Source organism: Sorex araneus, chromosome 5, assembly GCF_027595985.1.
Source record: "Sorex araneus isolate mSorAra2 chromosome 5, mSorAra2.pri, whole genome shotgun sequence".
Taxonomy (NCBI): domain Eukaryota; kingdom Metazoa; phylum Chordata; class Mammalia; order Eulipotyphla; family Soricidae; genus Sorex; species Sorex araneus.
Window position 1 is genome coordinate 26,751,723 of NC_073306.1, and position 144,179 is coordinate 26,895,901.

At 41.6% G+C, this 144,179-nt stretch overlaps 3 protein-coding genes and 1 pseudogene across 3 annotated transcripts in view; 2 read left to right on the forward strand and 2 right to left on the reverse strand.

The window, feature by feature from the left end:
• Positions 1–20,900: 20,900 nt before the first annotated feature.
• LOC101539678 (sodium/glucose cotransporter 4-like) lies at positions 20,901–41,690 on the reverse strand. Its single transcript, XM_055139665.1, has 14 exons — positions 41,529–41,690; positions 40,108–40,179; positions 38,822–38,926; positions 38,396–38,560; positions 37,240–37,345; positions 36,486–36,566; positions 35,653–35,858; positions 35,387–35,522; positions 34,695–34,802; positions 33,390–33,540; positions 31,247–31,415; positions 26,685–26,900; positions 24,645–24,804; positions 20,901–21,106 (listed from the first exon to the last, which is right to left on the reverse strand). Exons 1-14 carry the CDS (start codon positions 41,688–41,690, stop codon positions 20,901–20,903), a joined length of 2,043 nt encoding a protein of 680 aa, XP_054995640.1.
• Positions 41,691–46,290: 4,600 nt separating this feature from the next.
• On the forward strand, positions 46,291–111,204 carry LOC101539945 (putative selection and upkeep of intraepithelial T-cells protein 1 homolog). The gene is made up of 6 exons (XM_055138393.1): positions 46,291–46,369; positions 91,421–91,768; positions 95,547–95,822; positions 98,860–98,970; positions 107,963–108,085; positions 111,128–111,204. Exons 1-6 carry the CDS (start codon positions 46,291–46,293, stop codon positions 111,202–111,204), a joined length of 1,014 nt encoding a protein of 337 aa, XP_054994368.1.
• Positions 111,205–132,723: 21,519 nt separating this feature from the next.
• LOC101540473 (putative selection and upkeep of intraepithelial T-cells protein 1 homolog) overlaps positions 132,724–144,179 on the forward strand; it is an 11,728-nt gene continuing 272 nt past the window's right edge. Inside the window, exons 1-4 of the mRNA XM_055138396.1 lie at positions 132,724–132,757; positions 136,317–136,664; positions 138,949–139,224; positions 143,311–143,418. Of these exons, the coding sequence (XP_054994371.1) occupies positions 132,724–132,757; positions 136,317–136,664; positions 138,949–139,224; positions 143,311–143,418 (766 nt within the window). The remainder of the gene's footprint in view (positions 132,758–136,316; positions 136,665–138,948; positions 139,225–143,310; positions 143,419–144,179) is intronic.
• On the reverse strand, positions 140,449–140,546 carry LOC129405444 (U6atac minor spliceosomal RNA; annotated as a pseudogene).

Genomic DNA, 144,179 nt, shown 5'->3' on the forward strand with positions numbered 1-144,179 from the left:
GCAGTGAACTTTCTGGCACCCACCCACTTGTTCTCTGCTCTCACGGTTTCATGCTTTTTTCATGAGCTCCACAGAGTAGGGATCAGCTTGATCTTGCACATTAAATTACCACCAGAATAATAACTACTTAATGACTTAAAAATCAACTCAATTTTCTTAAGTGTAAAAGCATTATGCAAGATTTTGTTCCTAGGAAAGTATGCAATGTTGTCCTTCCATGAATTTCCTTTGATTTTTTTTTCAATAGGACAGATGTAAATCATGACTGAGAAAGTTTTTTATTTTTTTTTTTTAAAGGGAGGGTCACACCCAGTGATCTATAGGGGTTACTCCTGGCTCATGCTCTCAGGAATTACTCCTGGTGTTGCTCCGGGGGACCATATGGGATGTTAGAAGTCGAACCCAGGTCGGCCACGTGCAAGGCAAACACACTACCTGCTGTGCTATTGCTCCAGCCACTGAAAAAGTTTTTTCACTGGCAAATAGCCAATGTGTGGGTGGGAGAGTTGGGCATGTTATTGTACTGTCATGAAACTGAAGGAGAAAGAAGTTTTAATAGGCTATTTTGAACATAGCAAATGAACTATTTTCTTCCATGTCAGTCTTCCCTGGTTCCAGTAATTTAACTGTAATGAATTAATTGCTTTTGCTTAGGTCTTCAATAATAATATCACTGAACACTCTCTACCTCCTTAATAGTCCTCACCATGCTTCATGGTATATAAAGATCATAAATGGAGTATGTTTATTCCTAAAACTTTTATGCATCTATCTAGGGAATGGATAACTCATAGAGAAAATGTGTTCCCAACAGCATTCAGTCATGGAGTAAGTTTTGTAATTGAGTGTTTCTATGGGGGCAGGCCATTACTACTTATATCTGTGCAGATAAATCAACCCAGCACTGGAATTCATGATTGGATTATCATTTTACTCAAATACTTAATATAAATTTATCTTATAACAATTGTTTATAAAGATTCCATTTGACTCTATTCATCCTTAAAAAATTTGCATTATTTCTCAGTCTAGAATTTGGGCAATACAATTATGTTATTATGTGGCTGTAGGTTTAAGAAGCATTCTTTGGGAGCAAAATGTGCTAGGGCTATATTAGACAGTCAAAGGACGAGTTATGAACTTTGGTTCTCTGGAATAGTCTGATGAATGTGGGAATAGAATATCCAGTAATCTGTTTTTTTTTCTACCTCTGATGAAGAAAGCCATATATTTCTCTCATGGAAAAAACTCATGTAACAAAGAATATGGGTCTCATTTGGTTTGGGTCACATCTCATGAAGGACATCTGTGGTGTTATGTAGTATATGTTTCTAGTGACTAGATGGATACTTCAGCATAATTCTTAGCGTTAGTACTGGTAGCTCACTTGGTCTTAGATATTAGGTATATTCTCTAATCTAATGATTGTTTACAATAAAGGCAATTTCTTTATAAAAGTCTTTCATCTCTTCTTAAGTTGATTCTCAGGTATTTGATTTTTTGAAGTGCAATTGCTTGTGAATAGGAGATATACTTGCATATGTAAACATAAACATATATGTGTATTTTAAAATTTCTCTCTCTTCCATTCTTTTTGTTTCCATAAAGAAATGCCGTGGATTTCTGTGTGTTCATTTTGTACCCAGATTGTACAAGTTTATATTTTTTCTGGTAATTATTTGTAGATTCTTTAGAATCTTCCAAGTATAATATCATGGCATCTTCAAATAATGATAATTTTGCTTCTTTTTTTTATATGGATGCCCTTGATATCTCTTTCTTGCCTAATTATTATTGAATTCTTATTCCCATTCTAGTGAGTCATTGATTTTTGCTTTTTTTTTTCTGTTCCATGTAGATTTTGGATCTTGTCAAATGTTTTCTCTTCATCTATGTATATGGTCATATAATTTTTATTTTTAGTTTTTATTTTTTCTTGTATAGATATGGTGTACCAGGTGGATTGACTGCATATATTAAACTGTCCTTGCATCTGTGGAATCAATCCTATTTGGTCATGATGTATGATGACCATTACCATACCATTGTTAGATTTTGTTGCTAGTATTTTGTTAAGAATCTTTGCATCTATATTCATCTGATATATAGGTATATAATTTTCTTTTTTAGTGGTGTTTCTGTCTGCTTTTGGTATCAGGATAATGTCTGCCTCATTGAAACTGTTTGGTAGGATTCCTCTTCTTTGACATTCTGTTAGAGCCTGGAAAGGATTGGAAGTTGGTCTTAGTTAAGTATTTAGAAGAACTTGCTAATGAACCCATAGGACTTTTGTCTTTAGGAGACTTGATGAGGTTTCAATTTCCTCAATAGTAATTGGTCTATTCAGATGCTATGTTTTATCTTGTTTCAGAAAACAAAAGGCTATAGAAGCCCAAAATTTATCCATTTTAGGCTGGAGGAATAGTAAAGCATTGTAAAATTATAAATCACAGTTCCTAATATTAAAAATAAGTAAAATAAAGGTAATATTTATATTTCCTGTTTCTTTCTATGTAGTTTTACTTTCCCAGGTAATTTAGACCTTAAGCAAAAAAAAGATAAGATACTTTTATATCTACTTTGATATCCTTTGAACCCCAACAAAGTACACTTAAAAATAAATTATGAGACATAAAAGTGCCAGAAATCTATAAATCAACTAAAGTTATGTTTATGAAGTATAATAAAAATTCTCACAGTGTATTATGGAGTGTCAAAAGGTGCATACAACTGGGATATGGCTCAGTAGCAAAGCATTTGCTTCCCATATGTGTGAGGCCCTGAATTCCATTCCTGGAACTACAGTGAAATAAAATAAGTCAGTGAATAAACAAAGTTTTCAAAAGTTGGGAGCCACACCCAGCAGTATTCAGGGGTTACTCCTGACTCTGACCTCAGGGATCTCTCTTAGTTGATCTTTGGGAATAGCTGTCTTTCCATCTCTACTTTTAATCTTTTTTGAGTCAACTTCTGTACCTATTATGAGAGAGCAGTTCAGTGTTATTCCTTTGCTTGATATTGTCCAGCTTTCTTAACCAATAGATCAATACTATATCCTCCATTTTTATGCTTTGAGATTTTTATCATAAATTAACTGTTGATATAGTTGAAGCTTTATTTGGGGGCTCATATTGTATTTACACTTAAAAAATTTTAATTTCATTATTTTTTTTAGCTTGGGGGGAAGTCACTCCTGTCTGTCCTCAGAGATCATGCCTGACTATGCCCAGGAACCATATGTGATGCTGAGGATTAAACCCAGATTGACCCTGTGCAAGGAAAAGGGCCTTATTCTAAGTGGTGCCTCTTCAGCCCTGTGACGCTGTTTTAATTACTATGGCTTTAAAGTACAGTTGAAAGTTAGGGAACAAGATACCTTATATCTTCTTTTCTTTCAGCATTACTTTGGCTACTCAGGGGTATTTATGATTCCATTACAAATTTTTATAATTTGTCCTATGTCCTTGAAGATTGCCATTGAAATTTTTATATGGACTTTTTTATGTTAAATTTGTATAATACTTTGGGTATAGTGGTTATTTTTAACAATGGTGATTCCTCCAATCAATAAAATAGAATATTTCCTTGTGACTTTTTATTTGTTGAGGTATTGATCTCTAAGTCTATTAACTAAGAATTTGTTTTTTTGTGTGTGTGGATACAAGCAAATTTAAAATATGAGAAGCAGACCACATATTTTATTCAGCAGACTGGAGATTCAGGTAAGATTTAATGTTGCAAGCTATTCTCTAAATTCTCTTACCATTTTTTTAAATTAGTGAATCACTGTGAGGTACAGTTACAGACTTACAAACTTCCATGCTTACATTTCAGTCATACAAAGGTCAAGTGTCCATCCCTCCACCAGTGCCCATTTTCCACCACCAATGGTCCCAGCATCCCTCCCACCATCCCCACCCTGTTTCTCCTTCCCCCACCTGCCTCTATGGCAGGGCATTCCCTTTTGCTCTCTCTTTCCTTTTGGGTGTGTGGTTTGCATTACAGGTATTAATGTTCGGTCTATAGTCTGCTTTCAGTGTGCATCTCCCATCCCAAGTGTTTCCTCCTAGCACCATTTACTTGGTTATCCCTTCTCTACAGATCTTACTTATTGCTCTGCTCTCAGAGATCACTCCTGGTGCGGCTCAGGGGACCATATTTAGACAAATCAGTAAACTAAAATCACAGGCAAGAAGCACAGGCAGGGTTTCTATGTTATAGTCTTGATGCAGAAACACTCTCAGTTTTTGCCTTCAACTGATTGTGTAGTATTCATTCATATAGTGAAGGTATATTATGCTTTATTAAAAGACTACAGATAAGTATTTATCACATTAAAAATGTTTTTACAGCTATATCTAAATTGATGTTTGATCAAACAACTCGGTGTATTGCCTAACTGACTTTGCTTATATTAAGAACCATCTCAAGTACAGAAATGCTGCTAATCCATGATTCATTCTATTCATAAATAATATTAATTAATGCAAGATAAATTTCTATTCCAAAAGTCTGAGTATAGTATTAAGATGTTTTTCTCTAATTAAATATTGCTCTGTATGTTTGATGTTACTTATCAAAATAGATGCTATATACAAAACTTTATCAACTATATTCTGATAACATAATGGTAAATCAATAAAGGGGAATATTTAATCTTGCATAGACAAATATAAAGCTAATTTATAATTTTATTGCAGAAAACGACAATAGCATTATCAACAAAACATTCTCAAGCTTATTAGCACAGCGGATAGGGCATTTGCCTTTACGTGGTTGACACGGGTTCGATTCCCAGCATCCCATATGGCCCCCTGAGTACCACCAGAGTGTAACCCAAAATGTGAAAAAAAAATCTTATTACAGACATATTAATATAACAACTTCTAGAAAGCTTTATTTTAATGTAACAATATTTTATTTATTTTAATTTTTTAATTTTAAATTTATTTATTTTTAACTAGTGAATCACCGTGAGGGTACAGTTACAGATTTATACATTTTTGTGCTCATGTTTCCCTCATACAAAGTTCGAGAACCCATCCCTTCACCAGTGCCCATTCTCCACCACCAGTAAACCCAGCATCCCTCCTCCCCTCCCCAATCCCATCTCCCCCCATCCCACCCCGCCACTGTGGCAGGGTATTCCCTTTTGTTCTCTCTCTCTGATTAGGTGTTGTGGTTTGCAATAAAGGTGTTGAGTGGCCGATGTGTTCAGTCTCTAGTCTACCTTCAGCCTGCATCACACTTCCCCTGCATGGCCTCCGACCGCATTATACTTGGTGATCCCTTCTCTGAGTTGCCCTCTCCCCAGAATGTGAGGCCAGCCTCCAAGCCATGGAGTCAACCTCCTGGTACTTATTTCTACTATTCTTGGGTGTTACTCTCCTACTCTGTTATTCTATATTCCACAGATGAGTGCAATATTTCTATGTCTGTCTCTCTCTTTCTGACTCATTTCACTTAGCATGATACTTTTCATGCCGATCCACTTATATGCAAAATTCATGACCTCCTTTTTTCTAACAGCTGCATAGTATTCCATTGTATAGATGTACCAAAGTTTCTTCAACCTGTCATCTGTTCTAGGGCACTCGGGTTTTTTTCCAGATTCTGGCTATTGTAAACAGTGCTGCAATGAACGTATAAGTGCAGATGTTATTTCGACTATACTTTTTAGCTTCTCTGGGATATATTCCCAGCAGTGGTATTGCTGGGTCAAATGGGAGCTCAATTTCTAATTTTTTGAGAATCGTCCATATTGTTTACCAAAAGGTCTTAACCAGTCAGCATTCCCACCAGCAGTGTAGAAGGGTCCCTTTCTCCCCACATCCTCTCCAACAGTGGTTGCTTTTATTCTTTTGGATGTGTGCTAGACTCTGTGGTGTGAGGTGGTATCTCATGGTTGTTTTGATCTGCATCTCTCTGATGATTAGTTATGTAGAGCACTTTTTCATGTGCCTTTTGGTCATTCGTATTTCTTCCTTGGGAAAGTTTCTGTTCATTTGTTCGTCCCATTTTCTGATGGGGTTGAATGTTTTCTTCTTGTAGAGTTCAACCAGTACTTTATATATCATTGATATCAACCCCTTATCTGATGGGTATTGTGTAAATATCCTTTCCCATTCTGTAGATAGTCTTTGTATTCTGGTCACTGTATCTTTTGCAGTGCAGAAGCTTTTTAGTTTAATGTAGTTCCATTTGTTGATCTCTGTTTCCACTTTGTTGGCCAGTTGCATGTCATCTCTTTGAAGATATCTTTATCTTCAATATTGTGGAGGGTTTTGCCGACCTTGTCTTCAATGTACCTTATGGTTTGTGGTCTGATGTTGAGGTCTTTAATCCATTTTGATCAGACTTTTGTGCATGGTGTCAGGTCGAGGTCTAAGCCCATTCTTTTGCATGTGGTTGTCCAGTTGTCCCAGCACCATTTATTAAAGAGGCTTTCCTTGCTCCACTTCACATTTCTTGCTCCCTTATCAAAGATTAGATGATCATACATTTGGGGTTGTGTGTAGGGATATTCCACCCTGTCCCATTGGTCTGCGGCTCTGCCTTTGTTCCAGTACCATGCTGTTTTAATTGTTACTGCTTTGTAATAAAGTTTGAGGTTGGGGAGGGTGATGCCTCCCATCATCTTTTCCCCAAGAATTGTTTTAGCTATCCGTGGGCGTTTGTTGTTCCATATGAATTTCAGGATTGCTTGATCCATTTCTTTGAAGAATGTCATGGGTATCCTTATAGGGATCACGTTGAATCTGTATAATGCTTTGGGGAGTATTGCCATTTTGACAATATTGATTCTCCCTATCCATGAGCAGGGTATATGTTTCCATTTCCTCATGTCCTCTTTTATTTCATGGAGTAGCGTTTTATAGTTTTCTTTGTAGAGGTCTTTTACTTCCTTAGTTAAGCTGATTTTGAGGTACTTGATTTTCTGGGTCACGATTGTGAATGAGATTGCTTTTTTCATGTCCCTTTCCTCTGCCTCATTGTTTGTGTATAGGAAGGCCATGGATTTTTGGGTATTGATTTTGTAGCCTGCAACGTTACTGTGTAAGTCTATTGTTTCTAAGAGTTTCTTAGTAGAGGCTTCAGGCTTCTCTAGATGTAGTATCATATCGTCTGCAAATAGTGAGAATTTGATTTCTTCCTTTCCTATCTGGGTGCCCTTTAATGTAACAATATTTTAAAATGATGTCTGTTATATCTTTTGGAACTGTCTTAATGTGTACAAAAATTTCAATATCCATATAATTTCCAATATCCATATAATTGTGTATGAAAATTTCAATAATCACTCTATCCTACCTTACATAGGTCAGATAGAATAGAGTTTCTCAAATATTTTTTGAGGATACATAAGAAAAATATAGATGAGCACAAGGATTCAATAATACTCACTAAAGATAGGCAAGGCAGAACTTTATTCAGGAGGATTGGGATAAGAAGAGGACCACTGGGGCTGTAGTGATAGCACAGCGGGTAGGGCATTGCCTTGCACGCGGCTGACCTGGGTTTGATACCCAGCATCCCATATGGTCCCCAGAGCACAGCCAGGACAGCACAGCACAGCACAGTAATTCCTGAGTACAGAGCCAGAGCCAGGAATAACCCCTGTGAATCGCCAGGTGTTACAAAAAAACAAAATAAAAAATAATAGTGGGGTTTTTACTGTTGGAAAGAGAGAGTGAGGGAGATTAAGCTCAAATACAAATACAAATATATCATAGATCAGCTGAACTTGTAACTACTAAAGGACTAAATTGCTGTCTTGCCTGAATCTTAGAACTATCAGGAAAAGACTTCAATATGGGAATTTATAAGAACAAAGGCACTGTTAGGAGTATACACTTGCTGTCAGAGTCCTGACCCAACCTCAGTATAATACCAACAAGAAAATTCACGGTCCCTTCTCACATATTGAAGGAAGAAGATTGAAAACACACATCTACTATTTAGACTTTTATGAAGAGTGTGAAGACAGAAAAACAGAAATTTCTGTTTCTCCTGTTCTGAGCCACTGGTAAGGCTTATTCTAGAAACCTAGGAACCTTAAGAACAGTGATAACATAAGACGTCAGGAGGTGTGTTGTTCCAGAAAAGCTACCATATAACAGACAAACACTGAGACTGAGGTTTCAGAGATCATGAGCTTCCTGACACTAGAAGCCAGAATATGCCTTTAATTATAAAGGAAATTTATATATACCAGTTCATAGAAGACACATTCATTGGAAAGTTGTAAAAGGTCTCCATAGTCTCAATCCAGGCTGATCTACCAATGTCTTTCCCTGTACAAAGATAATCCATAATGACCAGGAAAACACATTCTTCCCAAACACACACAGAACTATCTCCAAGATAGATTGTAATTAGATTTTAAAAAAGCATTTATTTTTACTTATTTTAATCAATTAATTTATATATTGAGATGACATGATTTACAATATTGTTATATTTAACATTTAAAATGTAAGCACTGTGTTTTATAATATTATCAATAATTGAGTTTCAGGCATAAATGCTTTAACACCACATCCCCCATCACAATGCCAGTGTTCTCCACCAATATCTCAAGGTCATATGGCATGAGTATGGATGGCTCTGTTCTGGTCATGCTGCACCCTCGAATCTTGGAGCATTCCTTGCCCAAGGAATCATCTTCTGGGGGGGGCGAGGTTGGAGTGATAGCACAGCAGGTAGGGTTATTGTCTTGCACGTAGCCAACCCGGGTTCAATTCCCAGCATCCCATATGGTCCCCTGAGCACCACCAGGAGCAATTCCTGAGTGCATGGGCCAGGAGTAACCCCGGTCCTTTTCTCTGATTGACTTCATTCAGCATGATACCCTCAGAAGCCTAGAGGCATTTTCAGTGACTGCACTCATTTGTGGAATATAAAGTAACATACCATAATGGGAGACTAACACCCAAGGATAGTAGAGATCAGGGCAGGGAGGATCTGTACATGGCTTGGAAGCTAGCCTCACATGCTAGGGAAAAAGGCTAGGGTTAGAGAAGTAAATGATGCTTTTTACACCAAGTGAACCCTAGCTCAATTATTGATAATATGGCTTCTGATGAAGGGGGACACATCTCTGTTGCCTGAGCTTCTTCATGATCGGAGTTTTCCAAGAGATTTCCAATGGACCATACCTCCACAGCAGATTTTACACAGATTACCTCCTTCCTTGTGGATTTCGTCACTGCATCGTCCCTTCATGGTCGCCATCTGATGTCGGTGGGCCCCATGGGTGACATATGTGAAGCGAGGAGGAGAAAGACGGTCACTTTCTCCTCATCTGCCTCTGCCATCCAGGACCTAGGGTTACTGGGTTCTTGTATCGCCTCGCAGAAGGAATTTCAGGAGTAGACAAATCTCTGATAGATTATTATCAAACACATTTCAAGATTACATTGGGTTAACTCTTTGTATTGTATAGTTCTTTGTTTTGAACAAATGTTATGTAAGTAAACCCAATGGCTTTCTTTAAAGCAATCTAAGCAGAATATCCTGACCCCAAGAGAGCCTGTCTTCACTGGGGCACCTCAAAGGGGGACGGGTTTAGTTTTCCTCCCTGCCCCAAGCAGAACCCCAGCAGCTGAAAGCCTCCAAAACCCAACAACTGCCATGCCCAAGGCCACTCTCCACATGCTTGGATGAGCCTCATAAAAGATGGGATGAATCTCACTCAAGAGCAGACTGGCAGAAAAACCCAGGCATGCGGGTACCCATGACTGAGATGGGGACTTGGCCTCCTCCTCCCAGTTCCCCAGTTTTTCAGTAGCTTGGTAGTCACACCCACAAATCCCACAAACTGACCACGGTGCCCTGTCTTATCAGCAGACAAGACCCAGAGACTATAAACTAAAGCTCCTGGAAGAGGAAAATTCAGCTGCAGAATTTCCTGAAGTGTGCGGCTGTATTTGCAGCTGCGCAACTTCTTATACTCTATCTCACTCATCAAAAGTAGCACACATTTGTTTGGTTTTAACATACTTGCTTGTATTCTCTTATAATCCGAGTAAACGGCTCCAGAATGAAATAGAACAACTTTCACACTTTCACACTCTTCCCTCTTATTGTGATGGGAAGGTGCTTGGTGGTATGATTGATGTTTGAGTATTATCTATAATGAACTATTGTGAAAACCTTTTATGAAAACAAAATTTAAAAAATAAATTAAGCAATCTAAGACTCATCAATCAAAAGCATGCTATTATCAAAATTGTTATTACACATCCAATTGTTTAAAAAGTGTTCCAAATAAGTACTTTTCAGCTCTCGAATATGAATCTGCTTGTTATCATATGGAATGGTACCCAACATCTGCTGGTCAAAAATTTATAATGTAGTTACTAAGACCCTTGAACCATTGCTACCCTCTAGAACCCTCAACAACCCGTGCTATGCAATGATGTTACTTAGAATTACAAGCTTTCTCTGTAACACTTCTCTTTTGTAAGGTTTCCTTGATCACTTCACTTCTAGATGGTGATTTTCTATGCTTTTAGAGTATCTTATGAGGTGACTTATGTCTACAAAATATTCTTAGAGAATGTTTAGCAAATAACAGTGGCGTACTACTGACATGTCTAGGCTTACCTTTTCCTTGATAAGCCCTGAAATTCTCAAATTTGTTACATAAATGTTCGATGTCATGCACCCTGAGTCCTCTTTTTCCTACATTCACATAAATACTGGTGGCTTTATGAAAACATTAGTTTAAAAGATATAAGTACTCCTGTTTTCATCATGAAGCTTAGTACAACAGCCAGGAAATGGGAACAATGTCTGCAGAATATAGAGATAAAAAGGGGAAAGACAATATTGAACAGCAAACCCTTCCTTGGATTATAATACTGATTATCAAACCCCAGGGAAAGTAACTGGGACACATGATGACTGAGGTGACATAGGGATGATGACAGAGGGTCCTAGTCATTTTGGTGGTGGTGAAGTGCAGTGGCTTTGTACATAAAACACATATATTTTGACTCTAATTAATACTATTAGCAAAAATTTAATATTTTTTAAAAAATATCTTACTGTATGCTGTTTTCCTCACTGAATATTACATTCTAGAAAAAATGTTGATGTTCCAATAGCTTGTCCTTCTTCTAGGTCCCCATCTCTGTGTGAGTGAGACAGACTTTGATACCTGCACCATTTTGGAGTCTCCACCCTTCCTGAACACTCCAAAATTCATGGCAGCCATTCCACCTATACTCAGAACTCTGATGCAAATCCATAGGGTCTCAGTCAGCCTATTCCTATCATGGCCCTGCCACAGCTTGCCCTGGGTCCATCCAGTCCCCTGTTGAGACCTTGCTTTTGGGGTGCTAGGAACTAACAGCAACTGAAGCTTAAGTTGAGAAAGCAGATGCCTACGAGTGAATATTACTTAGAGTCAATTAACTCCCACCTTATAAAAGCATAATATTAATTGTCTTCCTGTATCTATACAAAAAGGACATTGCTTTAAAGTAAGCTATGCAAAAGGACACAAGAGAAGGAGAAAAGCAATATTTCTTATGAATACAAGTGTACTTATGAATACAAGTCCAGTGTCCTTATAAGGATCTGACCTTCAAGTTAACAGAATCTGATTAGGGGGAAAAGGTGATAGACCAGTTGGTGAAGCAGAGCAAAAAGAAAGAGGTTAGATTAGCAAAGGAATGGGAGTGACTTGGAGCACTGCGATGGGTGTTCCTGTGGCAAGGGAGAAAAGACAAACCAATGTTGTCCTACAAATATAGTTAATACAGTTAACATTTACTGTCTTTATGCAGTTACTGGATCTCATCACCACTAAGGGCCTCCACCCTCCACCAATGTCCTTTTGTTGTTTCTAGTCCACCTTATCCTCTTTGCTTTTCTAATTTTTTCACTCTGCCTACTCCAAATAAGAGTTTCTTGAGTTTTTTCTCTCTTGAAATTAATTCTGTTTCATTATTGTTAACATGAGAATGGATTATTAATGTGCAAATGTCTTTTCCAATCCTAGTAGCACTGTTGTCCTGTTGTTCATCAATTTGCTCGAGCAGGCACCAGTAACTTTTCCATTGAGAGACTTGTTGTTACTGATTTTGGCATATCAAATATGCCACAGGTACGGTGCCAGACTCTGCTGTGCTGGAGGGAAACTCTCAGTAGCTTGCCGGGCTCTCCGAGAGGGATGGAGGAATAGAACTCGGGTTGGCCACATGCAAGACAAACGCCCTACCCGCTATGCTATCGCTCCAGCCCTATATCATCTCTAAATTCAAAATTCCAATGTTGAATTCTAAGAATACAAATGAAATATATCAAAAAGTAAACTACTAATCACCTCCTGACTTGTTTAATTCACTGCCATAATGATTACACTTTATATTTTCAGGAAAAAAATCCTTGAAATCTCTGACTTCCACCTTTCTCTCATATTATATCATATCTATTGAGATAATGTTAGTCCACCCTTTAAAATATATCTGGTATCTAATAATTTCTCAACATCTTATTGCTTCCATCCAAATACAAGACACCACCACCCACAGTCTGAATATTGGCAAAGCATAACATCTAAAAAACCTGTTTTTCTTCCTGTTCACTGTAATTTTCTCCAAATACCCATATTACATACAATATCACCCTTTGCTCAAATCCCAAAAATGGTTGCTTATTTTTTGAGTAAAATACCCTACTATGTCTCCCCTATCCCTGCCACCAAATTTCCTCTATAGCAGACACTTTCTCTTTCTCTCCCTGTCTCTGTCTCTCTGTCTCTCTGTCTCTCTCTGTGTCTCTGTTTCTCTCTCCCTCCACTCCACCCCCATTTTAGGCCTTGTGGTTTTTCTACAGTGTTACTTAAAGGTTATCATATATATCACTTGACCTCCTTTCAGCACTCTGTTCTTATTCAGAGTGATCATTTACAATGACCATTGTCATAGTGGTCCCTTCTCTATCCTAACTGCACACCTCCACAACTTATGGCAAACTTCTTACCATGGATAGGTCCTTCTGGATCTCATTTCTATTGTCTTGGGTATTATTCTCAAACTTTTAAAAAATATATCCCACAAATGGCATGGGATATGGGGGTTGATGGGAGGGAACTGGGGACACTGATGGTGGGAAATGTACACTGTTGGAGGGATGGGTGTTAGTACACTATATGCCTGAAATCCAATTATGAACAGCTTTGTAATGGTGTATTTCACAGTGATTCAATAATAAAGTTAAAAATAAAAAATAAATATCTAAAACTCTAAATATCTAAAACTAAATATGGAAAAGGTATTTTTCCATACCTCTTGGAGAGCCTGGCAAGCTACCGAGGATATCCTGCCCGCACAGCAGAGCCTGGCAAGCTACCGGTGATGTATTTTATATGCCAAAAACAGTAACAATAACATGCTGTTCATGTTCCTGGAGCGAGCAGATGCCATTGGGCTACACTAGCATGTGACAGGGACATATGGAGACATTACTGGTGCCCGCCTGAGCAATCAATGAGCATCAGGATGACATTGATACAGAAAAACATCAAATTCCCAAATAAAATGACAATTTTCATACAAATCAGAAAGCTAATGCTTGTTCACATGAATAGGAAAGGAAGGTTATGAGCACTGTGTGTTTCTAAGAGTAGTTAATAATGTGCTAAACCCAGTGAATCTGTTGCAGAATCCAGAACTACTCTTATGCTAAATGCAAAATCAAAAGGTATGAGTTAGGAATGACCTTAGCTCCTGGATATGACTGAGATTTTAAGGGGAGAATCAAGATTGTCCTGGAGAACATAAGGGGGGAAATATATGAAAATAAAAGGAGAACCTATCTTCATTCATAATTTTTGCTCCCCTCTTAAGTTGACATCTGTATTAGCTCAATCCAATTAAACTGCCTCATTGATCTGTCTTCTACCACCTAAGCTCTCTGATACAGGATAATAGGGGCTTTAAGTGGAAACATATTTTTGATAAATCACTTCTGGTTCTGTAATTCAGCTGCACTGTTTTCATGGTCTGATATTTGGATATTCATGCTGGGGTTAATTGTGACTCTTCTACTGGTCCTCACAAAGGCATGTCGTATGGAAGGAGATTACAGATGGAAAGTTATGTTTAATGGTTAGATATGAGAATTGTGGTGGATTTGCTAAAGCTACATGACTGTTATTCCTAAACCCATCCTAAACCCATCCTCCTAAGGAAGAATTAATCTCATGGGCTATATGTAAGACATATGTCCTTTATCTCTTGGGTTCTGGGAGACACTGTGTTTAAACTGTTATTAGTAGGGTTTCATACACAAACTATTCTACACCACGCCCTCCACAGAGGTGTCTACTTCTTCCACCATTGTCCCACCCTTTCCTCTCTTGGTAAGTTTCTTACTGAAGACCTGGACTTCTTCTACCTTAATAAAATTAAAGTTCTTTTTGTATGTTTGCTTTTACAACAAACAAGGGATTTCTATATTTAACGTATAACAACTGATACAGTTTGCACATATTTGCAATTACTTTCTTAAGAGTTCGTCAGAAATAGGAGTTAAAGCTCTGACAGCACAGGGAATAAATGGTTGAGAAGAGGTTGCATAATAGTTTACCACGTAAAAGTGATATTTGAAGGAAGATTTGTAACACCAGGTAGCTTAAGTTTCCTAGAAGAAAGTATTTTCATTTATCTTCAGCTATGTGTATTAAGAAAAATGTAAATGGTGATTAGTTAGAATAGACACAAAAATATCTGTGTATTTGGGGGAGTGCTCAGTTAAAGAACATCAAATCAATCATGCGACAATTGGAATGGGAAGGAATGGGAGTGAAGATAGACAGTCAGCAACTACACCACTTCTGCTTCACTGATGACATCGTTCTCATAACACCAAACATTAGCCAAGCGGCACAAACGCTGGTAGACTTTGACTGCAAGTGTGGGAAGGCCAGACTGCAGCTGAATCTTATCAAGACAATGTTCATGAAAAATGAACTAGTCCCTGACATTCCATTTGCTCTCAACGGAATGAACATCTCCGAATGCAGCAGCTATGTGTACCTGGGTCGAGAACTCAACATGAGGAACGACTTGGCACCAGAACTGCACAGGAGGAAAAGAGCAGCATGGAATGCCTTCAAGAACGCGCAAGTTGTTAAAAGGACAAAGAACCTCTGGCCCCGGGCACATCTTTTCGACTCCATCTTTCTTCCTGTAGTAACATACACCTCAGAAATCTGGGCCCTATGCAACCAGGATGAGAACGCTACTCAGGTATCCCAAAGAGGAATCAAAAGAGCTATGCTTGAAATATCACATTTCACTCAAGTGAGAGAAGGAATCCGGAGTTCCGACCTCTGTCGAGGGTCAAGAATCAGGGACGCTGTCTTGTTTGCCAAGGCATCAAAAATCAGATGGGCTGGACACGTAATGTAATTTAGAGATGACCTCTGGACTAGAGCAGTTACCGACTAGATTCCACGGGACATCAAAAGACCAAGTGGCTGTAACCCACTACGAGATGATGAGATTTCTCCATCAAAACCCTGAATGAACAGTTTGAGGCTCTTCGTGTTCCTGGAGCAAGCAGATACCATTGGGCTATGCTAGCACACAACAGGAATGAATGAAAGCATTACTGGCACCCACTCGAGCAAATCGAAGATCAACGGGATGACAAGTGACAAGTGACAAACATAATATCATCCAATTGCTTCATTAAAGCTCTTAATGCACTTTCTTTATTAGCTGCAGACCTGTTTTTGTGCATCTTGTAAATTATTGAAAGTTCCAAGGCCAGGTATAACAATTGACTTTTCCCAGACAGCTCTTCAGAGCTTTTTGTAAAGATCGTTCTAGGTAAATAACCATCACTGAGATAGTTTTCCTCAGTTTCAAAGGACATCACTGGATTTTCTAATATTCTGTTCATCTTCACCTAAGCAGTGTTTGACTAATTGAGAATGTATATTTTTCAAGGAGGAAGAATTGATTGTATAATAAGAACTATTAGGTCATCATAAGACACTAGCATTTATTGAGTTTATGTTATATGACAGATTCTATACTAAGTTCTTTACAACGTTTAATGTAGTTAACTACATAATAAAGTTTTAGATAAATAGTAATACTGTCCCATTTTCATATGTTAAAATTATATGAAGTTAAGTATTCCATCAAAGTTCACACCACTGATAAGAGGATAAGTTAATATAGACACACAGAAATCTTGGACCCGAGCAACTTGCGGCAGAGATGGCCGGGGACTTCTCAATAGGCCTTCTCCGCTGGGCCACTCCAGATGGGGGCAGGCGCTGTCCCACTGCCTGCCCTCTAAGAGCTCCAGCGTTTGCCATTTTATAGAAGCCAGCAAGAAGCACCAGCTCCCATGTGGTCATGATCCAGAGACGCACACAAGAATCTTGGACACGAGCAACCTGCTGCAGCAATTTCTTCAGACCCTAATTATTAAAATCTTAGAATTCCAAAAGCACGTGACCACGACATTATATTATATTCATAACAAGCAATACATAACACATTGTCTAGCATTTGTATTTTCAGCAGATATAAGGGGAGGTAGGACTGGTCTTGAAATATCAAAGGCAACTAAAGTAGAAGAAGAATACCTTGCAAATTGTCTGCCACACAAACGGGGGAGGTATGGAAAGTGGGGGGGGGCAGGAATACTGGGGGTTTTGGTTGTGGAAAATGTGCACTGGTGAAAGGATGGGTGTTGGATGACTGTATGATTGAAATTTAAACATGAAATTTTTGTTACTGTATCTCATGGTGAATTAATAAAAAAATAAAAATTTTAAAAAAGAGGATAAGTTAATATAAGCCACATGAAGTCTTGTATTTTTTCTTTGAGCTATCTTTATGTTTTTGAACATTCAAACATAATTGTATTTATTATTTATTATCCAGTTGATAGCCTTTCTCCAGTTTTATTAGGATATTATTGACAAATGTCATCATATAAGGTTTGGGTATAAAATATGGTTGATTTGATACTTAGATATTGCAATATAATGACTACACCAGAGTTAGGTAACAACTTCAACATAATAAATAATAGGCATTTAATTTCTGATGAGAACATTTTTAGATCAATTCTCTTAGCAAATTTTAAGTATGTAATGCAATTTTATTATCTTTATCATAGTGATGTTTTAGTGCTTTAGTTTTCCAGATTGTTATTCATCTTTTAACTGGATATTTGTACCCTTTGATAACACCTCCCCATGCAGTGTGGGTTTCAAAATTGGGTCCTTGTGAATACAACACATGCATTCCTAACCACTCAGCTATCATTCCTTGCTATCAACTTCAATTTTGGGAGAAAGAGTTTTAAAAAGATTACGGTTAATTCCATAAGTATTTGGTAGAACTCATAATAAAACCAACTGGTCCTGGCCTTTCCTTTGTTGGGAGATTTTTGATAATTGGGCCAACCTTTTTGGCTATCAATGATTTATTAATATTTTCTATTTTTTCTGATTTAGTTTTTAAGTAGCATATTTCCAGCAATAAATATCTACTTTTACATATTGTCCAAATTCTTGGCATATTCTTGCAGTATTTGTGTTATTAAAATAGTAGTCTCGATATTAGGTTTACAGTGATTTTTATGTAAGACCACAGACAAACTAAAATTAGGTTTTGCTCTTTGGTCAATATTAAACATGTGTGTGCTATTAAATTGTCAAATATCAAACTAAATTTATCAAGAAATAAGCACATTGATACTTAATTATAGTCAGTTAAAGTTTTAATTTAGTTTATCCTAAATTATTTTACTTATTAACACAAATATTATTTACTAATTAGCATAGATGAGTCATATTAATTAAATGTTAAAAGTTAAAATGTTTCATTCCCATTTTAAACTAACATTTTAATAAAATATTACTAGTATATTGACTGTAATACTTCAAATTGCATTGTGCTGACATAAACATGCTTTTTTTCTCTTTTGAAACAAAACATATGGTATCTTTGTAAGGAAACTTCTAAAAATACTCATGTGTAAATTACTGTTCTATTAAAACAATAATTCAATTTGGTTTGCGTATGATCTGTAACCCATGAAGGTAGAAGGTATCAGACATGGATTAAATTTGGTGGGGGGAGGCTGTCACACCTGGCAATGATCAGGGTTTACTCCTGTCTTTGCACTCAGACACCACTCCTGGTGGGCTCTGGGGACCATAGGGAATGCCAAGTTTGAACACTGTCGGCCTTGTACAAGGCAAATGCCCTAACAACTGTGCTATTGCTCAAGCCCCTTAAAATTTTTAAATAGTTATTGCACTTGCACTATTGTTAACTTCTTGTCACACAATTCAGAGACCATTTAAGTTAATTTGCATGCACGACACATACTTGTAGCATCATGTGTAAGCAAGTCATTACATGAGCATCTTCCTGCTGATGCACAGCAGATTCTACTTCCAACTCTTGCCAGCTAAATCCCACCCACAACCATGACTCTTCATTGGTTATAAATTAAATTTCATGCATTTATTTGAAAAATAAATTAACCAGTATAATTGCAATTATGTTTTAAAAAGATCAAATATATATGAATGAGTTCTCAAAAATTTCTTCTTTTCTTTATTTATGCTTTCACCACTCTCCTATTTTTGTTCAATGTATCCCAGTTGTACCCGGGGTTTTCCTTTCCCCACTCATCCAGCACCTCCTGAAGTAGGTGTAGTCTACTTTGAGAAGCCCTAATCAATCTGTTGCTGAAAGAGGGATAATGATGTCCCTTACTACTATATGGCTGTACAATTTTTTCTTTTAAATCTGTTAGTTCTTGATTACTATATTACATGCTCATAGGTTCAGTATTAGTGTCTACTTTTTTTATATCTTTATTGGAGTTAAGCCCTTTATCTGTGAATAATAATAATTTTATTTTTCTTTTCTTACCATTTTTTCTTAAGGTATGTTTTGTCTGGTAAAACTATCTTTCTTTTGATTTTTACATACATTGATTTTACATACATACATTTGAGGACTGGGGAGACTCCAGAGAGAGTAGTTTTTAGGGGACCCTGGGGCCACTTCCAGTGATAATCAGGCAGGATGGTTCAGTGTGAGGCCCTGGACATGCAGTCCTGCTATGGCCCAGTGGTGTGTGGGCCACTAGGACCACAGCTGGAGGCACTAGAGGATCGAGCCAGGGCCCCACACATGCAAAGCATATGCCTCTGATTCCTGTGCGGTCACGCTGGCCCTAACATTAATTTTAAATTGTGCTTCTGTGGTTTAAAGTTCTTGCCCTTGCCAAACTTTCTATAATCAGTTGCACAAAAATAACTTATGTGAATAGTTCTGGGAATAAAATGGGAAAATAGCTGAGTTCTCAGTAAGGGTCAGTGGGGAACAATGAGGAGCGCAATGCCTTGTGAGGGGGCAGAGCATGAGGTCAGAGACCAGCGGACAGTCACGGAAAGAGATAATTCATAGAATCAGCTATTCAATGCCCCGAGGACTCAAAATTTACTTGAAGTCAATTGTGATTTGTTGTTGGGTGAAAAACGATTAGAAAGGCAACACTGAAGAGAATCCCAGTTAGATGGACAAAGCAACTTTTTCACATGTGTCTCAGGCAGTGGGAAGGGCTGTGTTTATTTGGTGTGGGGGAGGCTGGGATTGGGGGTAGGGCTTGGGTTGGGCCACATATGGCTCTGCTCAACGATCACTCCTGGCAGAGTTAGGGGACCATGTGTGGAGACAGAGATGGACTCAGAGTTGGTCTGACAAAGTAAGCTTGTTGTGCAAGACAAGCAGCTTAACTCCTGAACTATCTTTCTTGCCCTTCAGACTCCATGTTTAGGGGGCCGCTTCCCACCAGTTGGCCTCCTATCCCTTAACTACCAAGCCAACCACAATACAAAGCCCTTGAGACACAGTTCATGAACACCTGCTCTTTCTGGTGCTGATTTCCCAAGGGATAATCCTCAGTCTTGTCCCTTGGGAAATTCACATCTTTGGGGAGAAAAAGCACAGAATAAAGTGGCTGGTGCTGTCACAGAAGCATCTCCAGAGAGTGGGAGCTGGGAGCAGACCTCGACCACGAGGAGCACCTTGTGAAGCTCCCTAGAAGAGGACTCCCCTAAGCCAGTTCTCTGTGCTTTCCAGGCCAGGTCGGTGCCTTGTAAGCCAAGCAAGAGGGAGACGGGGCCGGCTGCTGTGGCTCTGGGGCTGTCTGTGCGGCGGCTCTGCCTGTTAGCCCCAGCTCAGGCAACCTCACTCTGGCTTTCATGTCTCTCCTTCTTGTCCCTGAGTTTCTGGAGACTGGAGAGACTTCACACATGTTTACACAAGCAAGGAAGAAGAGGCAGGATTTGAGTAGCACCAAGGACATTCTCTCACCCAGAGTCCCTATCTGCCAAATGAAAGTCACTAGGGTTACATTCTACGTACTCTCATGGGCACTCCTGTGGGAATAGAAGAACCTCCTGGTGCGTCCCTGCTGAACAGGACTGGGACTTGGAGACAGAGCAGAAGGGAAGAGGGGTAGCAGGCTAAGAGCAAAGACACACTTTCACTTTTAATTTGCATTTTTGTGCTCCTTCTTGCAACCACAGCTAATATTTTCTGACCTCAACACACACACAAAGTCCCTGGACAGAGCCACAAGGGACAGAGCTCAGAGACTGTAGGTCAGGGAACAGACCGAATCAGAGGCACTAACATGAGTTCTGCTGCATAGAGCAGCCATTGTCCTCTCTCTCTTCCATGGCGTTCCTGTTTGCCCAGTGTGGGGACTTTCTGGGGGGGCTCCCACAGTCTCACCACTGTGGGTTGGGAGACCCAGCAAGGAGGAAGCACGTCTCTGTGGCCCTGAAGGCCAGAGCTGTCCTGAACCTGTGGGCAGGCTCCCAGGTTGGGGTGTCATGCGAAGTAGCCCCAGAGGAAGATGTTGATGGCCAGGAGGAGGACAGCTTGCAGGTTGCAGACTCTTCTCCAGAGCGGCTGCTCCTCAATGCTTGTCAGCTTCTGCTGTAGCGCTGCCTTCGCTGCTGGGCTCAGCGCCTGCTCAGTACTTGAGAATCCACAGAGCCAGCCCCAGAGCCGCTGGGTCCAGGACCTGTGCGGGGCTGGAGACAGATGGGCAGAAAGAAGAACCCAGGTTGAGTGGAGAAAGAGCAGTGAGAAGAGAGCAGCGGGGTGGGGCATAAGGGGCCCAGAAAGGAACGAGGTGCTTAGAAAGGGGAATAGGAGGGGATGCAGGGCTCAGGACCCTTGTGCTGAGCGGAGACAGTCTTTATGAGCCCTCACCCTGGATCCCGCCTGAATCTGTCCTCTAGAGGTGTATCTCTGCGGAGCTGAGGAACACAATGCTGCTCATCTCAATTCTGAACACATGCCCAGCTCACATCATGGGAAGGGGGGTACAGTTGGGCCAGGGTACCCTACAGAGAAGATCCAAGCTGGTGGCATGCACCCCATTCTTAGGCCTTCCTCCTTCACCTGACCAAGGCCATGTGCCAATCTCTCACTCTGCCTAGATCATGCCTGCCTAGATCAATGTCATGTAGCTATTCTCCAGAGAATACAGATTTGACAGTGCATTGAAGTGTTGGTGGTGGGCTAGAAAAGAGTGGGTAGGGTCCTTGCCTTGCATGCTGCTGGCCATGCTTTGATCCCTGATATTTCATATGGTTTCTTGAATGTGGTCAGGCATGATCCCTAAGCAGAGAGCTAGAGGTCAGCCCTGAGCATTGCCCCTGACCCCCCTGTCCCAGGTTGTGTTGAGCACAAGCTTGTGAGTGGGCTAAGGTAGCTATTCTGGGGTTCTATAGTGGATAGCATGACCAAGTAATATGAAATTTAAACAAAAGTTGATGTTTGACTCTCCCACCCCTTAGACAGAGAGCAGAGTAAAATAAAATGAGTATTAAAAAATCCCTCTAACTGGAAGTGGAACTGTTTGCTGTTTTAATGATTGGTAAGTTCCATGTCACTATGGAGTGTCAAATATGGAGGTGAGATGTGAGGCTCTTGGTCACAGCCCCCAGAGCTGCACCACAAACAACACTGCTGAGTCAGCTTTTTAAGGGTTGAACTAGCTTGGATAATTCAAGAAGCCAGTGGGCAGTTTTGGGGCAGGGTGTCTGGAGCCAAGCAGGCAGTGCTCAGGGGCTACTCCCAGATTTTGGAGGTCACTCCCAGCGGTGCTTGGGGGAAGCATGTGGTTTCACAGATAGAACCTGGATCTTCTGAGAGCAAAGCATGGGATTTGCCCAAGCTGGAGAAGACACATGGACTGACAAGTCAGTGGTACTATGATTAATGACTGAATATAAATCCACCCATGTTTTGAGTAATAGAATATGGCCATATACACTTTGGGGGGTATCTATTTTACTACATTAAAATTTATTCAACTTTCTATGTTGAGAGCTTCAAATTGTGTGTCCACTTTGCGTTTTAACCTGGAATCAACAGAGATTATCTTTGAGGGAGGGGCTTCTTCCACAGACCCTACTCCCTTGGCGGAAAGAGTTTGGGCCTCTCCCTGCCTCTCCCCACCTGTTCTCCTGTGGTTGAGGCAGGATTTCACTCACAGAAATCTTTCTGGTCCCAGTTGACCCATTGAACTAGACTTCTAGCAGCAGAAGTCCTGTAGGGAGCAGACTTTATTCTGCTTATAGAGGGACAAGCTCTGTTCCCAGCATATACAGTAAACCAGGGAGGGTTGCATGGTAGCTACCTTGTCACTGGGCTTTATCTTGGGCCCCACCCTGACTTGGGACAAACTGGGCCCTCCCTCTTCCCCTTTGGGGTCTCCTGCCCAGTTCTATCCTTGCTGTTTCCTCTTGCAGTAGCTGCGTTGTCTATAGAAAGCTTGTGATTTTTAGATTGCTGTTTCTGTATCCAGAAGTGTTTAGATCTGGTCCTTGATACAGTGAAGAGAGAAGCAATTATGATACCCCCAACATCCGGTGAATGGAGTACAACATTTGAAGCAGAGACAGGACTTACTACGACACAATGCGATGAATTGAGACCACAGATAAGGCTATAGAAGGAAACTGGTGCTTTGGTGGTGCTTTCTGAAGTGGCCCATGTAGCTTTTGACCTTGGAAATTTGTGATGTTGCAAACCCCATCATGGATGGTGTCTTATAATCAAGCATTGTTTTTTAATTGCTGCCAGTGGAGCAAGAAACACTATGTTTGGGACCCTTGGGTCTGGGAGCATATGATGTTAATCTGAGGAATGTCTCTCTCTCTCTCTCTCTCTCTCTCTCTCTCTCTCTCTCTCTCACTATCTCCCAGAACTCAAGGCCTCAAAAGGAGGGTTTCTCAGGCTCCAAGGAGGGCTCCTGGCACTTGTCAAAAGCAGTAAGCACGTGAGGTCCTGTTGCCAGCCAGGCTGGCCGAGCAGACATGCTTTCACAGTCTTGACTGGGTTCTTGTGGGAATTCCAAGCAGTTGTGCACCACCAGAGACAGAGGTTGAAGGGAAGATGCAGGAGGCCCTGCATCCAGTTCTGGGATACAGTCCAGTGTCAGGGAGCAGCTGCCAGTAGGTGGGTCCTTCTATTGCCAACTCTACTCCTTCCCAACTCCACCCAGTGCTAACTCTCCCTCTCACTAGGGCAGAACAGCAAATGTAGGACTTAAATGTCACTTATTTTCTACTCATAAGTGTGAGTCAAATTGAATTTGGGTTTGTGCTTTCAAACTTCTTTTAACTGTTTCATTTATGTTTTGGGGTAACACTTGGTGGTGCTCGGGCCGTACTTCTGGCTCTGTGCTCAGTGATCCCTTCTGGTGATCCTCAGAGATTATACATGGTGCTAGGGCTGACCCCATGAAACCCAAATGCCTTAAGCTGGACTATCTCAAAAATCCCAGATTTTAATTGCTTGACTTTTTGTTAAAATTTTCCATGAGAAATTTGTAGTTTGGGAAATTTTTATGTCTTTATGTGAATCTCAACATTATTTGATGTATTTAGTCACACTAGAGGAAGGTTAAAGCTGCAGTTTGTCTATAATTGAATTTTCAACTTTAGGCACAGTGTGGTCTTGGGGTGACTGAATGTGTCTATAATATTTCCAGCCAGCACTGGAGCCCAGGGCAGTGCTGGGAGGATGCCTGGAGGAGTAGTGGGCACTGCCAGTCCTGGCTGCTTGCACCGAGGATGGCTAAGTTCCTGTGTGGCTGGAACACCCTTTGATTTTCTGCCCAGATCTAGTCAACGAGACCACAGTGTGTGTGTGTGTGTGTGTGTGTGTGTGTACATGTGTATGGTGAAGAGGCTTCATGCTAGTGAATCTAGGAAGACCAAGGGGTCAGCCTTGGCTCAGGACCCTGCCCCCAATGCAGGTGGCAGCAGGGAAGTCTCTGCCTCATCCAAGTCCTGGGGTTCAGGATGAATGCACTTACCTCCTCATGGAGGTGCCTGTCCTTCCACCCACACTCCACCACGCTAATATCTTGGCTTCCGGATCTTACCTGTTTGTCTTCCTTCTCTATAGGTTAATTGGCTTGTGGGAAGGGAGGAAGGGAGATATCTGGGTGATGTGTCCCTCAGAGACTGTACTCCAGTAACCTCATGGGACTTTGAGGGACCCCACGGCAGGCAGTCTGCTGCTCCCACAGCTCTCTGATACCCCCCAGCCTACCTTGGGGCTGCTCAGGGTCCTGATTGGAGCTCTTGGCTGTTCTGCCCGGTGCAGGGAGCTCCCCAGGCGGCAGCTCTGAGGCCCCTGGGCTCTGCTCTGGAGTCTCCATTTCTCTCTCAGAGCAGGGGCAATTCCAGGTCCACCATGTTAAGCGAGCGAGCTGGAGGGAAAGAAAATCAAGTCCTGTCCTGTCTACTCATTGCCTTTGCCAACAAATGCTGCTCTGGGTCCCTGCATGCCCAGGGCACACACCAAATGGAAGGGGGCCAGGGGTGGAGGCCCAGCGCCCCTAGGCTCTGGGCCCTGCTCCATACCAGGCCTATGCTGGGCACACAGAGGCGCCATATTCCATGGATTCACTGCTAGGCTCATGCCTCAAACCTTACAGGCCCTGTAGGTAGGCTGCAAACTTCAAACCTGGGAAGAGGCTGTCAGTTCTGGGAGTGAGAGATTTCCCAGAAGGCTTCTGCCTGGGCCTGCGGCAGGAAGTCCCTGAGGAAATGGGGAAACGGGTGAGGAAGGGAGCAGGGAGCTACAGGGAGTAGGTTAGGCTGATGCAGGAAAGCAGTTCTTGGGGCCTTCAGGAGCTTGCCTTGGACCAAGAGGTGGTAATGAGCAGAGAGAGAGTAGGAGGAGCCATGGGTTTGGGAAAAGGCAGAGTGAGGAGTGTAAGGGGATGTCATCCACCATTATGTTGGGGAGCTTGAAACGTCGTAGAGTTATGAGTGGAGATTTACAGGTGACGAGAGCGAGTAGGTGTCCTATGATAGCCCCATGACTACCTCTTGCCTCTCCTTAAGTGGTTTGACAGAGAACAACATGGCAAATTCTTGGTTCCTACATATGGAGGGACTGTGATGCCTGAGCTCTGACCCTCTTCCCCTTCCCCTCCCCCTCTTTCCCTTCCAGCGAATTCCTTTTGTTAGGGGTCAAACCAGGTCCCCTGCCCTGCCTCCCCACTTGCTACAGACAACGTAGGGCCCTCTCCTGAAATAACCCCCACCATGCAATCTACTCTCTGGGGGCTCTGGGGAGACCATGCTGCTTTTTCACTCTGCAAACTCTGTTTCACCCACAGCCTGTGGACTGGTCTGGGAAACCAGGATCTGGGGGGCTTGAGGGTTAATACTTTGGGAGAGAGGCTTTACCTGGAGTAGAGAATTGAAGGGTCACCTATACGCAAGTGCTGGAGAGTTCACTCTAAGAGCTGAAGCACAGTCTTTGCATATACAAGGCCCCGAGTTTGATCTCTGGCACCACCTGGTCTCTGAACTCTGCTGGGTCAGACCACTGACCCTCAGACCTGCACAGCTGAGTCATCGTCCCTGGTCCCCTTATCACTGGTTGGGAGTGACCCCATTTTTCAACAGTTGGGCTAGTAGGAAACAGAGTGCATGGATTGAGGCGAGGTGTAAACGGAGCATAGGGCCCACAAGCCCAGAAGAGAGGCCTCAAGAACCAAGCCCACTGGTGCTTAGCCCTCAGCTTCTGGCCCGTGAGCACATTTCTATAGTTCAGCCCTCCTTCCCCGCCCACCCCCCCCCCCCAGTCTGTGGGTCTTTATCATGGAGCCCCCTTGCCATTTCTCTGGTCAGGCCTTGGCAACTGAAACCAAGGAACCCAGACTCTAAAGGAAGGGCCTGGGTCTGGGTCTGCAGCTGGATCCATGCATCTGGACAACTGTTATTCTCCCAGGTTGGGCCCAGAGGGACCCTGTCAGTGGCACTGCCTGGCTTCCAGGAGAGACCGTCTCCTCTGGGTTTGGCCCCCTCTTCACTCTCTTTGCTTTCTCTGGGTGCAGGCACCATGTGCTGGGATGTGCCTCAGCTCCAGGGGCCTGAGTGTCCCTACAGTCTGGCTCACAGAGTCCTTTGTAGAATCCTTTTCCAGCCAAATGACTCACTGCAGACTACGGGATTTGTACCAAGTTGGATGGAGCCCCTTGCTCACAGGGAGCTCTCAGAGGTCTCTCTCTCTCTGGAAGCCCACAGAGGCAGGAGACCCTTGGTAGGGTGGGCTAAGTCCCCACGTGTCACTTGCCTTTTCCTCGGGGATGGGGGGCGTGCAGAGGCTGACGGCCATGATGACGGCAGCAGTGAGCCCGCAGAGGAGCAGCGCGAAGTAGAGGTAGTGGACGTCCCTGAGCAGCGCCGGCCGCCCGTCGGCCTCCCCGCAGGCGGGGGCCTGGTACGCGAACTCCAGGATCAGGCGCACCAGCCCCACGGCCAGACCGAACAGGAGGCCCCAGAAGGCACCCTGTGGACAGAGGGGGACACACGCAGGACTGAGCACCAGGTGGGACCCCCTCCCTCCCCAGAAGCGGCTGCTCCGTCAGGGCCAGCGTCTGAGGCTGCGCCCTCTGCAGTTGCAGTGCAGGATGCGGAGTGAGGCTCACTGCAAGGCAGCGCGCACTAGGCTGGGATCTGGGCCCCATTCCAGAAAGAAGGAGCGAAGACGCAGCTTGTGGACTTGGGGTTTCCTCCCGGGCAACAGAGAAATGTAGAGGCCCCGAGCATGGCCCGTGGCTCTTCAGTTAGAACAGAAGGATTCTATCAATTATGGCCAAAGGAAAAGGCATGGAATGGTAAAGAAAAATAACTGCGGCCGCTCCGGAAAGAAGCCACGCCCACTTTAAGGCCACGCCCCCTAAGATGAGGACACGCCCCTAAGCAGCAGAGTGGGGATTGGTCAGGCTCCGATGGCGGCGGCCGAAAGGTGCCAGGCAGGGGCTTCAGGAGAAGCCCAGAGCCAAGGCGGGCAGGGGGCGGGGAGGGGGCTTCTCCGCGCTGAGGCAGGCTCTCCAAGGGATTGCCTGTTTACCTGCAGGATGGAGATTGGTCAGGATCCGACGGCGGCGTCGGGGACAAGACAAGGATGCCCACTCTCACCACTTCTCTTTAATATAGTATTGGAAGTATTAGCAATGGCCATCAGGCAAGAAAAAGATATTAAGGGGATTCAGATCGGAAAGGAAGAAATCAAGCTCTCACTATTCGCAGACGATATGATGCTATACCTAGAGAAACCTAAAAGCTCTAGTAAGAAACTCTTAGAAACAATTGACCTATACAGTAAAGTCGCAGGCTATAAAATCAATACCCAAAAGTCCATGGCCTTCCTATATGCAAACAATGAGACAGAGGAAAGGGACATGAAAAAAGCAATCCCATTCAAAATTGTGCCCCAGAAAATCAAATATCTTGGAATCAGCTTAACTAAAGAAGTAAAGGACCTCTACAAAGAAAACTATATAACTCTACTCCATGAAATAAAAGAGGACATGAGGAAATGGAAACATATCCCCTGCTCATGGATAGGGAGAATAAACATTGTCAAAATGGCAATACTCCCAAAAGCATTATACAGATTTAACGCGATCCCTATAGGGATACCCATGGCATTCTTCAAAGAAGCGGAGCAAGCAATCCTGAAATTTATATGGAACAATAAATGCCCACAGATAGCTAAAACAATTCTTGGGGAAAAGATGATGGGAGGCATCACCCTCCCCAACCTTAAACTCTACTACAAAGCGGTAACAATTAAAACAGCATGGTACTGGAACAAAGGCAGAGCTGCAGACCAATGGAACAGGGTGGAATATCCCCACACACAACCTCAAATGTATGATCATCTAATCTTTGATAAAGGAGCAAGAGATGTGAAGTGGAGCAAGGAAAGTCTCTTTAACAAATGGTGCTGGCACAACTGGACAATCACATGCAAAAAAATGGGCTTAGAACTCGACCTGACACCATGCACAAAAGTCAGATCAAAATGGATTAAAGACCTCAACATCAGACCACAAACCATAAGGTACATTGAAGACAAGGTCGGCAAAACTCTCCAGGATATTGAAGATAAAGGTATCTTCAAAGATGACACGGAACTAAGCAATCTAGTAAAAACAGAGATCAACAAATGGGACTACATTAAACTAAAAAGCTTCTGCACCGCAAAAGATACAGTGACCAGAATACAAAGACTATCTACAGAATGGGAAAGGATATTTACACAATACCCATCAGATAAGGGGTTGATATCAAGGGTATATAAAGCACTGGTTGAACTCTACAAGAAGAAAACATCCAACCCCATCAAAAAATGGGGCGAAGAAATGAACAGAAACTTTACCAAGGAAGAGATACGAATGGCCAAAAGGCACATGAAAAAGTGTTCTACATCACTAGTCTTCAGAGAGATGCAGATCAAAACAACCATGAGATACCACCTCACACCACAGAGACTAGCACACATCCAAAAGAACAAAAGCAACCGCTGTTGGAGAGGATGTGGGGAGAAAGGGACCCTTCTACACTGCTGGTGGGAATGCCGGCTAGTTCAGCCCTTTTGGAAAACAGTATGGACGATTCTCAAAAAACTAGAGGTTGAGCTCCCATTTGACCCAGCAATACCACTGCTGGGAATATATCCCAGAAAAGCCAAAAAGTATAGTCGAAGTGACATATGCACGTATATGTTCACCGCAGCACTGTTCACAATAGCCAGAATCTGGAAAAAACCCAAGTGCCCTAGAACAGATGACTGGTTGAAGAAACTCTGGTACATCTATACAATGGAATACTATGCAGCTGTTAGAAAAAATGAGGTCATGACGTTTGCATATAAGTGGATCAACATGGAAAGTATCATGCTAAGTGAAATGAGTCAGAAAGAGAGAGACAGACATAGAAAGATTGCACTCATCTGTGGAATATAGAATAATAGACTATAAGACTAACGCCCAAGAATAGAAGAAATAAGTACCAGGAGAATGTTTCCATGGCTTGGAGGCTGGTCTCTCATTCTGGGTAACTCAGGGAAGGGACCACCAAGTAAAATGTGGTTGGAGGTCATGTGGGGGAAGGGTGAGGCGGGTGGAATACAGACTAGAGACTGAACACAATGGCCACTCAACACCTCTATTGCAAACCACAACACCTAATCAGAGAGAGAAAACAAAAGGGAATTCCCTGCCATAGTGGCAGGGTGGGGTGGGGGGAGACGGGTCTGCGGAGGGGGGGAGGGATGTTGGGTTTACGGGTGGTGGAGAATGGGCACTGGTGAAGGGATGGGTTATTGAACTTTGTATGGGGGAAGCATGAGCACAAAAATGTATGGATCTGTAACTGTACCCTCACGATGACTCTCTAATTAAAAATAAACTAATAAAAAAAAAAAAGAACAGAAGGAGCTTGTGTAGGAAGCAGTGGGCTCTAGGACGCCCTCGGTGTTCAGTGAAGTCAGAAATCACAGCATTCCATTATTGCCTGTTGCTTCTCTTTTGCTTCTCCTCCCCCATCCCTAACCTTCCACTACCTTTCTTTTTCTTGGAACAAAAGAATAGCTCTTCCTCCCTAGAGCTTCTTCAGAGCATCATTTGACTCTAGTCTCTTGCTTCCAGTCTATAAGGGTTAGATGACTCGCATTTTTGAAAATGAGCTGCCGGTGCATGGTGTGTGTGTGTGTGGGGGGGGACGTGATTGTGGGGGGGGGGAATAGAAGCTAAAACAAAAGCTAGAGCTCAGGCTTTACAGCTGGAGCCCAGTTATGATTGCCAGGACTGCATGGTCCTCAAAGCACTAAGCCAGGAGAAACCCCCAAGCAACTACTGGGTGGGTACAAAAGCCAAATTTTCTTTTAAAACATGAGGGGAGATTGGATGCTCTTGATATCAAAGATTTCTGAAATAAGCAGGAATATCTGGCAGTTAGCTCTGCTGAGCATCCTGTTCTGGGTGGGGAGCTGACACCCCAGCCCCCGCCTGGTTTAGCTTCCCCAGGATTGGCGGTAGTGATTTTTCTGCTGTGCCCATGACATTTGCATGGCTCCTGTGGAGCCTGCACTAAGGTGTTTGTCCCTTAACTCCCCAATCCAGAGCCAGCACTGCGGTTGTCTTTTCTTGGTTCTCTGGGGAGTATTGGGTTGCTAGTCCTGGCCCCTGGGTCCTCTCAGGCTGGTGTCAGATTTCAGTTCTGTGCCTGGTAGCCCATAATGGTCCACTGAGCACTGCCAGGAGAGATTCTTGAGTGCAGAGCTAGGAGTAAGCCTTGAGCAGGTAACCTCAATATTCACTCTTGGTTTCACTCTCATCACTGCTGCCCACTTAGAGTGTGAGAAATGGATAGACCCCAGAAAACTCTCATTTCCATCTATGATTTCACACCCTGTTATTCCTGCTAAGAAAGCTCGTCCCATCATCACTGGTGCTTTGGGCTCAGCTCAAATTTTTGTCCTTGAAGGCTTCCCTGATTTTTTCTAGCTGCCTCAGGGAAAAGTGCTCCTAGCCCTTACTCAGAGCAGCTATTAGAAGTTACTCTAATTGCTATTGATTCACCTCTCCCCCCACACCCCGATAGCTTATGGATGGCTACTTAAGGTGAAGCTTGTAAACCCTGGCATGCAAACCACGGCATTCAAACAGCATGCTCACAGCCACTCTGGTGGGAATCAACCACGAAGGCTGAAGAAAATTAGGAATCTAATCCAGGTGCTATAGATGGGGACCTGAGTTGGTGGCAGATTTTCCCCAGGTCACAAAAAGCAGGTCATGGACTTGCCCCTCTGGTGTGTGTAGGAGGCAGGGGTGAGGCTTTACTCACAGGCTCTGTGACTCTTTTGCAGAATATGGCCAGCAGGAAGAGGGCAGTAATGGGTGGGGCCAAGTAGCTGGTGACTGACTGGATGTAGTCGAAGAGCTGGCCGCTGTTGGAGCTCTGGATGATGGGGATCCAAAGGATGCTGATGATCACCAGGAAGACCACAAATACTCTGCCGGGAGAACACAGGGCACTGTGAGGGGTCTGGGGAAGGGAACCGGGGAGAGACGAGAGGTGGGATCCATGGTTGCTGAGTCTAAGAAAGTTAGACAGTAGGATCTCAAAGAAATTCAGACTCATAAAGTCTCAGATAGTAGAACTACTAGATCCTAAATAGATACTAGAATATAATTAAATATTAGAATTCCAGAAATTTGGCTTTTGGCTTTTTGACTTTCAGGGCATGTAGCCTGAGTGGCTGTCAGGAAGAATCTGTCCTCTTCTCTCACCAACTTCCCCAGGAAACGGCCTCTGGCCTGAGTTTGGCCTGTGCAGGGAAGCCCTTACCCAGGACAGCTCCAACCTCCAGACTCTTCTCCCTTCTATGTTGTTCCAGCTTTAACCCTCTCTCCTTTATCCTGAATTTTCACAGAGCAAGGTAAACTTTCTGACAGTCCTTAACTGATCCTGGCTCAGGGACAAGTACTCAGATCCCTGGGCCCACACGCACTCAATCTCTTTTTCTCTGTCTCCACTCTCTCTCTCTTTATCTCTCTGTGTCTCTCTCTCCTTTTATTCATTGTCAGTTGTCATGCACAGTTGAAAAAAAAATTTTCCTGGATGTGTTATGTTCAATAATACTGATGACCAGGTGATAGCATCCAAACACCACTAATTGATGAAAACAGTTAAGTGTCTAAACAGTTAAAAGGAACTTTCTATTAATTATCTCTGCACAACCCTTTCTCCTTGTGCTCTGTCCTATTTTATCTTCAGTCCCCACTAGAGCAGCAGTTACCCATGGATCCCCTCTGCCACTTATCTCTCCCCTCTAGTCAGTCTCTCCCGTAAGTCTGGCACAGATGAGCAGGCAGCAGGAATTCAGTCAGCAGCCCCAGGCAGAATGCACTCACATTGATGGAAGGCACAGTGAGTGCAGGGGCAGAGGAAAGGAGGTTAAACATGCTAGTCCAGAAGCCTGAAAAATAGAGTTGGAATTATGAAGCAAAGATTCCAGAAAGGGACCTTAACCTACACTCCAAAATGCACAGCCTCTGTAGAAAAAGCCAAATCACTGGCCGAGGGCTGGAGAGATACTACAGTGGGTAGGGTGCTTGCCTGGCATGCGGCCGACCTGGGTTTGATGCCTGGTAGCCCAGATGGTCCCCTGAGCACTGCCAGAAGTGATTCTTGAGTGCAGAGCTAGGAGCAAGCCCTGACCACAGCCAGATGTGGCTCCCCGAAAATAAAATAAAAATTATAGGCCAAGCTATAACTTAAAAAAAAATGAAAGAGGTGTTTTTTTCTGGAGATGCTGGAATTGGGGGTGGGTATGTGGTGCTGGAGATCAAATTCACAACCTGTACACGCTAGACGGGTGTTCTGTCACACCTGATATCTCCCAGCATCAACAAGTTACACTTTGAAAAGCATAAAACAAGCCCAGGATATAAAGTTTAAATCCTTTAACTCCGTGTTCAAGGCTCTGCGTCTTTTGTAGTCTTTTTCTTCCTAGGAAGGGCTTCAGTAAGGCAGATCTCACCAAAAAATGATCCACATTTCTCTGCCTATCCCAAATTATGTGCATCCTCTGCAAGAGCCATGATAGGCGTCCGTGGGTCCTGATGCCAAGGTCACATGCATGATGGGTGTTCAGGGTAGGCTGGAGGAAATAAGGAGCCTTCCAGCTCTCCTGGTCTGTGGGCTCCTAGAGGGGCGTGGCCAAGAGTTTCCAAAGGGCGTGGCTTTTCCTGGCGTGGTCATGCCCACTTGGACTTCCCACCTTCCTTTCATTACAGCCTTTGTCAGCTCCTAGTTCCTCTGAAGGTTCACCTGGCCACTTCCCACCCGGGGGAGCAGTGGGACTCAGAGAAGGGACCTAGCTGTGGACTGTTGACCTTGGGCCCCCGGGGCTCTGCTGGCCTGCAGGGTCCCAGGGCAGGGGCCACTATCTTCAAAGAGGGTGGAGGAAGGATGGGCCGCGCACCTGCCCACCACCATGAGCTCCCGCTCTGTCGCCTTCCTGCGGAAGCGCTGCCACACGTCGATGATGAACAAGGTGCTGCTGCTGTTGAAGATGGAAGTGAGCGAGCTCATGAGGGCAGCCATGATGACGGCGATCATCAGGCCCCGCAGACCTGGGGAGACAGGAGGTGCTGCGGGGGCCGCTCCCAGGGGCACGGGAGGGTGTGGCATGGAGAGAGAATCCCACCGGGCAGGGCCTGGAGACAAGGCGGTCTGTCAGGTACTCTGCAGCCTTGACATCTCGGTCTGGGTGTCAAAGCTTGGATTTCCCCGGTCCATGGGACCGGGGGCAGTGGAGGGTGGGGGAGTGGTTTTAAGAATGGAATATCTCCCCACCTTGAGGATACCTACACCCCAGCATTCAGGACAACTTGATTCACAATAGCCCAGATCAGAAAGAAATATCAGTGCTCAGCTGTGAGTGGACAAAGGAAATAAGATGATATAGAGACTATGGAAAGTGAATTTGCCACTAAAATAAACCTGAGTTGCCATATGCAACATACATGGACCTCCAGGGCATTGTGTTATAGGACATAAAGCAGAAAAAGAAAATTATATATGTGTGCATACCTTTTAGCACATTTAATGTGAAATATAAACCAAAAGCACAGGAACTAAGTTCATAGTTAGAGAGTCAAGAGGGTAGAATTGTGGTCACTTGCTTTGGGGGTGCAGCAGTGGGTTGGGGGAACAGGTGATGAGGGTTAATTACCACAAATCTCCAGTTGAAAAAATAAAGAAACCCTGCATGTATGATGTATAGCCCAGGCCTTTGTACATGGAGCGCCCCCAGACCCTCCTCTTATAATCCCAGGGTGCCTCCTTTCCTCTGGAGAAGTCCTGACCCTCCCCTGTCCTGGCTGGATCAAGAACCTCTGAGGGCTTCCTCAGCCATTCATCCCATGCTCCATCACTGAGCCCCCAGTTGGGATGCCCTGGGCTGTGTAGAGCTGAGTGTAAGGGTCCGGGTGGGAGCTCCTGTGGTTCCCTGAATCTCCAGGACAGAGCAGGGCACAGAGTGGCTCTAGCAGACACTTGTACTGAGTGCGTGTGTGTGTGTGTGTGTGTGTGTATGTGTGTGTGTACATCCATGTTTAGGTGTATATGTGCGTCCATGCTTAGAGGGTATGTGTGTGTGTGTGTGTGTGTATTGGGAAGCTGAAGGTTTCTAGTCCCCCTGTGAATCTGTGTTCAAACTCTGCAGACAGTGAGGATGTGGAGGTAGGTAGGCATGAAGGTCAACCCACAGGTAAGGAGGACTCACCCACGGGCATGAGCGCCATGACCAGCTTGGGATAGGCGATGTTGGAGCACCCCACACGGGCCCCACAGATTCTCTGGCAGATGTCCGGGTCCACACAGCCCACCTCATCTGCAGGAAGAGCAATAGCAGGAGAGGGTAAGTGGGTGCTCAGCCCTGTTTCCCTAGGACCCACAGAGACAGCTCACTGTCCCTCTGTCAGAGGTAACACCCAAAGATTGGTGAGTCCCCGTACAAAAGTTTGCTTCTGAGATATTTCTGGTCTCTATGAGCTTCGAAGCCTGCTAGGAAGCTTTGATCAAAGGCAACTACCGGGAAGCCCTGAGAGGTTAGAACTATACTTCTCACCTTTTTCCTTCCTTCCTTCCTTCCTTCCTTCCTTCCTTCCTTCCTTCCTTCCTTCCTTCCTTCCTTCCTTCCTTCCTTCCTTCCTTCCTTCCTTCCTTCCTTCCTTCCTTCCTTCCTTCCTTCCTTCCTTCCTTCCTTCCTTCCTTCCTTCCTTCCTTCTTCCTGTGTCCCCCTTCCCGTGGGCTGCCTCCTACCCTGTGCAATCACCCCCATGGATGAGGTTTCCACCTGTGTTCCCCTTGGAAATCTTGGGGGCCTCAATTGTACTTAAATCACTTCACACAATATTTTTAAGGGAAATTGTGCTATCCTGAGTGACACATCATGAGAATGAGCAAAGATCTTACCAGGGTACAGGGCACGGCTGATCATACCAGGCATGACAATGAAGAACATGGGCAGCATCTTTAGGTAGCCTGCCAGCACAGAGCCTCCCTTGGCGTGGGACAGATTCTTGGCTGAGAGAGACCTCTGAACAATGACCTGCAAAGGTGGCACAGAGGAGTGGGTGCTTGGGCAGTCCCGACCATCCCACTGTTGCACCTCCAGAAGCCCATTTCCCATGGGCATCCCCCATTCCTGATGGGCCCAGCCAGTCCCATAAGGGCATCACCTGGTCTGTGCACCAGTACCAGGTGGCCAGCACTGAGAGCCCAAAAATGAGGCCTGGCCAAGGGATGTCCCCGGTCACAGGGTCCCGGAATATGTGGAAGGCGTCGGGCCGGGGGAGGTGACAGGTAGTGTTGGGGACGGTGACGTTGGGGATGGCTTGACTGTACCGTTGCTCTAGGCCTGGGTACCAGCCCACCTCCTGGAAGCCTGCGGGTGAGAGAGCACAGAGAGTGTGGGTATCGAAGACCCCAGACCCCAGGGGCCTGTCATATGCACCCCAACACATGCACATTCACAACATTCACATACAGAGAAAGAGAGGAGAGAGAGAGAGAGAGAGAGAGAGAGAGAGAGAGAGAGAGAGAGAGAGAGAGAGAGAGGAGAGAGAGGGAGAGAGAGAGAGAGAGAGAGAGAGAGAGAGAGAGAGAGAGAGAGAGTAGAGAGTCTCAGGTCCCAGACCTGGGAAATATTATGTGATTGAGAGAATATAGCTTCAGCTATGGGACCCTTAAGATGGAGGAGACAGACTACTGCTTCTTGGAGGCTGAGGAAATATGTGTGTGTGTGTGTCTTTGTGTGTGTGTGTGTGTGTGTGTGTGTGTAAAACCTGGAGGGGTGTGCGCATGTGGAGGGGGCATGCAGAGGAGAGCTTGGAAAGAGTGTGAGCATTTCCCAGAAGGGGTGTATGCATATATGTGTGTATGTGGGAGAGGGGTGGGGATCAGGCACATGGCTCCATATTCTGGAAAGTTCTATCAAACCATGGTTGTGACAACCAAAGACAGACTGGAGAGGAACATAGGGGTGTGGGCAGGTGTCCCCAGGCCTCCTTACCCAGAAACATGAGCACCAGGGCTCCCCCCACCATGATCACCGTCTGCAGAGTGTCTGTGTAGATCACAGCCGTGAGGCCCCCTGGGACAGAGAAGAGGGCTTGTCAGCCCATAACATGGGACTGTCTCTGGCGTGGGAGCTGCCCTGACCACACGGATACACCAGACCAGACCCAGGGCCTCTTAGTCCCTGAGCTCCAGCCACTGCCTGTCCCCTGTGCCAACTTTTTGCCATGTCGTAGACACATGTGGGGAATGAGAGTGGGCAGAGTGAAATTTTTTCCGTCTCTGTGGCCTTCGGTACCACCTCTGGGCACCCTACATTGTGGCTTCCTGGCTGGCAATGTCTCATTTGTGAGCCTGGCTGGGATTTAGCTGCACCAGGTCACTCCCCCTCCCTTCCTGTCCCTCTATGTGGGCACAAGCCCTGGCTACTCCCTCAGGGACCCAGATACTAAAGGGTCCTATGAGAGCAGATGCAGTGACCACAGTTCAGGACACGGTCCAGTGACCCTCTGTGCACATCTCACGCCTCTCTTCCCTCTCACTAATTCCAACACTTTCCCCCTGTTCTCTTGACCTCCTTCATTCTTGCCTCCTGGTTTCTTCTGCCTCAGGCTCTCAGGCAATGTTTTTCCTGCTCTCTTTCACCCCTCGGTCAGCTTTGTTTATGGACATCTGTCTTCCCCAGCCCCTCCTCTGGTCCCCCATGGTGCCTGCCCCAACTCTGCTCCTCATGTGGCCTGTTCCCTTACCTGCGATGGTATAAACGGCTGTCACCACCAGTAGGACCACGGTGGACAGGTAGAGGTTCCAGCCCAAGGCCATCTGGATGAAGACGGCTCCCGAGAAGATATCAGTCTGCAGAGAGCCAGGCCAGGAGTCCCAGTGACCCGAAGGCCTCAGGATGGCCACTGAGCCAGCGGGGCCACATACTGTCAGCCCTCATTCTGCATGGAGAGACCTGAGCCCCTGCTGAGTAGTGTGGGTTCACTTGTTAGGACCCCAGAGCCATTCACCTCTGCAGATCCCAGTAGTCGCCTATCCCTATAGATCTCCTGAGTCACTCTTTAAACCCCCAAAGCCAACCACCCCCCACCCTTAAAGGTCTCTGGAGTTCTGCATGGATTTGTGGGCTGAGACTCTTGCCTGGTAGCACTGAGCCATGGCCTCGAAGGCAATGGGGAGATAGCAAAGTGGCAGGCAGAGGAAGCTGGGCTAGAGGAGAGGCATCTGGGAGAGGAGTAGTGCCCCAGACCGTCCCCCACAGCACCACTCCTCAGCCTCTGCAGTGTCCTGCAGCAGAGTTGGTGGGGCTGAAGCTCCAGGGCAGAAGCCCAGTTTTGAGAGAATCTTAAGTCTCAGTCTCTGAGAATAGGAGAACACAGCCCTCACCCAACTCCTGGCACTGTTTCTGGTCACTGGTGGGATAGGAGGCTGCAGACTCACCATTTTTGTTTCTCTAGGATACACTTGTGACACCCTCTGCCACTTGTCAGAAGACCTTTTATGGGGAACCCTGTGACCAACAGGAGGCCTGACTGTAGGAGACCCAAACCTCCCTGTCACAAGGAGCTGAGACGCAGATCCTTGGTCCAGTCAGCATTTAGAACGATGGAGAAAAAAAGGGACTTTGGAATGGTGATATTCTAGGTCACTCATGCATGGGGCAGATGGAAAAGCAAATGAATGAATAAATGAATGAATGAATGAATGAACTCTAGGCTATGGGTTCTTTGAGTGGAGAGACTGTCATTCACCCCACCAACACTTATCATTCTGTTCTGACCACCCCACTGTGGAGGGGCAGCAGGCATCAAAGGTGAGAATGTGGGTTCATCCTCCTTTTCTCCTTTGTCCTTCCCTCCTGCCTCCCTTCCGAGAGACAGCCATGGCGGCCCGGGCACTCACTGAGATCTTGGTGAAGATGTAGAGGATGAGAGACAGGACAGACATGTACACCTGGATCCTTTGGCCCCCAAACCTCTTCTTTAGGTACTGCGGCATCGTGACCACTCCCGCTGCAATGTACACGGGGACGAAGACCCAGCCAAGGGCCAGAAGCATCCAGGTTGCCTGGAGAGTGGGGAGAAGGAAGATGAGCCCCCGGAGGCACTGCTCTGTGCTGAGGGAGAGCCTGAGGAGGGAGCGGCACGCCCTGAACTCCTCCTAGGACCGGCTGAGTCCCTCTGCTCCGGGGCCTTGGTGTTCCCATCTGTGAAGTGGCTCCTCCAAACACCTTGCAGCCTCCCCAGTACACTGACCCTCCAGTGCTGAGACCATGAAGGGGTGTGGTGGGGAGGGTCTGAGCCCCACCCCTCTCCTGAGAGTCCTTACGTTCCACTCGAAGCCTCCCACAGCAAGACCTCCGGCAGCGCCGGTCCCAGCCAGGCCCATGAACAAGCCGCTGCCCACATCACTGGACATCAGAGATGCTCCGATCTGCAAATCACAGTGGGGTCAAAGGTCAGGTTCACTTTGATCTTTATCCATCAGGAATCATGACCATGAACTTCAGATTCCCGGAAGGAGGCAGAGAGAGCAGAAAGTAGATTCTGGAAACGTGCCATCAGAGGCAGTTGAGGGACAACGAGGAAAGGACAAGCCTGACACTGGCTGTATGAAGGGCACTGTTAGAGACATTTCACATGCTCTCCACATGCCCACGGGCGAAGGAGGGGTGATCTTGGAGATAGACCAGGAAGGAATCAGCAAAGCAAAGTCTCTGGTGATGTGAGTGAAGGCAAAGTGGAGGTGCAGAAGCAGCTCATGCCTGCAGGAGGAAGCTCTGCAGACACCGTCTACCCAAGGGCCTCCAAAGAGAAGGGAGTTGGGGGTCAGCAGAGGCCCTCAAAGAGGGTGTGGGGGGAGGCCCTGGACCCTCTGATTCCCAAAGGTCCAGTTCAAGGGCAGCAGAGAGAGGACTGAAGAACTGAGAAATTCCCAGCATAGTTAATTTTTCTTTGAATTAAACCCGGGTCGGCTGCATGCGAGGCAAATGCCCTAACCGCTGTACTATATCTCCAGTCCCTAAGTTAATTTTTCTTCAGGAGCTCAGTCCACTCCTGCCAGGTATACATGCAATTAGCTGGGCCATCTTTAGCTGACTCCTCACCAGGCCCCTAGGCAGGGATCGACCGGCTCCCTCCCTCCATCCCAGTTCAGGAGGAGGGAGTTTGGAGATCCAAGTGGGGGAGAGATGGGAGAGAGTGGGGGTGACATAGGTCTCAGGATGGGCTTCTTGAGGTTATTGGGGGTTTTGCGTGGATGATTTCACTCCTTCTGTTGCTCTTCAGAGCTGAGTCTGGGCCACCTCCTGAGAAACCATAACGCTCCCTTTTCCCTCAGTGCTCCAGAACCTTGGCTCCCTTCCCCCTTGACATGTATGCTCAGCTCAAGTCTGGGCTGCTCTAGAGGGGCATCTCGACTTCCACAAGTCCATGTCTCCCAGTGCCTGCATATGGACATGCCCAGTGGACACTTGGCCGAAGTGTGCATGAAGAGGAGCTCTCAGGAGATGGCCTTTGGGGTGTATCCAGAGCCAGGAAACCCACATAGGAGCTTGTCCCTGCAAGAGGAGACTAGACAGACAGTCAGAGGAGAGAGGGGGAAGGTGGACTCACCGGCCACCAGCTCATGGACCTTCCTGCAAGGAAGTAGCCATCGATGGTCCCTTGGCTTGCACGAAAGGAAGACTGGAAAGGAAATAACAAGGGATGTGGGTTTCCAGACTCTTCCAGCCTCTGGCCCCCACAAAGAGCCCCAGTTCTTGGACACAGCACAGGTTGTAGCCAAGCTACTAATTCCGGGGTCGTGGGTATGTCTGGCTAACAAGCCCACCTCCCCGGCCCCAGCCTCCCGGAAAGGACTGTGACTGTGGGGAACAGCTATCATCACATGCTCAGTCCCCTCACCTTTCTGGCCTTTCAACTCTCCCGAGAGCGAGAGTATACCACACAACCTTTCTCTAGGGGAAGAGAGAGGGGCAGGGCAGTGTGTGAGGAAACAGGAGCTATGGGCCCTGGTTAAAGAAAGAGGCCTCTGGTGGGCTCTGCACACAGAGGTGCCCACAGGAGAGACGGGCCAGGCAGGTGGACGCTTTGGGCCCCAAGGGGTGCAGCTGGCAGGGAGCGGCAGTGAGAGCTGGAGTCGGTGCCTGTGAACTGCTCCTCATCATGTCCTAGGGGAGGCCTGCTGAGCAGCGGATATCAGGTTGCAGGTGAGGGACCTGGACGAAGAAGCAGCTTGTCCAGTCTCCAGGGAGCTGAGTCCTGAGTGCTCGGCACCCACATCCTCCTCAGATCAGCAATGGAAGGCAGGGCTCTTCACCCCACTTTACAGATGAGGAAACTGAGGCCAAGATGTTTTCCAGGTATGCGCCAGCTTAGTAAGCTCCTGGTGGGCCTGGAACCAGCAGCTGGCCCAGCCCACAGCAGAGTCTAAAGTGCTGGTGGGCAGTGGAACGTGGCTGTGATAAGAGCTGGCGCCACACCAGCTGGTGCCTGGGTGAGTCATATTGTGGCTTTATCAGGACTACTGTGGTGCTGTCCCTGGCTGTTCAGGCTGGCTAAGACACGGGGTGCATAGAGAGGCTATGCAGCTCTATCCCTGGGGTTGGGGTCTGAGCTCAGGCTTCCTTGAACTCACCATGTAGCCCCGTTTCATGGTTCATGCCACCAGCTCCCAGAACAGAGAAGGCAGAACTTTGGGTCCACCTGGCTCCTCCCTGTCAGCCCGGAGCCCTGGCAACTGTGGGAAGCTCTGCCCTTCGGCTGGGAGTCTAGTGTGAGAAGGGCTAGCTGGGCACCATTGTCTTGGGTATCTCAGCTGGAGGAGAGGCAGAAATGAAGCATCAGGCACCCCTGCCTATGCCTGCCTCGCTGTGTGACCTCGGGGGAGCCACAGTCCTCTCTGGGCCTCAATGTGAAAGGAGGGCTAGAGGGGAGCGTGCCCGAAGCTGCTATCACCTCTGCCTGGGCCCTGATATGCTATCCCCACTTCACAACCTGCCTCCCGTGTCAGCCTCAACCATGGTCAGACTCACCCAGATCCCCACGATGATGACAAAGACAAAGTAGACGACCAGAACCACGAAGTCATAGGTGTGCAGGCTGACTCCAGAGGCCAGCGCTGATTGTGGCGGCTCCACGTTCCCCATGCCATCTCCTGAAGTGCCCGGTTCCATTACTGACAGCTCTGCTCTCATCTACCAGAGCCGGTCAAGTCGGCTGAACTTTGAGGGACGCTGGCTCTGTGCTTCTTCTTTAATGATTAAACAGCCCAAGTGCCAGGAGCTCCTGAGGAGACTTAAGCCTCGTAGCATGGAGATTCAGGCTCCATTCTCCACAGACACTCCCTGTCACACTGCAAGCACACACACTACACTGTGTGCACACATTCACACACATACATGGTCATACACAGTGCGCACAGATATATCCACACACATGTATACCCATACATGGGCAAATATAGTATACACAGACACATGCAGATATGTACACACACTGCACACATTTGGGCATACACAGTACACACAAAGATAGACTTACACATGTGTATATTCAAACTCTCATAGCTATGGGAAACAGTATACACAGAGATACCCACACAAGCATGAACGCACATATGGGCATATACAGCACATATACAGACACACCAACATGTGCATATGCATACATATGGGCATATATAGTGCACACACAGACACACCCACACTTGTGTACACACTTGTGTACATTCTCACATATTAATATACACAGTGCACTTGCAGATCCACCCACACATGTGTACACAGACATACACATATGGGCATACACAGTGCATATACAGACATATCCACATGTGTGTCCACTAACAACTCACACCTAAGCAAACAGTGCACATGTAGCTATGACATGATCATGCCTACATGCCCCATGTTATGTATCCAGTACTTGTGTAGTATGTGTGCTTGTTCACATAAATGTATTCATGCTTGGATAAATAAGCACACAAATACACATGCGTTCACATACACATGCATACACATGCACATATGTCCACTCCCAAACACTCCAACCATTAGAGGAGCAGGGGAGAAGGAAGAAAGGGAGGAGGAGGGGTGAGGAAAAGGAGAGGGGAGGAGGAGGAAGAAGTGGAGGAGGAAATCCCGAATCTCACATCATCATTGTGGTGCTCAAGCATCTGCTTGTTGGAGTGAAACAGGCCTGGGCAGAAATGGTCACTGAGGGAGTAAAGGAGCAGCGTGGCCTAGAGTCCTAGGTTCTTAATGGCCAGTGTCAGCACAGTGGAGGGAGGCGGGGAAGAGTGGGAAGGGGCAGCTGGCTGGTCCCCTGGCAGAGCACCGTGTTCTGCTGCAGCCTGCCTGGGGCCGGCGCTCCTGCACAGTGCGGATAGGCCTAGGAAGACACGAGGGATCCCAGCTGCTCGGTGACATTCCTCTGTCCCCAGAATTCTGTCTTCCTTCCTGGTTGCAGGGGTATGTGGTCCTGGCAGGACACAGGCTGGGTGTGCAGAGAGGACATGTGTCTGGACTCTGACAGCCTCCTCTGGTTCAGGCTCCCTAAATCAGTCTCTGTGCAGGTTGTCACCTCACCTCCCATGTGGCCTTGTCCCAGTGCCTGGTGCACTTACTCCTAGGCTCCCTGAAAGGGCCCTTCTTGGCCCTCAGGTTCTGGTCACATGCCCTGGCCCCTGTGTGTACCTCATAGCTGTGTCCCTCCCTGAACCCCAGTCCTGTGCTAACCCCAGCTAACCCTACTGCACCAGAGTTGGGCTCACAGCAGCCCTCTCCCCACTCAGAGGCAACTGGGGCAACTCAGGCAACCAAGCAGAAAACTGTGGGCAGAGCCTCCCAGGTCAATACTGTGAGGCCCCACTTAAGGCCTCAGACATTGCTGACATTCCCCGGATTCCCACACAGGGCCTGACTGCATCATCTAGTACTACAACTTTTCGATTCATACTCCAGCTCACAGTGAATTAGAAACTACACCTGATGTGGAGGAGAGGCTGTGAGGGGGTGTGTCTGTGTAGCGCCAGCCCAGAAAATGGACGAGAATTTGGTGCCCAGGGTGTCATTAAAACTGGTGAAGAGCACATGCTGTTGGCCTGTCCACAGTCCACAAAGGCCACTGGAGAGGTGGTTGGATATACAGGGAAGGGGCACGTCTGAGTTTGATCTTAAAGCCACCTTAGAGGGGTGAGGGGCAGGGAGACTGCATAGCCACAGTGGCATGTGGCTGGCATGCACCCACACCCCAAATGTCACCACGCATGGCTGTGAGGGCCCCGAAGCATTGCCAGCCATGACCCCGGAGACCTTCAGCACCACAAGGGGAGACCTGGATACTCCCTGCACTGCAGAGCCTAAGCAACACCACATGTGGCAGTGGTTGCTTTGAACAACTGGCCCTAGAATCACTGGCGGGGGCCCCAGATAAACTGAACACTGCTTGGGACTCCCCCTACACCTGAATCCCACCCCACTTCCTGCAGACAGGGAAGATGTCAGAAAAAAGCAGAGATATAACAGCCTTGTGACTTGCTCATAATATGAAAGTTTCTACCAGGGCTTGATGATACAAGCCCACTTACATGTGGAATGAGGGTCAGATCTGACAGGGAATAATGAGAGTTCCAGGGGAATCTCTGAAGGTATCATGAAGGGGGTCCAAAGGATTTGTGGGACCATCTCTCTGGGTAAGTCCTGTTGCTTTTCACAACAAAGAAGGTGAAGGGGCTGGGGCCTGCTTCTCTTTGGTGTCAGGAGAATTGGTGTTTTCTATCAGAGGAATTTGGGTTCATGAGGACAGACTTTGTCTCACGTGTGACTTGTGGAGGTGGGAGACTATGAGGGCATGAGTGAGTGTTGGGACACAGTGGTAGAGAGACCAGCTTTTATGGGGTTGACTGTGTGCAGGGGTTGGAGAAAGAAAGTGTGTGCATGAACGTGTGAATGAGTATGAGAGTGAGTGTGTGAATCTGTGAGCATGTGTGTGAGAGTGTGAGTATGTAAGTGAGAGTGCATGTTTGTGAGTGTAAGTGTGTAAGTCTCTGTGTGAGAATGTGTGTGCGTGTGAACCTGTGAGCATGTGTGAGAGTGTGAATATGTGAGTGAGAGTGTGAGTCTGTGAGCATGTATGTTACTGTGTGTGAGTGTGTAAGTTTCTGTGTGAGAATGTGTGTGTGTGAGTCTGTGAGCAGGTCTGTGGGTGTGTGAGAGTCTTTGTGAGAGTGTAAAAGTATGTGAGTCTGTGATTATGTGTATAACAATGTGTGTGAGTGTGAGTCTGTGAGCATGTGAGAGTTTGAGAATGTGTGAGTGTGTGAGAATGTGTGAGTGTGTAAATCTGTGAGCCTATGTATGAGTGTGTGTTAGACATGCCTGAATTAGAGGATATGGGTATCTTTGATCCTGTGTAAGTTACTACCTAACTAGTGGGTCATGGGACCTTGGCTGACAGATCCTAGAGGGGAACCACCAGCTCAGAGGCTATAGAAGAAGGACCAGGGATGTTGCTCTCCAGCTGAGAGGATCCTGAGTGTCCCCTCAGAAGACCCTAGAATCCTCTCTGGCCCGTGGGGTCACTCAGCAGCAGCTTCATTTTTTGGGAACTTTCCCGCCTATGTTTTGTCCCACATCCAGGCCCAGGGATCAAGCAGAGGAGAGGGAAATAAGATGGGAGCGCCTGTATTCCTGAGGCAGCCGTGTCTCCCCTGCACCCTCGATGTAGATAGAAGGTTCTGGCTCTGGCAGCAGTGTCGCTGAGAGACATATGGTCTGAGACTGTTGGCAGAGTCAGAAGGACCAGGGAATGTTCTGGGCTTAGCAGTGCCCAGAAAGTCCATGGACTTGCCCCACATAAGCCAGGTTACAGGAAAAGGTACACCAATGGAGCACGTGAGCAAATGTGACTCCAGCCAGTCACTGAGAAACTGACTATTAGGAGGATCCTACACCCACTTTTGCCTTCCATGCACCTCACAACAAAGGAAGACCGAGCTTCTCCCTCTGGACACTGGAAGGCTGTGGTCTCCCTTAGGCTTTAGGCTGTATCCTCATGGAAGATTCTGGAAGCTAGAGATATGCTCAGAATCCCGAGCTAATATCCCAGCCTACTGGACTTGTCTTCTGACCACCCCAAATATCAGTCCCTTCAGAGGCTCCTTCGTTGTACTTTCTATTCCAGATGCTGTTGTTTTCAGCCTGCTACTCCTGAACCCCCATCCACATGATGTGAATGACTGACTGTCCAGTATCCAGTGACCTGCTTGTCCCTGGCCACCTTCTGTCCTGGCTGTGGAGGTCCTTGTGCTTCTGTGGCCCTGAATTGGGTCAAAATATTTCTGCACGCATCTTTGCTGCTTTCCAGGGAGTGAGCTGTTCCCAGAAGGATAAGCTCTCCCCCCTCATTCCCAGGTCTCTGTCTTGTGCCCCACAGCCATCCTGAGAAACCTTCTTGTCCCTTGATCCCAAGACATGTCTACATGCCCAGCGTGCCCCACATTCACCTCCCTGAGTGTGCCTGTTAACTTGGGGGATGCCTCTCTTTCATATTGGAACCCTCGGGGTGAGAACCTGGGGGGAACTTTCACTGCAGGGCCTCTCCAATCACTCCGTTAAAGTGGGTGCTACCCAAGAGATGCTGTGTTGGGCAGAGGGGTGAGAGGGCTGAGACACATGGGTTCCCCAGGCACAGTGACAAAGGATGTGCTGCTGACTGTGGTCAGGACAGCAAGCAGGGTCCTGGAACAGCTGGGGTAGGTTGGGCTGGGGTCAGGGTCTCCAGACTGAATGGGCAATGGGGTATGAAAAGCAGCAGCAAGACAGGCCTGAAAAATGGGGATTTGGTGAGAATGAGGAAGCTGGCACTGTTGTAGGTAACAGAGTGTAGGTGACACAGTTATCTGGCAACTTAAAAAACAGCCATGCAAAACAGCTGTGGTTGAAGTGGATGCTTTGAAGGCTACTGCCTGGAGCTTCCTCTCCCCTTGGGTCTCTGCCTTGCTCCCCACTGGGGCATGTTGGGGGTCAACACTTTGGTGGTCTGTCTACTCAGGAAGGGGCTGTTATGTAGGAGGTTAAGGTAGAGAGAATTGAGCACAGAGACCCAGATATGGGGGGGGGGGGACAGAAGCAGAAGTGAGAGACTGAATTACAGAAGACACTGCAGTCAGCCCCCCAACCCCCTCCTACCTGGGCCCCTCCTCTGGCTGTGACTCCTGAGTGATCTGGGCCTCCACCAGCTCTTCCTGGTCCTTCCCAGGGCGGTGGGGCTGGGGAGGGCCTGAAACTGCAACCTAACTCCAGTCCCCTGGGCTGGGCTGTGAGGACCTAGCTTTGCTGAGAATGTGGTCCTGGGGAGGGAGGACCCCTCTAGCCTCAGGGTTCTCCAGGACCCCCTGCCTCAGATGCGGAAGACCATTGCTCAGACTCCCACAGCTGTAGCAGCCCTTGGCCTCCCAGGACAGGGCAAACAGGGGCGGGATTGGCATGTGAGAAGGAGCACTGTTTGGAGCTCAGAAAGGATTTGGTGCTGGGCCGGGCTCAGAGCTGCTGGGAAATGCTCTGTAGGGTGGATAAACACATGACCTCTTGCTGCATATGCTCTGATTCCTTTAGGGGTCTCCACTCATCATAGGGCCCGTGTAGCAAGGCCATTCCCATTGCTCCATCTCCTCTTTCCTCTTCTACATGTTGGAGAGAAGTGTCTTTCAGGTGTTGGGGGGGAGGGGGATGAGATCAGAACATGACCACAGGCATGTTCTATCAGGAGGTGAAACATTCTCCAGAGGTCCTGGTAGGATCCCAGGATGGACGGAATCACCCTGGACATGGAGTGGTAACACAAGACTGGACTCCTGCTCAGTCGTCCCATGCTGGGATAGTTCAGTGGGACAATTTAAGATTAAGTGTGGCTGTAATGGGCTATCGTGTTTAAAGTCGTTTAAGCAGGAGAAAAAGAATTCTCTGTTAAAGTCCAGAGCTGGAAAGAACAGAACGGCTGTGGTGCTTCACAACGGTTTGAGACCTCAAGTCCTTTTACCTTGCTGCGTTTGTGTCATCTGCCTCACTGCTGAAAACTACTACTCTGCCCATCACTTCTATTTCCTGTTGCTCAGAATTTAGTTTTGTACAAGACTAAATCTAGCTACAAGAAGGAAAAGAGAAACTTTGTTATTATTTCGGCTAGTATGTCTTCATGAAAAGAATCTGTTTGTTTTTTGCCCATTAACAGAAAAGCAAATGGGTTTTTAAAGCAAGTGGGTTGATTAGTATAACCTTTAGGCTTGAGGTACACGCTGTTCAGTTCAGGTTGCAAAACACCCTTTTTAAAAAGGTGAACCCGGAAAATCACTCAGGGGCACTTGCCTGAGCCTCCAGTTAAGGATGTTCCCAAGGAGATGCAGGTCGTTGCTTTTGCTGGAGTGTGGTCTGCACTTTTGATTATTCTGCTCTCTGTATGCATAGTAGAGGTCTGCTATAACAGGGCTTGATATAAAACTATGTACTGTGGGCAGGAGTAGGACGCGGGGAGGGCACCTACCTCGCATGCAGCCGACCTGGGTTCCATCCCTGGCATTCCATAGGGTCCTCCAAGCCTGCCAGGAGTGATCCCTGACTGCAGAGCCAGGATTCAGCCCTGAGCACCGTGGGCATGGCCCCCAGGCCCCAACCCTGTCCAATATCCTGTTCATAGATTACCTTTTTGGTAGGAGTGATGCGTGTCTCGCGTGCCCCCGTGATCTGGTCAGCAGCTTGTCTGCAGTCTGGCAGGCATCTGTGGTTGAGTTCCGGGTCGGGGGAACCTGTATAGCCAGCCCGAGGGACGTGCTGGCCACTGGGTTTGGGGCCTCTGAGAAGCCTCAAGTCAGGTGACGCGGCGTCTGCACTTCCCACGCTGTCACTGGGCTCCCAGATTTCTTGCTGATTGCTACTGCCAGGAAGGTGGGTCATTAAATTAGCTTCTTGGTACAAAGTTTTGCCTATTTGGGCCACATTTGGCAGTGCTCAGGGGCTCCTCCTGGCCGGTGCTTGGGGATCGGTCCCGGCAGTGCTCTGGAGCCCTGAGATTCTGGGGATCGGACCCGGGCCTCTGCGTGCGGAGCCTGTCCTCCGCCCCTGGGCATCTCACACTGTGCTTGCGGGGCGGCCCTGGAATGGCAGCGGGCGGCGGTAAGGCACTGGCTTTCGCGTGTGGCCGTGGCTGTCCCAAACCACAGAAGCCCCTTTCGTGAGCACTGCGGTGCTTGCTCTCGAGCACAGAGCAGGGTTCACCCCTGAGCACTGAGGGTGGGTCTCCCCGAGGGACAGAGCTCGGTCTCGGAGGTGATGCTGCTCACCGTGCTGCCCTGGGTTTGGTTCCTGTCGCTTCGCCAAAGAAACAGAGAGCAGAGCCGGTTAGGGGGAGCGTGTCTCTGAGAGGGGCCAGCTCCAGCAGCGCTGCTGGACTGTGCGGGCCCAGGGTCTTACTGGGGAATGCAGGGCTGGTGCTGCAGTGCCTGGACTCATCCTTCAGCCCCAAACAGGGTTTTAACTATTGTTATTGTTATTATTGATGATAATCATAGAGGGAAATAAATATGCATGCCTCTTGGAGAGACTGGCAAGCTACCGAGAGTATCCTGCTCACATGGCAGAGCCTGGCAAACTACCCCTGGTGTATTCAATATGCCCAAAACAGCAACAATGACGGGTCTCATTCCCCGACCCTGAAGGAAGCCTCCAATCACTGGGAAAGACAGGTAAGGAGAGGCTGCTAAAATCTCAGGGCTGGGACGAATGGAGACATTACTGGCACCCACTTGAGTAAATTGATGAACAACGGGATGACAGTAATACAGGGAACAGAAAAGAATATTAGTAACCCTCTCTTCCTTCCTCCACTTTAGTTTTCAGATTGTGCAGTTTAAGATACGGCCACAAGGGAGAAGAATAAGACAACTTCTAGCACCTCCATTCTACAGTCCGTCTGGGCGAGAAAAGCCTAGACACTCACCCCATAGCACATATTTGCAAATATGTTCCCATCCATGAGACTGCACATATTATTGTTATTTCACTTGATATACAGAAATTTTGTTTTATGCAGTGTAGATTGCTAATTTTTTGTGGGTTTTAAATTTTTTTTTCATATCAAATTCAAGAAAGTACTAAGAAAACATCTTACATTAAGACAGATAAAGATTTCCTCCTATGTTTTCTTCCAAAAATACATGGCTTCAGATACTCTTTTAAATATTCAATTTGGGGGGTTGATTTATGTGCCTGGTGTAAGATAAGTTTCCAGTTTTACTCTTTTGCATGTAGATATCCATTTTCTCCACACTGTTGAAGATACAATCTTTCCCTCTTATAGATTCTTGATGACTTTTGCAAAAATTTAATTTGAGTAAACATATACAGATTTATTTACAATCTCTCTAATCTTTCCTAATGGCTTATGTGCCTGCTTTTCTATTTTTTAAATGCCAATAACATATTGTTGTGATTGCTTTGTGCTATAGTTTAAAATCAAGGCACATAATGTCTTTAGCTTTGTTATTTCTCAAAATTCCTTCAATCTTTGAATTTTTTTGTAACCCATATATTTGTGATTTAAGATTGCTCTTTCTTTGTTTGAAATGTGCCATTGGAACTTTTGATGTAATTACATAAAATCTAAAACGTAGGCATTTTCAGTATTAATTCCTACTCATGACCATAAGATACTTTTCACTTACTTAAATCCACTTCAATTTGCTTCACCAATGTTTTGTTTGCTTATTTGAGAACAATTGTTTTGTTATATTTTTTCTCAGAGTTTTTCCATTTATCTATCTTTCTTCTTCCTTCCTTCCTTCCTTCCTTCCTTCCTTCCTTCCTTCCTTCCTTCCTTCCTTCCTCCTTCCTTCCTCCTCCCTCCCTCCCTCCCTCCCTCCCTCCCTCTCTTCTTTCCTTCCTTCCTTCCTTCCTTCCTTCCTTCCTTCCTTCCTTCCTTCCTTCCTTCCTTCCTTCCTTCCTCCCTCTCTATCTCTCTTTCTCTCTTTTTCCTTCCATTTTTCCTCCCTCCCTTCCTTCCTTCCTTCCTTCCTTCCTTCCTTCCTTCCTTCCTTCCTTCCTTCCTTCCTTCCTTCCTTCCTTCCTTCCTTCCTTCCTTCCTTCCTCCCTCCCTCCCTCCCTCCCTCTTTCTTTCTTTCTTTCTTTCTTTCTTTCTTTCTTTCTTTCTTTCTTTCTTTCTTTCTTTCTTTCTTTCTTTCTTTCTTTCTTTCTTTCTTTCTTTCTTTCTTTCTTTCTTTCTTTCTTTCTTTCTTTTCATCCAGCGATGCATGGAGGTTTCTCCTGGCTTTGCACTCAGGAATCACTTTATATGGATGATGGGAATGGAATCTGGGTTGGGTGCATGCAAGGCAAATGCCTTACCCGCTATGCTATTGCTCCAGCCCCTCCATTTCTTGTAGATGACCCAAGTTATTGGTATAATAATTATTTATAGTAATCTCTTCTGATTGCTGGTGTTTATGAGCATCAACTATGATGCTACATCTTGGAATTTTGAATCAGAATGTTCTTTCTTTTTGTCAATTTGCCTAGCTAAAGGTTTGTCAAATCTTTTATATTAAAAAGAGGAACTCTGTAGCTAGAGAGATAGTTCAACAGTCTGAATACATACTCTTCATGGGGCAGGGCAGAGTTTTGAGTTCTGTCTGTACATGATTTACCCAAGCACTTCCTAGAGTAACCCTTGAGCACAGGGCTGATAATACCCCTGAGAGTCACTAGGTATGGCCCCAAAACCAAAAGCTGCATCAAAAAAATTATGACTCATTGACCTTTTATGTTCTTTTTATTCTGTTTCACTTACCTTTGCATGTTTTTGCTCTGTTATTGTTAATTATTTCCTTTGCCTCACACTGGGACTATTTTTTTTCTATTTCCTTGAACAGAAAAGGTAGGTTTATTTGACATCTTAATTTTTTTCCTTAATTTAAGTTTATCTCTATGAATTGATTACTCTGTGCAAGATTGAGAAGTGACCACAAGGTGGGGCAACAGAGTACATTTGAGCATTTCCCAACACAGTTCACTTTTAGAGAATATTCAGCACTGTCACATTGGAAACTAATATTTGGGTAACAAAACTGCTCTGGTTTCAAATAGATTTGTTTGCGACCCAGAAGAGGGATATGTCTTTAACTAAAGGAATTTGGGCTTGGTGGAAAATGTAGAGGTTTGCTCCTTAGAACCCCACCCAAAATCACTGGGAGAAGGACGAAAGGGCTCCCATATGCAAAGGAAGGCTTTGGGGTCCAGGAGAATAGGTATGAGGAATATCTCTTCCTCCAAAGGCAGATAAATAAATGAAGTGCAAATATAAAAAATCAAATATCAAAAAATCTTTTTTTAAACCAGAACATAATAGGTAAATATATGTTAGTGATTTCTAATGGCTTATGCTATGATGTCATAACAAATGAAGACATTATTATAGATTTAACCATTTATTTCTATTTTTAGGCCACGTTCAACAAGTGCATTTCATGAAATAAAGACTTTGTCTAAAGTATTATTTGTTTAGTTAAGAGAACTAATTGTTATTCTGAGACTCAGAAACTAAGAGCTGCTGTAATTGAATTGATCCTTTCAAGATTATATTTAATTATGAAAGTATAAAGATTAGCACTTAGCCTTAGGAAAAGCAAATTGAAAAGGGATGTATGTCTGATGCTATAATGCCAAGCTCATAGTTTTGTTGTGGAGTTCCTTGGTAAATGAACCACTTTTTTTTATGGTATTACATTCTTCATGTCAGAATAACTTTAGAACCAGATAGAATAACTTTCAAACTTGCTCTTTAGTAGGATCTAGGAAGATTACTTATATAGTGTTAAGAGTAGATGTGAATAAATCCAGTGATAGCCTGGCTCGGTAATGGAAAACATTTCTTTAAAAGATAAAGTCACTTTGGCAGGTAGGAGAAGATCTGGGGAAGGGAGTGTTACCATGTGTAAATTTTTCCCTCTATGCACATATAGAGCCCAGTTGAGGGAATAAAGCAAGGCTTACAGAAAAACAGGGTTTAGTGATCATGTTTTATCCTCTGGGATTTCAAGCAAGGAGAGAAGGATATCTCTGCAAAGCAGCAGGTGGGTGAGGAAGAGAGTGATCTGCTGACAGTGGGGATCAAGTGTTTACTTGGGATCTGTCCTGACTTAGTATGAAGCAGGACAAAGGCATCCTTTAGTAACTGGTTTCCTTGCTTGCTGGTTTACTGATAGGTCACCCCTGGAATTTCTTCTCCACTCTTGAACCAGAGAGAACTTTCTAAATGGAAATCTGGGTCATGTTACTCTCAAATTCCACACTCTACTTAAAACTTTCCCCCGGTTTCTCCATGATATTAAAGCGAATCTACTACTCCTTAATGCAGTGTGCTAGTCCCTACTCCCCTGCAGGGTCTGCCCTTGTGTTTTATTTTACCTCAAAGTTCCTTTCTGCTGCTTGTTACACTTCACTCATTGGGTCTTGAATTTCCTGGCAATGCCTGTACTGCCCGGCTGCAGGGCCTTTGCAGGTGCTGCCTTTGGCAGTGAACTTTCTGGCACCCACCCACTTGTTCTCTGCTCTCATAGTTTCATGCTTTTCTCATGAGCTCCACAGAGCAGGGATCAGTTTGATTTTGCACATTGAATTACTACCAGCATAATGACTACTTAATGACTGAAAGATGAACTCAATTTTCTTAAGTGTAAGAGCATCATGCCAGATTTTGCTCCTAGGAAAGTATGCAATGTTGTCCTTCCATGAATTTTCTTTGATTTTTTTAATAGGATGGATATGAATCATGACTGAGAAGGTTTTTCACTGGCAAATAGCCAATGCGTAGGTGGGAGAGTTGGGAATGTTATTGTACTGTGATGAAACTGAAAGAGAGAGAAGTTTTAATAGTCTATCTTGGACATTACAAGTGAACTATTTTCTTCCATGTCAGTCTTCCCTGGTTCCAGTAATTTAACTGTAATGAATGAGTGACTAATAGATAAACATATCCAATTCCAGTGCACTTAGGAGCTGGGACTATTCCCCAATAGAATTCTCCTCTCACGCCTCTTATATCTCATGTAACTTTAAGCCTCATGTAATCTCTGTAAATCTTTTTCAAAACCAATTGTGATCCAAAGCTGATAACCTAGGAGTCAGAAAAATCTACTCACCAGCCCCATAACTTCAAGCCAGTATCCTAAACTCTTTAAGTTTGTTTATAAAATGGTGCTAATAATAGTTTCTAGCTCATTGGATTGCAGTAAGTTTATAAAGAAATAATATTTCTTTAATGCTGAATGCCACTCTTGTTTTACTGCTTTAACATAGTAGAGACTTATTTCTTACTCCTGCTACAGCACAAATGTGGTGATTAATGATGGTGAGGGGGCATGTAAACCTCTGTATTTATTTGGAAGGCAATTGAACAAATTTATGAAAAAGCCTTAAGTTTCTAGTACAGCAACTTGATATTGCTAGGAATTATTCCTAGAGAAATAAGCAGATGTAAGACTTGATATACATGAAAATCCCATTGCTTATAGAGTTTAACAATATTGGTGGGGAGGGCAAAGAGGACAGTATTGATAGTAAAGGATGTATTTACAACTGATGACTTTTACCCCTGCATGAAATGATCATACTGTTTTTTTTAAAGCCACCTTATTTTTACTGTTTTATAGTATGAATACTATAATATGTTTTATAGTATGAATACAATAATACTCAGAAACCATATTAAACATCATCAGAAAACAAAAAGAGCATGCAAACAGCAAACTATAGAATCCAACAGCCCATTATCTCTGATGGGAAGCCAAGTTGCTTCCCCTCAGATGAAGGAAGAAGGTCTTTCAAAGTTACAGTTGCGGTGTTTGATTTGAAGAAGCACAAATGAGACACTTGAGTCTTGCCAAGAGTAATGCACTTTTATTAGCACCACACTCTAATCAATTGAGCTAACAGGCCAGTTAAGGAGTGCACGTTTAAAGATTCCTTTTTTCTATCATTTGTTTCAAACAAACCCTTTTTGTTATTAGAATAATTAATTGCTTTTTCTTATGGTCTTCAATAATAATATCACTGAACACTCTCTACTTCCTTAATAGTTCTCACATGCTTCATGGCATATAAAGATCATAAATGGAGCCTGTTTATTCCTAAGACTTTTACCCATCTATCTAGGAAACAGACAACTCATAGAGAAAATGTGTTCCCAACAGCATTCAGTCATGGAGTAAGTTTTGTAGTTGAGTGTTTCTATGGGGGCAGGCAATTTCTACTTATATTTGGGCAGATAAATCAACCCAGAACTGAAATTCATGATTAGATTGCCAATTTACTCAAATGCTTAATATAACTTTATCTTATGACAATTGTTTATAAAGATTTCATTTAACTCTATACATCTATAAAAATTTTGTATGATTTCTCAGCTTGTTTAGAATTTGGGCAATAAAATTATTTTATTATTTGGCTGCGTGTTTAAGAAGCATTCTTTGGGAGCAAAGATGTATTAGAGCTCTGTTAGATGGATAGTCAGAGGAGTTATGAAGTTTGGTTCTCTGGAATAGTCTGATGAATGTGGAAGTAGAATATTCAGTAATCTGGTTTTCTTTTTTAACAATGAAGAGAGCCATATATTTCTCTCATGGGAATCACTCAGGTCACAAAGAATATGGCTCTCATTTGGTTTGGGCACATATCATGGAGAACATCTGTGGTGTTATGTAGTATATGTTTTCTAGTGATTATGGATACTTCAGCACAATTCTTAGAGTTAGTACTGGTAGCTCACTTGGCCTTAGATATTAGGTATATTCTCTAAAGTAACGATTATTTAAAATAAGTGTAATTTCTTTATAAAAGTCTTTCTTCTCTTGTTATGTTGCATCTCAGGTATTTGATTTTTTGAAGTGCAATTGTGAATGGGAGATATACATACATATGTAGATATATACATACATATATGTGTTTTTAAATTTCTCTTTCTTCCATTCTTTTTATTTCCATATAGAAATGGTGGATTTATGTGTGTTCATTTTGTACCTTGTTTATTTTATTGTACAAGTTTATCCTTTTTTCTATGTTTGTTTTTGGTCGAGTCTTTAGAATCTTCCAAGTATAATATCATGTCATCTTCAAATAATGATAATTTTGCTTCTTTTTTTCATATGAATGTCCTTAACATCTCTTTCTTTTAATTATTTTGGAATTCTTATTCTCAATGTAGTGAGGTTTTTTTTCTGTCATGCATAGATTTTGGATGCCGCTCTGTCTAACGTTCATCGAATTAAAGAAGGCCTTCGATTCTGTTGAGACTGAGGCAGTCATTGAAGCCCTGGCCAAACAGGGCGTTCAAACTCAGTATATTAAAATCCTACGCAAGCTGTATTGTGAATTCACCACCAGGATCTCGCCATTCTACAAGGAAGTGATCATTGATGTAAAGAGAGGGGTGCGGCCGGGTGATACCATATCACCGAAACTCTTCAGTGCCACCCTCGAGAACATCATGCAACGACTGGAATGGGAAGGAATGGGAGTGAAGATAGATGGTTGTCAATTACACGACCTCCGCTTCGCTGATGACATCGTTCTCATAACACCAAACATTAGCCAAGTGGCACAAATGCTGGCCGACTTCGACCAGGAGCGTGGAAAGGTTGGATTGCAACTGAATCTCAACAAGACAATGTTCATGAAAAACGAACTGGTCCCTGAAGCTCCATTTGCTCTCAATGGAAGGAACATCTCCGAACGCAGCAGCTATGTGTACCTGGGTCGAGAACTCAACATGAGGAACAACTTGGTGCCAGAACTGCACAGGAGGAAGGGAGCAGCGTGGAACGCCTTCAAGAGTGTCGAAGAAGTGGTTAAGAGAACGAAGAACCTCTGACTCCAGGCACATCTTTTCAATTCCACTGTTCCTCCTGCACTAACATTAAAGGTGGGCGATGCAGTCTTTATTCAGGAGGATTGGATAAGATAGGACTATTGCAGTGGAGTTTTACAGTGGTAGAGAGGGAGAGAGGGAGATTAAGCTCAAATACAAACACAAGTACATCATAGTTAAGCAGAACTTGTAACTACTAAAGGACTATTTGCTGTCTTGCTAAGTAGTATATATATAGGACAGTATGTATATATATATATATATATATATATATATATGCACACAAGGATCAACCTTTAACAACATGTTAGTGATCTCATATAGAAGGACTTAATGGCCCCTGGGTGAAATACAACAATATTTACACTCTTTCCTCTAAGGAAACTTTTTTTGTAGCATTTTAAGCATTTTTCATGACAAACAATACAAAATATATTATTTTGGTTTTGCTTTGGGGCAGGGGTTGAGGTTCGGGATGGAAACATCTGAAATATGGTGGTGGGAAGGTGTAATGGTGGTGGGATTGGTATTTGAATATTAAGTATAATCAAATACTGTGAACTATTTTATAAAATAAAAAAATTTAAAAAGAAAACATACAAAACAAGTGGAATTACAACAGAACAAGTTTAACAATTTTCGTTGATACAGTGGTAAATTACATGTTTCATCTTTTGTGTCACTGTGTCTTGTAACCTTCTTCAGTCTGAAGTCTATGTGGTCTGATATTCTTGATTTTTTTTGAGGAAGCTGTTTGCTTGGATTGTTTTCCATCCTTTCACTTTGAGTCTGTGTTTGCTCTGCCTGTTCAGTGTGTTTCTTGCAGGCAGCAGAATGTTGGGTTAATTTTTCAAATCAATTCATCCACTCTGTTTTTTTTTTTTTTTTGCGGTTTGGGTCACACGTGGCAATGCACAGGGGTTACTCCTGAATCATGCACTCAGGAATTACACCTAGTGGTGCTCGGGGGACCATATGGGATGCTAGGAATCGAACCCGGGTCAGCCACGTGCAAGGCAAATGCCCTACCCACTGTGCTATTATTCCAGTCTCCACTCTCTGTCTTTTAATTGGTGCATTTAGCTCATTGACATTGAGAGAAAATATTGTTATGGAATTTTGTCCCATCTTTCTGCCAAAACTTGGTGTATTTGGGGGGCTTGTCTTATTCTAAAGTAGTCCATTTAGTTGCTCTTGTAGCCATGGATTTGAGGCTATGAAGTTCCTGAGTTGTTGTTTGTCTGTGAAGCTGTGCGTTGTTCCTTCTGATATGAATGAAAGTCTAGCTGGGTAAAGTATTCTAGGTGAGGAGTTTATTTCATTGTTTGTTCACTATATTCCACCACTGTCTTTGGGCCCTTAGGGTTTTATCGGATAGGTCTGCTGTGAATCTTAAGGATGTTCCTTTATAAGAAATTTCTTTGATCTGTTGTTTTCAGAATTTTGTCTCTGACTATGGTTTTTGTCATTCTGATCAGAATGTGTCTTGAAGTATTTTTATTTGGATTTCTTTTAGCTGGAACCCTTCTGCCTCCTGGATCTGATAACAAGAGGCCTTCAGCTCAGGGAATGGCTTAGCAATGATGTCTTTGACAGTTTCTTTTTCCTCAGGGTTTTCTTCCTGTGCCTCTGAGACTCCAATGATTCTTATGTTATTCCTCTTGGCTTCATCCTCATCTTCTCTTGACATCTGTTGGTTTATTTTGAAGTTCCTTTCCATTTTCTGCTGTTGTCTGTAGAGTTTCTGCACCTCATCCGGGTGCTCACTGGATTGTACCCTCAGCAGCTCTTACTCTGTTGCTGAGGGCTTCCACTGAGTTTTTCATTTCACCTACCAAGTTTTTTAGGTCTGTCATTTCTGCTTGCATTTTTGTTTGCAATTTCCTCATCTCTGCTTTCATATCCTCTTGTATTTTATCAGCAATTCATTCCATTGCTTCTTTGAGCTCCTTATACATTCTTAAAAGTTCTATTTTAAATTCTGTATCTGATAGGTTATAGAGTTCATTGTTACTGTTTAATTCATTTGGGCTAACAGCTTCAATCATTATGCTTGGTGAGTTTGTGTTGTTTTACCATAGTGTTTTGGAGTTTTATCTCCTGTTGTTGTATGTTATGTTCCCTGCAATTGGGCTATCTTTGTGAGTTGTCATGGCTGATTGATAGATATGTGTGAGACCTGGAATAACTAGTGCCTCAAATATGGGGTGCACAGAAAATAAGTGCATTAGTGTCCACACGGTTTTGTGGTTAGGGGTTTAGGAGGTGTTTCGAATAAGTAGATGTGGGAGTGATGATAGGGGTCTACACTCCTGGTCGAGGAAGTTGGTGTTATGGCACTGGAGGGAAGGCGACTGGGGGAAGGATGCAGGCCCTGGGATGCTGGGAGGAGTTCGGATCTGGGTGCCCAGCTGGGGCTCAGGCGCAGGGTATGGGTCACTGGCTAGGGAAGTTGATACACCTGGTCGAGGGAGTTGGCGACCAGGAGAAGGCACATTTTATTGCATCATATGACAAATGAATTTGGGTTGACATCCCAGCATTGAATTATTTGCTTAATTCAATAAAAATATTATACAGTACCTAAGTCTGTATTTAGAAATGTAAGAGAACTGACAAATTAATTTAATAATGCTGAAATTTCAAGAAGACTATTCATTGTTTATTTTATTGTATTTTTGTTTCTGTAGTTTAAAAAATACTATGATAAAATCTAGAAAGAAACCAAACCAATCAAAGAGCAGAATATAAAATACAAAGCTTTATAATTAATTGTTCAATATTTATTTAATCAGAAAATTTTATTAAATCCTTCAGCTTATTTTTAAAATGTGGAGAAATTATAAAATTCTGGCTACTTTTTATCATTTGTATGTATTAAAATATATTTTATCGGACCCTCTGCGCCTAAAGACTTTGATTCCAGAGACCCAACACATTCAGGAATCCAGCGCAGCTTCTTATAGCAATGCACTGGGACTGTGAACTGGGCTGCAACTCCGTGTTGCCCGGGGTTGGATCTTTTCTCCCCACCCTGTCTTCCTGCATGGAAAATGGTGGCAGCAGCAACATCCATAAGGCAGGAGCCATCTTCTAAGACTCCTAACCCAGAGGTATATGATTTTTACACTTGGGGCTTCTAGAGAATCATGGGAAGTGGGTGTAACTGGCATGCCCTTGGCCCGGATAAATTTGGAGCTGCTGAGAGTGAAACGGACCCTCTACGCCTAAAGACTTTGATTCCACAGACTTCTTACAGCAATGCACTGGGACTGTGAGCTGGGCTATGCAATTTCTGGCAGAATTTTCCCCGGACTTTATACAGAAATCCAAAACCGTGCAGACGCTGCCGCGTTTGCGAGACTTAACATGTATAATTGTCAGCAATGTGAAACGGTTCCTTTTTAACAGGTAAGATTGGGGGGGGGAACTCCAAATAATAACAGTGAGTTTTTGTTGAAATATTGAAGGTTATTAAAGTAGCAGCCATTTCTATGGACTGTGAACTAAGCAACAGCCCCACGCCGGCCGAGAAGAGGAAATATCCCTCTTTTCCGTTTGTTTCCCATTTTCAGGGAGAAATGCGGCGTGGCGTCTACCATACTATGAGGTGCAGAAAGGGGGATGGGGGGAAAAAAGGAAAAGGAAGAAGGAAAAAAAAGAGATGTACTTGGAGCAGTGGGACTACATATCTCTTCATTTTCAGCAATGGAAAACTAATTATCAAATGCTTCATTGGTAGTAGGGCTGTCTTTCTTGGGGGGAAACTCCAACAACAATAGTGAGTTTTGTGTTGAAATATGGAACGTAATCAAGGTAAAGAGAAAATGAAGTGAAATTCATCAGTTATACAGGTGGGGGTGGGGGGGGCGGGGGCGGGGGTATATTGGGGTTTTTGGTGGTGGAATATGGGCACTGGTGAAGGGATGAGTGTTTGAATATTGTATAACAGAGAGATAAACCTGAGAACTTTGTAACTTTCCACATGGTGATTCAATAAAAATTAAAAAAAAAAACATAAGATTGTTTGTACTCCTGTCAAAAAATATATATATTTTATCACTTTTAAACATGTATAATCTTCCAAGGGTAAAAATGCATGGATATTGATACACAAATGATTGGAATATAGTCTTTGGAGTGCTTTTTTTGGTTTGCTTTTACATATTTATACCACTGTATCACTGCCATCCCATTGTTCATCAATTTGCTCAAGTGGGCACCAATAATGTCTCCATTTGTCCCAGCCCTGAGATTTTAGCACCCTCTCCTTACTCGTCTTTCCCAATGATTGGAGGCTTTTTCAGAGTCAGGGGAATGAGACCTGTTATTGTTACTGTATTTGGCATATAGAATATGCCACGGGGAGCTTGCCAGGCTCTTCTGTGTGGTGGTATACTCTCGATAGCTTGCCAAGCTCTTCAAGAGGGATGGAGAATGTATATCAGAGAATACAAGCAAGTATATTAAAACCAACATACTTTGCTGCTTTAGACATATCAGTGGGCTTGACTATAAGAGGACTATTATTACTTTAGGCATATCAGTGGGCTAGATTATAAGAGGAAGTGCACGCACTTCCGAGGAGCTTTTTTTAATATATAGTCTCTGGATCTTGGCTGTTGATGGGATTACATGGTGCTGGGGGCAGTCCTAGGGTGTGACTGCTAAGTTACTGGAAAATGGGCGGTCTGGGTGGAAGAGGCCCTGTTCCAATTCGAGCAGACTTGGAGATCTCAGTCCTGGGTCTTGCATGCCTGGGTTCCTCTGCTGGTTCCTTCATGCGTGAAGCTTATCCGAGTGTGTGGAGAGTGGCCCTGAGCATAGCTGTGGCTGGGTTCCGGAGGTTTTTGGCTTCCGGGGCTCTGCTTGGGGTGGGGAGGGAAACTCAACCCCGCCTCCCTCCAAGGGGCCCTGGTGAAGAAAGACTGTGTGGGGATAGGAGATTCTGTGTCTATATTTATATTTGTATAGTATATATAGTTTATATTTATATAGTATATTTATATACTTATATAGTATATAGTGTATTTACATACTATATTTATATAGTAACTAAATTTTTTTTAATTGAATCACAGTGAGATGCAATATTACAAAGCTGTTAAGATTGAGTTTCTATCATAGGAAACCACAGTTTATTAACTACTCATCTGTTCTCAGGCACTTGGGGTGTTTCCAAAACTTTGGTTGTTTCCAAAAAGTAGGGATAGACCCTGAGCACAACAAAGTGTGATCCAAAAACAAAACCAAAAAAATTACATGATCTTCTCATTAGATATATATGGCAAAACCCAAGACCCTTACATTATTTAATTTTTTAAAAAAGCATAAAAACAGCACTGGAGAGATAGTACAGGGGTTAAAACATTTGATATTTGCCTTGAACATAGCTGACTGCAGTTTGATCCTGGCATCACATATGGTCCCCTTAGCAGCACCAGGATTGATCCATAAGCATGGAATCAGGAGTACTTCTGGTGTGACCCAATTCTCCCCACCACCAATAAAATTTAAAACATACTGAACAATAGAAGGAAATTACTTTAACATAATAAAATTGTATACAAAACTCCCACAGCTAACATACTCAATGGTGAAAAAAACGGAAAGCTCTTTCCCTAAGGAAATCAAATCATTTTTTTTTCTTTTTGAGTCACACCCAGTGATGCTCAGGGGTTACTCCTGGCTTTGCACTCAGGAATCACTCCTGGCAGTGCTCAAGGGACCATGTGGGATGCTGGAAATCGAACCCGGGCCGGCCGTGTGCAAGGCAAACGCCCTACCTGCTGTGCTGTTGCTCCGGCCCAAAGGAAATCAACTCTTGATGCTATTGTTTAACATAGTACTACAAGGGTTAGCAAGAAAAAAAAGAGATAAATAAAATTTCTGAGTGGGAAAGTGTATAATCACAAAATAAAAAGGGCGTTCGTTTTCCCCACGTGCATTAGGTGATTAGACCATTTTCCCACCCCAGATGAGGAAGGTGATAGATGAAAGAAGGAAAAAAACGAGAACTAGGTTGGTTGGTGATCAACTGACATTTATTCTTTCTCCGTTTCCTTTCAGTCTCACTGACTGCCCAAACCTTCCTCTTCTGTCCACTCCCACAGCTTAGTAATTTCTCCTTCCCAAGGGTTGGAGGTAGCAATTACACATAAGTGAGATAGCACAATCGAGATACGTAAAGGCCCTTCCTTTTGGAGAAGCTCTTCTAAGATAAGACAAAGATCTCCTGCACCTCAAGCGCTAAATACCATCTAGGGGTGTGTTTCTTCTTTCCTTGGTACAACAACCAAGGAAACAGTCATCTTAATTCTACTTGTTAAAATTTGTCATTTTGTATGGACATAGTAAGAGATACATTAAGCTTGTAGGGTGTCTCTCCTGGGGACAGCTTACTATAGATCCCAGAATACAGTACTCAGGCCAGATTAGTCTTTCCTAACTCGAGCAGGGTCCTAATCCAGCTGTTACTCATTGGATCATGACAGAATTTGTCCATGACCATGCTCTTAACTTATAGTCAAGTATTATGGCTTAACTTGGCCTGGCCCATTTTGATGTCAGGGTAGCTCACAGCTTGCCTTGGGTCCATCCAGTCACTTGTTGGGATCCTGCTTTTGGGGTGCTAGGAACTAAGGGCAATTGAGGCTTAAGTCAAGAAAACAGATGCCCAGGAGTAAATATTATTCAGAGTCAATTAACTCCCAAGTTACAAAAGCATAGCCTTAACTGTCTTCCTGTGTCTATACAAAAAAGAACATTGCTCTGAAGTAAACTATGCAAAGAACATAAGGGAAGAAGAAAAGCAACACTTGGACTCTACAAGTCACTTTACAAGTCACTGCTTAGGGGAAGTGAGTGATTAACAGACGGGGAAGCAGAACTCAAAGAAGTTAATGATGAATACAGAGGAAATGGAAGTGGGTTGGAAGCATTGTGATGGGTGTTAATCATTAAACCTAAGTAACTTGTTGTGCAGAAGAAAGGTCAGAGGAGAAATGGCAAACTAATGTGAAACCTGAAATGATTAGAACTATAATCCAACAGAAAAGTAAAATTATTTCTGCATAAAGATTACATGATCTTGTATGTATAAAGTATTTTATATAAATAAATAAAATTTCAGGATTTAAAATACACATATAAGCACAGGGATAGGCATGGGCTATATTCTAGTTCAATTCCCAGTACCACATTGTCCCAGAGTACCATTGGACACAACAAAATTAAGTAGAAATAGAAATATCAACTAATATAAGGGGCTAGAAGAAAGAATGATGGATTAATCAATGAGCAACTCCAAGTAACACAGGACCCTATGGTGTAGGTCTGGCTTGCTGTAAGCAACTATGTTGCCCCAGAAATTCTCAGAGAATCACCAGTGGTGATGAGGGGAACATTCAATGCCAGGAATCAAACTCAGGCCCTCAAGCATGGAGACACACTTTTGAGTTATCTCCCTGGTCCAAATCGACACATTTTTGTTTTGTTTGGGGCATAGCTGGCAGTGCTCAGGGCTGACTCCAGGTTCTGTACTTAGGGGTTACTCTTAGTGGATATTGGAGGACTATATGAGGTTCTTGAGATTGAACTGGGGTTGGCCACAAGTAAGGCAAGTGGGCAAGTCTTATTCCTGTGCTATCTATTCAACCCCTCTAAAACATATTTGAAGATTATATAAACCTCTTAGTTAAAGTATTTTGCTCTAAGTCATGTTGAATACCTGGTTCTGTAAATATAACAAATGTCAGTGTTTTCATTACATTTATCTGTATAGTCTTAGGGTCTGTATATTTGTGCAGATACAGGCATATCATACATATAGAGATATGTAGAATTATATAACTACAAATATACATGCATAGATTTATACATCCACATGTGTTATACATGTTGTCTCGTGTTTTTTCAAGTTACTATCCTCCAACCTGGAAATGGTACTGCTCCATTTCTTAACAAGTCTAATTGCTCATTTTGTTTCATGATTTTTCTCAGGCACCATCTCCACCTATAGCCTTCCTTGAAAGTCACATCTGAATTTACCGCTCTTTATTTGTGCTTATATAGCTTCTCTCCTTTCTCCTCTAAGTACAGGTGGGGTAATCAAATATTTCTATCATAGTTCTTTACTAAGCAAAAATTTACCAGGAATGACTATATCAGCTCGTGCTGCTTCTTTTCAGGATGAAGCATGTTCGTACTTGTGATGTCTATTCAGTGATGCCAGCTGCATTTCTGAAGTTGAACAAACTCCTGCATAGAGACTAAGACAGCCAGTCTCCTCGGAAAGGAACAGTCTGCAGAACCAGGTCCCAGAAAAGATGACAGGTGTGAGAAAGGGCATTGGAAAATATTTTATCTGGTTGCCCTTGATTCTGCCACTGTAAGAACTTCAGGTGGGACCAATTCTCTGGGGACAAACAAAACTGATCCAGGATCACCAAGCTCAAGTAAGTGGTAGAATGCTCCTCAGAGGTGTATCTCTTCTTCTGTAATATGTTTCACTTTTATGGCAAGTTGAATGTGATTTCTGTTAACAGTCATAGTCCTTTCTTTGCATCTTTCCTTTTGTGTAAACATTTAAATTGTTTAAAATTTTGTTATAATGTGTATAATATAAAATCTATCATTTTTACCACCCCTATGTGCATATTCAATAAGATTAGGTTATGTTGACATGTTCGTGCAACGATACATCTCTAGAACATAATTTTTTTGTTTATTGTTGTAGGTATGGTAGCATGGTTATAACAGTGTGAAAGTTTATGGTCATTGAGTAGGAAGCTCTGCACCCCACCACCAAAAGTTCCAAGACCTTCTACTACTGTGTCTATGTCACCTCTAGTCCTCTTCTTTATTTCATCCACCTCATTTCCCACTTGTTTTGGTTATCCAGGGCTAAAGATTTGTCTATATTCATTATTGTGTATGTTTTGTTTAAATATATAACACAGATAAGTGAGATCATCTGGGAGGTTGGTTGCCCAAAATGGCGAAAACATCTACTTCCTCCTCTATTTTCTTTTTTCTCTTTTTTGGGTGTCACACCTAGCTGTGCTTAGGACTTATTGCTTGTTCTACTCACAGGAATCACTCCTAGTGGTGCTCAGGGGACCATATCGGATGCTGGGGATTGAACCCTGGTCAGTCATATGCAAGACAAGTGCCTTAACCTCTGTACTATTGCTCTGGCCCCTTTCTCCACTATTTTCCAATATTTCCTTGTCAAATCAGGCAAGAAAAAAATTAAAGTGATACAAATGGGAAAAAATTAAATTGTCACTATTGGGAGATGACACGATTTTATACACACAACATCCTAAAAGTTTCTGCAAAAACTTGTAGAAATCATAAAACAATATAGGAAAGTAGTGGAATACAAAATCAATGAATACAAAAATCTTAAAATTTTATATGTAAATTACAAATAATTAGACACAGAATTTAAAACAGCAAGATCAAGATCAAGAGAGAGAGAGAGAAAGAGAGAGAGAAGAAAAGTATCTGCCAAGTCTGCCATTAAGGCAGGCTGGGGAGGAGGGAAACTGAGGACAATGGTGATGGGCAATGTATACTACTGAAGATATGAGTGTTGAAACATTATATGACTGAAACCCAATAATGAACATCTTTGCAGCTGTGTATCTCACTATGATTCAATTAAAAAGAAAAGAATTTAAAAGAAAACCTCATTTAAAATAGTATAAAATATGATCAGATACATAAGAATAAACTTTACAAAAGGATGTGAGTGACTTTTAAAACAAAAAATGTTTTACCTGTAGTCTAAAAATTATAGGACACCAGGAAATAAAAGTTTTTTACTTTCCAGACTAAAACTATACCCACTAAACACAATATTACATTGCTCAATTATGTTATAAACTTGAGGTGTACTGTGAGACATATGTACTCGATTGGCATTCCTTAGAGTGAAAATTAATTTGTAGGTTTTCTTTTACAGTACATTTTCTATAATAAACATACCTGTTATCTCTATGCCCAATATATATATATTGGTTTTCATTCCAGCTTCCTTCCTTCCACCCTTCCCTCCCTCCTTCCTTCCCTCCTTCCCTTCCCTTCCTCCCTTCCCTTCTCTTTTCCCTCCTTCCCTCTTTCATTCCCTCCCTCCTTCCTTCCCGCCTTCCCTCCTTCCCTTCCCTCCTTCCCTTCACTCCCTCCCTCCCTCCCTTCCTCCCTTCCTTCCTTCCTTCCTTCCTTCCTTCCTTCCTTCCTTCCTTCCTTCCTTCCTTCTTTCCTTCCCTCCCTCCTTCCTTCCCTCCTTCCCTTCCCTTCCTCCCTCCCCTTCTCTTTTCCCCTCCTTCCTTCCCTCCTTCCCTTCCTTTCCTCCCTTCCGTTCTCTTTTCCCTCCTTCCTTCCCTCTTTCATTCCCTCCCTCCTTCCTTCCCGCCTTCCCTCCTTCCCTTCCCTCTTTCCCTTCCCTTCCTCCCTCCCTCCCTTCCTTCATTCCTCCCTCCCTCCCTCCCTCCCTCCCTCCCTCCCTCCCTTCCTCCCTTCCCTCCCTCCTTCCTTCCCTCCTTCCCTTCCTTCCCTTCCTCCCTTCCCTTCCTCCCTTCCCTTCTCCTTTCCCTCCTTCCTTCCCTCTTTCATTCCCTCCCTCCTTACTTCCCTCCTTCCCTTCCCTCCTTCCCTTCCCCTCCTCCCTCCTTCCCTTCCTTCCTTCCTTCCTTCCTTCCTTCCTTCCTTCCTTCCTTCCTTCCTTCCTTCCTTCCTTCCTTCCTACCTTCCTTCCCTCCTTTCCTCCTTCTCTCCCTTCTTTCCTCCCTTCCTCCCTTCCATCCTTCCTTCCCTCCTTTCCTCCTTCCCTCCCTTCTTTCCTCCCTCCCTTCCTTCCATCCTTCCTTCCTTCCTTCCTTCCTTCCTTCCTTCCTTCCTTCCTTCCTTCCTTCCTTCCTTCCTTCCTTCCTTCCTTCCTCCTTCCTTCCTTCCTTCCTTCCTTCCGTCTTTCTCCTTTTCTCTCTCTCTTTCTCCCCCTTTATCTTTCTTTCTTTCCTTCCTTGCCTGTCCCTTCCTCTCTCCCTTCCTTCTTCCTTCCCTTCCTCCCTCCTTTCTCCTTTCATCCTTTCTTGTATAAAAATAAAAAGAAAAAGAAAAGGCGCGCAGGCGAGCGAGGCAGGCGAAGGAAGGAAGAAGGCCAAACTGGTTGCTCGATCGGTTTATTTCATGTCCATCTCCATTCTCCTCTGATTCTCCTCCTGCTTCTTTCTCCCCATCCTACTTCATTCTCTCTCTCTCTGCCTCTCTCCCGGCTCTCGGTCTCTCTCGATCTGTGGATCTGGCCCCTGTGGATCTGGCCCCCGTGGATCTGGCTCCCATGGATCTGGCCCCGGTGGATCTGGCTCTGGCCCCCAACCCACTCTTACAGCCTAGTTAAATCTCCACAGCATGAGGGGGTTGGGGCATACACCTAGGTGTGGTCAACAATAGGGTAAGGTTCTTTTCCCTCAGGGGATGCTTCTCCTAGGACTTAATTCTCTATCAGCAGGAGGATCCACCCAAGGGCAGAGTCCCATGAATGTGTTTCTCTTCTCCTCAGCCAGCAAACATATAAGAATTCATAATATTAATTATTTTGTATGGACACAATAAGAGATGCATTAAAGCTTATAGAATTGCTCTCCTGGGGCCATCTCAATCTCAGACTACAGTGCTCAGGCCAGATCAGTCTTTCCTATCCCTGGCAGGGTCCCAGTCTCATAATTACTATTGGATCATGACAGCATTTGTCTATGATCAAGCTCTTAACTTATAGTTAAGAATTAGGCACTTTGGCCAGGCCCATCTCGATGCCAGGGTAGCACATAACTCACCGCTTGCCCTGGATCCTTCCCGTCCCACGTCGGGGACCCTACTTTGGGGGTGCTAGGAACTGAGGGCAACTGAGGCTTAAGTGGAGAAAGCAGATGCCCAGGAGGGAATATCGAGGCCAATTAAGTCTTAAGTTATAAAAACATAATATTGTCTTCTTGTGTCTATACAAAAAAGACATAGCTTTAAAGTAAATTATTCAAAAGGCATAAAGAGGAGAGAAAGGCAATGTTATAATATTCAGTGTCCTAGGAAGTTCTGACCTTACCAATTAACAGAGTTTGATTAAGGGAAGAGCAGATAAACTGGTAGAATTGGTTACAGATAAACAAAGGAATGGGAGTGACTCGGGAGCACTTTGATGGGTGTGACTGATAAACCTAAGCTCCTAGTGGCAAGGGGGAAAGGACAAACCAATGATATCCAACACTTTCTTTTTCTTCCTTCCTTCCTTCCTTCCTTCCTTCCTTCCTTCCTTCCTTCCTTCCTTCCTTCCTTCCTTCCTTCCTTCCTTCCTTCCTTCCTTTCTTCTGTCTTTCTCCTTTTTCTCTCTCTTTCTCCCCCTTTATCTTTGTTTCTTTCCTTCCTTGCCTCTCCCTTCCTCTCTCCCTTCCTTCTTCCTTCCCTTCCTCCTTCTTTTCTTCCTTTCATCCTTTCTTCCTTCCTTTCTTTCTTCCTTTCTTTCTTTCTTTCTTTCTTTCTTTCTTTCTTTCTTCTTTCTTTCTTTCTTTCTTTCTTTCTTTCTTCTTTCTTTCTTTCTTTCTTTCTTTCTCTTTCTTCCTTCCCTTCCTTCCTTCCTTCCTTCCTTCCTTCCTTTTCTTCCTTTCCTTTTTTCCTTCCTTCCTTCCTTCCTTCCTTCCTACCTTCCTTCCTTCCTTTCTTTCTTTCTTTCTTTCTTTCTTCTTTCTTTCTTTCTTTCTTTCTTTCTTTCTTTCTTTCTTTCTTTCTTTCTTTCTTTCTTTCTTTCTTTCTTTCTTCTTTCTTTTCTTCCTTTCCTTTTTTTCCTTCCTTCCTTCCTTCTTTCTCCTTTTTCTCTCTCTCTTTCTCCCCCTTTATCTTTCTTTCTTTCCTTCCTTGCCTCTCCCTTCCTCTCTCCCTTCCTTCTTCCTTCCCTTCCTCCCTCCTTTCTTCCTTTCATCCTTCCTTTCTTTCTCTCTCTTTCTTTCTTTCTTTCTCTCTTTCTTTCTTTCTTTCTTTCTTTCTTTCTTTCTTTCTTTCTTTCTTTCTTTCTTTCTTTCTTTCTTTCTTTCTTTTCTTCCTTCCTTCCTTTCCTTTCCTTTCTTTCCTTCCTTCCTTTCTTTTTTCCTTCCTTCTTCCTTCCTCTTTCTTCCTTCCTTCCTTCTTCTTTCTTTCTTTCTTTCTTTCTTTCTTTCTTTCTTTCTTTCTTTCTTTCTTTCTTTCTTTCTTTCTTTCTTTCTTTCTTTCTTTCTTTCTTTCTTCCGTTCTCTTTCTTTCTTTCTTTCTTTCTTTCTTTCTTTTCTTTCTTTCTTTCTTTCTTTCTTTCTTTCTTTCTTTCTTTCTTTCTTTCTTTCTTTCTTTCTTTCTTTCTTTCTTTCTTTCTTTCTTTCTTTCTTTCTTTCTTTCTTTCTTTCTTTCTTTCTTTCTTTCTTTCTTTCTTTCTTTCTTTTCTTTCTTTCTTCCTTCCCTTCCTTCCTTCCTTCCTTCCTTCCTTCCTTCCTTCCTTCCTTCCTTCCTTCCTTCCTTCCTTCCTTCCTTCCTCTTTCTTTCTTTCTTTCTTTCTTTCTTTCTTTCTTTCTTTCTTTCTTTCTTTCTTTCTTTCTTTCTTCTTTCTTTCTTTCTTTCTTTCTTTCTTCCCATTTCCTTCCTTCCTTCCTTCCTTCCTTCCTTCCTTCCTTCCTTCCTTCCTTCCTTCCTTCCTTCCTTCCTTCCTTCCTCCTTCCTTCCTTCCTTCCTCCTTCTTTTCTTTCCTTCTCTATTCGTTGTAACAAACTGGATGAGCATAAACCTTGAGGGGCTTTGGTGAATGGAACCCATTCCCCAGGCGGCATGGGTGGCACACTTTCTTTAGGGAAAGAGCACACCTGACAGCATGTCAAAACCAGAAAACAGGTGACATCTAACTAGGAAGGAAGCGATTCTTCAGTGGTGGATCTTGAACATTTTATGAGGAAGTCTGTGGAGTAGGATTGCCATATTTCCTAGTAAATATTATAGTTTGCCAAATATTACATGGGAAATGTGCATGCTAAAATTATACATTGTTTTTTATATTAAAATATAATTGGGAATATTTTCAAATTATTCCAGAGTACAGTACACATTAAAAATATATGGAACTATGTGATTTGTGCAACTACAAAACGTGTATTCTATCACTTTTCCTAACATGTCTTACTTCTTATTACAGGCATAATGAAAATTACAGAACTATCTTTAATCGTCTTCTTTTATATCATGATTCTTCTTCAGTTGATTATTCCAAGCTCAGGTATGAACCTATCTTATTCCTTGGTAATATCAATCATGCAAAAATAGGGGAGAATAAACAAGATAAATAACGTCCTGATCGTTTTATCCTAGATTTAATAAGCAGTCATATAGGTTGGGAGAGGCGGGTTGAAAGCAGACTATAGATTGAACACAATAGCCACCCAATACCTCCATTGCAAACCACAACACCCAAAAGGAGAAAGAGAACAAAAGGGAATGCCCTTTTACAGGGTTAGGGTGGGGTGGGGGAGCACAGGATGGGGAGCTGGGAGGGATCCTGGGGCCATTGGTGGAGGAGAATGGGCACTGGTGGAGGGATGGGTACTCGAGTATTGTATGACTGTAACACAAGCACAAAACTCTGTAACTGTACCCTCACGGTGACTCATTAATAAAAAAATATTTTAAAAAAGCGGTCATATAATGAGGATACTGTTTAAATCTTATGTTGAGAAATCACATGTATGATATATATTGAGAATGGGAAAATTAATTATCTTTAATAAGCAAATTTAAATTTTTTATTATATACCAACATTTCTCTTAGACTCAAGGGAAAAGTAACTAATATAGAAAAGACATACCATTTTCCCTTGAGATACCAATATTTATGTGAATGAATCATAATTTAACTTACATCAGAATGTGAGAAAGTAATCCAGGACTTATTTTGAAATTTATGTAATGAGGGCATCAGATTAAAGGGATGGAATAGACTGGTGGAGTTTAGACAAATGATAAGAATTTGCACTTAGAAGAGGATCTATGAAAAACAGAAATAAATATGTTTATTTATAAACACAAATGAAAAGTAAGAGATGACAAATGGCACATTAGATTATAAAATTTCAGCAAAAGTTACTTGTTAAATAGTAGAAATCTCAAGTGGTATACAATCTTTAGTTAATGCTCCACCAACATCTTTGTCAATATGATGTGAACATGCCTATGAATACATAAATGAAAAGTGTCACTACCAGCGAAACCCAAAGGTTATGTGCTATTTTATGATAATGTTGAAAAGCAATATCTTCTGAAGACAGCTTCCAATCTACATATCCACCAAAATATATATGATTGTCAGGTGATTAATTTTTGTTGATTATTACAGATCTTACAGGTATCACAGGTATCTATTCAAATGTTACAAATTATAAAGTTTAATCTGCTGTTACATTTTAATTTTATTAATGAGTGAGGTTTTTTACATGCATTTTTCTTATTAAGTGCTTTGAACATTTTTAATATTTTGATTTTAAAATGTTTATATTTAAGGCTCCATGAATTACAAAGTTATTCATAATTGCATTTAGACAGACAATATTCCAGCAACAAACCTACCACCAGTGTCAACTTCCCTTTAATATTATGATTTTTAAGTGCCTGGGTTGTTTTGATAACAATGTTTAGAACAACAGCTTCCATATTGTTTAATACTTGCAGTGCTACTTCACCACTCCCATCACCAATGTCAGTGATCTTCCACCTCCGTGTTTGATTGTGTTTAGTCCATGACTCCTTTGCACTGTTTGTCTTTCCCTTGTTGTTATTTATCTATTTGTTATGGGTTTCTTTAGGAGGGTGCACACCCAGTGATGCTCAGGAGCTCCTGGCTCTGCAATTAGGAATTACTCCTATTGGTTCTTGGGGAACCATATGGGATGCTGGGGATTGAATTTGGGTTGGTCTCACGCAAGCCAAACATTCTAGCTTCTGTACTAACCCTGGCTGCATCCATCATTGTTTATTAAGAACACTAAAATATTAGAAATTAAGTTTGTATCTGTTATACTTATCCCACATAACTCTTACCAATTTATAATAATTAAATCCATTGACTTCCTTATTATATTTTGTTTATTTCGTTTTAAAATTTAATTTTACATTGGGGCTGGAGCAATAGAACAGCGGGTAGGGCATTTGCCTTGCATGCGGCCGACCCAGGTTCGATTCCCAGCATCTCATATGGTCCCCCGAGCACTTCCAGGAATAATTCTTGAGTGTATGAGCCAGGAATAACCCCTGTGCATTGCCAGGTGTTACCCACAAAGCAAAATATAATTAATTTTACATAATTTCATAGATAATAAAATATTACTCTAATTACATTTTTGTCCTCATAATTGACTTTTTAAGCTTTACTTCATTCTACTTTGTAGAACAGTTGTTTGTTTAAAGAAAAATTGTTCATAAAGCATGCAGAATTTCTATATAACCTCATTATTACTTGCTCCCCTGTTTACTGGTCATTTCTTATTAGTATCTGGCATTTGGATGGTAGAATTATTACAATAAAGAACCATTTTGGGGGAGTTTTCTTTATAATCTATTTCTATGATTTGATAGATTATTATTAAATATATTTCAAGTTTGCATTATATATAATGCAATTATCACTGTATCACTGTATCACTGTTGTCCCGTTGCTCATCGATTTGCTCAAGCGGGTGCCAGTAACGTCTTCATTCGTCCCTGTCGTGTTCAGAATCAGGGGAATGAGGCCCATTATTGTTACTGTTTTTGGCATAACGAATACACCACAGGTAGCTTGCCAGGCTCTGCCATGGGAGATTCTGCATCACTCTCTTCCGGGAGCTTTGTTTTTGTTTTATAGTTTCTGTATCTTGGCCATTGATGAGATTGCATGGCGCCACCAGGAGCAGTTTGTGGGTGTGACTGCCAAGCTACTGGAAAATGGAGGATCTAGGTGGAGAATGCCCAGTTCCGATCTGAGAAGGTTTGCAGATATCAGCCATGGGTCTTACATACCTGGGTTCCTCTGTTGGTTCCTTCATGCCTCCTGCTGTCTTCACTGAGGGGGGGGGTGCTTCAGAGGGGACAGGTTGAGTTTCCTTCCCTACCACAAAGCAGAGTCCCAGCAGCTGAAAACCTCCAGAATCCAGCCACAGCCATGCTCATGGCCACTCTCCACACACTCGAACTAGCCTCATGCATGAAGGAATCGGCAGAGGAACCCAGCCAGATAAAAGCGTGCTCCCAGCACCAAGCCAAGAGCATTGTTTCAATGTAGACCAGCAATAGTCACTGATTTTAAATTAATTAATTTTTTAATGCATCACCGCGATGTATAGTTACAGACTTACAAACTTTCGTGCTTATGTTTGTCATACAATGATTGAGTTCCCATCCCTCTTCCAGTGCCCATTCTCCACCACCAATGATTTCAGTATCCCTCCCATCACCCCATCCAACACCCCCACCCAGGCCCCACTTCTATGGCAGATGCATTCCCTTTTGTGCTGTCTCTGTCTCTGTCTGTCCTTTTTTTGGGTGTTATGGTCTGCGGTTTTGGGTGTTATGGTTGGGGGTTAATAGTCACTTAATACGGGTATTAAGTGACTATTATGTTGGGTCTAGAGTCTACTTTCAGTACACATCTCCCATCCCGAGTGGGCTCTTCAAGCATCCTTTACTTGGTGATCCCTTCTCTATCTGAGCTGCCTTTTCCCCCAGCATGTGAGACTGGCTTTCAAGCCATGGAGCAATCCTCCTGGTACTTATCTCTCTTACCCTTGGGTATTAGTCTCCCATTCTGTTACTTTATATTCCACAAATGAGTGCAATCTTTTCATGTCTGTCCCTCTCTTTCTTTTTTTTTTGAGTTTTTTTTTAAGAAATATTTTATTGAATCACCGTGAAAAAAAGAAAGAAAAAAAATACAAAGCTTTCAGGTTGAAGTCACAGTCAAATACTGATTAAAACCCCATCCCTTCACCAGTGCACCTGTTCCACCACAAAGAACCCCAATACACCCCCCTCCCACCCCACCCTCCATCTAAGTAGCTAATGATATTCCCATTATTCTCTATATACTTTGAGTACATTCCATATTTCCATACAGAACTCACTATTATTGATTGGAAATTTTCCCCAACAATCAGGCCTGCTGAATGGGCATCATCTAATAATTTCTCTTCATTGCTGAGAGTGAAGACTTTGAGTCCGCGCGGCCGCAATAGCGCGGTTTTGGGTTTCTAATATTTTAGCTCAGTTCACAGTCAAAATGCATGGCTGCAAGAATCCGCTCTGGTGCCAAAATGGGTTAGGAGACCTCAGGATCACAGTCTTTTAGGCGCGGAGGGTCTGCTCCTCGTGCCACGGCTCCGGTTCATCTCTGGGCAGAAGGTGCGCCAGGAACGTCACCCCTCCCAGGACCACCTACAGGCTACGTCACTAAAGAAACTCCAGGTTGAGTGTCCCTCTCTTTCTAACTCATTTAACATGATATTCTCCATGTTGATCCACTTATAAGCAAATTTCATGATTTCATCTTTTCCTTTCTTTCTTTTTTTTTTCTTTTTGGGTCACACCCGGCGATGCACAGGGGTTACTCCTGGCTCTGCACTCAGGAATTACCCCTGGCGGTTCTCAGGGGACCATATGGGATGCTGGGAATCGAACCTGGGTCCGCTTCGTGCAAGGCAAATGCCCTACACGCTGTTCTATTGTTCCAGACCCTGACTTTATCTTTTCTAACATATGCATAGTATTCCATTGTGTAGATGTACCAAAGTTTCTTTAACCAGTTATCTGTTCTTAGGCACTCGGGTTTTTTCCAGATTCTGGCTATTGTAACTAGTGCTGAAATGACCATACAAGTACAGATGCTCTTTCTACTATACCTTTTTGCATCTCTGGAATATATTCCCAGAAGTGGTATTGCTGGGTCAAATGGGAGCTCAATTTCTAGATTTTTGAGAATTGTCCATACTGTTTTCCAAAAGGGCAGACCAGTCGGCATTCCCACCAGCAGTGAAAGAGAGCAACCTTGTCCTCACATCCATGCCAAAACCGGTTGCAATTGTTCTTTTGGATATGTGCCAGTCTCTGTGGTGTGAGATGATATCTCATTGTTGTCTTGATCTGAATCTCCCTGATGTGAAGAAGAGCTTTTCTTCATGCACCTTTTGGCCTCCTTACATGTAGCCTTACATGTGGGGTACATGTGGCCTTACATGTGGCCAAGATGTGTTCAATTTCTGGCATCCCATATAACCCCCCAAGCACCATCAGGAGTGATCCCTAAGTGCAGAGCCAAGAATAACCCCTGAGCATTTCCAGGTGTCACCCAACTCTCCTCCTCTACCACTAACACCCCAAAATGTCTGACTTTAGAGTATGGTAGTAAAGATCTTTGAAATGTGACAGTTGCTTACATCTTCAGTTAGAGCAGGCAGGCCAGAAATCATCCCTGAGTTGAAAACTTGGAAAAATCTTATGTATATATATGTGTGTTCCCATGGAACCCGGGTAATGTGGAACTTTGTGATCTTGGACTCTGAGCTCAAAGGGACCCGGGAGCAGAAATCGATTCCCCCGGTCTCCAGTCACCCAGGGGTCACACCCATAAGCCACCTCCTGCCAGCACGAGATAATCTCCTCATTGGCCACCCTCCAGAACTCAAGGCTGCTTCTCCTGGAAGGGAGCATAAAATGAGGACCCTATAACCATGCCAATGGACTCTGCGTCAGAGACTATTTCCACTCAGGGTGCCCCAGAGGAGGGCGGGTGAAGATCCCTCCCCACCCCGAGGGACCCAGTTCCGACAGCTGACCTCCACTACACAACTGTTGCTACACTCCAGGTCTCTTTCCACACTCTTGGGCGGAGCCTCACACGAGTGAACATATTCCTGAACTGCATGGCTGATTCAGGACCATGCAACACATCAGAAGACACTCTCTACCCACTTTCCATAAAATAATAGAGGGAAATATATACAAAGCTTTCAGGCTTAAGTCTCAGTTACACAATGCTCGAACACCCATCCCTTCACCAGTGCACATATTCTACCACCAAGAACCACAGTGAACCTCCCCCCTAGCCCCCCACCCCGCTTGTGTAGCTGATAAATTTCACTTTACTTTCTCTTTACTTTGATTACATTCAATATTTCAACAAAAAACTCACTATTATTGTTTGGAGATTCCTCCTCCCACCCCCAAAATCAGATATGCTGGAAAGGAAGCATTTGATAGTTTTCCATTGCTGAGAATGAAGAGATATGAAGTCATGTGGTATGCTTTTTTACCCAGAACGTGGTCTATTTTGGAAAATGTTCCCTGTGCACTGGAAAAGAATGTGTATGCTTTTGGGGGCTAATACAGATCTATTAGCCCTCTATTTCTTCCTTCAAAGCCAGTGTTTTCTTGCTGACTTTTAATCTTGTTGATCTATCCAGAGTTGATAAGGCGGTGTTGAAGTCTATGACTACTATTGTAATACTAATAATGTCTTCCTTCAAGTCTATTAGAAATTGTTTTAAGTATTTAGCTGGTACCTAATTGGGTGTGTATATGTTTAGGAGTGTGACTCCTTCCTGCTGTGCATATCCCTTTATTGTTGAAAAACGGCCTTTACTGTCCCTCCTAATATTTTTCAACCTGAAATCTATGTTCTCAGATACTAGTATAGCCACCCCGGCTCCTTTGAGGGATTTGTTTGCTTGCAGGATTGTTTTCCTTTCTTAGACTTTGAGTCTGTGTTTGCTCTGACTGTTAAGATGTATTTCTTGTAGGCAGCAAAATGTTGGGTTCAGTTTCTGAATCAATTTTGCCATTCTGTGTCTCTTAATTGGTGTGTTTAGACCATTGATATTGAAAGAAATTATTGTCATGGGGTTTTGTGCCAACTTTCTGTAGAGGTTTTTTGTGCTTGCAGGGATTTTTATTGTCTTACAGTAGCCCCTTTAGTCCTTTTAAGTTTGGGTTTGAGTCTTTGAAGTTCCTGAGTTGTAGTTTATCCATGAAATAGTGTATCGTTCCTTCAAGTTTGAGTGAGAGTTTATCTGGATAAAGTATTCTTGGTGAGGGGTTCACTTCGTTGAGTTTTTTTCACTATATGCCACCATTGTCTATGGGCTTGGATGGTCTTCTCTGATAAGTCCTCTGTAAATCTAAGGGGCTCTCATTTGTATGCAATTTTCTTTTTTGACCTTGATGCTTGTGATATTGTGTCTCTATCTGTGGTATTCGTCATTCTGATTATGATATGTCTTTTTATTAGGGTCTCTTTTAGCTGGCACCCTTTGAGCTCCTTGGATCTGGATGCCTGCATTCTCCAGCTCTGAGAACATTTCAGCAATGATATCTTTAACTGTGACTTTTTCACGGGGTTGCTCCATTGGGGTTGCTTCTGGTATTCCGGTGATTCTTATGTTGTCGCTCTTGGATTCATCCCCTAGGTCTCTGATTTTCCCTAAAGCTATTTTGAGGTCTTTTCCCATTTGTTGTTGCCTGTAAGCTTTCTGCAGCTCATCTTCAGTCTCACTGATTCTGTCTTCGGCTGTAGCCATTTTACTGTTGAGTTTTTTTATTTCATTTACCGAATCCTTTATTAGTGACACTACTGTGCAGCTTTTTTTAAATTAATTTATTTTTAAATTAGTGAATCACCATGAGGGTATAGTTACAGATTTACACATTTTCGTGCTTGTGTTTCCCTCATACAATGTTCGAGAACCCATCCCTTCACCAGTGCCCATTCTCCACCACCAATAAACCCAGCATCCCTCCCACCCCCCAATCCCATCTCCCCCCACCCCACCCTGCCTCTGTGAATAAACAAACGTTCCCAAGTTTCTGTGGCAGGGTATTCCCTTTTGTTCTCTCTCCAATTGGGTGTTGTGGTTTGCAATAGGGGTGTTGAGTGGCCATTGTGTTCAGTCTCTAGTCTACTTTCAGCACGCATCACCCTTCCCCCTTGTGGCCTCCAATCACATTTTACTTGGTGTTCCCTTCTCTATCTGAGCTGCCTTTTCCCAGAGTGCGAGGTCAACTTCCAAGCCGTGGTACTTATTTCTACTATCCTTGGGTGTTAGTCTCCTATTCTGTTATTTTATATTCCACAGATGAGTGCAATCTTTCTATGTCTGTCTCTCTCTTTCTGACTCATTTCACTTAGCATGATACTTTCCATGTTGATCCACTTAGTGCAAAGTTCATGACTTCATTTTTTCTAACAGTTGCATAGTATTCCATTGTATAGATGTACCAAAGTTTCTTCAACCAGTCATCTGTTCTAGGGCACTTGGGTTTTTTCCAGATTCTGGCTATTGTAAACAGTGCTGCAATAAACATATAAGCGCAGATGTCATTTCAACTATACTTTTTTGCTTCTCTGGGATATATTCCCAGCAGTGGTATTGCTGTGTCAAATGGCAGCTCAATTTCTAATTTTTTGAGAAGCGTCCATATTGTTTTTTGAAGGGCTGAACCAGTTGGCATTCCCACCAGCAGTGTAGAAGTGTCCCTTTCTCACCACATCCTCACCGACAGTGGTTGCTTTTGTTCTTTTGGATGTGTGCTAGACTCTGTGGTGTGAGGTGGTATCTCATGGTTGTTTTTTTTTTAAATTTATTTATATTTAATTAGAGAATCACCGTGAGGGTACAGTTACAGATTTATACACTTTTGTGCTTATATTTCCCTCATACAAAGTTCGGGAACCCATGCCTTCACCAGTGCCCATTCTCCACCACCAGTAAACCCAGCCTCCCTCCCATCCTCCCCAATCCCATCTCCCCCCACCCCACCCTGCCACTGTGGCAAGGCATTCCCTTCTGTTCTCTCTCTCTAATTAGCTGTTGTGGTTTGCAATAAAGGTGTTGAGTGGCCGCTGTGCTCAGTCTCTAGCCCTCATTCAGCCCGCAACTCCCTTCCCCCACATGGCCTTCGACTACAATGTAGTTGGTGATCGCTTCTCTGAGTTGCCCTTTCCCCGGAACGTGAGGCCAGCCTCGAAGCCATGGAGTCAACCTCCTGGTACTTATTTCTACAGTTCTTGGGTGTTAGTCTCCCACTCTGTTATTCTATATACCATAGATGAGTGCAATCTTTCTATGTCTGTCTCTCTCTTTCTGACTCATTTCACTCAGCATATCATGGTTGTTTTGATCTGCATCTCCCTGATGATTAGTGATGCAGAGCACTTTTTCATGTGCCTTTTGGCCATTCGTATCTCTTCCTTGGGAAAGTTTCTGTTCATTTCTGATGGGATTGGATGTTTTCTTCTTGTAGAGTTCAACTAGTGCCTTATATACCCTTGATATCAACCCCTTACCTGATGGATATTGGGTGAATATCCTTTCCCATTATGTAGATTGTCTTTGTATTCTGGTCACTGTATATTTTGTGATGCAGAAGCTTTTTAGTTTAATGTAGTCCCATTTGTTTATTTCTGTTTCCACTTGGTTGGCCAATTTCATGTCATCTTTGAAGATACCTTTATCTTCAATATCGTGGAGGGTTTTACCTACCTTGTTCTCAATGTACCTTATGGTTTGTGGTCTGATGTTGAGGTCTTTAATCCATTTTGATCAGACTTTTGTGCATGGTGTCAGGTCGAGGTCTAAGCCCATTCTTTTGCATGTGGTTGTCCAGTTGTGCCAGCACCATTTGTTAAAGAGGCTTTCCTTGCTCCACTTCACATTTCTTGCTCTCTTATCAAAGATTACATGATCATACCTTTGGAGTTCTGTGTAGGGATATTCCACCCTGTTCCATTGGTTTGAGGCTCTGCCTTTGTTCCAGTACCATGCTGTTTTAATTGTTACCGCTTTGTAATAAAGTTTAAGGTTGGGGAGGGTGATGCCTCCCATCGTCTTTTTCCCAAGAATTGTTTTAGCTATTCGTGGGCATTTGTTGTTCCATATGAATTTTAGGATTCTTTTATCTGTTTCTTTGAAGAATGTCATGGGTATCTGTAAAATAACACGCAACCCAGAGATTCTTCTTGCAGCGATTTATTCAGAGACCTTCTCATGCAAACGGAAAAGAGGAGAAACGAGGAGCAAAAACGAGTAGCAGGAACAAGGGACGAACGAGGAGGAGCCAGGAGGGAACCCACTAGCTAGGCAGCTTCCCTCCTTATATACCTCTCGCTGCTTGTTTATGCCCAAGTGTCTGCAGCTGATAGGCTAGTTACACCTTGTGGGCGTGACAGGACATCCTGTTTCCTTATTAGGAGTTATTTTCGAAGCACGGTGCAATTAACAAGAAACGTGTTTACAAAGCACGGTCCTGTGGAGGCTCTCCACAGTTCCCCCTTTTTGTTTTAGAACAGCAAGTCTGCGTAGCGACCTCGGCCCCTTTGGCCTTACCCGTCATTGGGAGCCTTCTCGCTTGTAGGTCCCTGTCTTAGGTTGGTCCAAGAGTCAGGTGGGATATAATGCACCCTTTCAAACTCCTCAACTACAGGAGGTCCCCTGCAGTTAAGGGCTCTCAGCTGCATAATACTTTTGCTACATCCAGCTAGACCTGATTGTTCCAAGCGAGATTATTGTTTCATAGTTGCAAGCCAAAGCTGCGTGGATTGCTGTGCTTCCAGGGCCGCAAATGCCTGTAAATAACACGCCTTGTAAGTAGTTGTTCTTGCTGCATTTTATATAGACACCAGGCAAAAACCAAAGCAGCGAGAAGCAACAAGGACAGTACTGCTCCCACCCCTGCCCACTCTTTGATAAAATGGAGGGGACTTCTACTCTGGTCTTATCAAGATGGGTAAAGAAGGGGATAATCTATGCACAGGCGTCAAAGCAGGCCATGTTGTAGCAATGGCCCAGGAAGCTGCTTCTTCAGCTCATATCATCACAGGAGGCAGGCTGAGCACGAGCACCAGTTTGCACATCTTGGTCTACTGGAGGTCTGAGATCCAAATCAGGTGGTTGAATTCTACTTCTGATAAGACTTAAAGGGATCCAAAGTATCTTAGTTGGGTTATCATCTGTTGAGACAAAAGCATAGCCTTTTCCTCGAATGAGGAGTTTTCCTGCTACATTCAATTGAGAAAAAACTCCTTTTTGTACTTGATTTAACATTCCATATGTCCACTGAAAACGTAGAGGTGGTGGGCTTAAAGCCACAGGGTTCTATACTGAAAAGGGGTTGTAGTAACTGTATCTACAGAAATTGGCTGCGCTTCCCGCCGTCCCTGGCTGCAGCAATTATACTGATTGGAGCTCTGAAACTCCACACTGGGGAAAGGGGCTGAAACTGGGAACATCTCCTGATTTTGTGGGGCCTAGGGCTGGTCCCCTTGCAGGTGTCCCGAGTTGGGGTCACCCACTACATCAAAATTAAAGTGACAACCTCTGGCCCAATGATTTCCCCTCTTACACCGGGGACAGGGCCCGGGAGGTGCAAGTCTGGCTCTGCAGTCTCTGGCCCAGTGGTTTCCCTTCTTACACCTGGGACAGGGCCCAGGACGTGCTCTCATAGCACTGCTTGGGGGTGCTTTGCAATCTCTACGAAAGTGGCCTGGTTTTCCACAATTAAAACATCTTTTCTGAGCTTGTCTCTGTAAGGCATAGACCCGTACCTTATGTTTAGCAGATCCAACATTCCTGCATGCTTCCAAATACCCGAATATGTCTTCCTTCTCCTTAATAGGGCCCAGAATGGCCTGGCAATCCTCATTAGCATTTTCAAAGGCCAATAGTTTAGTCAACAGCTCCTGAGTTGCCTTATCTTTAACTTGCATTTCAATGGCTTTCATCAACCTTCCTATGAAATCTACATAAGGTTCTGAGGCTCTCTGGAAAATCTTCGTAAAACTTCCCTTAAATTCTGCTTCTGCATCAACCTTCTCCCATGCACGCAGGGCTATTTCACGGACATGAGCAAGAACAGCATGAGGCAAGGTGACTTGCCGTTCTGGGTCGCGCCATTTCCCTTCACCAGTTAACATCTCACAAGTCAACTCAATACCTGAAAAGTTTTGTCCAGCATGACCTAGGCCTTGAAGCTTTGCCTTGGCCTCATTATAGAGCCACATTCTCCATTCCAAGTACTGAGAACGGCTTAAGCATGTCTTAGCAACCATGTGAAAATCTTGAGGCACCCAGTAGGATTTTTTACTCCAGTATGCAAGATACTCCCTACAGTACGGAGATGTAGGCCCGTACGAGACATAGGCCTGTTTGAAACGACTGAGAGAATCCATCCTTAACCTGCGACAAGATGGATGCTGCTTCTTCTCTGCCTGGACTGGGCAATTGGGAGCATGTCCCAAGTGGCCTGGAGGCCGCTTAGCTGAGTCACTCTCGGACTCAGAATCTGAGTAAGTGATAGCAGACTCATAACCCGCATCACTTCCATCTAATACACTGGAAGTAGAGCTATATTCACCAGCCTCAGAAGTATTTTTCCTATGAAAACCCTTTCGAGACTTAGGTGTGGGAGGAGCTGAGGCCGTATTATTCCTAATGTTCTCCACATCAATTGCACTATTCAAAAATAGGAGAATAGAATTAACAATCTCCCATGTAGTCCAGAATTCCACGGGGATCTCAATCCCTTTCTTAGATGCCTTATAGACATTTTTCCTAACTTGTCTCCAAATCTTGCTTTCTAGAGTTCCTTCATCTGGGAACCTCATAAACTACTTTAAGGCAGGCCCGGAGTTGGTCTCTGGAAATGTAGAGTTCCAGGTCTCCTATTCTGCGGGAGAGAGACTGAATCAAATTCATAAATGACTTGCCCTCTTCAGTCCGGCTCGAGAAAATATTAAAGATTTTGAGAAAGCCCAGATTCTGTCCCATCTTAGTGGGGGATTGCTGCTAGGATTTTAATCTGCAGCACACTAAAAAAAAATCCTGATCTCCCGCTCACTTTCTAGAGTGGGGTGCACCGAACGCTTATTCTTACCTTTAGTTGGTAGTTCTGGCCCACCTAGGGACGCCAGCTGTAAAATAACACGCAACCCGGAGATTCTTCTTACAGCGATTTATTCAGAGACCTTCTCATGCAAACGGAAAAGAGGAGAAACGAGGAGCAAAAACGAGTAGCAGGAACAAGGGACGAACGAGGAGGAGCCAGGAGGGAACCCACTAGCTAGGCAGCTTCCCTCCTTATATACCTCTCGCTGCTTGTTTATGCCCAAGTGTCTGCAGCTGATAGGCTAGTTACACCTTGTGGGCGTGACAGGACATCCTGTTTCCTTATTAGGAGTTATTTTTGAAGCACGATGCAATTAACAAGAAACAGGTGTTGTTTACGAAGCACGGTCCTGTGGAGGCTCTCCACAGGTATCCTTATAGGGATCGTGTTGAATCTGTATAATGCTTTGGGGAGTATTGCCATTTTGACAATATTGATTCTCCCTATCCATGAGCAGGGTATATGTTTCCATTTCCTCATGTCCTCTTTTATTTCATGGAGTAGTGTTTTATAGTTTTCTTTGTAGAGGTCTTTTACTTCCTTGATTAAGCTGATTCTGAGTTACTTGAGTTTCTGGGGCACAATTGTGAAAGGGATTGCTTTTTGCATTTCCCTTTCCTCTGTCTCATTGTTTACGTATAGGAAGGCCATGGATTTGGGGGTATTGATTTTATAGCCCGCAACTTTACTGTCTAAGTCTATTGTTTCTAAGAGTTTCTTAGTAGAGGCTTTAGGCTTCTCTAGTTATAGTATCATATCGTCTGCAAATAGTGAGTTTGATTTCTTCCTTTCCCATCTGGATGCCCTTAATCTCTTTTTCTTGTCTAACAGCTATTGCAAGTACTTCCAGTACTATATTGAAGAGAAGTGGTGAGAGTGGGCATCCATGTCTTGTGCCCGATCTTAGAGGAAAGGCCGTTAGTTTTTCCCCATTGAGGATAATGCTTGCCGTAGGCTTGTGGTAGATGGTTTTGACTATCTTGAGGAAAAGTTCCTGCAAAAGCCATTTTGGTGAGGGTTTTCATCATGAACGGATGTTGGATTGTGTCAAATGCTTTTTCTGCATCTATTGATATGATCATATGGTTTTTATCTTTACTTTTGTTGATGTGATGGATTATGTTGATTGATTTCCGAATATTAAACCATCCTTGCATCCCTGGAATGAATCCCACTTGGTCATGGTGTATGATCTTTTTGATGAGTTGTTGGATCCTATTTGCTAATATTTTGTTGAGGATCTTTGAATTGGTGTTCATCAGGGATATTGGTCTATAATTTTCTTTCTTAGAGGTGCCTTTGTTTGCTTTTGGTATTAAGGAGATGTGTGTTTCATAGAAACCGTTTGGGAGAATTCCTGTTTTTTCAATTTCCTGGAAAAGCTTGAGGAGAAATGGCAACAGATCTTCTTTAAATGTTTGGAAGAATTCACCAGTGAATCCATCTGGACCTGGGCTTTTGTTTTGGGGGAGATTTTGATTACAATTTCAATTTCCTTGATATTAATGGGTCTATTCAGATATTTCAAGTCTTCTTGGTTCAGTCTTGGGAGATTGTGGGAATCAAGGAATTCATCCATTTCTTCTAGGTTCTCTTGTTTCATGGCATACAGACTTTCAAAGTAGTCTCTGATGATCTTTTGAATTTCATTGGTTTCTGTTGTGATGTCCCCCTTTTAATTCCTGATTCTGTTTATTAGGGTTCCTCTCTCTCTTTCTTTGTGAGTCTTGCTAGTGGTTTATCAATCTTGTTTATTTTCTCAAAGAACCAGCTCTTGGTTTCATTGACATTTCAGATTGTTTTCTGGGTTTCCATGTTGTTAATTTCTGCTCTAATTTTTATTATTTCTTTCTTTCGCTTCGGTTTGGGTTCCTTTTTCTGGTCCTTTTCTAAGGCCTTGAGCTGTGAAGTCAAGCTATTTATGTAGGCCCTTTCTTCCTTCCTAAGGAATGCTTGCAGGGCTATAAATTTTCCCCTTAACACAGCTTTAGCTGCGTCCCATAGGTTTTGGTAGCTCGTGTCTTCATTCTCATTTGTTTCGAGGTATCTCTTGATTTCTTCCTTGACTTCCTTCCTGACCCACTCATTGTTCAACTCTGAGCTGTTTAATTTCCAGGTGTTTGTTTTGATTCTTTGCATCTGTGTGTGATTAGCTTCTATCTTCATAGCATCATGGTCTGAGAAGATAGTTGATACTATTTCTATTTTTCTGATTTTATTCAGGTATGTCTTGTGGCCCAGTACATGGTCTATTTTGGAAAATGTTCCGTGTGCACTGGAAAAGAATGTGTATTCTTTCTTTTGGGGGTGTAAAGCCCTGTATAGGTCTATTAGGCCTCTCTCTTTTATTTCTTCCTTCAGAGTCTGTGTTTCCTTGCTGAGTTTTGTTGTTGTCGATCTATCCAGAGGTGATAAGACAGTGTTGAAGTCTCAGACTACTATTGTGCTGTTAGCAATGTCCTCCTTAAAGTCTGTTAGGAGTTATTTTAAGTATTTAGCTGTCTCTCATTAGGTGCATATACGTTTAAGAGTGTGATTTCTTCCAGTTGCACATATCCCTTGATAAATGGGAAGTGACCTTCGCTGTCCCTTCCGATCTTTTTCAACCTGAAATCTATGTTGTCGGAAATCTAGTATTGCCACCCCAGCTTTTTTGAGGGAGTTGTTTGCTTGCAGGATTGTTTATCATCCTTTGACTTTGAGTCTGTGTTTGCTCTGACTGTTCAGGTGTGTCTCTTGCAGGCATGAGAATGTTGGGTTTAGTGTCTGAATCCATTTTTCCACTCTGTGTCTCTTAATTGGTGCATTTAGGCCATTGACATTGAGAGAGATTATTGTCATGGGGTTTTGTGTCATCTTTCTGTGGGGTTGGTTGTTCTTGTGGGGTTCTTTCTTGACTTACAATAGCCCTTTTAGTCCTTTCTTTAAGTTTGGTTTTGAGTCTATGAAGTTCCTGAGCTGTTGTTTATCCGAGAAATAGTGTATGGTTCCTTCGAGTTTGAGTGAGAGTTTAGCCAGATAAAGTATTTTTGGTGAGGCGTTCATTTCATTGAGTTTTTTAACTATGTCCCACCATTGTCTTTGGGCTCGGAGCGTTTCCTCTGATAGGTCTGCTGTAAATTTGAGGGGTTCTCCTTTGTATGTGATTTCCTTCTTTGACCTTGCTGCTTGCAAAATTGTGTCTCTATCAACAGCATCCGTCATTCTGACTATGATATGCCTGGGAGTCTTTTTATTCGGGTCTCTTTTTGCTGGAACTCTTCAGACTTTTTGGATCTGGACGCCTGCCTTCTCCAGCTCTGGGAATTTCTTAGCAGTGATGTCTTTCACTGTGTTTTTTTCACTGAGATTACTTCCCTGTGCTTCCGCTACTCCAATGATTCTTATGTTGTTCCTCGTGAAGTCACCCCAAGGACTCTGATTCGCTCTATAGCCATTTTGAGGTCTTTTGCCATTATTTGTTGTTGTCTGTAAGCTTTCTGCAGCTCATCTTCAAGCTCACTGATTCTGTCTTCAGCTGTAGTCATTCTACTGTTGAGAGTACCTATGGAGATTTTTAATTCATCTACCGAATCCTTTATTTATGTGACTTCTGTTCGTAGCTTTGTGACATCTGTTCGTAGCTTTGAAATTTCTGATCTCATTTCTTCCTGCATTTTCTTGGTTGACCGTTCCAAAGCATCATTCATATCCTCCCTTAATTTATTAGATGTCTGTTCCATGGTTGCTCTGAGTACATCAACTCTCTTCAGGATTTCCTCTCTGAATTCTTTTTCTTAGAGGTCCTGTGTGTGGTTGGACCTTATGGAGATTTCTGGAATCTTTTCTTCATCTTCTCTTCATGGAGGGGATTTTCACTGTTTCTGCATATTGTTATGGAAGTCTAGAGTTGTAGCCTTCTGGTTGTCTATCCCTATTCCCTCTTTCTGCAGGGGGGATTCTGTTTGTGCTAAGGTGATGATGGTAGCCTTGTTCCAATTCTAGAATACTTCCTTACTCTCAGGCGCTCCTCTTAGTTTATGTGGGGCCTCTAGTGATGACTTAAGGCTATGCTGTCTTTACAAGGAGTTTGGGTAGGTTCTATTGTTCACTGATAGCATTTGTGAATTTCAAGTCAGCTAAAGGACTATTTGGCAAAGAATGATTGAGTTGGCCAGGGTGATTTTCGAAGAAGGTTATAGAAAGTATAATGTAAGGAAAATTACATCTGCAGCTGCAGAAGGGGCCACCGCTCCATCAAATGGCCATGCCCCCTTTTAGGCCATGCCCCCTGAAATACAGGCCATGCCCCCAGTAATCTCTTGGGGCACAGGGCGGGGTAGGCAGGGTCACAATCCTCCGAGTGAGTACCTGATTGACAGTTTGGGTGTTACAGAGGAGCGGAGAGGCGTGTCCACACAGCTCAGGGGGTTGGGGGGTTCCAGGGGAACTCCTGCTGCCAGGGAGCCATTGGGAGAGTCTCTGTGTAGCTCTTTTATTTCTGCTCTCATTTCTTCCTGTATTTTCTTGGCTGTCCATTCCACTCTTTCTTTCATGTCTTCCTTTAATTTACTGGATGCCTGTTCCACTGTTTCTTTGAGTTCATTGAACATCTTCAACATTTCATCTCTGAATTCTTTATTGGTGAGATCGCATTTGTGGGTAACCTCTATTGAGTCTTCTGGACTCTTTTCTTCATCCTATCCTCGTGGTGGGGATTTACACTGTTTCTTCATGTTGCTGTGGTAGTATGGAGTGGGACCTTCCAGTTCACTATTAGTATTCCACTCTCGCCATGAGAAAGGATTCTGGATGAGCTCAGTCTATGGTGGTTGCCTTTTTCCTCTTCTAGAATACCACCTTCCTCTCAGGTGCTCTTCTGTGACTTATGTGAGGCCTCTAGTGAAGCTTCAGAGCATATGTTCTTTTATATTGGGCTTGTACAACTTCTTGTATTCACTGGTATTTTGATGAAATTGGAATAAACTAGTAGACTGTTGGCCTATTGTGTTTGAGATAGCCAGGATGTTTTCCACAGAATTTTCCACAGGTAAAGGAGATTGAGATGTGAATTCAGAGTCTTGGGGGAGGGGAAAATTACTGAGGCCACCTCTAGAGGTCACACTCCCTACTGCAGAGGCCATGTCTCCTGCAGCTGAGGCCACACACCCTGCTGCACTGTAGGTCCTGAGGAATGCTTGGAGAGATTGGTCCGGGAGGCAGGCTGGGATTCAGGCAATGACTGGGGGGGTCACACACCTGAGACAGAGAGCAGGTCGCTCATACTGGAGGAGCTGTGCTGGGGAGAGGATGTAGCTCCAGGAATGCAGGAAGAGGTCCGGGTGGCAGGCTGGGGCACAGGCCCAGTCATTAATTAACATAGAACCAGTGACAATGTGAGGGAAAGAAACAACCCTCAGTGCTGTTAACAGAGGGCATCAAAAGTTCAGAAGGATTCCTAACAATATCAGACCTCTGTAAACTACCTGAAGTCTTTAGGACAACTACCATATTGATACTCAATGATCTGAAAATCTCTGAATAATCAATAAACTTGAAGAGATGCTGATAGAAAAATAAGAAATAGATGATTTATTTTGTTTTGTTTTATTTTAACATTGAACCATAATGGGACACACAGTTATAAAGTTGTTCGTGCTCGATTTTCACTCATAGAGTGTTTCAATACTCATCCCTTCACCAAGTGTACATTTCTTTGAGTTTGAAGCAAGTATTAAATCCAAGTGGTGTCTAAAAATCTAGAAGCTCAAATTACCATTCAAGAGTCATGTTGTAAAATAAAACGTGGTGTCTATTCTTGCACTCAGTATGTGCTAAGGACCGCGCTAAGCACAGCCACGCACTCTGTTCTCAGTATCCTGTTACCTTAACCCCACTTGTACCCCTTTTGTTTAGAGAGCCGCGCGTGACTGAAGAGATATGAGGGCCTTGCTCCAAGCCACAGACTACCCTGGGGAGATTCCGGCTCTCTGGCTTGTTTGCAGTGCCTTTAATCCCGTGCAGGCTGCTTTTTCATGTTGAGAGGATTTTCCGGGCTCTTATGTATGATGCAAATAAAAGATGCTACAAATAAAAGATCCAGCCCAGAATTGGCTGTATAGCAGTAAGTGAAAAGCCACACTTCGTGGTCCGAGAGAAACGTTTGTAGGCTGTGTACTGCCCTTGAAGTCTGTGACTCTGCTTTCTTGTCTAGTTCTGTGTCTGACTTTTCAGAGGCCTTTCTTTGTTCATTGAGGACAAAGCAGACCTCTGAAAGCTTTCTCCAGACCTTGGATGCTGTTAATGTATGATGGAACAATATCCAGTCTAAAGAACTAGCAATCAATGTCTCATGAACCAGGCCCAGGAATTCTCCCTAACACTTAACACCGTAACTTCCTCATTATACCAACAGATGAAGAGCTAGTTCCTAAATATTGTATTTTAAATGTTATAAGGAACTGTTGCTCTCAACTAAAAAACCAAAATGAGAGGCAATTGAGTGTTCATTTAGGAGGAAAATATTGCAGTTGGATACACAATTTTAGGCAAAAATCTAAAATGTGCCCTGAGAAGAAGTTGGGGGTTTTTTATGAGAAGACAATTAGTGATTAAAAGAAAACTTCTGGGGCCAGAGAGAAATTACAGCAAGGTGGGTGTTTGCCTTGCACATAGCCTCCGCAGGCTAGCATCTCATGTGGTTTCCCAAGCTCCGATCCTGGAGCACAGGAGTAAGCCCTGAGCACTGCTAATGTAGCTCAAAAAGAGGGAGGATTTCATGTTGGGCCACACAAATATGCAAGATTAAAAGCCTCATATAGAGCCAACTCCGATTTTATCCATGGCACCACATGGTCCCTCAAACCCTGCCAGGAGTGACCCCTAAGCACCACCATATGGCCCAGAAACCCAAGAAAAGTTCATGACACCAACTTAATCTCACCAGGCTAAACCTGATTGGCTGTGGGACATCCATTTAACTGGAATTCATTCCAGAGTTCTTTCTCCTCCTGGATGCTCACAGCAGACCTCCCAGAATAGTTGCTGTTGGACCCAGTCCAGTCAAGCCAGTGGTATTTGGCCCAGTGCAAACAGGCAATAAGTATTTCCTCCACAGTGATTTCTAAAGACTATACCTTTTCTCCCTCCCCTCCCCCCTCCCCTTTGTCCAGATCTCTGAGGAACCCAAATACAGTCTTGTCCCTCTCTGAGGACACCTCCCATGCAGCCAGGGAGGTGTCTCCCCATTGTGCTATGCCCGACCTCTGAGAGAAAGCTGGTCTCTAGGAGAATTTGAGCTCCAAGGTTGTGATAGAAGGGAATGGTCCACAGAGGCTTGTTCTGAAGGCATGCATCCCTTGTGTGTGTGTGTGTGTGGGGGGGGGGGTGCTGTAAATTCCCTAGATACCATTTCATTAAGCGTCTGTAATAATTTCAGAGCATTGTGTGGTCCTTATCCCAGAAGCATCTTTCTGATATCGAGTTACACAGGAGAGACAGTTTTGACAGTGACAGAGATTCTCTGCCCAAGTGAAAAGCAGGGCACAGCCTGGAGAATAGGTGCAAAGCAGGAGGCCGTACTGAAGGCAGCTGGTTGAAGAGGTTAGAGAACCATAGGCTAGGTGCGTCTTTACCCTCCCTGCCTCTGCTTGGATCTTGTCAGCTTCTGCATTCACTTCTCCAGCAGTGTTAACTCACAGACAACAAGAGGTGTTTATGAAGAAAACTCCACCTTGTTTAAGCATGATAAAATCTAGAATAATTATTTGTTCGCCCGAAGGCAGAGCCTGGGAAGCTCCCTGTGGTGTATTCCGGTATGCCAAAAACAGTAACAATAAGTCTCACTATGGAGACTGTTACTGGTGCCCGGAGTAAAGGAAGACAGTGATACAGTGATACAGTGGTGTCTATTAGTAACAAATACACAAATTAATTAAATGTAGCAGCATAGTTTCTTAGAACTTACTAAAATGTGGAAATGTGTATGTGTATGTGTCTGCATGTGTGTGTGTGTGTGTTTGTGTGTTTTGACTCATACACATATAATCATTATAAAATCCCTTCCCAGGACAGTTTACAGTGACTGCCTTACAGGAACAAGTTTTGGTTTCATTGGGAGAAGAAGTTGAGCTCAGTTGCCAGCTTTCCCCACCACAAAGTGCAGAACACATGGAGATACGCTGGTTCCGGGACCGCTACACACAACCTGTTCACTTATACAAGGATGGTAAAGACATATATGGAGAAACAGTTTCCAACTATGTGGAACGAACAGAGCTCTTGAAAGAAGACATTGGAAGGGGTAAAGTGACCCTCAGGATCCTTGGTGTCAGAGTTGATGATGATGGGCCATACCACTGCTTATTCCAAGATAGTGAATTCTATGATGAAGCCATCACAGAATTGAAGGTCACAGGTGAGGATGGGTTCCTTGAGTTTTATATGCATCTATATCTCTCAATCCATTTAGGAAAATTCTCAGTGTTTCTCACCATTTCATCTTATGTGGTTTGGTTAACAAGTTCAATTGAATACAGTTAGAGTTTAAATGAGAAAGAGTGCAGAGTTAAGAGTTGAGTGTATGTGCTAATGCCTTTATCAGTATGAAAATTCTGTTTTCCTATGTCTACATATACTACTAGATATGTAAAATATCAACAAATATTTGTAAAAAGATCCTTTGAATATGTGATATCAGTGTTTTTTGACACTGTAAGCTAGATATATCTTTATAATAGTCTACTTAATGATAATGACAATTATTTTTAAAATGTTTCCAAGTTTTTAATGAAACTATAGATATAAATACATATAATTATTTTTCTTTGTATCTTTTTAATAATACTGGAATGTAAAAAACTAAAGCACGCCAAGGGGTGTGTGCACTCTCAGGCTCTCCGTGCGGCTCTGTCTCACCGCCTGCGTTTGGTACTCTGGAACCGCTGTGTATGGGCTGGATCAGGATGGCTGTTGGCCAAGGACAGGCAAAAGAAGAACGAGGACCAAGCTGGTTGCTGATTAGTTACCGTTTATTCAATCTTCCATCTTTCTCATATCCCGCACTCCCAGCTCCATCCTCTCTCTGGATCTACTGCAGCCTGGATTCTCATCTCTCTCCTCCCTTTTTACTCTCTCCCTTGGCCCCTAGGTTACACACTGCCAGGTAGCAAAATCAACATAAGAAAGTCCTTCCTGAGGGCTGTCAGGTTCAAAGGAGACACAACCTAGGGGCATTCCAAAGCCCTTCCCCACTGTGACTGCCAGTAGGCAAAATATCTCTTCAGGGTTTTTTTCTCCTCTCCTTATTCCAAACACTCATTAACATCTTAATACTAGTTATTTTTGTATGGACATAGCAAGAGATACATTAAGGCTTGCAAGGCAGCTCTCTCCTGGCAACATCTTGCCACAGACTCAGACTACAGCACTCAGGCCAGATTCATCATTCCTCAACCCAGCAGGGTCCAAATCTAGTTATCATTGTTTGGATCATGACAACATTTGTCCATGATCAAGCTCTTAACTTATAGTTAAGTATTAGGCACTTTGGCACTTTGGCCAGATGCCAGGGTAGCACACAACTCACCGCTTGCCCTGGGCCTGTTCTGTCCCTCTTCAGGACCCTGCTTTTGGGGGTGCTAGGAAGTAAAGGCAGCTGAGGCTTAGGTCAAGAGAACAGATGCCCAGGAGCAAAATATCATGTAGAGTCAAATGACTCCCAGGTTACAAAAGCATAGCATTTGCTAAGTCTTCCTGTGTCCATACAAAAAGGACATTGCTCTGAATAAACTATGCAAAGGACTCAAGGAGAAGAGAAAAAAAATATTTACAAGTCAACAGAACACTAAGAAAGAAGCTACAAATAAGCAAAGAGGAATGGGAGCACTGTAATGGGAGTAACCCAATAAACCTAAACTACCTGAGGCTATGTTATCCTACAGCCATGTATAAATTATGGCCATATATATGTTCTCTCGACCTAAGCAGGGTCCGGACGAGGAACGGGACGGACCCAGGGCAAGCGGTGAGTTGTGTGCTACCCTGGCATCGAGATGGGCCAGGAGGAAAATATCATGTAGAGTCAAATGACTCCCAGGTAACAAAAGCATAGCATTTACTATGTCTTTCTGTGTCCATGCAAAAAGGACATTGCTCAGAATAAACTATGCAAAGGACTCAAGGAGAAGAGAAAAACAATATTTACAAGTCAACAGAACACTAAGAAAGAAGCTACAAATAAACAAAAAGGAATGGGAGCACTGTAATGGGAGTAACCCAATAAACCTAAACTACCTGAGGCTATGTAATCCTACACTGGAAGTCACTGTGGTTCAGGTTACCTAATGAATTATGTCACAGATACCACTTAATTTTATACCTTTGGAAATCATAGTGCCTAAACAAAAATCACGAAATCCCATTGATTGTCGAATTTCTTGAGTGGTCTCAGTAACCTCTCCATTCCTTCTATCCCTGAGATTTTAGAAGCCTCTCTCTACTCGGCCTTCCCAACGATGCCGCATTGGAGGCTCTTTCAGGGTCAGAGGAATAAGATGCAGCTTGTTACTGTCTTTGGCATATGAATACACCATGGGAAGCTTGCGAGGCTCTACCATGTGGACAGGAAACTCAGTAGCTTGCTAGTTTCTCTCAGAGGGAGAAGTAGGTTAAAAGATATTGCATGGCTGCAAATCGGCTGCGCACTTCTTGGACCATGCTTTTAAGTCTCTGGATGTTGGCCGTTGATGGGATTACACACACCTGGGTTCTTCTGCTGGTACCTTCATGTGTGAGGCTTGTCCGAATGTGTGGAGAGGGTCCTTGAGCATGGCTGTGGCTAGGTTCCGGAGGTCTTCAGCCACCAGGAGCTCTGCTCAGGGCAGGGAGGGAAGCTGGAGACCATCCTCTCCCAGGGGCCCCAGGGAAGACAGCCAGGTGTGCGGGCAAGGGACTCTCTGCGTTGCTCTCAAACAAAAATAAGGAAAATTAATTATATGTAGGGGGATGTTTATGAAATAGAAAGTTTTATACAGCATAAAACATTATATGAGATAAATTACTTAATGATAATTATTATTTCCGTTTCCTTCTTACCCAGTTCACTGTTTGCTTACTGAGTTTCAAAGTAACTTTTAAATGACCTTTATCTACAATCTTCAGAGTCCTCTGCTATGTAGGTATATATAATATTTAAGTCAATTTTTTCACTCTTGAAGCTCTCTGAGAGACAAGAAATTGTGAAAATATAAAGCATTTTAAGTACCTTGAAGGGCTATAGAAATGTGAGAGCACGGTATGGGATTTTAGACACAACTGTATTAACATTTTGTTGACTATTATGATACTAAGTTTATTACCTAGATGTAAATCATTTACATGATAGTCTCTCAGTCACATATGAAGCTACTTGCATTCATACTTCAATACAATTAATAATTAAGTTTCAAAACAAATTATATAGTATCACTGACAACATCTCTGGTACTTAATGGTATCACATGAAATAAAGCTACTGCATTAGACAGAGCATATTCAGAATATTTATATTATTGTGGAAACTTTTATTGGACAAAACTAGACTAACACTTTAAATCTCTGTCCTTTTGTTCTTTACCAGTATGTTATGCAAGTCTTGCCAAACTTCTAGGCAATGTCTTAGAAATTTTCAAAAATTGTTTTCTCCAAACTGACATCTACTGCTATACCTGTTTTATGTAAATATCTACTATATAAAAAGATTATAAAGATTAAACGTTCACTTAATTTTTTTCATTTTTATTACTGATTGTTTACTTGTAACTTATTGTAGCAGCTTATAGGTGGATGCAAGAAGAAACATCAATCTACAAATTCTTTGAGCTGGAATCTTGATGACCTTCATTTTTTATCACAGAAACTTGCTCAGTTTTCTAAATTTTACACATAGCCAATGAATAATTTTAAGTAAAGAATGAAACAAGCATTTCCTCCTCTTATATTTGCTACAATTTTATTAATTTGTATGCAGTGACTCTTTTGTCTGGCTTATCCTGTTTACCCTTTGATTAAGTGGTGGAGACAAACAGTGCCCAGTGGTGCTTGGCTATAGCCAAGATCTTGGAAATTAGAATAGGGATAGCAGAATATTGTATTTGTATATCATTTCCCTTACCTTCACCTAAAGATGCTATTTTTGCCTTTTTATTTTTAATCAGCGACAAGTGTAGAGACACGAATTCTTGTGCATCCATCTACTATCAAAGGTATTTTATTAGAGTGTAATTCAGAAGGTTGGTTCCCACGGCCTCAAATGGAATGGAGAGATGACAGAGGACAAATCATTTCAGCTACATCAGAATCGTATTCAAGGGATACAGACAAATTATTCAACATGAAGATGACCCTTCTTATTAGATCCTATAGAAATGTCACTTGCTACCTTCGAAACTCTGTGACTGGTCAAGAGGAGATCACACGCATTATCCTACAAGGTGAGAATAGTGTGTTTTTTCTTTCTAAGGGTCATTGTCATAAAATTTGCAAACTAATGAGAAATTATTTGTCATTGTCATCCCATTGCTCATCGATTTACTTGAGCGGGCACCAGTAACATCTCCATTTTGAGACTTCTTGTTACTGTTTATGGCATATCAGATACGCCATGGGTATCTGCCAGGTTCTGCTGTGCGGGCAAGATACTCTCGGTAGCTTGCTGGGCTCTCTGAGAGGGGCGGAGGAATCAAACCTGGGTCAGCCGTGTGCAAAGCAAATACCCTACCACTGTTTTATTCGCTCCAGCCAATACATTAATATACTTTCTTTACTTAATTTCTATGCCACGGCATTCTTTTTATTTACTCGTCATATCACTTTATTTCTATTTATTTTCATTGTTGTTATAGTTAAGGTAACGTGGTCTTTATGCAATTACTGGACCTCATTACCACTAAGGGCCCAACATCCTCCACCAATGTCCTTTTTTTGCTTATAATCCACCTTGTCCTCTTTGCCTTCTCTAAATAAGAGTTTCATGAGTTTTTTTCTCTCTTGGAACTTAATTCTGTTTCATTATTAACATGACAATGGATTATTAAATAACTTCTGTACACATCTGTTTTCCAAACCTTGTATCATCTCTATGTTCAAAATTCCAATGTTGAATTCTAAGAACACAAACAAAATACATAAAAAACTAAACTATTAATCACCTTCTGACTTGGTTAACTCACTGCCATATGATTACACCTTATATTTTCAGGAAAAAAATCCTTGAAATCTCTGACTTCCACCTTTCTCTCATACTATATCATATCTATGAGATAATGCTAGTCCACACTTTAAAATATATCTAGCATCTAATAATTTCTCAACATTTTATTGCTTCCATCTAAATACAAGATACCAACATCCATAGTCTGAATATTGGCAAAGTATAGCATCCAAAAAACCTCTTTTTATACCTGTCATTGTGTAATTTTCTCCAAATACCATGTTACATACAAGCCACCCTTTGCTCAAATCTCAAAAATTGTTACCTATTTTATTTAGTATAAAATGCCCCACTATGGCCCCCCCCACCCCTGCCATGAACCTTCTTCTGTGGCAGACGCTTTCTCTCTCTCTCTCTCTCCCTATCTCTGTCTGTGTGTGTGTCTCTCTCCCTCCCCCACCCCTGTTTTAGACTTGTGGTTTTTCTACAGTGTTACTTATAGATTATCATATGTATAACTTTACGTTCTTTTAGCACTCTGTTCTTGTTCAGAGTGATTATTTACAATGATCATTGTCATAGTGGTCCCTTCTCTATCCTAACTGAACACCCCCACAACTTATGGCAAGCTTCTTTCCATAGACAGGTCCTTCTGGATCTCATTTCTACTGTCTTTAGGTATTATGCTCAAACATTCAAAAAAAATCCCACAAATGGGGTGGGGGTTGGGGGGTGATGGGAGGGAACCTGGGGATACTGGTGGTGGGAAATGTACACTGGTGGAAGGATGTGTGTTAGAATACTGTATGAACTGAAATCCAATCATGAACAGCTTTGTAATAACCTATCTCAAAGTGATTCAATAAAAAGATAAAAATAAGAAATAAAAAAATAAAAAATAAAATTCAACTATGAAAAAAATGCTATTCAAAAACATCAAATATTACAGAATTCAACTTAACTAAAGACATAGGAGAAAGAGATATCACTTAATAAAGAGAGAGAAAAAAGAAAGAGATAGAGAACCTTAAGAAATTAAAAACTATTTTATGCTCATGGGTTGGAAGAATAATATTTTTACTATTAGTACCTGCCTAAACTATTATATATATTCAATGCAATCTCTATCCAAATTCACAGTACATCCTCAAGGGCCTAGAAAAGTCAATAAATAAAGTTTCGATGAAATCAGAACAGAATAAAAGATCCCACAGATAAGAGTGGGAATTCTTTGTCTGTCCCTCTCCCTCTAACTTATTTCTCTCAACATGATACTTTCCATGTTCATTCATATATAAACAAATTTCATGACTTCATTTTTTTCCAGCGGTTTTGTAGCGCTCCATTGTGTAGATGTACCATAATTTCTTTATCTAGTTGTCTGTTCTCAGGCATTTGGGTTGTTTCCAAATCCTGGCCATTGCAAATAGTGCTGCAGTGAACACAGAAGTGCAAATGCAGACTCAAAGTCAAAGGCTGGAAAGCACAGAATTCTTGACTAGTTCTCTAGCAGCCTCTAAAAACATTCCCTTGTATATAAGAACTGCATATTTTAGAGAAAGAGGACAGCCTTTTTCTCGGAGTAGAAAAACATCAAATTCCCAAAATAACGCATGTTTATACAAATCAGAAAGCTAAGGCTTGTTTACATAAGTAGGAAATAAAGGTTACAAGCATATGTGTTCCTTAGGGCAGTTAATAGTGCTAAACCCAGTGAATTTGTTGGAGAATTCAGAACCACTTTTATGCAAAATGCAAAATCAAAAGGTGTGAGTTAGTTAGCTTAACTAACCTTAGCTCCTGAACTATGACTGAGATTTTGAGGGGAGAAGCAAGTGCTGCCTCTTTCTGGTTGTCCTAGAAAATATAGCACTGTAGCACTGTCGTCCCATTGTTCATCGATTTGCTCAACCGGGCACCAGTAACGTCTCATCGTAAGACTTATTGTTACTGTTTTTGGCATATCAAATATGCCATGGGGAACTTGCCAGGCTCAGTCGTGCGGGCGGGATACTCTCGGTAGCTTGCCAGGCTCTCCGAGAGGGATGGAGGAATCGAACCCGAGTCAGCTGTGTGCAATGCAAACACCCTACCCACTGTACTATCGCTCCAGTCCCTTGAGAAATATATGGAAATAAAAGGAGAGCCTGTCGTCATTAATTTTTGCTCCCCTCTCAAGTTGACATCTGATTCAGCCCAATCCAATAGAAACTGCCTCATAGATCTGTCTTATACCACCTAAGCTCTCCCAGGTAGGATAACGGGGGCTTTAAGTGGAAACATATTTTTGATGAATCATTTCCGGTTCTGTAATTCAGATGCACTGTTTTCATGGTCTGATATTTGGATATTCATGCTGGGTTTAATTGTGGCTCTTCTGCTGGTCTTCATAAAGACATGTCGTATAAAAGGATGTTGCACATGGAAAGGTATGTTTAATGGGTAAGATGAAAAGTGTGCTAGGGTTGCTAAAGCTACATGACTCTTATTCCTAAACCAATCCTCCTCAGGAAGGTTTAATCTCATGGGTTATATGTAAGACATATGTCCTTTACCCACTCTTGGGTTCTGGGAGAGCACTGTGGTTTAAACTGTTATTACTAGGATTTTATACATGAACTATTCTACACCACAACCTCCACACAGATGTTCACTTCCTTCACCATTGTCCTACCTTTTCCTCTCTGTGGTAAGTTTCTTACAGAATATCTGAACTGTTTCTACCTTAATAAAATTAAAACAGATAAGAAGACATTCATTAACTATCCACTAATTCATTTGTTAACCAGGTCTTGAACCTAAATAAATCACAGGTATTCTCATTTATGTTTTTTGTTTGCTTGTTTTGACCACACCTACCTGTGCTCAGGTATCACTCCTGGCAGTGCTTAGAGGACCATATGCAGCAATATGAATTGAACCAGGGTCAGTTGCATGCCTGCCCCTTACCCTTGTACTCTCTCTCTAACCCAGAGGCAGCCTTATTTATCTGAGTTTTCTGCCTATGTCTTTGAACATAACTCTATCCTTCATTACTATCAAGGGATTATATTAGAATATAGCCCTTGTCTCTTTGATACATTTTTCCCAATACAAAGTACCTCCACACCAATAATAACTAATTATATCTCTATTATTTTTCAGGTTTCTGTCATTGTAATTGTCCTCCGTGGATGGGTGGCATTATAATATTCTCCATTTCATTCCTTCTAATCTTCGGACTTAGTGTGTTTTTGCATTGGAACAGAGGTATGTGATATCAAAAAGGTGGGAACATTCTGAAAATTGTGTCCTTTTTCAATTATAGTCTCTTGATAAAATATTCAGCCAAAGAATATTGATACTTACTTGAATTTTATAAATTAATTATACAAAGTTCTGATTCATCTGACTGCCAGAGAAAGAAAAAATATTTTCTATCTAATGCTTTGTGAGTGTGTGTGTGTGTGTGCATGCGTGCATGCATGCACACGTGCATTGGTGCCAAAAAATCTAATTATCTCCCCCTAATCAACTATACCTTTTTTTATAAAATTTATCAGCCTCTCCTTGCTTGTCCTTCTTGACGCTGCCATATTAGGGACTCTTTCACTGTTCAGACGAATTAGACCATTGTTGTTACTGTTTTTGGCATATCAAATACGCCATGGGTAGCTTGCCAGGCTCTGCCCAGCTCTACTCTCAGTAGCTTGCTGGGTAGCTTGCTCCAAGAGGGATGGAGGCTTTTTTTTTCAAATTCTTTTATTGATTCACCATGTGGAAAGTTACAAAGCTTTCAGGTTAAAGTCTCAGTTATACAATGCTCAAACACCCATGAGGGATGGAGGCTTTTAAGGCAGCCTCCAATCACCCTTACAGATGTTCCCATGGTTCACACCATATTTGAACCCTATAAAATATGGCACGAAAATTATGGAAAATGGGTATTAAAAGTGGCCGTGCAGTCCGGAAAGTGATACACCTGATGGTGCAAGTGCAGAAGATCAAGTACGACATCATTGGTCTGACCAAAACAAGAAGGCATGAATCATATCACGCCATTTTTGACACTGGAGAAGAACTGTTCCTCGGAACATGCAACAACAGAGGCATTGGTGGTGTCGGTGTCCTTGTCAACACGAACTTGTCCATGAGCATTGATTCATTTGAATGCCTAACAACCTAAATCGGACGATTACGCCTGAATAGATGTGGCTCACAGCCAGCAGTTTCTATATTCATTGTCTACATGCCAACATCCAACTACGATGAAGAAGAAATTGAGAAGTTCTACATGGAGCTGTAGAAGTTCTATAAAGAAGACCACACATTCTACAAGATCATTGTCGGTGATTTTAATGCCAAGATAGGACCGAGAAGGTTGCCCAAAGAACTCTACATTGGGACCCATGGCCTAGAATGCAATGAACAGGGTGAGAGACTGTTCATCATGTGAACTAACAGTTCCAGATGGCAGAATCTAAAAGTTGGACATGGGAATCTCCTGGTGGATCGTTCCACAATGAAATTGACCACATCATATTCAATCAAAGGTTTTGACTGACCGATGTCGCTTTTGTCCCAAAATTCCAAACGGGATCAGACCACCTTCTCCATCATGCAAAATTCTACTTCAGAGTGAGGAGAAAGGACTATAAAGTTTAAGTTTAAGAATAGAACTCCCAGAATGACCACCAACTGGGAGCTCTTTGGCACTATTGTGGCAATGTGGGAAGATGCTGTCATTGACAATATTGACAAGGAATATGATCGACTAGTTTAGCACCTCCATGACTGGGCGAAGAATGCTGAGAGTGGGAAAGCCACAAACAGATGCCTATCTGCAGAAACTCTCGAGCTCATTTGCCAACGTGGTTTGGCATGAGCATCAGGAAACCACAAGCTAACATCTGAGCTCAAAAAGCTGTGCAGAGAAGTAATAAAGGAAGACATCAAATAGAGAAGAGCAGCAGTGTTGGCTGATGAGGCAGAAGCTGGGAAAAGTATTCCCAACACTCACCTGTCCTTTCCCAACTACAAGACCAAGACCATTGCCCTCAGACATCCTAATGGATCTATCACATCTTCCAGAAGGGCAATGGAGAGGACTATTCATGACTTCTACTCAGATCTCTTTGACAGCCACGTCCACCTGACCACATATCAAATTCCACAGGATGGATATGTTGTTCCCAACGTCCTCCCTTCTGAAATCTGACATGCCATTTTGTTGGTAAAGACCTTAGAGAACCCGGTCCAGACAAAGTCAGACCCCAAAACCTGAAGAATCTGCTGCCAGTACTTGTCAATACACTGGCTCAGCTCTTCACATGCTACCTGTCTGTATGCAAGGTTCCGTCCCATTGGAAAACCAGCAGGACCATTCTGTTGTACAAGAAGGCAGACATCCAGGACATTGGCAACTATCGCCCAATCTACCTGTTGTCTGTCGCCTACAAGTTGTTTACTGGAGTCATCCTGAATAGAATAGGCAGAACAGTAGATGAAGGACAACCATGCAAGCAAGCCGAGTTCCGAAAAGGATTCAGCATGATCTACCATATCCACACAGTGACCAAGCTCATTGAAGTTTTGCAAGAGTTCAAGATGTCACTCTGTCTAATGATCATTGATTTAAAGAAGGCCTTTGATTCTGTTGAGACTGAAGTGGTCATTGAAGCCCTAGCCAAACAGGGCATTCAAACTCAGTACATCAAGACCCTCCATGAGCTGTATCACGGATTCACCACCAGGATCTCACCATTCTACAAGGAAGTGATCATTCACATAAAGAGAGGGGTTTGGCAGGGTGATGCCATTTCACCGAAACTCTTCAGTTCCACCCTCGAGAATGCCATGTGACGACTGGAATGGGAAGGAATGGGAGTAAGATAGATGGTCAGCAACTATACCACCTCCGTTTTGCTGATGACATCGTTCTAATAACATGAAACATTAGCTAAGCGGCACAAATGATGGCTGACTTCAACTGTGAGTGTGGATATGTTGGACTGCAGCTGAATCTCACCAAAACAATGTTCATGAATAACGAACTAGTCCCTGACATTCCATTTGCTCTCCACGGAACGAACATCCACTATTGTAGTAGTTATGTGTACCTGGATTGGGAATTCAGCATGAAGAAGGACTTGGTGCCAGAACTGTACAGGAGGAAGAGAGCAGTGTGGAACGCTTTCAAGAACTTCGAAGAAGTGAGTAAGATGATAAAGAATATCCGGCTCCGGGCACATCTTTTCAACTCCATCATTCTTCCTGCACTAACATACACCTCAGAGACCTGGGCCATATGAAAACAGGATGAGAACACTCTTTGGGTATCCCAAAGAGGAATTGAAAGAGCTATGCTTGAAGTATCACATTTCACTCAAGTGAGAGAAGGAATCTGGAGTTCCAACCTCCATCAAAGATCGAGAATCAGGGACAGTGTCTCATTTGCCAAGGCATCAAATATCAGATTGGCCAGACATGTAATGCGATTCAGAAATGACTGCTGGACTAGAGCTGTTACTGACTGGATTCCACGTGACCTCAAAAGACCATGTGGCCTCCCACCTACGAGATGGTCAGACTTCTTTGTCAAAACCCTGAATGAACGGTTTGAGGTTCTTTCTGTTCGTGGAGCAAGCAGATACCATTGGGCTACACTAGCACGAGACAGGGACAAATGGAGACATTACTGGCGCCCACTCAAGCAAATCAAAGATCAACAGGATGACGAGTGATACAAGTAAATCAAATATACCAATTTTTCTCATATATTAAGCTCAGAGGAGGCAAAATTTTAATATATCTTAAACTTGGGATATCAGACTTTTCTTAGAAAGCAATGCACAGCAGAACCTTTTCAAAATGACTCAGTCTACATGTATAATATTGTCAATTCCCTAGTGTTCATGGCCACCTGGAAACAATTCTTCTCTTTCTTTGCTCTTTGTAAGGATGACACAAAAGTGCTAATTATAAAAGTTCTGGGATAGCTGAATCCAACATATTTGAAATGTGCCCTCAGCACTATTTTTCAGGTTCCCATGAACATTATATAAACAAAGCAATGATTAGTTTGATAAATAATATTTTTATTTTTTGCTTAGCTGATTAATTAATTTTGAGCCAAGTCCACGCAGGCAAGTGCTGTATTACTGACAATAGCCCTAGCCCTAGTATAATATTTATTTATCACTAGCTGCAGTTATGGTTATAGTCCAAACTTTTTAGAATAAAGAAGTCATAAGATGTGGATAGTCTTCTCACAGAATTCTAATTTACTCATTTTCTGTGTAATTTAAATACACTGAACTTAAACCAGATGTGATTGGGAGTGCTTTTCCTATATCATTAAAAAAAAGGCTTATGGCAGAATTTTACATATCAGCCATATGTAGACTGTCTCTGTCACTGTCACTGTCACTGTCATCCCCTTGTTCAATGATTTGCTTGAGCAGGCACCAGTAATGTCTCTGTTTCGAGACTTGTTGGTACTGTTTTTGGCATATCGAATCCACCATGGGTAACTTACCAGGCTCTGCCGTGCATGCGAGATACTCTCAGTAGCTTGCTGGGATCTCTGAGAGGGGCGGAGGAATCAAACCCAGGTCAGCCAGCGTGCAAGGCAAACGCCCTACCTACTGTGCTATCTATCACTCCAGCTCCATATGTAGACTAAATATCAAATTTACATTGCCAAAGGGAAAGGAGCAAGATGATAAAAATAAAAAAATATATTGTTAAGTATATTAAACCCCTACTATGTGCTTTCTGGTTTTTATCCATCTTACTATCCTATGTTCACTTGTCAGTAAAATCAGTTGTTAAAAATTAGACACAAATAAATTAAATACCTTGAAAATCTAAGATGATAGTTAAGATAAAGCCAGGACCCCTTTTCAGGCACATTATGTACTCTGCCCTGTTTGGGCAAGGGTAGTATATGATTTTTCTGTGAAAAAAATGAAACGAAAAGGAGAGATTTAGCCATAACTGTTGTATGAGAACTAAGAGAGCACTGCAGAGACATGTAGCCTAGATGCTTAGTGATAAATGAGGCATAATGAGGCTTGAGCAGGCACCAGTAATGTTGTGTATTCATATGCAAAATCCAGTAACAAGTTGGATCTCATTCCTCTGACCCTGAAGAGCCCCCAGTGCAACATCATTAGGAGGGCCGAGTCGAGATAGACTTCTAAGATCTCAGGGAAAGGACGAAATGAGATGTTACTGAGCCTGCCCGAGAAATCGGTGATTAACGGGATTTCGTGATTGCGATTGACTGAATGAGGCTACAGATTTTTGTTATGATGAAAACTGTCCTGGAACACTCTAGAATGGATCAAAATTTCATTTTTTTCTTGTTCTACCTAACTTGGGCTAATGACTACAAAGTCTCAACCACACTATTCAGAACCCTTGCTACCTAGGATGCAAAAGATCATCTACTAATTCATTTTTTAATTGCTACTGATCTTGTTTAAACAGTCTTTCCAAGAATGCTGCTTTTCCCTTGTTCCATTTGGTGACTCCCTTCCTGTCTAGCCAGTTTTCCATTTGCCATCAATCTTTCTGAACTAATATATATATATTTCTTCTAGATATATAGCAATTCAGATGTAATTTATCAATTCATTTAACACATATAAATTTCTAGTAAATTATAAAACCTTTAGATTTTAGTTCTCTGGCATTCCTTTTTTTAAGTTTTAACTTTATTGAATCACCGTTAGATGGTTACAAGCTTTCATGTTTGGGTTACAATCACAGAATGATCAAACACCCATCCCTCCACCAGTGGACATTCCCCACCACCAATATCCCTGGTATACCCCCCCTTTTCCACCCTCCCCCTGTCTCCATGGCAGACAATATTCCCCATACTCTCTCTCTACTTTTGGGCATTATGACTAGCAACACAGACACTGAGAGTTCATCATGTTTGGTCCATTATCTACTTTTGGCACACATCTCCCATCCCGACTAATTCCTCCAGCTATCATTTTATTAGTGATCCCTTTTCTATTCCATCTGCCTTCTTTCCTCCGCTCAGAAGCAGGCTTCCATAAAGGAAAATGTGGGCAGAACCCTCCATGACACTGAAGCTAAAACATCTTTAAGGATGGAACAGCTCTGACCAAGCAAGTGGAAGCAAACATAAACAAATGGGACTACATCAAACTAAGAAACTTCTGCACTTCAAAAGAAACAGTGACCAAAATACAGAAAGAGCCCACAGAATTGGAAAGAATATATTCCCAATAACCATCTGATAAGGGATTAATATCCAGGATATACAAGACACTAGTAGAATTGTACAAAAAAAACCTCTGGCATTCTTATGGAATGCTGATTATAAATTTCACTTTGAAAAGCAAATATAAAACATGAATTTGATTTTCTTACATCAACTAATCTAACGAGTAAAAATATGACTCCTGGGTTTCCAACTATGTGTTTCTTATTCTGAAAAGTTTACAATAAATCTAATTGCCTTCTTAAATGCATGAAAGTGTTTCTTCTTAAAACAAAACAATGACATGGATTGAATATCCAACAGACACCTTTTATTGTCAGTCTGTATTGACTTATGCATAGAGAATCTTCCAATAAATCCAGCCATTTGTTTCCAGTTATCAGTAAATGTGGCAAAATGTTTAAAAGATGTACTCTACAGACAGGTTCCCTTGGTTTTTCCATTAACTTTAAACTTAGGAGATTTATTTAAGTTCTCTGAACTTCAATTTCCTTATCTTTGAAATATCTTCGGTAATACATATATACTCTCTTTAGAGTTAACTTGGTAACTAAACTAGCAAATATATAAATTAATTTATCCTGGCCGCACACAGTTCAACATTAAATCTTACCATAATATTTATCACCATTAACATTATCATTGTCTTAGAATTCTATCACAATTCCTTTCTGGTATGTTCATCCAGCAGGGAAAAGTACTGTCATTTCCCCCCATCTTTCTTAAGAACATATCTTTCTTCACATATAACTTGTTGTGATCTTGCTTACTTTCCATGCATGAGCAGTTTTATGAAGGAAAGAAGGAAAGGAAGAAAGAAGGAGAGAAAGAAAGAAAGAAAGAAAGAAAGAAAGAAAGAAAGAAAGAAAGAAAGAAAGAAAGAAAGAAAGAAAGAAAGAAAGAAAGAAAGAAAGAAAGAAAGAAAGAAAGAAAGAAAGAGAGAGAGAGAGGGAGGGTGGGAGGGAGGGAGGAAGGAAGGCAGGGAGGGAAGGAGGGAAGGAGGGAAGGAGGGAGGAAGGAAGGAAGGGAGGGAGGGAGGAAGGAAGGAGAGAGAAAGCAAGTGAGAGAAAAAGACCTTAGCTTAAACATACACAGTTATCTGAGTAAGCACTTATAGCATTCCAACTTTACTCCAGATACACTCATTTCCAGGATCATCCACCTTCTACACTGAGCACTATTGGATGTGGCCCCAAAACAAACACAAAAACAAAAATCAAAGTAAATGTTAATGTTATAAAGTAGAACTACTCACCCAACAGTAAAACTTTCTGAGTCTGCCCATTCTCTCATTTCTTTTACATATATATCCACAGCAGTTTTGATATTTTTTTAATAAAACTATGTCTTTACACTTTTAAAAGAGATTTATGATTATTCAAGAACTGAGTACTTCTATAAAATTACAGAGATAAATATTGATTGAGAAAGGAAAGTGATTGCTATAGACATAGAGGTCTGATTTAGAAACAGATAATCTAGTTGTTGACAATGGTGTACCCAGCACAATACATGACCAATGTTATGAAACCATCATCATCATCATCATCATCATCATCACCATCATCATCATCATCATCATCATCATCATCATACCGTTGATTGTCGAATTTCTCGAGCGTTCTCAGTAACATCTCCATTCGTCCAAAATTTTAGAAGCCTCTCTCTACTCGTCCTTCCAATGATGTCGTACTGGAGGCTCTTTCAATGTTATGAAACAAGTTGTTTTATACTTTTAAGAGATCTGTTAATGGATATATTTTTTTCCAATTAAGAGGAACACTTTTGAGAATAGTGGAAGTATACTTTCATCACAGAGATCCTGTCCATCCAATATGGCTTTGCTTCGTCAAGAAGCTCCAAGAAACCTGTAGCACCAGATAAAGAAAATAAATGCATAATGTATTCATCTGTCCTTTAGAATCTCAGCACCCAAAGCAAGTGTCATTTTCTGGAATAAAAGGTTGGGTATCTGGCACTTTGCAACCACCTTCCAACTTTACCCAAAATACACTCAGTTCCCGGATCATCCACTTTCTACATAGCTCAACCTACTTCTCCCTCACCTTTATAGGAATCCAAAGTACTGATCAATAGGACCTTGAAAAGTAAATCTGTTAGTAATTTGTAATCATCCTTCTTTTTCTTGCCATGACACTGCTTTCCTGTACTCTCTGCAGTTCCTGCTTCAGAACCATATACACAATTGGATATTATGTGGCTGGAAGATGTAACAGTGGTCCTGTATATTCTGATAGTCTTCATTACCATGGTCATTTCCTTCATTTACTTTAAAATCAGAGGTAAGTGGAATGAGTAGTGTGGTAATTCAGAATTCATTATGCCTCTCACTGATATTCAATTTTCTAAAGGAGTGACCTTTCCAGTCATTGTGAATCAGTAGGGGGAGAAAGAAACCAACCCATGTCCTTGCATAAGACAAACCTGGTTTGTCACCTTCATGAAGCTCCAGGGTTTCTGCAGTTATGAGTTAGGGCTGTGTCTCAAATTCAAAAACCAGTCTCACTGATGACTTCAGAACTGTGACAACTCTCAATTAAACTTGGATACTTGGCTCCTTAATTTAGAAGCAGTCGGTAAAGTTATTTATTAAGCTTTTTAGGCTTAGGCACTTCCTTCTATCTTGATCTCAAATTCGATATCAGAGTACACTATTGCATTTTTTCTCTTTCAGATATTTATAAGTATCCATAGGATATAGGCAAGATACATTTCTGAAACATGCTCACAAGAGGGCATGTATCTGACTAATGTCCATAGATGAAACTCCTTGATTTATTGCACAAATCTCTTTTCCTTGTTAAAATGGAAAGAAGTGGAGAAATTATGATTCAGGAATAAGCATTTTAATATTTGATTCTTATATTCTACCAGAAATTCATGATCTAAAAAATTTAAAAAATACTCTAAATAATTTAATATTTATTTAAAATTTTAATAATTTAAAATAAAAAAATTGAAAATTTAAAAAGTTTCAATAATGATTAAAACTCTTTTTTTAAAAAAGAGAATTGCCAATGCTTTGAGCTTTGAGAAAGATACTTAGAAACCGATTCTACGTTTAAACAATTTTTCTTGAAAATGTGATATTGGATGTCAACTTTTACATAGCTCTGAGCACTGTTAACAATGCTGGAAAGTATTTTGAGAGATCAATGGAAAGTTTAACATTATGAACTTAACATTATATACTTCTTTTTGATTCAGAAAATAAAGTAGAATTTTTCAGAGTAAAAAAAATCTACAAAATAAAACAGCATGTGATGGTAATTGATTACAACAATAGGCACTTTACTTGTATACAGCTGAACCTGTTCCAATTCCTTCACTACATATTGTTCCCCAAGTACTATCAAGCATGATTACTGAGCACAGAGTCAGAAGTAAGCCCTGAGCACTGCTGGCTGTATCCCAATCCCCAAGCAAATAGAGAAAATAAAATAAAAATAAAAACTGGATAGGCATATGTATACTATTGATTACAAGAAATTTCCATCCTATGGAGAAAACGCAATTCTGTGATGAGTTAGGGAAAATAGGAAAATTTATTTACTTAAGTAGAAAATGCCCAAAATATACGATTACAAGAAATATCTACCTACTTTTTTTATTATTGTAAATTCATTGACTCTTTCTTTGTGCTACCTACGGAGAGCTGCCAGGTGTTGAAGTGGTCAATTTGACAAACAAAATTGAAAAGTAACAGTCAGGCTTGTGTCCCTTATTGTTATGGTATGGGAGGCCAAAAGAGCGAATAAAGCAGGCTTCTCAGAGTTCTGCTTTTTTCATGCAATATCTCTGAGAAAGAGCTAAGTGACATTCAGCACTGTCACTGTCATATCCTTGCTCATCAATTTGCTCAAGCGGGCACCAATAACGTCTCCATTGTGAGACTTGTTGCTACTATTTTTGGTATATTCAATAAGCAGGCCAGATACTCTCGGTAGCTTGCCAGGCTCTTCGAGAGAGATGGAGGAATCGAACTCAGGTCGGCTGTGTGCAAGGCAAATGCCTTATCCATGTGCTATCACTCCAGCCCTCATTCAAGCACAGGTTGGGTTAATAGTGTCTTGCTAAAAAGTCACCTGTCATTTTAGGACCAAGGTCAGGATGGGGACAGAAAAATAAAGGAATGGAAAAGTAGAGACAGAAAAATGTTTTAGTCTATTTTCTCCTTCCCTCCTAAGATTAAAGGGCTGAGCATTAATTACTGAAAAGCATCTCAGCTGAATACCTTACTAAGGAGACCTCTAAAGAGGTAGTAGGAAAGCAGAATTGCAACATGAGAAATCGTCCTGGAGTCCTTGAGTATAGCTACCTCTAAACTCTGATAGGCATTGGATGCGCACCAATTCTGGTGTCGGATACAGTTTCCACCTCAGGGGGCCTGCTGGGTAAAGACTTTGCCATTTTTATCCTTAGACATAGAAATCAATACATAGGACTTTGGCTTGGCATCACTGTCATCACTACCTATTCAAATGGGTTATTTAGAAATAACCCATCCCTTGGGATTAAACAAATGTAAAAGACAAGTGTCTGCTTCTGCTTCGTATAAACAGACTTATACTGCTAATGCCCAATTTTGGCTACCAAGTAAAGCAACCTTTTCACTGTCATTGTATCTATACCCCTGAAGTTAATTGTAGGGAGAAATAGTAACCAGCCTATAGCCAGGTTCTTCCATATATGATAGTCAAGTTTATATATTGATCTATAGGAACTAAGAGAGACAGTCACAGGGAAACTTTTAACTCTCACATTGGAGCTGACCAGAAAAGCTGAGAAAAAGGTCCTATTTTCATTTACATGAGGTTGCAAGGTTAGTTCTTGATTGTGTTGCCTTGTATTCCATAAAGATCATAAAAGAGTTGTAATCAGCCAAAGATATTAGCAATTATTTTAAAATTTTTTCTCAGAATTATATGAACATAAATTCAGATGATGCATTAATTTATTTAGATTAAGGATTATATAAAAGAGTGAACTGAAATGATCCCAATTTATTCTTTGTATATTTGCATGATGCTAATATGACATTGCTAATGTTATTATTTTATAGTAACAGCCTCAGGATAACATAGCCAAAATGAAAAAATGGTCAATGTATAAATATCAATCACTTCTACATTGAAGTCCATTTTGTTTGACAAGGGTAAAATCATTTTTCAAACAATTTTTCTTAAAATTGTCTTTAGTTTTCCCAATTTCTGTTTGGGTTTTTCTTTTTCCAGCTACTTTCATTGTATCATTTCACTGAAGGAATTTAACATTTTTCATATTGAATATTTCAATTTCACATCTTATGTTCCACAGTTTTTCAGGTTTCAGCTCCTCTTCCATAAGAGGCTACCAGAAGATGCACACAAATACTAAGGAAGACTTAAAAACAAATATGTAGACCTACTATAAACACAACACTGTAACTTTGATGTTCCTGTGACATAAGCATCAGTTTGGTTATACCACATCTTTTTTCGAGTAAACAAATACAACAAATATTGACAGGGTATCAGAGTTGTAAGAGTGCAAAAAAAGATAAAGATAAAGAGAGACAACATAATCTTGATTGCAATTTCATCTAGCTTTCCATTTATTTCTGTTTCAGATATAATATACAAATGAAATTCAGTTCTTTTCTGGAGTGCTTTTATTCTTTGCAGACTCACTCCCTGAAGAAGCTTTCCTTTCATTTATTTAGACAAGCTAATTCAAGTTAATGACTTCTAAGTGAAAGGTTTTTTTTCTCCTGACTTCGAAAAATGTCTTCTGTATTTGAGAAAATCAGATTGTTCTCAAATATGTTACCATTTCAACTACTTTGCTTTATTAATATTTATAATGAATTATAAATGAATTTAAAATGCCTGAATGCATTTTATTTCCTTGACAGAGTTACTAAACATTTAAGGAATTGAAAAAGCATCCAAATCTCTTCTGGAATTCTTGATAGACAACATTAGAACAACATGCTAAGATCTCTGGAGAAAACAGCTGCTATCCCACAATTTTCCAGACAATCAATAATTCCCATATGGTATGGGAGTGCTGAAAGTTGACTATAGACCGAACATGATGGCCACTTAATACCTGCATTGCAAACCACAACACCCTAAAGGAGAGAGAGAGTAACAGGGAATGTGCCTGCTGCAGAGGGTGGGGGAAGGAGGGGTCGGGGTTAGGACACTTGGAACAACGGTGGTGAAGAATGGGAACTGGTGGAGGGATGGGTACTCAATCATTGTATGACTGAAAAGTAAACACAAGTCTGTAACTGTACCTCACGGTGATTCATTAAAAAATAATAAAAATTTAAAATTTAAAAATTTTTAAAAATTCTTACATGGAGTACAAATAAAATATATTTGTATATTCAATTTGCATCCATTTTTAGTTCTTAGATTTATATCAGTAGTTTAATGTCATATTTATAGATGATGTCATAATATATCTTTTAGAAATTAATAATGTTAATGAGAGGACAGTGACACTTAAGCCTGATGCTTAAGAAAGTTGATTGAAGTATCATGAAAGAAAAGTTAAAAACACAGGGCTGCAAAAGTCAAACTTATGTTCCTTATACTCCAAAATGGAACATATATTAACATAATAAAAATATCATTTAAAAGAAATTAGTAGGAATAGTTACTTATAAAATAAAGATAAAAACATATATCAATTTTTTCTAAAATTTCTTGCATAGTAAATATATAATAGTAAGGCATTCTTAAATCTATGAAGGAAATACAAATAAAATGTAAGGAAATGCAAATAAAATTATCTTCATGGTTTGCCACAATTTTTCTGTCACATCTGATTAGAAAAAGGCAGAAAAGGTAAACTCACATGTAATCCTAAGGAAAGCATGTAATAGCTTAGTTGTTGATGTTTATGACTGATAACTTCCCATGGTAACCATATCTTGTGGGTTGTTGACTCACTTAATTCCTGTCACTCTGAACAAACATTTTCTCTGTTTGCCTATTTTTATAATTTTATATGAATCTCTGTGTCACAACTCTGATTAAAACTGGCACAATTACATATCAATTGCAGAAAGATTAGTTCTAGAGAAAAACAAGCTTATGAGGAAGAAAAAGAAGGAGGAAGAAGAAGAGGAGGAGGAAGAGGAGGAGGAGAGGATGAGGAGGGGGAGAGCGTGGGGGAGGGGGAGGAGAGTAGGTGAAGGGGGAAAGGGAGAGGAGCATGGGGCCAGAGTAGAGGGAGAGGTGGCAAGGAGGAGGGAGAAGGGGGAGACAAGGAGGAGGAGGAAGAGGAAGAGGGGGAGGGGCAGAAGAAGAAAAGAAAGGTTAAGTTTTAAAAATACAGAAAGATACATCTCTGAGAAGGTAGTGTCTGAAGGGTCACTACATCCTCTGCCAGTTGCAGAAGGATGAACATCACTAATTCTGTCTGTGTTTCCCCTTGCTTTGAAAGAGTGTCCAACTCTACAAGCATGTCAGGCCAGCTGGGGCCACTCCCGTTTGATCATTTCACTACAATGCGAGACAAAGCGTCTTTAGTATGATTCTCCTCTTCCAAAACGTTCAGTGTGCCATTTGCCATCAGGTCGGTGACACTGTTCTTCAGGTGGACCTTCTGCACTCGAGAGATGCTGTTCCACCGAAACCTGACAACATGTTCCAGGGTCTGAAGGCCAAAATGTCTGACTAAGGCGATTTGGGTTATTTTGGCCAGCCTCAAACCACGGGGGACACTTCTGGGCACTTTTCTTCAAACTCCTCACAGAGCTTGAGGGCCTGCAGCCGGTAGCGCTGGGTGGAGCATGGGGTCCTCCACGGCTTTCACCAGCTGCTCACGCAGCGCGTTCAATTGGTCCATCGCCAGGGTGCGCTGCCCGCGAGCCTCAGTGCCTGCCACAGGGTTGGTCTCCGGGAGCACGAGGCGCCGAGGGTGGCCGTGGAGGGGTCCCCAGCGGCTCCCCAGCTGCAGCAGACCGGGCACCCGGGGATGGGGCACGGACTGGGGAGCTGGAGGGGGAGTGAGGGTGCTGCCAGCTCCAGCTGGGAAGGACCAGGCTGGAGCAATAGCACAGCGGGTAGGGCTTTTGCCTTGCATGTGGCTGAACTCGGGTTCGGGTTCGATTCCTCCATCCATCTGGGAGAGCCCACTACCTAGAGTATCCTGCCCACACGGCAGAGCCTGGCAAGCACCAAAAACAGTAATAACAAGTCTCACATGGAGACGTTACTGGTGCCTGCTGGCGAAAATCGATGAGCAATGGGATGACAGAAAGATACATCATACAAAAAGCAAGCACATTGTTATGTTAATTATGTTGCATTATGTTAATATCAAACAACATAGATTTCAGGAAAAATATTAACAAAAAATATAGAAACATTTCATTGTGATAAAATGTAACTCATCAAGAAAATATAGCAATCATGACTGTGCATGCTTTGAGTTAAAGAGATTTAAGACATGAAACAAAAATTAAGTAAGGTATAAAGAAATACATTACTTCACAAAATATAGTTGCTAATTTGTCCTTTTTGAGTTTTAAAATATTCTATGGAAACAGTATAAAGAATTTTCAAAACACTTACTATGGATCTTACATAATTCAGCAGTTCCTCACCTTGGTATCTATCCCAAAACACAGAAACAATAATTCATAAAGATAACTGAACACCTATATTCAATGCAGCACTATCTTAATTAGCTAGTTCTGAAAAACCTCGTGAAAGATAAATGATAAAGAAAATGTGATATATCTGCACACATATACATATATATCTGCACATATTTACATATATATGTAAATTTCCCAAAATGAAGTCAATTGGATTGGCATTTTTCACCCCTGTCCAGTGGGAGTCAATTGCAGAGAGTGAGACAAACACACAAGGAAATAAACACATAGGATTATCCAAACTTTGTTATCACCTAGAAAGCCCCAAATGAACTAACATTTATTCAATACAATATCTTTCCCCTACCCTGATTCCCAACATGTGAGCCATTGTTTAAGCTGATGGAGGCAATAAGGACAGTTAGTAAGGCCATCAAAATTCAATGAGTACATTGAGAGCAAAGGCTCATATTTCAAATAGTCAATTATCAGGCACTCTTAAAGGATAAAGTCATGACAATTCCTTATTCTACTTTTGCCTATGTTTCTTTCTACAGCTGAAAGACCCTAAACTGTCTCATTCTGTCCTTCCTTAGGTAGAAGTTCTCTCCTTAATCCTTTACCACTCAAGGATAAACATTTCTTACCAATTGTATTCTAAATGACTTAAACTATTGTATCCAGGTGACTATCTCAACCTTAGGTTTTTGTTAGGGGAACTATTGACTTTTTCCACAAAATGAATGAACCTGGAGGGGTCATTCTAAGCAAAATTATAATGACAAAGGCAAATTCCAGATGACCTCACTTATATATGTGATAACTAGAAGTAAAGCAAGGGAAAAACAAAACCAAATGAAAAATGTCGTAGATTCAGACCACACAACTGAGGTTACCAGAGGAAGAGGCTGAAGGGGTTTCAGTAGACCATGGTGGAGGGAGATAGGTACTTTGATGGGGATTATGGTGTGGTAACATATTTTGATTTGGGGGGAAGTGCGGTTCTGGCCATACTTGACTGTGTGGTTTCCTCCTGATTCCTGGTAGGGCTCAGGGAACCTTGGGTCAACTGAATGAAAGGCAACCATTGTACACACTGTAGCATCTCTCAGGTCCTTGGGAAAGTTTCAGCATGTCTTGGTGAGATTCAGCTGCAGTCCAACCTTTCCACACTTGAGGTCGAAGTCGGGCAGCATTTGTGCCGCTTGGCTAATATTTGATGTTATTAGGACGATGTCATCAGCAAAGCAGAGGTGGTATAGTTGCCGGCCGTCTATCTTCATTCCCATTCCTTCCCATTCCAGTCGTCGCATGACATTATCGAGGGTGGCACTGAAGAGTTTAAGTGAAATGGTATCACCCTGATGAACCCCTCTCTTTATGTCAATGATCACTTCCTTGTAAAATGGTGAGATCCTGGTGGTGAATCTGTAATACAGCTTGTGGAGGATCTTGATGTACTGAGTTTGAATGCCCTGTTTGGCAGGGACTTCGATGACCGCTTCAGTCTCAACAGAATCAAAGGCCTTTTTAAAAATATATTAATGTTAGACAGAGTGGCATCTTGAACTCTCTCGAAACTTCAATGAGCTTGGTCACCGTGTGGATATGGTCGATTGTGCTGAATTCTTTTCGGAACCCGACTTGCATGCATGGTAGTCCTTCGTCTAGTATTCTGCCTATTCTATTCAATTCAATGAGTGAACAACTTGTAGACAACGGACAACAGGTAGATTGGGCGATAGTTGCTGATGTGGATGTCTCCCTTCTTGAACAACAGAATGGTCCTGCTGGTTTTCCATTGGGATGGAACTTTGCATTGGGACAGGTAGCATGTGAAGTGTCGAGCCAGTGTATTGACGAGTACTGGCGACAGATTCTTCAGGTGTTTGGGTCTGACCTTGTCTGGACTGGGTGCTGTAAGCATCTTTACCAATGAAATAGCATGTCGGATTTTGGGAGGGAGGATTTTGGAAACAACAAGTCCATCCTGTGGAATTTGGCATGTGGGCAGGTGGATGTGGCTGTCAAAGAGATCTGAGTAGAAGTCATGAATAATCCTCTCCATTTTCCGTCTGGAAGATGTGATAGATCCATTGGGACGTTGGAGGGCAGTCATCTTGGTCTTGTAGTTGGCGAAGGACAGACAAGCGTTGGGAATACTTTTCCCAGCTTTTGCCCCATTGACCAACACTGCTGCTGTTCTCTCATTGAGGTCTTCCTTTATCGCTTCTCTGCACAGCTTTGCGAGCTTGGACGTTAGTTAGCTTGTAGTTTCCTGATGCTCATGCCAAACCATGTTCGTGAATGAGCTCAAGACTTTCCAAAGACAGGCGTCTGTTTGTGGCTTTTCCACTCTCGGCATTCTTTGTGCAGCCATGGAGGTGCTGAACCAGTCGATCTCCTCGTCAATGTTGTCAACGATGACATCTTCCCAGGTTGCCACAATACTGCCAAAGAGCTCCCAATTGGTGGTCATTCTGGGAGTTCTCTTCTTAAACTTAAATGTTGTAGTCCTTTCTCCTTGCTCTGTGAAGTAGAATTTTGCACAAAGTTATATTACATATATATAACTTCTCCTAATCTATAAGTGCTTCTTTTTTTTTTTTTGGAGGAGGCATTGATTACAGCAGACAGTGGTCAGGGAACATTAGGAACATTACAGGGTCTGTGCTTAGGCGACCACCTATAATGTTGAGGATCAGGATGTAGTGCTGGGGATTATGCAAGGCTTGACCCATGAGTTATCTCTCTGCCCCGCTAATTATCATTCTTAAAAATTATTTATAAGTGGATAATTTGATTGCTCATAGTTTGATGTATCAATTTTATATGTAGTTTTCTATATATCTTTTTCAGGTAGGGCGTTTGCCTTGCAAGCGGCTGACCCGGGTTCGATTCCTCTGTCCCTCTTGGAGAGCCCAGCAAGCTACCGAGAGTATCCCACCTGTGCAGCAGAGCTTGGAAAGCTACCCATGGTGTATTCAGTATGCCAGAAATAGTTACAAGTCTCACAATGGAGAGTGCCCGCTCAAGCAAATCAATGAACAATTGGATGACAGTGGTACAGTGCTACTGAGAATAAACTTTATCCATAAAATCATGCAATTTACTAATCACTTTGCATAATTTTATCTTTTTATTATAGCTGAGTAGTATACCATTGTGTATATACACAACAATTTCTTCATCCGGTCATCTGGTTTTGGATAGTTGAATTGTTTCCAGACTTTGGTTGTTGTGAATAGTGCTTCAATGAACATAAAAGTACAAATATTATTTCAAATTGACATTTGGGGTACTTGGAATAGATGCTAATATTTGCAATTACTGGTTAGTATGGAAGCTCAATTCTTAGTGTTTGGAGAAGCATCCATATTGCTTTCCAAAGAGGTCAAACCATCAACATTTGTTTATTTTGCTTCTGTTCACTTGTCAAATGACATTAGCCATTGGATTTATTTCTATATTCAATTTATTGAAGTGTACAACTACATCGAACATACATACATTTTGAATGCTGTATTCTCTTTTTACTTTCCTTTCTTTTTTCCTGCTACACAGTCCAGTTATCAGCACTACTCCTGGCTCTGTACTCTGGAGTGACCCCTGGCAGTGCTCACGTGACCATATGTGTTGCTGAATATTCAACTGGGTCAGCTTTATGCAAGGCAAGAGACCTAACCGCAATTCTATCTATTCAGCCTTATATTTTACATTTTATATGCAAATAATAAGCTAGAAGAAAAAGAAATTAAGAAAATAACCCCATTTATAATTGTGCCAAAAGTAATGAAATACCTCAGAATGAATTAAATGAGAAAAACAAAATATCTGAACACTAAAAACTGTATATCACTAATGAAAGAAATAGAAGATACAAAGAGCCAGATAGACATTCCAGGCTAAAGAATTGGAAGAATTATATCAGTAAAATGATTATGTTACTTAAAGCAATATACAGATTAAATGTAATTGCTTTCAAAATATTAATGGCATTCTTCAAAATATTTCTCCAGAATTATGAAATGTGCTTGAAACTATGAAAGACCCTAAGGAAAAATGATTCCCTGAGAAAAAAGAGCAAAAATAGAGGTTATCACATTTCCTAACACCAAACAATACTACAAACAATGCTATAGAGATAATAATTAACATATTACTGAATTAAAGCACACACACAAACCAATTAATCAAATTAAAAGCTTAGAAATAAAGCCACACATATGCAGGTGACTAATTTATGATAAAGAGACCAGGATAGTGAAATAAAGTAAGAAAACTTTCTTCCAGAAATAGTGCTTAGAAAATTGATCAATCACAAGAAGAAGAATAAAGTTTGACTCCTATCTAATAGCACTCACAAAAGTTAATTCCAATGAATTAAAGGCTTGAAAGTAATATCAGAAACCATGAAATACTTAGAAAAAAAAAGCAGTTGATGCCCCTTCTGACATGGAATGTATTCAGGGATTCCTGTCCAAAACCAAGGAAAACCAAATGTTTAAAACAAAATTTTAATGGAGTACCTCCAGTAATGAGCTTCTGCACAGTGAAAGAAACTAACATCAAAAGAGTGCAGTATTATTCGCTGCTCTCTACCACCCTTTTGGTATAATTTCTTGTATGTAATAACAACATATTCGAGGGGGAGATGATAAAGTTTTTCTCTCTGGGTTGAAAGCCATTATGTACTCCAAAAAAAGACAGATGTTTACAACTATTATGTACAAATCAGTAAGATAAAGCAGATACTTATTCACATGAATAGGAAATAAAGGTTAGAGTGTGCATGTGTTTCTAAAATTATGTAATAGTAGTGCCAAACCTAGTAAATCCACTGGAGAATTCAGGGATGCATGTATACTGTGAAATCAAGAGGACTGAATTGCAACCAACCTTTACATAACCTTTAAGTCTATGGACTGGTGGGAAGAACTTAATTCTGCCTCTTCTCCTATTGGCAGGGAGAATATGAAAGGGAACAGATGGAAATAAAAAGGGGAGCCTGGCCTTCATTCACCTTTGCTCAACTCTCAAACTAAATGATGGCTGGTTCAGCCCTAAATATCTTCTTATTTTTCACTCATTCAGTTAAAACTGCCTCCACAGACTGATAGCCTACCATCTCCTCCTGGCCACGGCCATTAGGGTTCTCGAATAAAAACATTTTTATTTTTGATTTTTGATGAATCATTTGTTGTCCAGAAGGACCAAATACTCCAAATTTCCTAGTATTAATATTTGCAGTTCTATATTTCAAATACACTATTGCCATGAAATATTTATTGGATATTTTTGCAATCTGAAATGTTTTTTCTGGTGGTCTGCATTCTATTTTTCAGTGTGGAACTGCAATATAAATTGAAAGATATGTATATTTGAAGGATAAGATTGAGAATTAGGGTAGGATAGCCAAAGTTACATGGAATTTTATTTCTACACCTCTCTGCTTTAGGAAAATCTAAAGGTACCTTTCTAACACTAGCAGGGTCCTTGTCTAGTTGTTTCTCTTTGGATCATGAGAGAATTTGTCTATGACTGTGCTCTTAACTTATAGTTAAGTATTATGACTCTTGGCCTGTCCCATTTTGATGTAGTTTACAGGTAGTTTACAACTTCCCTGGGTCCATCCAGTCCCTTGATCAGGACAGTGATTTTTGGGGTGCTAGAAACTAAGAGCAACTGAGACTTAATTCAAGTAAATAAAACAGATGCCCAGGAGTAAATATTATTCAGAGTTAATTCACTCCCAAGTTACAAAATCATAGCATTAACTGTCTTCCTATATCTTTACAGAAAAGGACATTGCTCTAAAGTAAACTATGCCAAGGACATAAGGTAAGGAAAACAGCAATATTTCACTTACAAATACAAAACTCAGATTCCTTAGAAGAATCTGACCTTACAAGTTATAATAGGGTCTGATTTGGGGATATAGGTGATTAGCTGACTGGGGAAGAGGAGCACAGAGAAGTTAAAGATAAACACAGAGGAATGGGAATGCCTCAGTAGCACTGTGATGAATGTAACCCAATAAACCAAAGCTCCCTGTGGCAAGGGAGAAAGGACAAACCAATGTTATCCTAAAGATTTTCATAACAAATGAAGCAGATTGCTATAGATTTAATTATTTATTCCTATTTTTATGCCATGTTCAACAAGTACATTTCATGAAATAAAGACTTTGCCTAAAGGATTATTTGTTTTGTTAAGAGAGCTAACTGAAATTTAGAGACTAATAAATCAGGAGGTTATTACATGCTATAATTGAGTTGATTCTCATAAGATTATATTTAATTATGAAAGTATAAATCTTAACACTTAGCCTTAGGAAAATAAAATTGAAAAAGAAATGCATGTCTGATGCAATAATGTCAGGCTCATACTTTTGTTGGGGAATTCTTGGCAAATAAACCACTTTTTTATGGCATTACATTCTTCACGTCAGAATAACTATAGAACTAGATAGAATACCTTTCAAGCTTGCTATTTAGTAAGATCTAGAAAGATTTTTTATATAGTGTGAAGAGTAGGTGTGAATAAACCCAGTGATAGCCTGGCTTGGTGATGAAAAGGAACATTTCTTTAAAAGAATGATTTATAATTTTTTTCACTTAAAGTAACTTTGGTAGATAGGAGAAAACTAGGGAAGGGAGTGTTACCAGGTGTTAATTTTTCCCTCTAAGGACACATAGAGCCCTGCTTAGGGAATAAAGCAAGGCTTTGTCACTAAACACAGGATTTAGTGATCATGTTTGTCCTCTGGGATACGAAGCAAGGAGAGAAGGATATCTCTGAAAAGCACACTTGGGTGACGGAAGAAAGTAATCTGCTGACAGTGGGGACCAAGTGTTCACTTGGAATCTGCCCTGACTTAGTATGAAGCAGGACAAAGTCATCCTTTAGTAACTGGTTTCCTTGCTTGCTGGTTTACTGATAGGTCACCCCTGGAATTTCTTCTCCACTCTTAAACCAGAGAGAACTTTCCAAATGGAAATCTGGGTCATGTTACTCTCAAATTCCACACTCTACTTAAAACTTTCCCCTGGTTTCTCCATGATATGAAATCGAGAATCTAGTACTCCTTAATGTAGCATGCTAGTCCCTGCACACCTGCAGAGTTTGCCCTTGTGTTTCATTTACCTCAACTTTCCTTTCTTCCACTTGTTACACTTCACAGTTACACTTCACACTTCAAGAGGACAGTGTTAAATTTCCTGGCAATACCTGTACTTTCCAGCTGCAAGGCCTTTGCAGATGCTGCCTTCCGCACTTCGGTGAAGTTACTGGCACCCACCCACTTGTTCTCTGCGCTCATGGTTTCATGCTTTTCTCATGAGCTCCACGGAGTAGGGATCAGCTTGATTTTGATTTTGTACATTAAATTACCACTAGCATAATGACAACCTAATGACTGAAAAATTAACTCAATTTTCTTTCTTTTTTTTTATTTTATTGAATCACCATGTGGAAAGTTACAAAGTTCTCATGCTTATGTCTCAGTTATACAATATTCAAACACCCATCCCTTCACCAGTGCCCTTATTCCACCACCAAAAACCTCCCGCCCCCGCCCTCCCACCCCCAACTGCGTAACTGATGAATTTCACTTCATTTTCTCTTTACCTGGATTACATTCCATATTTCAACACAAAACTCACTATTGTTGTTGGAGTTTCCCCCCAAGAAAGACAGCCCTACTACCAAGGAAGCATTTGATAATTAGTTTTCCATTGCTTAAAATGAAGAGATATGTAGTCCCACTGCTCCAAGTACAGAACTCTTTTTTTTCCCTTTTCTTTTTTTTTTTTCCTCATCCCCCTTCCTGCGCCTCATAATATGGTGGACGCGATGCAGCGTTTCTCCCCGAAAATGGGAAACAACCGGGAAAGAGGGATATTTCCTCTTCTCGGCTGGTGTGGGGCTATGGCTTAGTTCACAGTTTAGAGACATGGCTGCTACTTTGATTACCTTCAATATTTCAGCAAAAAACTCACTGTTATTGTTTGGAGTTTCCCCCCAAAGTCAGAGCTGCTAAAAGGAACCGTTTCACATTGCTGACAATTAAGAGATGTTAAGTCTCTAGGCCCCTGCCACGGCCTCTCGGTTTTGGATTTCTGTATAAAGTCCAGGGAAAATTCTGCCAGAAATTGCACAGCCCAGCTCACAATCCCAGTGCATTGCTGTAAGAAGCCTCTCTGGTGCCAAAATGGGATAGAAGGCCTCTGGAATCAAAGTCTTTAGGAGCAGAGGGTCCCTCAACTCAATTTTCTTAAGTGTACGAGCTTCATGCCAGATTTTGCTCCTGGGAAAATATGCAATGTTGTCCTTCCATTAATTACCTTTGAATTTTTTTTAATAGGATGGATGTGAATCATGACTGAGAAGGTTTTTCACTGACAAATAGCCAATGTGTAGGTGGGAGAGTTGGGAATGTTATTGTACTGTGATAAAATTGAGGGAGAGAGATATTTTAATAGTCTATCTTTGGACATAGCAAGTTAACTATGTTCTTCCATATCAGTCTATCCTGGTTTCAGTAATTTAATTGCAATGAATGAGTAGTGACTAATAGATAAACATATCCAATCCAGTGCACTTAGGAGCTGGGACAATTTCCCCAACAGAATTCTCATCTCACACCTCTTATATCTCATGTAACCTTAAGTCACATGAAATCTCTGTAAATCATTTTCAAAACCAATTGTGATCCAAAGCTGATAATCTAGAGACAGAGGAATCTACTCACCAGCCCATAACTTCAAGTCAGTATCCTAAGCTCTTAAAGTCTGTTTATAAAATGGCGCTAATAATAATTTCTAGTTCATTGGGTTGCAGTAAGTTTATAAAGAAGAATTTCTTTAATGTTTAACACCACTCTTGTTTTACTGGTTTAACTAATAGAGGCTTATTTTTTGTTCCTGTTACAACACAAATGTGGTGATTGATAGTGGTGGTGGGGGGGCATGTAAACCTCTCTATTTGTTTTTGGAAGGTAATTGAACAAATTTATGAAAAGCCTTAAGTTACTAGTACAGCAACTTTATATCTTAGGAGTTATTCCTAGAGAAATAACAAGAGATGCAGATATAAGACTTGGTATACAAGAAAATCCCATTGATTATAGAGCTTAACAATATTGGTGGGAAGGGGGAAGAAGGCAGTGTTGATAATAAAGGATGTATTTACAACTGATGACTTTCACCCCTCATGAAAGGATTATAATTTTTTTAAAAAACCTTATTTTTGCTGTTTTATTATATGGAAAATCATACCCAGAAACCATATTAAAAATCATCAGGAATCTTACTGATCTTATCTTATCACCATTTGTTTATCACTAGCTAACGCCCATGCCACACCCTGCATTTTACTACTGTTTATATTGGGGGTCCCCGCATGCATACCATACCACCTCCTCCCAGAAGAGCAGTATAAATACTGTAACTACCATAGAATAAGCGCTCTCTCTCTTCCCTCCTCAAAAAAAAAAAAATCATCAGGAAACTAAAAGAGAGAGTCCATGAATGTGCAAATAGCAAACTATAGAATCCAAAACCCATTGTCTCTGATGGGAAGCCATGTTGCTTCCCCCCAGATGAAGGAAGAAGGTCTTTCAGAGGTTTTTATCTCTGGCTATATATAACCTTACTCAGTCCCTTGAGGAGGGATGAAGTGATAGCTCAGTGGTAGGGTGTTCGCCTTTCACATGGCCGACCTGTGTTAGATTCCTCGGCCCCTCTCAGAGAGCCCGGCAAGCTACTGAGAGTATCTTGCCCACACGGCAGAGCCAGGCAAGCTACCGTGGCGTATTGGATATGCCAAAAACAGTAACAATAAGTCTCACAATGAGAGATGTTACTGGTGCCCGCTCGAACAAATCGATGAGCAACAGGATGATAGTGAGAGTGAAAGTCCCTTGAGACTATTATTTTGCACATTAGTTTGAGTAGTAAGGCAAATCTGGATCCAGGGAGGACAGAGAAAAAGAATGATAATTTTTAGGGGGATGTTATTTTTGTGGTATCTTTACAGTAAGTTTGAGTTATCTATAGTAAACTGATATTACTACAGTGTGGGAGAAAAACCTTTGTAACACCATGCGTCCAAATAAATGACTATTTACAAAAAAAATGCAGTGTTTGATTTGAGGATGCACAAATGAGACACTTGAGTCTTGCCAAGAGAAATGCACTTTTATTAGCACCGCACGCTAATCAACTGAACCAACAGGCCAGTTAAGGAATGCACTTTTAATGATTCCTTTTTTTCTGTCATTTGTTTCAAACAAATCCATTTTGTTATTGAAAGAATTTATTGCTTTTGCTTATGGTCTTCAATAATAATATCACTGAACTCTCTCTACCTCCTTAATAGCCCTCACCATGCTTCCTGGTATTGTAAAGATCATAAACGGAATTTGTTTATTCCTAAAACTTTTACCTATCTATGGAACAGATAACTCTTAGAGAAAATGCGTTCAGTCATGGAGTAAGTTTTGTACTTGAGTGTTTCTATGGGGGCAGGCTATTACTACTTATATCTGGGCAGATAAGTCAGACCAGCTCTGGAATTCATAATTGGATTGTCAATTTACTCAAATGCTTAATATAACTGTATCTTATGACAATGGTTTGTAAAGATTCCGTTTAACTCTATTCATTTATAAAATTTTGTATTATTTCTCAGTTAGTTTAGAACTTAGGCAATAAAACTTATTGCTTGGCTGTGAGTTTAGGAAGAGTTCTTTGGGAGCAAAGCTGTATTAGAGCTATATTAGATGGAAAGTCAAAGAAAGAGTTCTAAAAATTTGGTTCTCTGGAATAGTCTGATGAATGTGGGAGTAGAATATCCAGTAATCTGTTTTTGTTTTTCTATCTCTGATGAAGTGAGCCATATATTTCTCTCATGGGAATTACTCAGGTAACAAAAATATGACTCTGATTTGGTTGGGGCAGATCTCATGGAGGCCATCTGTGGTGTTTTGTGCTATATGTTTTCTAGTGACTAAATGGATATTTCAGCCTAATTCTTAGCGTTTGTACTGGTAGCTCACTTGGCCTTAGGTATTAGATATATTCTCTAAAGTAACGACTGTTTAAAATAAAGGTAATTTCTTTATAAAAGTCTTTCATCTCTTTTTAAGCTGATTTTCAGGCATTTGATTTTTTTAAGTGCAATTTTGAATGGGAGATATACATACATATGATAAATATATGTGTACATATACACATATATTTGTGTTTTTATATTTCTCTTTCTTCCATACTTTTGTTTTCATAAAGAATGCTGTGGATTTCTGTGTGATCATTTTGTACCCTGATATTTTATTATACAAATTTATCTTTTTTCTAGGTAATGTTTTGTAGAGTCTCTAGAATCCTCCAATATAATATCATGTGTCACTGTATCACTGTCATCCTGTTGCTCATTGCTTTGCTTGAGCGGGCGCCAGTAACATCTCCATTCGTCCCTGTCGCATTCAGAGTCAGGGAAATGAGGGCCATTATTGTTACTGTTTTTGGCGTATCAAATACGCCATGGGTAACTTGCCAGGCTCTGCCATGCGAGATTCTGCATCATTTTCTTCCAGCGGCTTTGCTTTATAGTCTCTGGATCTTGGCCGTTGATGAGATTACATGGCACCGGGGCAGATTGTGGGTGTGACTGCCAAGCTACTGGAAAACGGAAGATCTGGGTGGAAGAGGCCCAGTCCCGACCTGAGCAGGTTTGGAGATCTCACCCACGGGTCAACTGGTTCCTCTGTCGGTTCCTTCATGGGTGAGGCTCTTCCGAGCCTGAGGAGAGTGGCCTTGAGCATGGCTGTGGTTGGGTTCTGGAAGTTTTCGGCTGCTGGGGCTCTGCTTGGGGCAGGGAGGGAAACAACCCACCCCCCTCCAAGGGGGCCCCCGGTAAAGACAGCCTTACAGAGGGCAGGAAATTCTGCAATATCATGTCATCTCCAATAATGATAATTTATTTCTTTTTCATATGGATGCCCTTGACAAATCTTTCCTGCCTAAGTACTATTGAATTCTTATCCCCATTCTAATGAGTGGTTTTCTGTTATGTATAGATTTTGGATATTGACAAATGTTTTCTCTTCATCTATTCATGTAGTCATATGATTTTTATTTTTATTTTTTACTTTTTCTTGTATATATATATATGACTAGGTGGATTGACTGCATATATTAAATCATCCTTGCAACTGTAGAATCAATAGGATCATGTTATATGATCCTATTAATACATTGTTGGATTTTGTCAGTATTATGTTATGTATCTTTGCATCTATATTTATCAATACATGGGTGTATTCTTTTCTTTTTTAGCAGTGTTTATGTCTGTTTTTGGTATCAGGGTGATGTCTGATTCATTGAAACTGTTTGGTAGGATTCCTGTTCTTTGACTTTTTATAAGAGCCTGGAAAGGATTGAAAGTAGGTCTTAGGGACACTAGGAAATGGAGACACATCCCCTGCTCATGGATAGGGATAATTAACATTATCAAAATGGCAATACTGCCCAACAAATTTAATGCAGTCCCTATCAGGATACCTATGACATTTTTCAAAGAATTAGACAAAACACTCCTGAAATTCATATGGAACAATAAACCCCCACAAATAGCTATAGCAATCCTGGGGAGGAAAATGGAGAGTATCACCTTCCCCAACTTCAAACTCTATGACAAAGCAGTAGTAATTAAAACAGCATGATATTGGGCTAAAAACATACCTGCAGAACAATGGAAGCGAGTTGAATATCCTGTCACAGACTCCCAAATATATGGCCACTTAATCTTTGACAAAGGAGCAAGAAATGTGAAGTGGAACAAGGAAAGCCTCTTCAACAGTGGTGCTGGGAAAACTGGATAGGTTCCTGCAAAAAAATGAACTCTGACCTCTGTCTAATGCCAGGCACAAAAGTCAGATCAAAGTGGATTTGGATTAAAGACCTCAATATCAGACATGAATCTATAAAGTATGTAGAAGAAAATGTAGGCAAAACTCTCCATGACGTTGAGACCAAAAGCATCTTTAAAGATGAAATAACACTGACCATGTAAGTGGAAGCAAACATAAACAAATGGGACTACATCAAACTTAGAAGCTTCTGCACTTCAAAAGAAACAGTGACCAAAATACAAAAGAGCCCACAGAATGGGAAAGAATATTCACCCAATGCTATCTGATAGGGTATTAATATCCAGGATATACAAGACACTAGTAGTATTATACAAGAAAAAACCCTCAATCGAAAAGGACATTAAGCACATTTCAGGTTTTATTGCTCAAATCACTTTGCCCAAGGGCTCAGGCGCCAAGGCCAAAGTCCAGTTTTTGAGGAAGTTTTACCTGCAGAGGTGTGCCTGTCATCTGGTCTAACCTGTCTAAAGGCTGGGGAAACTTTGAAAGCATTGCCAGCTCTGAAGCAGAAGATTTCAGCTAAACACAACAGAAGGAAGATGAAATCTGGTTCAGAAAGAAAAAGTGATAATGAGGAGCTGGAGCCATAGTTCCATGTGTAAGGTGTTTGCCTTCCATGCGGTCACCCAAGTTCGATCCCCAGCATACCATATGCTCTTCCCAGCACCACCAGGTGTGATTCCTGAGTGCAGAGCCAGGAATAATCCCTGAGCATTGCCAGGTGTGACTCAAAAAGAAAAAAAAAAGGAAAAAGAAAAAGTGATAAAGACTAAGAACAAGGTCAATTTAGTGGGAAGTATCCAGTTTGAATAAAGGCAAGAAACAGAGTCTGAGAACTATTAAATTATAGAACTATGGGTAACCAAAGCCAAGTTTTCCAGTATAAGAAAGGAGACAAGAAATTCTGTAATGTGGTGCTTTGAGTTCAAATAAATTTGTGCAACAACTTAAGAAAAAAGAAAAGAAAAAAAACCCCAATCCCATCAAAAAGTGAGGAGAAGAAATGAACAGAGGTTTCCTCAAAAAAGAAATACAAATGGCCAAAGACACATGAAAAAATGCTCCACATTGCTAGTCATCAGGGAGATACAAATCAAAACAACAATGAGATATCATCTCACACCACAGAGACTGGCACACATTCAAAAAAACAAAAGCAACCAGTGCTGGTGTGATTGTGGGGAAAAAGGGACGCCCCTTCACTGTTGGTGGGAATGCTGACTGGTCCAGCCTTTCTGGCAAACAATATGGACAGTTCTTCTAAAACTAGAAATTGAGCTTCCATATGACCCTGCAATACCACTTCAGGGAATATATCCCGAGAATGTAAAAAAGTACAGTAGAAATGACATCTGTACCTATATTTTCACTGCAGCACTGTTTACAATAGCCAAAATATGGAAACAACCCAAGTGCCCTAGAACAGATGACTGGTTAAAGAAACTTTGGTACATCTACACAATGGAATACTATGCAGCTGTTAGGAGAGATGAAGTCATGAAATTTGCTTATAAATGGATAAACATGGAGAGTATCATGCTAAGTGAAATGAGTCAGAAAGAGAGGGACAGACATAGGACTGCACTCATTTGTGGAGTATAGAATGACATCACATGAGGCTGACACCCAAGGACAGTAGATACAAGGGCCAGGGAGATTGCCCCATAGCTGGAAGCCTGCTTCATGAGCAGAGGAGAGAAGGCAGATGGAATAGAGAAGGGATCACTAAGAAAATGATGGCTGGAGGGAGCCAGTTGGGATGGGAGATGCATGCTGAAAGTAGATAATGGACCAAACATGATGACCTCTCAGTGTCTGTGTTGCAAGCCATAATGCCCAAAAGTAGAGAAAGAGAGTATGGGGAATATTGTCTGCCATGGAGGCAGGGGGAGGTGGGGAAAGGGGGGGTTATCTGGGATATTGGTGGTGAGGAATGTGCATGGTGGAGGGATGGGTGTTTTATCATTGTGTAATTGTAACCCAAACATGAAAGCTTGTAACTATCCCACAGTGATTCAATAAAATGAAAAAAAAAAGAAAGAAAAAAGAAAAACTGGCTCAGTAAATAGAATGAATGCCAGTGTTCTCAGTACATTTATATGTATAGGCTTAGGGTCTATCACTTGTATAACTTGTCATCCATTGCTCATTTTTTTGCTTGAGCAAGCACCAGTAACATCTCCATTAGTCCCTGTTATGTGCTGGTGTAGTCCAATGGCATCTGCTCGCTCCAGGAACACAAAGAGCCTCAAACCGTTTATTCAGGAAATTGACAAAGAAGTCTGACCATCTCATAGGTGGGCAGCCACCTGTTCTTTTGACATCCTGTGGAATCCAGTCGGTAACAGCTCTAGTTCAGTGGTCATCTCCAAATCGCATTATGTTTCCGGCCCATCTGATTTTTGATGCCTTGGCAAATGAGACAGCGTCCCTGATTTTTGATCGTCGATGGAGGTTGGAATTTCAGATTCCTTCTCTCACTTGAGTGAAACGTGACCTCTTTCGATTCTTCTTTGGGAGAACTGAATAGCGTTCTTATCCTGTTTTTGTAGGGCCCAGTTCTCTGAGGTGTATTTTAGTGCAGGAAGAACAGTGGAGTCGAAAAGATGTCCCCAGAGCTGGAGGTTCTTCATCCTCTTATCCACTTCTTCTCTGCTCTTGATGGCGTGCCACGCCACTCTCTTCCTCCTACATAACTCAAGTGCCAGGTCGTTTGTCATGTTGATTTCTCGACCTAGGTACACATAATTCCTGCATGCAGAGATGTTTTTTCTATTAAGAGCAAATGGAATGTCATAGGGAGTAGTAGGGAGGGACCAGCTACAGTAGGTAAATGAGGAATAGGGAGGGGCCAGCTACTTATAGAAGTGAGGAGTAGGTAGGGGCCAGCTACTGTAGAGTCTATCTAGTTGTTTAAATACAGGCATCTCTTATGCATATGGAGATATTTAGAAATATGTAAATATAAATATATGTGCATAGATTCACACATCCACATGTGCTATACATATTGTCTTATGTTCTTCAAGTTATGTCTTCCAACCCGGAAATGGTACTGCTCCTTTTCTTAAGAAGTCTAATTGCTCATTTTGTTTCATGATTTTTCTCAGGCACCATCTCCACCTATAGCCTTTCTTGAAAGTCATATCTGAATTTACCACTCTTTATTTGTGTTTATATAGCTATAGCTTCTCTCCTTTCTTCTCTAAGTGCAGGTGAGGCAATCAAAATAAATATCTCTATTATAGATCTTTGCTAAGCAAAAATTTACCTGGAATGTATATATCAGATCATGTGCTGCTTTGTCTCAGGGTGAGGCATGTTAGTACTTGTGATGTCTATACAGTGATGCCAGCTGCATCTCTGAAGTTGAACAAACTCCTACTCACAGGCTGAGACAGCCACTCTTCTTGGAATTTCTCTCAGAAAGGAACATAAGGATCAGTCTGCAGAACCAGGTCCCAGAATAGATGGCAGGTGTGAGAAAGGATATTGGAAAATAGTTTATCTGGTCGCCCTTAGTTCTGCCACTGTAAGAACTTCAGGTGGGAGCGATTCTCTAGGGACAAACAAAACTGATCCAGGATCACCAAGCTCGAGTAAGTGTAAGATTTCACCTCAGAGGTGTATCTCTTCTTCTGTAATATGATTCACTTTCCTGGCAAGTTGAATGTGATTTCTGATAGTCCTTTTCTATCAGAAAATCTGCTCTCTCTCTCTCTCTCTCTCTCTCTCTCTCTCTCTCTCTCTCTCTCTCTCTCTCTCTCTCTCTCTCTTTCTCTCTTTCTCTCTCTCTCGTGGTGTGTGTGTGTGTGTGTGTGTGTGTGTGTGTGTGTGTGTGTGTGTGTGTGTTGGGACCACTTCTGGCTGGCATGCTCAGAGGTTACTCCTGGATCTGCACTCAACACAGATTGGCTGTGTGCAAGGCAAGTGCCTTACCTGCTGTACTCTCTTCAGCCTGGAAAAGATATTCTTCTACATAAAGAAAAAAAATCCTGGTGGATAAGTCAGGTACTTTGACAACTGAAACAGCTATGGAGGTGTATATAAAAGCCATGAAAACCTGAAATTGTATCTATTCAGCACTCAGTTACTTCTTTATTCATGTTCTTGCAATTAGTTAGGAAGGTAGCTCTACAGGAGAGCCCTTACATTGCATCTATGAGGGCTTGGAATTTGATCCCTGGCACAATGAAACAAACAAACAAAATAATCCAATTACCATTGTGATCACTGTCATCCATTGCTTATCGGCTTATCGATTTTTCAAGCAGGCGCCAGTAATGTCTCCATTGTGAGACTAGTAGCTACTGTTTTTGGCATAACGAATATACAATGGGGAGCTTGCCAGGCTCTGTAGTGCGGGTTGGATACTCTCAGTAGCTTGCCGGGCTCTCCATTGTGATTTATTACACAATTTAGCCACATAATACACATTCTGGAAATCTTAGGAGACAGTAAATCTCTCATTTTCTGCATTCATAGACTGAATCTTTGCAGTAGTATAATTGCTGCATCTTTATTTTTTATTCTGATGATTCACTCCTTGCTCAACAGAACACACCTGGTCTAACATTTTTTACTTGATTTTCCTATTTCTAGCTCATCTATGACTTGCAGAATCATATTTCAAGTACATGTAATGTTATTAAAAATTCTCTTTAATATCCAGAGATAGCATTTCTTGAGCACTTGTTATGCCCTTCCTTCCTTCCTTCCTTCCTTCCTTCCTTCCTTCCTTCCTTCCTTCCTTCCTTCCTTCCTTCCTTCCTTCCTTCCTTCCTTCCTTCCTTCCCTCCTTCCTTCCTTCCTTCCTTCCTTCCTTCCTTCCTTCCTTCCTTCCTTCCTTCCTTCCTTCCTTCCTTCCTTCCTTCCTTCCTTCCTTCCCTTCTTTTCTTTTCTTCTCTATTCATTGTAACAAACTGGATAAGCATAGATTTTGGGTGCATTGGCGAATGGAACCTATTCCCTAGGCTGCATGGGTGGCACACTTTCCTTAGGGAAAGAGCACACCTGACAGCATTTCAAAACCAGAAAACCAGTGACGTCTCACTAGGAAGGAAGCGATCCTTTAATGGTGACTTTTGTTGGACATTTTATGAGGCAGTATGTGGAGTATGGTTGCCATATTAGCTAGTACATATTACAGTTTGCCAAATATTACATCAAAAATATGCACGCTAAAATTTATCCATTGTTTTTCTGATATTAAAATATAATCGGGAATACTATAAAATTATTCCAGAGTACAATACACAGTAAAAATATATGGAACTGTATGATTTCTGCAACTTCTTAAGTATGTTGTCACTTTGTCCTAACTTATCTTACTTCTTATCACAGGCATAATGAAAATGACAGAACTATCTTTCATCATCCCTTTTTATATCATGATTCTTGTTCAGTTGATAACTCTAAGTTCAGGTATGAGCCTATCTTATTCCATGGTAATATCAATTATGCAAAGATAGGGAAGAATAAACAAAAGGAATAAGTTTTCTGATAATTTTCTCCTAGGTTTAATAAGCAGTCATATGGTGAGGATAAGATGTACATCTTATGATTGGGAGGTCACATGTAGTATACATATTGAGAATATGGAAAATAATTATTAAGAAGTGAATTTTAATTTTTTATTGTGTACCAAAATTTCTCTTAGACTCAAGGGAAAAATAACTAATATAGAAAAATGCATACCATTTTCCCTTGAGGTCCCAATATTTATATGAGTGAGTCATAATTTAATTTACAAGTCAAAAGTGAGAAAGTAATCCAGAACTTATTTTGAAATCTATGTTAATGAATGTATCAGATAAAGAGGGTGGAGTAGACTAGTGGAGTTTAGACAAGTGATAACAATTTGCACTTAGAAGGGGATCTGTGAAAAATGGTAATAAATATGACTTATTCATAAACACAAGTGAAAAGTCAGAGATGACAAATGGTACATGAGATTACAAAATTTTTAGCAAAAATTACTTGTTAAGTAGGAGAAATGTCAAGTGGTATACAATCTTTAGCTAATGCTCCACCAACATCTTTGTCAATCTGATGTGAACATGCCTATGAATACATTTTTTGTCTTCATAATTGACTTTTTAGGTTTTACTCACTCTATTTTGTAGAACAGTTGTAAGTTTAAAGAAAAATTATTCACAAAGTATGCAGAATTTCCACATAGTCTTATTATAAAAAATGTCCACTGGTCATTTTTTATCAATATCTTGCATTTGGATGTAGAATTATTACAATAAAGAATCATTTTGGGGTTGGTTTCTTTATAATCCATCTCTATGATTTGATAGATTATTATTGAATACATTTCAAGTTTACAATAGGGTTAACTCTTTGTATTCTACAGTTCTTTCATTTTGAACAAATGTTATATAAATAAATTCAATGGCTCTGATTTCTTTAAAGCAAGCTAAGATTCATCAATCAAGAGCTTGCTATTATCAAAATTGTTATTAAACATCCAAATGTTTAAAAAGTGTGCCAAATAAGCACTTTTCAGCTCTTGAATATGAATCTTTTTGTTATTAGATGAATGGTACCCAACATCTACTAGTCAATGATTTATCTTGTAGCTACTAAGACCCTTGAACCATTGCTGCCCTCCAGAGCCCTCAACAACCCATAGCACAATAACATGCTATGCAGTGACATTACTTAGAATCACAAGTTTTCTCAATAACACTTCTCTCTCTTAAGGGTATCTTGATCACTCCACTTTTAGATGATGGTTTCCTATGCCTGTAGAGTATCTTATGAGGTGACTTCTGCCTACAGAGTAGTCTTAAGAGTTTTTCAAATATAAGCCGCATACTACTGAAGTGTCTAGGCTTACCTTGTCCTTGATCAGCCCTGAAATCCTCAAAATGTTTTACATAAGTGCTTGATATCGCACACCATGGCTCCTCTTTTCCCTGCATCCACATAAACACTGGTGGCTTTGTGAAAACATCAGTTTAAAAAATTTTTAAAAAAGATATGCACTCCAGTTTTCTTTCTTCCTTTTTTATCTTGCTTTTTGGGTCCCACCTGGCGATGCTCAGGGATTACTCTTGGCTCTGCACACAGGAATTATTTCTGTTGGTGCTTTGGGGACCATATGGGATGCTGGGAATCAAGCTCAGGTTGGCTTCGTGCAAGGCAAACACCCTACCCTCTGTACTATAGACCTGTTTTCATCTTGATGCTTAGTACAACAGCAAGGAAATGGAAACAAAGTTCATGGATAAGGAGTTTGTAGTATATAAAAACACAATGGAATATTATGCAACTCTAAGAAAATCAAGTGGTTTGCTGCAATGTGGATGAAACTTAAACTAAGTTAGAGGAAGAAGGAGAAATACAGTATAAACTCAGCCATCTGTAGATTATAGAGATGAAACAAAGTGAAAGATTATTTTATTTTATTTTACTGTGCTTTTTGGGTCACACTCAACCATGCTCAAGGGTTACTCCTGGCTCTGCACTCAGTAATTACTCCTGGTGGTGCTTGGGGGACCATTCAATGCTGGGGATTGAACCTGGGTCAGTCGCTTACAAGGGAAACGCCCTAGCCACTGTACTATCCATCCAACCCTGTCACTGTCACTGTCATCCCATTGCTCATCGATTTGTTCGAGCGGGCACCAGTAATGTCTTTCATTGAGAGACTTATTAATACTGTTTTTGGCATATCCAATACGCATGGGTAGCTTGCCAGGCTCTGCCGAGTGGGCGAGATACTCTCGGTTGCTTGCCAGGCTCTCCGAGATGGGCGGAGGAATCGAACTCGGGTCGGCCACGTGAAAGGTGAACGCCCAAACGCTGTGCTATCGCTCCAGCTAGATCCAGCCCTATGAAAGACAATATTAAACAACAAACACTTCTTTGGTTTATAATATTGATTACCAAACCCTGGGGGAAAAAACAGGGAAGAATGATGACTGAAGTGACATGGGGACAGTGATAGAAGGTCATAGCCACTTTGGTGGTGGTGAGGCGCAGTAGCTTTGTACATAAAATCCATATATTTTGACTCTAATTAATAATCTTAACAAAACTTTATTTTAAAAAAAAACTCTTACTATGTAGCTGTTTTCCTCACCTGAAAGTTACATCCTAGAAAAAATGTGGGTGTTCAATAGCTTGTCCTTCTTCCAGGTCCTTATTTCTGTATGAGTGAGACAGACTTTGGCAGCTGCACAATTTTGAATTCTCCACCCTTCCTGGACACCCCAAAATTCATGGCAGCTATTCCACCCACCTCATACACTCAGAAGCCTGCTGCAAATCCCGAGGGGCCTCAGTCAGACTATTCCTCTCCCTGCCCTACTGTTAAAAGGAGGGGTTACAGCGAACCCGCTTCGTTAGCAGAGGTCCCATGCCCTATCTGACATAGGCTTACTCCCAGCTGCATTTAAAATAATACAAGGCTATTTTACTAGAGACACATATTCCCCACACATCTGTTAACCAAGTTTTATGCTTCAGGGTATAAATAACTCTTTCACCTTCAACAGTAAAAAACTTAAACATTAAGAAAAAGAGTGATGTACAGTAAAGAAGGACTAGTTTAAGAAATGATTGGTGAGAATTTCTTTAACCTGAAGAGGTCATCTGATAGATAGTTGTTTTGTTTTGGTTTGTTTTAAAATTGAATCATAATGAGACACACAATTACAAAGTTGTTCATGATTGAGTTTCAGTCATACAGTGTTTCAATACCCATTTTTTTTACCAAGTGCACATTTCTTTGAGTTTGAACCAGATATTAAAAATCCAAGTGTTGTCTAAAAATCTGGGATCTCAAATTACCCTGCAAGAGTTATGTTATAAAATACATGTGATGTCTATTAGTAACAAGTTACTTAAATGTGGTAGCATAGTTTCTTAGAACTAACTAAAATTTATGGAAGTGTGTGTGTGTGTGTGTGTGTGTGTGTGTGTGTGTGTATTTTGACTTACACTCAATCATTATAAAATCCCTTCCCAGGACAGTTTACAGTGACTGCCTTACAGGAAACTGTTTTGGTTTCTCTGGGAGAGGAAGTTGAGCTCAGTTGCCAGCTTTCCCCATCACAAAGTGCAGAACACATGGAGATACGCTGGTTCCGGAACCGCTACACACAGCCTGTTCACTTATATAAGGATGGCAAAGACATATATGGGGAAACAATTTCCAAATACGTGGAGCGAACAGAGCTCATGAAAAAAGACATTGGAGAGGGTAAAGTGACCCTCAGGATTCTTGGTGTCAGAGTTGATGATGACGGGCCATACCATTGTTTATTCCAAGATGGTGAATTCTATGATGAAGCCATCACAGAATTGAAGGTCACAGGTGAGGATGGGTTCCTTGAGTTTTATGTGCATCTATGTCTCTCAATCCATTTAGGAAAATTCTAAGTGTTTCTCACCATTTTCATCTTACATGATTTGGTTAACAAGTTCAAATGAATACACTTAGTCTTTAAATGAGAAAGAGTGCAGAGTTAAGAGTTGAATATATGTGCTATTGTATTTATAAGCATGAAAAACCTGTTTTCCCATGTCTACATATACTACTAGATATGTAAAATATCAACAGATATTTGTAAAAAATCCTTTAAATATGTGGTATTAGTGATTTTTGACACTATAAGCTAGATATGTCTTTGCAATAGTTTACTTAATGATAAATATCTTTAAAATGTTTCTAAATTTTAATGAAACTATAGATATAAATGCATATAATTTATTTTCCTTTGTATCCTTTTAATAATACTGGCAGTTACCTTGGTTTAGGTTACCTAATAAGTTATGTTATAGATACCAGTTAATTTTATAGTTTTGTAAATCATAATGCCTAAACAAGAATAAATAGAATTAATTAAACATAGGGAGATGTTTATTAAATAGAAATTTTATACAACATAAAACACTGTATATAAGATAAATTAATAGTAAGTCTTATTTCTGTTTTCCTCTTAGTTCACTGATTGCTTATAAGTTTCAAAATAACCTTGACCTACAATCCTCAGAGTCCTCTGTTATATATGTGATATATAGTATTTAAGTCCATTTTTTCACTTTGGAAGTTTTCTGAGACTAAAAATTGTGAAAATATAAAGCACTTTAAGTATCTTGGTGAGCTACAGGAACATGTTAGCAGAGTGTGGGATTCTAGACACACTTGTGTTAACATTTTGTTGACTATTATGATATTAATTTTATTACCAAGAGGTAAGTCATTTACATGATAATCTCTCAGTCACATAAAGCTACTTGCATTCACTGTACCACTGTCAACCCATTGTTCATGGATTTGCTAGACCAGGCGCCAGTAATGTCTCCATTTGTCCTAGCCCTGAGATTTTAGTAGACTCTTTACTCGTACTTCCCTTGCATTTATACTTTATATTTAAGTTTAAAAACTAATTCTAATTTACTGGCCACATCTCTGGCACTTAATGGTATCCCCTGGAATAAACCTACTGCATTAGACAGTGCATATTCAGAATATTTATATTTTGTAGAAATTTTATTGGACAAAACTGGACTCACACTTTAAATCTCTGGTCTTTTGTTCTTTACCAGCATATTAGGCAAGTCTTGTCAATACTCTAGGCAATGTTTTAGAAATTTTCAAAAATATGTTTTCTCCAAACTGACATCTACTGCTAATATCTGTTTTATGTAAATATCTATTATATAAAAATAATATAAAGATTAAAATTTCATTAAAATTTTTTTTGGTTTTGGGGTCACACCTGGCAATGAACAGGGGTTATTCCTGGTTCATGCACTCAGGAATTACTTCGGGGGACCATATGGGATGCTGGGATTTGAACCCAGGTTGGCCACGTGCAAGGCAAATGCCCCACCCACTGTGCTATTGCTCCATCCCCTTCATTTAAATTTTTTATTTTTATTGCTGATTGTTTACTAGTGGACTGGAGAGATAGCATAGCAGTAGGGCATTTGCCTTGCACATGGCTGACCCAAGTTTGGTTCCTCTGCCCCTCTTGGAGAGCCCGGCAAGCTACCAAGAGTATCTTGCCCACATGGCAGAGCCTGGCAAGCTACCCATGGTGTATTCTATATGCCAAAAACAGTGACAATGAGTCTCACAATGGAGATATTACTGGTACCCGCTTGAGCAAATTGCAACGGGATAACAGTGATGCAGTGTTTACTAGTAACTTATCGTGACAGCTGATAGGTGGTTAATAATGGAGACACAAGAAGAAACATCAATCTACAAATTCTTTGAGAGCTGGAATCTTGATGACCTTCATTTTATATCACAGAAACTTGTGGAGTTTTCTAAAATTTGCAAGTAAGCAATGAATAATTTTAAGTAAATTGAAGAATGAAATAATCATTTCCTCCTCTTATATTTGCTACAATTTTAGTAGTTTGTATGTAGCAACTCTTCAGTCTGGCTTAACCAGAGCCTGATGACACTTGACTATATCCAAGATCTTGGGGATTAGAGTAGGAATAACAGAACATTATATTTGGGTATAGATCTTGGGGATTAGATCTTGGGGATTAGAGTAGGAATAACAGAGCATTATATTTGGATATCGTTCCTATTACCTCCACCTAAAAGATACTGTTTTTGCCTTTTTATTTTTAATCAGCGACAAGTATAGAGACACAAATTCTTGTTCATCCATCTACTATCAAAGGTGTTTTATTAGAGTGTAATTCAGAAGGTTGGTTCCCACAGCCTCATATGGAATGGAGAGAAGACAGAGGACAGATCATACCACCTACATCAGAATCACATTCACAGGATACAGACAAATTGTTCAACATGAAGATGACCCTTCTTATTAGATCCCATAGAAATGTCACTTGCTACCTTCGAAACCCAGTGACTGGTCAAGAAGAGATCACAAGCATTATTCTACAAGGTGAGAGCAGTGTGTCATTTCTTTCTGAGAGTCATTGCCATAAAATTTGCAAACTATTGAGAAATTAATATACTGTCTACACTTAATTTCTATGTGACTGCATTCTCTTTATTTACTCATTATCTCACTTTATTTCTACTTATTTTTGTTGTTGCTCTAGTTAAGGTCATTGTCACTGTCACTGTCATCCTGTTACTCATTGATTTGTTCGACCGGGCACCAGTAATGTCTCTCATTGTGAGACTTATTGTTACTGTTTTTGGCATATCCAATATGCCATGGGTAGCTTGCCAGGCTCTGCCGTGTGGGCGTGATACTCTCTAGTTAAGGTAACATGGTTAATACTGGTAACATTTATGGTCTTTATGTAGTTACAGGATCTCATCACCACTACGGGCCAAACACCCTCCACCAATGTCCTTTTCTTGCTTATAGTCCACCTTATCTTCTGTCCTCTTTTATCTTTTTCACTTCGACTTCTCCGAATTAGAGCTTCTTGAGTTTTTTTTCTCTTTTGGAACTTAATTCTGTCTCATTATTATTAATATGATAATGGATTATTAAATAACTTCTGTAAAAATCTCATTCACAAACAGTATCATCTCTAATTCAAAATTCCAACATTGAATTTTAAGAACACAAATAAAATACATAAAAAATTTTAAACTACTAATCACCTTCTGAGTTGCTGAATTCACTGCCATCATGGTTATACTTTATGTTTTCAGAAAAAAAATCCTTGAAATCTCTGCCTTCCACCTTTGTCTCCTGCTATATCATATCTATTGAGATAATGTTAATCCATGTTTTAAAATGTATCTAGCATCTAATGTCTCAACATCTTATTGCTGCCATCCAAATACAAAACACGACTATCCATAGTTTGAGTACTGGCATAGCATAACACCAAAAAAATGTTTTTCTTCCTGTTTGCTGTGTACTTTCTCCAAATACTGATATTACATACAACATCACCCTTTGCTCAAATCTCAAAAATGGTTACCTATTTTATTTAGAATAAAATGCCTCACTATGTCTTGAATTATCTGTTCCCAATTACATATTTGACTATTCATAGATAATCTTGTGCTGTTCCCCAACCATGTTAGGATCATTCTTGTGCAAGATCTTTGTTCTAGGTCTTCCCTCTTTCAGGGCTCTTTAATTTCATTAAGTTCCCCTACCTGCACAAATATCATACTTTTTTACAACTATCATACTTTAAAAAAATAAGGATTCTCTTAATCATATGTGTGTTTTAGGTTAATGCCTCTTTCATCCTTGTCAAAGGAAGTACTGACTCTCTCTCTTACATATAGCACAATAAGAACTACCCTAGCAAACTAATTTTAAAAGGGTAATGTGGGATTCTGTACCACCTTACCCTACCTTAATGATCATCTTTAAGCTAACTATGAAACATTTATTTTTATTGAATCCCAGTTCTCACTTCTCTAAAATTTCATGCTAAAGATCTTTGCTAAAAATTTTGCACTTGATATATTGCAACTGCTTTGGTTAATGTATGGTTCATAGTTAATAATCAATAAATAATTGTTATTTAAATTATTGCAATAAAATTATTACTATATACACTTGATTGGTAATTATATATGCTCATGAAATTAATGCTGGAGCCAGAGGCTGAGTTATAATAAAATTCAAAAATACTACAATTTGATTAAGAACCCTATGATAGGTTTTGCAATTTATTATTTATGTATTAATTTTGTCTTCTTATCTTTCAGAGAAAAACAAAGTTTTAAATTATGGTTGCATCAGAAATGTCAGCACACACAACAAAGAAAAGACAAAAGATAAAATCCTTGATTTATCCATAAATAATAAAATTTACTCACAACTTCAATAACTTCAATAAATAAGTGGTGGGTGGTGCTAAGTGAGGAAACAGTACATACTAAAGCCATAACTTTCAATTAGCAATTAATAGGGACAGGGGTAAGAAGGAAAGAACATTAGACTAAAGATCACAGAGTATGGAAGTAGGTAATAGGCACTTCTGTTACAGAATTGTGCAGTAAATTTATACATCAGTACCAGAAACTTGAACACTATTGTAAACTTATTACCTAAGAAATAATTTGTAATTTTTTTTTTTGCTTTTTGGGTCACACCCACAATGCACAGGGGTTACTCCTGGCTCTGCACTCAGGAATTACTCTTGGTGGTGCTAAGGGGACCATATGAGATGCTGGGATTTGAACCCAGGTTGGTTGCGTGCAAGGCAAACACTGTTATCACTCCAGTACCTAATTTGTAAATTTTTGAAGAATTCCTTTTTCTAAATTAATGCTTTCTAAATGTAGATGTTTACTTCAAAAATATTGTTTTTCAATTATAATTAATATAAACTTGGAAATAGAATCACTTTTGGGAAACATATGTATCTAGAGAGCTTAATTTCATTAATATTATTGATCATTCTTTGATCATCAGAAAATGCGAGTAAAAACCATGATAAGGAAAATTCTGATACTCCAATTTAATTTTACTGGGACCTTCTGATTGTTTGAATTACGCATTGATAAAGTTCTTCTACTATCTCACTGCGTTTGTAGTGTGCAGGAAATCATTTGAATATAAGCTTCAAAGACGGGGTGCTTAGGTTCATGGATTATGTGCATGAGACATACTAACTTAATCCAAATATTAACCACACAAAATACACAAAAAATTGAGACACAGAACTCTTTCCCCCATCCCTATTTTAAAAATTAAATCTCGAAGAGATACACAGTTACAAAGTTGTTCATGATTGGGTTTTAGTAACACAATATTCCGACACCCATCCATTTACCAATATACATTTCCTGCCACCAATATCATCACCACCACTAAGCTGCCTCTATGGCAGACACTTTCTCATTCTCATTCTCTTTCTCATTTTCTCTCTGTTTCTGTCTCTGTCTATCTCTCTCCCTGTCTCTCCCCTTTTAGGCTTTGTGGATTTGCTATTGTGTTACTTAAAAGGTTATCATGTGTATCAATTTACCTCCTTTCAGCATTCTGGTTTTGTTCAGAGTGGTCATTTACAATTATCATTGTCACAGTGTCTATGCTAGTTATACTAACTGCACACCCCCATACTTATGGAAAGCTTCCTATCATGGCTGGACAGGTCCTTCTGGCTCTCATTTCTACTGTCTTTGAGTATTATTCTCACATTTTTTTAGAAAAATATCTCACAAGTGAGTGCAATCATTCTATGTCTGTCCCTCTCCCTCTGACTCATTTCTCTCAGCATGATACTCTCCATGTTTATCCATGTGTAAGTAAATTTCATGACTTAATTTGCCTGGCAGTTGTATAGTGTTCCATTGTGTAGATGTACCATAATTTCTTTATCTAGTTGTCTGTTCTCGGGCACTTGAGTTGTTTCCAAATCCTGGCTATTGTGACTAGTGCTGCAGTGAACACTAAAGTGCAAATACAGACTCAAAAGTCAAAGGCTGGAAAGCACGGAACTCTTGACCAGCTCTCTAGCAGCCTCTTAAAATCATTTCCTTGTATATAAGAACTGTATTATTCTAGTGAGAGAATTTTTTTTCTCCGCGTAGAAAAGCATCAGATCCCCAAACAAAATGACACATGTTCATACAAATGAGAAAGCTAAGGCTTGTTCACATGAATAGGAAAGAAAGGAAGGTTACAAGCACATGTGTGTTTTTAAGGGTAGTTATAATAATGTGAAACCCAGTGAATCCGTTGGAGAATTCAGAACCACTCTTATGCCAAATGCAAAATCAAAAGGTTTGAGTTAGGAATGACCTTAGCTCCTGGACTATGACTGAGATTTTGAGGGGGAAGCAAGCCTTGCCACTTTTGACAATTGAAGAGATTCAATTATCCTGGAAAATGTAAGGAGGAAAATATATGGAAATAAAAGGAGAACCTGAATTCATTCAGTTTTGCTCCTCTCAAGTTAACATCTGTATCAGCCTGATAATATTAAAATCTATGAAATCATAACTCTGCCTTATACCACCTAAGCTCTCCCAGGTAGGATTATAAGGGTTTTAAGTGGAGAAATATTTTTGACAAATCATTTCTGGTTCTGTAATTCAGATGCACTGATTTCATGGTCTGATATTTGGATATTCATGCTGGGTTTAATTGTGGCTCTTCTGCTGGTCTTCATAAAGTCATGCTGTATAGGAGATTGCAGATCAAAAGGTATGTTTAATGGGTAAGATATGAAAACTGTGGTGGGGTTGCTAAAACTATAGTAACTTTAGCAACGGTATTCCTAAACCCATCCTTCTCAGGAAGGTTTAATCTCATGGGTTATATGTAAGACATATGTCCTCTAACCACTCGGGTTCTGGGAGAGCACTGTGGTTTAAACTGTTATTAGTAGGGTTTCATACATGAACTATTCTACACCACACCCCCCAGAGAGGTGTCGACTTCCTCCACCATTGTCCCACCCCTTCCTCCCTGTGGTAAGTTTTATGCTGAAGATGTGGACTGCTTCTACCTTGATAAAATTAAAATTATTTTTCTATGTTTGCTTTTTCAAAAAATAAGAGATTCTAACATTTAGCATTTAACAACAGATACAGTTTACACATATGTACAATTACTTTTTTTTTACAATTACTTTCTTAATAGTTCAATGACCGTGTTACAAATAGGAAATAAAACTCTAACAGCACAGGGAATAAACGGTTGAGAAGAGGTTGCATAAGAGTTTGCCATGGAAAAGTGATATTTGAAGGAAGAGTTGTAACACCAGGTAGCTTAAGTTTTCTAGAAGAAAATATTTTCATTTATCCTCAACTATGCTGTATTAAGGAAAATGGAAATGGTGAATAGTTGAAATAGAGACACACACACAAAAATCTGTGTATTGGGGGGAGTTCACAATTGCAAGAACATCAAATCACAGATCCCTTCACCTACAGTTCTTTCAATCTTTCAAAGTGAATTCATCT

Coding starts and splice junctions, on each gene's coding strand:
- LOC101539678 (XM_055139665.1), bottom strand. CDS start 41,690: ATGAGAGCAGAGCTGTCAGTAATGGAACCGGGCACTTCAGGAGATGGC. Junction 37,346..38,395: donor ACATCTTCACCAAGATCTCA/GTGAGTGCCCGG, acceptor GGCTCTCTGCAG/ACTGATATCTTCTCGGGAGC. Junction 34,803..35,386: donor CAGCCGTGCCCTGTACCCTG/GTAAGATCTTTG, acceptor CTCTTCCTGCAG/ATGAGGTGGGCTGTGTGGAC.
- LOC101539945 (XM_055138393.1), top strand. CDS start 46,291: ATGGGGTATGAAAAGCAGCAGCAAGACAGGCCTGAAAAATGGGGATTT. Junction 95,823..98,859: donor CACACGCATTATCCTACAAG/GTGAGAATAGTG, acceptor TCTGTAATTCAG/ATGCACTGTTTTCATGGTCT. Junction 98,971..107,962: donor AGGATGTTGCACATGGAAAG/GTATGTTTAATG, acceptor TACTCTCTGCAG/TTCCTGCTTCAGAACCATAT.